Source organism: Astatotilapia calliptera, chromosome 4 (assembly GCF_964374335.1).
Source record: "Astatotilapia calliptera chromosome 4, fAstCal68.1, whole genome shotgun sequence".
NCBI classification, from domain to species: Eukaryota; Metazoa; Chordata; class Actinopteri; order Cichliformes; family Cichlidae; genus Astatotilapia; species Astatotilapia calliptera.
The window spans coordinates 26,513,376-26,657,554 of NC_137425.1; the positions used below are offsets into that span (position 1 = coordinate 26,513,376).

The following is a 144,179-nucleotide window of genomic DNA, read 5'->3' on the forward strand; positions in this document are numbered from 1 at the left end:
CCATGATTAGTGCCTCTGTGCTGTCTTTCAGTCCAGCTTTGTCCAGCCACTGGTAGGATTTCTGGATATCAGCCACCTCCTCTATCTGCCGGTGGTACATACCGTGCAGGGGCCTGTCCTTCCATGATGGTTCCTCGTCTCCCTCCTCTTTCTTGGGTTTCTGCTGCCTGAGGTATTCACTGAGCACTCGGTCAGTTGGGGCCATCTTCCCAATGTATTCTTGGATGTTCGTTGTCTCATCCTGGACTGTGGTGCTGACACTCACCAGTCCCCGGCCCCCTTCCTTCCGCTTAGCGTACAGCCTCAGGGTGCTGGACTTGGGGTGAAACCCTCCATGCATGGTAAGGAGCTTTCTTGTCTTTATGTCAGTGGCTTCTATCTCCTCCTTTGGCCAGCTTATTACCCCAGCAGGGTACCTGATCACGGGCAGGGGGGCCTGTGTTGATGGCCCGGATCTTGTTCTTACCATTCAGCTGACTCCTCAGGACTTGCCTGACCCTCTGCAGGTACTTGGTGGTTGCAGCCTTTCTAGCGGCCTCTTCATGGTTCCCAGCTCCTCAAGCGGCTGGCCAAGGCTGTGAGTCTTTGCTTGGCAGTTTCCAAGGCCTCAGGTATGGACAACTTGCTGTATTTCTTAGGCACCTTATTTGTCGCACCTTTCTGCAACTCCGTTAGTTGGCTAACCTCCCTCCGTGCTACTATATATATATATATATATATATATATATATATGTATATATATATATATATATATATATATATATATATATATATATCAGAATCACAACATATTTACAAAATACAGTGCACATATACAGTTCAGGATCCTGACCCAGCCTCAGAGATCTTGATCCACCAGCATGCCCTGCCTCTATATGCAGCAAAAAAAGAAGAAGAAAAAGAAGTCATTAATATAATATTTTCCTTGCAGCACTGACTTGAATTTAGGTTTAGTACATTGCTGTCATAAAAAAATAAGGGAATCCCAAGGCAATAAAAAATACTGAAAAATAAGGCACTGGTGGAGAAAGCTGACTTCTTAAAGTCATAGGACTGCATAGTGCTGGCTGGTTTTGGTGCATCTGAATGTCTGTATGGATCTGAAGCAGGAGAAAGTAGCAGGTTATGGAGGGTGGGGGTGGGGGGGGGTTTGGGGGGGGGGGGGTGAAGTGTTTGTTTTAAAGGACTTACTCCTGCCTTTCCATTACTATATATTCAGTGGGCCCTTCATTAGGTACACTTTGCAGGTAGAGTTTGGACCCACTTTGGCTTCAATCAGACAGCTATGATTATAAAGGGATGGACATAACAAACCTGAGGGGAGCTGTGGTGATGGCACTATGGGGTTCAAAGTGTGACAAGTAAACATTCTCCTCATCATTATGTCACCAGGCTGAACCACAAGGCAGGCTGGATCCATGCTTTCATGTCGTTTGTGCAAAATGACTCCACCCGAAAGTTCATCATACCAGGCAGGTTACAATCTGCTGGCAGGAGCATCACCCAGTGTGGTCTTCTGCTGCTGTAGCTCATCTGCCCTGAGTTGTTGCCATGTGACTGGCTGATTAGCCCTTACCCTCCATGCAACAGCCCTGCTCCGCTCCTGAAACCTGAAGTAGAAAAACTATATACACAGGCTGCTTTCTTGAACCTCTGTCAGTGTGCTTCATGGGATATTTACAGTAGACTGCTGTTTTTCTCATATTAATGCTTAACAAAGAACCAAATGAGCATATTCCCCCTAAATGTCTTTGAATTTCACCTTTGCATCTCTAAAAATTACACATCAACTAAAAAGCTAATCATCTGACTTTCCTTTCCTGCACCTGACTATATCTATGATGCCAACCAGTGCTAATGATGAAGACAGTGTAATCGAAGATGTATGATGCATTTCTCTGTCTAAATCAGTATTTAAGGTGGGCTTCAGGGTTGCAAACTGCAAATGAGGCATTATATTTATGCTCTCATAATCAGGATGTCCTTCTCTCAAACACTGGAATCACAGTTGAACTCCAAAACAAAAATCATGTTTCCTGCTTCAAGCTAAAAGGTGGAGAAATGAGAGACAGCATGGGGAATCCTGGTGTCTTAGCTCTTGCTCTTCATCTCCTGTAATCTCTCTTATTGCAGGGAGATCACATAAGTACACACAACTCCAATTAGGAAATAGTTTACCTTGATACCAGAGCATAGCATCAGGTTGAGTCCTGCATAATTTGGGCTTTAATCTCTGGTGAGGGGTCGGTTTCACAGATAGTTGCATAACAGGTTTTTATTTGTGTACCTTGGAAAAAAAAACACTTGGGAAAAAAGGCTATATGTTAGCTTTGGTGTTACATTTATTGCACACAGGCTAAATTGTTGAAATATGTCTTGTTAATAAAGGGGGTCAAATAAGGAACCTTTGCTGCATGCTTGTGTGCATCTAACTGTGTGGGAGCGCATGTTTCTGTTTCTGCATAGCTGTGCATCGTCTGGGTCTAGTTCTCATAAGAGCATCATCCAGCTTTTTCCCTTTTATGTGCTGTTTACTTTAGTATCCCACTCCACCAGAGACACACACTCTGCCGTGGAGCCAAGTCCAACAAACAGACCTGCGGGGTTTGTGACCAGCATCCACCCAGCCTGCAAAGAAGTTCACACGTAAATCCACCGAACGACAGACACCACAAAGCGATCGCAGACTGTGGCTCTGTAAGCAATGTGAGAGAATGCCATGAGCATTTTGCCCTAAGCCCACGGAGGAATTTTCTCAACCAAGATGAGACAGTGATTGTTATGCATGACCACGAACGCCCTAAATGCAACAATCTGCTCGGCGTCTCTTAAGTAACAAGCAATTTCTCTTGTCTCATCTTTCTGCCTCTTTCCTCCTGCTTCTACCTGCCTTTCTTGCGGCCACACATTCCACTTCTCTTACACACTTTCCTTATCAGGTTGTCTGCCATTTTTTTTTAGAAAAATGTCAAATGGTCCCAGTTGCCACTGTTGCCTTGCATCCTCCCCTCTTGGCTCTGTGTTCCTGCTAATTATCCAAAGCTGAATTCTTGGACTGTACATTGGTACATGGGGGTTCTGAAATAGAACTTTACACATGACCTTCAAGCTGTCCCCCATCAATCAAAGTATATAACTATGCAGAAACATTCATATGAAATGTTTGGGAATGTTTGTTGGCCTAGAGACCTGTTGGTGATCACTGGACAACCTCCCATTGTTAGGGAAAAATGGGATTCCTGACTTGGTTGGTGAGTGATTGCTCGCTGTCTCAGGGTGAAAACAGTCACAAAAAGGTGCAGTTGCTTTTGTCGCTGCAGATATTTATTCATTTTAATGCACCACATAGAACTAGACTATTTATTGTATTTTTTGAACTAAGTTGTCTATTGCAGAAACGCTCAAACAGAGCTTCAGAAACCAGTGGATGGTTTCAAAGTAGTTGCAGCCATCTTTTACATCCTCTTTGTCTTGAAACCAATTTGTTTCAAAACATACAACTTTTACTCTGAAAGTAAACGTCTCGGGTTCTGGTTTACATCACGCTCTTCACAGTTTTACAACAGCTAAGTGAATTTTTGCTGCGTGTTTGCAGACATGTTGCAATTAGGTTTTTGGTACAGCACGATGTATGCAACCAATTTGCATAGAATTGGCAAGCAACATCCCATAACCACTTGCCAAGGTAATGGTTACAGACTGGTCTCTAGACCTGCGTTACTGGGACTAACATGCTTTTTAGGTGATCGCAGGTCTAATCTCTATAATTAATTGCTGTTGCCCGTGTTCATGTGACGGCACCATACTACCATAGCAATTTGTTATCTTGCTTCCTTCTGTTGCTGTACTTTTTCTTTTATTCACCCTCTGATATTTCAGCTTCATTTAATCGCCTGATTTTGTTAGGCATGCTCTCTCATTCTCCTCGCCAGTAACTTTGTGTCTGCTCTCTTTATCTGTCCTTTTCACCCCAGCTTTCTATCTTTTCTCTTTCCCTTCGTGGCAGCAAGGCTCGGTTACTGTAATCACATGCATGCAGCCACTAACACAACAGGCCAAGCAGTAAACCGGTACTTCGTCTGCAAAGGACTTGTGACACGCATGCAGCTACTGGCACAAAGGGTCGAGGACCCATAGCTGGACCTAACAACCTCTGTGAGCTCTTTCAGATGTACATTCCTCTAGCTGTTGTCTTATTTTACATGGACACGCTCAGTGAGGAAACGTGTACAGCTTCAAACGTCTGCCGATTTAACTTGCTGCGCTTCAAAATGTTCTCATTCACCAAAGTAAGCAAATTGCAGAGTGTGTACTTTGGACTTTTACATTGTTAGAGGGCAGCTTCCTGTGAAGCACTTAAATAAAGCCTTGGGATTTTTTTTTAATTATTAGTATTTTTAATTGAAATAAATTCAAAAATCATGACATCACAATGAGCCACAGATGTCTGAGTTTGGTGCCATCTGGCAAAGGTTAGTGTGCTCACAATCACAGTGAACTAATCTGGTAAACATGAGCTAGTAATCTAAAGTAATCCAGAGAGAAATTGTTCTAGCAAGCAGTGCCAAACCCACAAGCTCGTCATTTTTCTGTCTGGGATAGGATAAGGGGGGAAAGTAATTTGTTCTAATAAACTGTTAACAAAAAAGCCTCTAAAAGCTTTACTTCCACCATCAAAGCTTAACGTACAAATATTCACCATGGAAGAGCCTTGGTTGTGTCAGGAGTCAGGATGTCTAGCATTAGAAAATTACCTTCAAGCAGGGTTAGAGGTCTGAAATATGAAGCAAGAATAGGGGCTTGGCAAGGTAACTTCAGGTATGACCCTGAACTTTCAACATTATGAAAGTAGTGAAAGCCTCTGGAGAACTTTAAATGGCTAAATTACCTCCTCAACATGTCTTAAATCAGCTGTGTTGGATCAAGGACACATCGAAAACCTGCAGGACACCGGCCCTCGAGGCCTGGAGTTGCCCACCCCTGAGTTAGTAGAAGTAGGGCTGTGGGGGGGTCACAGCATAAACTCAAAATGCAACTTTATAGCTGTCAGATGAGAAAATAAACAAAGTCCAAAACACAACCTGAAAACAAAAACCAGGGAATCTGGAGAAGGTGAGCACACAGCACTGAGGGACAACACGACACAGAGACAGTTTATATGGTAAATGGTAAATGGCCTGTATTTGTATAGCGCTTTTCTAGTCCCTAAGGACCCCAAAGCGCTTTACACAACCTGTCATCCACCCATTCACACACACATTCACACACTGGTGATGGCAAGCTACATTGTAGCCACAGCCACCCTGGGGCGCACTGACAGAGGCGAGGCTGCCGGACACTGGCGCCACCGGGCCCTCTGACCACCACCACAAGATAATGAGGCTATGGGGAAAACAGGTGGGAGACACAGCAGGAACAAATCAGGGATAACAAAACAAGGGGAAGTTAAATAAAATGCAAACCACAAGAGACCGCCAAAATAAAACTACTAATCAACTGCACCAAAACAAAGACTTAACAGACAAATTTAACATGGAAAGAGAGAAAGACAACCAATCGTGAGCACAAGGAAATCCAAACAACATTAAGGGAAAACCATGAACATAAACTACTTCCCAAAACCCCAAAAGGTATAATAAACTCTCAAATCTCTGAATCCAAGACTGAGGGACCATAATAGAGATTTGTAGGAGGAGCTTTTGGTGCAAGCAAGTTTTAATTTTAAAAAAATCTTTAATAGAGACATTAAGTTAAAACAGCAAATCTTTCTCCTTCCTTTCTCACCATGTAAGAGGCTGCAGCTGAAAGAACAAGATGAAAGTGATGTTATTCACATCAAACAACATAACTTGTTCATTTAACATGCAGATCATAGCAGATCCATTGACTTCATGTCCTAACAAAAGAGCTGCAACTGACAAGTCTGTTAACACAGTCACAGCACTGGTAGTAGTAGTGCTTGGTTTAATTTGACCTGCTCATTTTTCAAATTTTTTATATTATTTTTTATTATGGTTTGAATTTCTTTGTAAAAAAGTGCCACTGTGCTGCCTTTAGATTTATCCGTGTCTGTGATTGGTCACATGCTGTCAACGCCTCCTTTTTCACACGAATGCAGTCACAGCTTCATAGATCAGGAAACTCTGGGTTGAATTATTGACTTGAGAACAACCTTCGTGTGACTGCTGAGCCAGATTACTGATATTAAGGTAAAGTCAGGAAAGGACGATACACACTGAGTGTGTAACACTTGCTTTGTACTGCAGAAGTTGCAGGAAAAAATGCAGCTCCTCCTGCAGCCACTTGAGGCCGTATCCAAAAGTGAGCTCAGTCCCCACAGACTTGACGAACATTATAGAGATGAAATTAACACGTTTGCACCATGTTATTAAAATATGATTTAAAGCACAGAAGTGGAACTTTTTAATGTGAATCAATCTGCAATAAAGTTATGTGACACATGTGTCTGAGCTTTTCTGATGTAAAGAGAAAATGAATGGAAAACATTCATTTTTGAAAACTGGGATCGTAGTCAACATGAGCAATATTTGTCTATCTAACTATTCACATTGCTACAAGATGAGTCATGAGGTCTATACCCCTGGTTTCCTGTTTAGGTAGCGCTCTCCGGTCTCTCTGAGCTGTGGCTGAATGTTAGGCTTCTTTTATAATAAACACCAACATGGGTGGACGGTGTGCACTTCAAATGGTAAATGGCCTGCATTTGTATAGCGCTTTTCTAGTCCCTAAGGACGATACACACTGAGTGTGTAACACTTGCTTTGTACTGCAGAAGTTGCAGGAAAAAATGCAGCTCCTCCTGCAGCCACTTGAGGCCTTCACTTTATTTATTCTGTCCAAGGCACATGCAGTGTTCAGTACTCAGCCAAACCATAAACAGCAGCACGTAGAAACCAAACTTTTGCAAGAAGCTTTAACACGGAGCTGAAATGTTACACATAAAATGATAAAGTGCTATAACTGATAATGAAATAATCACCACTGATGCATCAGCGTGTGGGTGATAGTAAAAAAAAGCACTTGGGGTCTTGTAGCCTTAAGAAGAGAATACACTTTTATAAGCACCAGTCCATTTACCATTTACAGTACATATTATAATCCAGATCAATGCACAGTTTTATCTATGCATGTATTTATAAGTAAAGTAAGCATACATCAGGTTTTAGCAGAAGATCCCCTGTGCACTGTTTACAAAGTGTAGATATTATTGTGCAGAAGAGTGCAAGTTCAGCTTGTCCACGAAACCACTTTATTTATTCATAGCTGACTGTGGTATGCATGAAAAATGTATAATGCTGAGCTTTGACCAAAAATGCAGCAGTGAGAAACTTTAGTAATCTGTCCTCTTTAACCTCCCCTGAAACTAGAAGTGGTTTTCACCTGCCTGCTGTGCTGAACGGAGGGACTCTCTGAGTGTGTCCATACTGTGCCCCCTACTGGTGGAAGAGAGTAATTACCGGTACACGAATGTGACTCTTATCTTCCTGTTTATTTTCAGAGCACATAAATAAAACAGATGTAATACAGAGAGCTAGTTGATTGAACTGCAGCTGAGTGAGTGAGCTCAGAGACTTTCTTCATTCTCACCTGCTGGTTCTGCAAATCCTCAGTTAAACCTTTATTTACTTATTGTGTCCTCTCTCCAGTATTTCTTTTAAAATAAGAAAGCCACCAAGTGATCACCACGAGAACCTTTATTTTAGACTGATTTGTGTGAGTGCTGCAAAAACCCAGTTCCCACACAGTGCCAATATGGACGTTTCTCCTTCTGAATTGTCTTCTGAGACTATTCCTCAGAGTCTTTGCATGTCTCTAGACTTTTATGCTATTAGACTCAATGAGTGCCTCGCTGTTAGTCTGTCTCTCCGGAGCTTTCCTGACCTCCGCCTGACTGCCTGAGAGCTGCCTGCTAGTAATGAGATATTAGCACTGACAGCGGTATCTGGGGTGGGGTGGAAAGTGCTATTCCCTCTTCTCTTTTCTCTTCTCCTGGAGCACCATTGCAAAAGTTTTTTACCTCTCCCTCTCAAAAGGAATCGCAGCATCTCTTTCTCATCTTTTTCTTTCCACCTCTTTTCTTTGTTCAGTCTTTCCTTTGCTTCTCACAATATATTCTTTTTTTCCCTCATCCTTCTGCGTATTGCCGCAATTTGAGTGAAGAAGAGGTTCCAATCTATATGTAACCATAAATACTGGAGCAAAAATGTGTCTGGCTCTTTGATGTGTGGTGTAAATATGCAAATAAATGTCCCCAGTGGACACATTTGTGGAATAGAGTAACACAGGATGGATGGCCTGATGTAAAAGGTCCCGGCATTTTAAAAATAATTTAATATTAGATTCCAGGAGTTGCATTTTTCACTTTAGACGACCAAAAGTACTCTGTGGGGAGTTGGCAGTAACAGATTTGATAGAGCCATAAGCAAAACGCCCACACTGAAGGAAACACAGGGCTGCTTGGAGCCACCTTTTCAGTGCCATTCTGTAGGTGCAACAGTAATCTCAGCTGTTGAATGTCAGTATATATAGCAGAAAACAGGCTGCAGAGCTGCCTCAGATGTCTTCCTGCCTTCTCTGAGATTCAAAAATCTGGTGTCATGTTAATATTCTCTGGTAATCAAGTGTCAGTAAATTTTTGGTTGACACTCCAACATAGAGTAACACATCCCCACTATCAATAAATGGAAAATTAACCCTTTTATGCATAGTGGTCACTACAGTGGACAGCTATTTAAATGCTGTCTTCTTGTATTTGTGTCAATGTTGATAGTGTACTTGCACATAAACCACTACATTGGACTCTGATGTGTCACTCCATACCCTGCCACCCACTGGTCGTTTAATGTTACTGTAGATGTATGATGTGTTTCATTGTAATTATTGTTATTTAACCCTGTCATGCATGAATTATGACAACCTCAATAAGGATTTTTTTAAGTATTTTTATTCATCTTTAGGCATGAAAAGCTGAATAAAAATACTTAAGAAAAAAGTCCTGATTGAGGTTGTCATAATTCATGCATGACAGAGTTAAATTCAGGTAACAAACACCATATGGGCACAAGTATTCGGACATATACACATTACACCTGCAGCAGCTTTTATGACATCCTCACTCCACTGGTATTAATATAGATATGGTCTCCCTTCCTGTTGCAGCTATAAAAGCTTCTACTCCTCTCAGAAGTCTTACTAGATTTCCGAGGGAGGCTCCCCCCCCATTCATCCAATCTCAGTTCTATTTCCTCACAAAGATCTTTGATGGAGCTGAGGTCAAGACTGTGTCAAGTTCTTCCATCAGCCTCATCCAATCTTGCCTTTATGGACCTTGTTTCGTGCAGTGGGGCACAAGGATGTTAGAACGGAAAACTGACTTCCCTAAACTATCTCCCTTACTTCTAAGTTGGGAGTAAAGAATAGTCCAAAATCTCTTTGGTTAAGAGGCAGCATTAAGATTTATTTTCACTGAAGGTAAGGTTCCTCGGCGAACCCCAGAAATACAACCTCATTGCATTAGTGAATTCACTGACTGTTAGGCAGAATTATATATAATCTTTGGGGTAATCAGGGGAGTGGAAAGAGCTGTGGAAATGAGACACTGGTGTAATCAAGGCAATCAGGACAAGGCAAAAGGGGACGAAGTTAAACTCTAAGTAGATGGACAAACTCCATAAAAACAAACTGATGTTATATAACAAGAAGGCTCAAAATGCTAAGCCAGACCTTCCCAAAGTGTGGGGCAGAGCCATTGCAGGGGGGGCGCAGCATGAAAAGGGAAAAAAACAAACAAACAATGCTTGGACACTGCTAGCACGGGGCGTCTACACAAACGCAAAGCAGGAGATGAAGCATCGCTGAATATGCTTCCAAACCAACTTCATTCTAAGCCAAAGACTAGAAAATATGGCGAAGCATATCTGCCCTTTGGCTTCACCTGCACAAGTGCAAAGGTAGGTCTCCCCTGCAGAATTGGTTTTCCCTTCATGGGGAGCACGCGCTGAGCTGTTTAAATCACGGACAAACAGTACCGTATCCCACATTCTTGATTTTTAGTTCACAAACAGTTGTTGTAATGACTAACTACTCCTGACATTTTGGAGATGTTAGCTCTTTATACAGTAAAGTTACAGCGGGATGCAAATAACATCCTGCCACGGTTTGTTCCCCCTGTCTAAATCACGGACAAACAGTATCCCACAGTTGTTTATGTTTTTAAACCCATTTTGCACAGAGAGGAATTTTTTTTTTGACAAATGTATTGATAGCAATGTTGAATATTATTACACAGGAAAAAAACAACTACATGTAAAATAATTACACCGTGATGCCTCTGCCTTTCTAAATAGAGGGACAGTAACTGCATGTTTATATGTAAGCGTGTAAAACCTGAAGATAGAGAAAAAATACTGTTAATCTGACTATCTGCCATTCTGCAATTCCTCTCATGTAAACAATAACGTGGTGCACAGCTGACCTGAAATAAGGCACATAGCTTTAACATTGCATGACGAACTCTGTATTCCTCGTCCACGTGTAAACGCAAAAAATTAGTTTTAAAAAATCTCCATTTTCGGTGATTCGAAACGCCGTTTACGTGTGGACGAAACAGCTGCGTTTTCAAAAATACCCGTGTAGGTGCGGACGTATAGCGTAAAAGAGTTAGTAGTTTATTTTATTACTACCTGCAGATTACTTGTATTTGCTTAATTGTTTACTAAATGTTTGAGGTGCGAAATAAACCGCAATTGAGCAAAATATGGGTGTGTGTGGTTGGAGGATGTGTTCGTGCGTGCGTGTGTGCGCGTGTGTGTGTGCGCGCGGGGGGGGCGCGAACATTTTTCTGTAAAACAAAGGTGGGCCCAGCGAAAAAAGTTTGGGAACCACTGCCATAAACTGGGACCAAACTTTAATGATGAACAAACTGTTTTATGTTGGAGTGTCTCAATATTTTGTGTTTTCTACACCAGCCAAATAAAATGATATAATTTTGTTATTTTTGTATGACGGTGTTCTAGTTTTAGTTTCTGGGTGATGACGAGTAGTAGTAGTATTATTATTTTAAATATAAGGGTAGTTTTGGCTGATCCATTATTTCCCAAGGGGTCACCACAGCAGATGGAGCCACATATTAGATTCGGCTCAGACTTTATACCACATGCCCTTCCTGATGCAACCCTCCTATTTCTATTGGTTGGGACCCCCTGAGGCTCTTTGTATTCCTACCCCATATTGAACCGGCGATTTTTCACATGTAAGGCAAATCTTTTAACCACCTTTAGGGTTTTTTTTAGTATATAGTGCTAATATTGTTTTTGTGATTTCCTTCAGTCACATTAATCATGCCATGATAATGTAGTACTGTGACACGCCAGCTATAATAAATATCACAAAGAAATCCTTCAGAGCGTTTCTAGTTAAACGTTTTATTAGCCATACTGTATGTAAATGAAGCGTTAAGGTATCCTCAGCTGTAATAAGAAGGGTAATTGATAGAAAATACTGGACTGGATTTGGTTTTCAGATAGGATCCCCACTTTAAACAGCTTTATGACTTGACAACAAGAGATCTTAGCTGCTGAGTTGGAGAAGGACCATACCAAATGTGCTTTTCAGGGTCACTGGGTTTATTTTCCTGCAGCTCTGTTTTAGAGCCACAGCATGGAGTTGATTTTATAATCTTGCAGCGGTTCACAACATATAGACTCTATAATACCTCAGCCTCCTGGGTTTTAATTACCGCCTAAAAGCAACCATCACGGCGATCACATTGTTGCAAATTCGGTTAAGTATTAATGAGTACATTACCACACTGTGGGTTGGAAATGGGATGTTTAGCTAGCCGGGGGGTGAATACGGCCTTGCGCACACATGGGCCTGAATAATGAAAGTGAACAGATTGTGAATTTATGGGATACAACTGAAGACATAAACATATAAATACTCTTCAATCTGGTTCATTAGCAGTGCATCAAGCTATGTGGCAGAAAGCAGCACTGTAAGCCATCCAAACATGCACGGTTGTTGAGCATTCATGTGTGACTGAGAGTAAGAAGGCAGATGCAAGCTCATGCATGCAAACGTGTGTGGAAATGATTATTAATGAATCAGACATCTGCTTACTCACGAACCTCCCTCAAAACAAAAAACTCCATATTTTTTTTCTATTCAATAAATAAATTCCTTTTCACTCCAACCCAGAAATGAGTGCCGCATTCATCAGGGCTGCAGGCAAAGAGGAAACACAGGAAGCATGTGATGTAAAACGAAGCCGCAGGAAAACAGCTCTTCACATTGTGTGTGATAAACTCGACCACGTGACGCTGCAGAATGTAAAATCACGTCAGCTCAGAGGGCTAATTTCCCCTCTGTTGGACTGCCATAGTAGTGTGAAGCCTCTGAACACTTGCTACACTGAGTGACCCCTGTTCAACTCGCCTCTCCTACTTTCATCTCTTATTCTACATTCAAACACACACAATCCATTTTCTGTCTGTTCTGCCCTTTTGCTCCCACCTTGCCCCCCTTCTCTCGGTTGCTTTCTGTAGCGCGTGAATTGATTTTCCAGGCAGTGTTGATCTTCGGTTTGAGATGTGTGTGATATGCAGGCAGTGAGGAATCCAATTACAGCAAAGGCATTCGTTCTCCTGATGTGCTGGGCCTCCTAACACACAGAGACACACGGTTTCCTTGAATGCAACCCTTATATTTCTGCTGGGTGCAATGTGTGCACACTGAAATTGACTCACATGGTGTCTGCATTTCCTTAAAAAAAATCATGTGTTTGTGCTGAGGTATGGTAGCTTACATACTCACTGTAACAGACTGCTGTAAAAAATGCAGAAACTGTTCTTGGTGATGTTCTGACGCTGAATCTAACCAAGGGACAGCCGCGGGGGCTGGTAATGGCCAAAATGGACATCGCTGTTCCACCTAATCTTATTTTATAATCAGGGTAGAGATCAGCCACATATGAAGTACAAAGGTGGAGGAGGAGAGAACTCAAAAGCCATGGAGGTACACATTCATTTGTAATTGTACTTTCAGACTCAAAATATCAAGGTTCATACCTTTGTTTTATGGTCTGAGAATTGGTCGCCTTCACCAAAGAAACTCCATCTCCTGAATTGAAGTCACATTAAGATGTTAATAAACTTGCATTTATTCCTGATATTGTCACAATTACTTATTTTCAGCAGATTAGACATCCAACCCTCCTTTCTCCTGGGAGTCAGCTAAGCAACAACAGCTGGTTATAAGCTACCACGCATTAGGCTCAAGTGTCCTAATAGTCCTAAAACCGATGAACAGTTTGATTACATTCGTGATTTCGTCAACATCTCACCTTAGTATTGCTGTTGTGGATGAAAAGTGAGCTTCACTGATTCATCGACTCATATCAGACTCCTTTTACAATGTTTTTTAGCCTCTTCCAGAGTAAAAAAAATGTACCTAATTACCTCGACTCAGTTTTTAGGGTGGTAGTACCTGGTACCAGGCCCTTTTTAGTACCTACTTAGCCCGTCTGAGTCAATCCAAAAATGTGACGTCAGCAGAGTGCATGCCACGGATTGCCCAGTCAGTGTCGTCACTCAATGAATCATGAGAGCGACTCCAGTTTGGCAAAAACTGTTATTGCCTGTTATTCGGTCTGTAATTGCCTCAACATCATCTATTGTTGTTTTGTAGTTGAATAAAGTCAAGTTGAGCCGAGTAGGTACTAATGGAAAAGAGGCTATATTAACATCTGAGGTAAACAGCCCACACTCACTACAGATGAATGCTGACCACAGTCCTTTGTCCCACAGCGGACACCATAGGTAAGATTATGCATTTGAATTGGGAGAGGAAAAAAAAACAGAACTCAGTTTGCTGCAGTCAACAAAATACTGACATCTAGTAGTGAGATTTTACACAGTAGAATGTTAAACCTCCATTCTTTTTTAATGGCCACCAGGGTGTGCAAACACACTCACAGTCCCCATAGAATCTCCAAAAGTTGGTTCTGTTCATCTGGACGTAGCGTTTTGTGGGAGAAACGTTTCGTCACTCATCCAAGTGACGAAACGTTTGACGAAAGCTGACTGCAGGCTTCCCCAATCTTATAAACAGCACATTTGCATAATGACTGAAACCAGCCCACTGAAGGATCAATGGGAGGTCAGTTCCTTAATCTGAATTATGCAAATTCTCATGACCATTGATCAACAACTACTGACCAAAACCCACTGATCAATGGCCATGAGTACCATTCACAGAGAGTTGGGGAATGGCTGCAATCACAGCATTGTAAGATGGCGAAAGATGTACCCTTAGGCCCCCTCCTCGATTCAGAGATGGTCTTTCTCTTTTCACGTAAATGGCCTCCTTGACTCCGCGCTCAAACCAGCGTTCCTCCCTGAGGATTTACTTTCCCGGATGATTGATAATGCATCAAGAAGTCCTCATAGAAGTTTACGGGATAACAGCTCTCTGACTTGACCCTTAACGTTTGGTGCTGACTTTATGGACACAGTTGCTTTAGAAACAGAGTTTCTAAAAGAAGAATGGGAGGAGTTTTCAGTTATCCTTCCCAGTTTGGATTCAGGCGGCAGACACCCACTCTACTTTTAAGACTCGGGTCAAAATGGGTTTATATACCACAGCAGCATGCATGCAATTTAAATTTTTTTGTCTTCTCACTCCTATTGTCTTCACTCCTTGTGTTTTCTCCTATTTCCCTGTGCTCGCTTTCTCTTTTCTTTTTGTTAGATTGTTGCAGTTTTCTCCAGTAAGCAGTGGCATCTTTATCTTACACGATACAGTTCCTTGAGGCAACTGTTGGTGTGATTTGGCACTACCTGAACCTGAATTGAACACATCACACTAGGCATTGTAAGTAACAGTTTCATGCTGGTAAATCTGAGTGCCAGCATTTTCCTGTAATTTAACCGTGTATAGGTGTGTGTCAGTGTGTGTGTGTTCCTGTTGCTGGGTTGCTTTAGCATCAGTAGCCTCTGTTAATTACCACTAATGCTAATTTCCATTGCTTCTGAGCCAATAGAGGCGTCATCCACCTACACTGTCCTGTCCTCTGTCATGACAACGTCATGCTCTCCCATTTGGTGATATCCAATTAGTCTCTCCCTCTGAGGAGAAAATGCTCCAATCTAATAAGCGTCCTTTCTTAATACCAGTGGAAGCCTTAAAGCCCAGATTACAGCCCCAGCTCCCTCTGTTAGGCCCTCCCCTTTCAAACCTACTGCGCCTCACTGTCACCGTTTTTGTCTCTCTATCTGGACCTCTCGCTTGTTTCTCTATGCTAATTTTGGCTCAATTAATATCACGTACGTGGGCATTCTAACGCGTGAAGGAAGATTTGTTTTTTTCCTTTTGCTTTTCAGAAGGATGAAAAAAGCAAATGTTTCCCAAATTAGGTTGGGTGTCTTCTTAGCTCATGTGGTTATCTGTCTTTTGCAGGATTCACATCAAATTTTGTTCTTAGGACTCATGTGCACAGTGCAGATGTGAAGCATAACATATAAATGGGTTTATATGCTTCTCACTACAGCTGAGTTACTCTGCTGTGCCCAGAGCGAGTAATCAATTAAAATGTAAGTAATGAGGAAATAAGATGAAATATTAGGTATTCAACATGGATTTAGAGTGATGAAAATGGCACAGGAGGCTGAAAAGCTTTTGAAGAAGACAAATGAAACAGGACGTTGGTATGTGCTCACAAATTAAGGCCCGTCCATCAGTAACCGAAGCATTTCTTTAATTCCCGTTTCTTCTGCTGTAATAATGATTTCAGATTTATCTTTAAATAAAGAAGAGGTCAGTGTAAAACTCAACATTTCTTCAATTTTGCATGCTCGCCCCGTTCTCCCACTCTGTTTCCTCCTGAGTGAAACTGCAGCTTTCTGCAGTGTCATGTTGTTTTGCAGGTTGTATATACAGTTCAGTGAAAATGTATTTGGCTCCCTCAATATTTCTTCGTTTTATTTGTATGTTTGTCGTAGTTAAATGTTTCAGGTCATCAAACAAATTCTAACATTAGGCAAAAATAACACAAGAAAATATAAAATGCAGTTTTTACACGATGAGCTCATTATTTAAGGGGAAAATGAATTCAGTCCTGCCTGGCTCTGCTTTCTAAACCTAATAACTAGTTGTTATTGAGGCGAGCATGTTTCCCATCAACGTGAAGGAATTTTGGCTCAGTCTTCTTTGCAGAATTGTTTTATTTAATTCACATTTGGAAGGTTTTCTAGCATGAACGTCCTGTTAAGGTCATGCCAAAGCACCTCAATACTATTGAGTCCAGACATTGACTGGACCACTCATCAAAACACTTTTTTTTAAAAAACCAATTTAGTGGTGGACTTGCTGTTTTGTTTCAGAACAAAGTCCTGCTGCATAACCCAAATACACTTGAGCAGTACACAAACTAATTGTCAGACATCCTCCTTCAGCATTTTCTGGTAGAGAGCAGAATTCATGGCTCCATCAATTACAGGAAGTCGTCCTGAAGAAGCAAAGCATCCTCAGTCCATTGCACTACCACCACCACCACCACGTTTCACTGTCGGTATGACGATCTTTTGGTGACATGCCATCTTAGTTTTAGGCCAGATGTAACGGGACTCAAACCTTCAAAGAGGTTCAACTTTTGTCTCGCTAGTCCACAGGATATTTTCCTAAAAAGTCTCAAGATGTTTTTTGACAAACGTGTTTTCTGGAGAAGAGGCTTTCTCCCGGCAACTCTTCAAAGCAATCAATCATTTTCTAACCTTTAGCATCAGTTGGCTGGCAACCCTTTTAACTCCTGTGGAAGCAGTAAGGCTGGACCTTGGGTGTTTTTCTTCCTCTTAATGACTGTTTCTTTCACAACAGGTGCCATCACATGGCTACGGCTTTTTATGCCATTGATATTTGCTGTAACTCACCTGAAGGTACCTGAAGGATTTTACAGATACTTGTTGTACCTTTATCAGATAAAATAAAACTGTACAGCATGCACATGTATCTGTGAATTCCTTTCTCATAAAGATGTTGTAACATTTAAGAGAAGTGAACAAAGCAAAACGTCATCTTTTTACAGCACCACTGCAGTATTTTCTCTTTTCTGTCAATTATTTCCAATTCATCTGACATCAAAGCCGGGGTCCTGTCTGCACTCGTCTCCTCTACTCTGCTCGTAGAGTATGTGATACTCTGTGTTCAGTTTCTGCCAGTAATTTGCTTTTCCTTCACCAAGATTGAATCCAATCATCCTCAGTGTCAGATCTCACAGTGAGGGCCTGCACACGGAGAAAAAATATTAACCATTAACATGTGAATGGCTTTTGAAGCAACAGTAATGCAGGGGAAAATAACCATAAACACATGAAATCAACTATTCATCCTTTTTTTCTTGCACTCTATTGTAAGTAACAAACTGGAGGTCCTGTTTCAGAAAGCAGGAATCAGCACATTTTAGTGCAACATGAATCTTAATGTTTATTCATCTGTTTTACATTCTGCTTTTTCCCTAATGGCTGCAGGATAGCCAAGTCCTCTGCCCTCATTCTTCCCTAAATGTTTTCATTACTGCCTCAGATGAAATATGGCACATTAATAATTGCAGCTCCACATACTTGCTCCTGCACGTGTCAGAGCTGCTAAGCCTGGCAGACAGAAATAACAGGAGTTTATGGCAGGAAGGACCTTGACTCAGCTGTGAACTGTTCTGCATTTATGCACCGTCATTCCAATTTTAAGACTCACTGAAGGAGGAAAACAAGGAGACTTCTCTCATTGTGTGTACGATGCATGGGCACCAGAGAGTCAAAGGAAACACTGATTTTCCCCATAAGCCGGTAACACCATGCACCAATTTATAAACAACAAATTTCAGTATGTTGATGTCATAAAATCATAAAACTGCTTCATGGAGTAAGGCCTTTTTTCTTCACACAAATAGAAGTCATTCTGTTACCAGCAGCCTGTCTCATTTAATTGAGTCTATGAAAAAGGCCAAAGATACTGCAGTGTGACAGGCGTAAAATAACATTTTTGTGCCAACAAGGTGCAAAAAGCTATGAGACGAATCTCTGAATGGCGTGCAATGGACATCAGGAAGACAAAAGAAGAAGTGTCAGGCCTAAAAAACTACCAAGAGCAGCAGTATTTGAAATTCATGTTCCAAAGGCCCAATAATGGCCCTTCAGTTGGTCCATCTACTGTTCACTGAAGTCTCATCAGAAATGATCTGAATGGAAGGCAAGGAGAGAAGAAAGACTACATGACAAGAAAACTGCCTAAGAGTTCAGGCTGTGCTGAAGATTAAAGGTGGTCCTACCAAATATTGACTTTCAAGCTAGTCAGAATTGTACAAACTGTACAAACCATGTGTGTTTGCACCCAACTCCCTTTTGTTTTTAGCAGAATATAAATAGATGAGGGGTTACTAAAGAGTTTCGTACTTCATTCGTACAAGGGAGAAACGGAAAACTTCAGGAATAGCTCTGGAAAATGTTTTCAGAAAGCTCTCATGACGACAAACCGACGTAAGCCCGAGTAATGAGATTTGGGTCAATCTGCCCATCAGAGATTTCTTCACAGTGTCCAATTAGTTCAGTACAGTGGCTTCTTAAAGCGTTACATAAGAGTGACACACAATGGAAACTTCTCCGTATCCTTGGAATAGACTCTAACAATCAACAGGTTGAACTCTGTGCTCAGTAGTGAAATAAAACCCGTGAATGTTCACTGAAAAAGCAGAAACGAAGCTCTCAAAATGGCCCTAAGTGATCAAAATACAGGGAGAGAGCATGCAGACCGAAACATAAGTACAGACAAGTTGACATTAAAACACTTTGACTTGCAAAGGACACTGAAATATTCTTTGAACATTTATCTGGGAGGAGATACTCAGCAGTTGGAGTCATTTAAATGGAAATGTGAAAAGAAACTAATAATTATGCAGAAAGGAATTCATTTATTCACTATAGGCAATTCTTTGTACTAAAGAAATTTCTTTTTTGCAATGAACGTTTTAAAAAAAAAAAACTGGAGGGATTCTGCTTCAAAGCTTATAGGAGCATAGCAGATAGAAAATTGAAATGCATGATGTGTTTGCATAAAAGAAAAGTCCTTGGTTGTGTTTTAAATGAATTACTGTAAGCCAAGCCGTGGAATTTTAATCTATAAAGAGCTGGAGACTGAACTGGAATTAAATGAATTATGCAAAAAACACAGGAGCAAGCACATTTGGAAACATTTTAATAAGTAATAATAAAACAAAGTGACCTTTTTCATGAATAATCCAACCAATGGCACATGTGAAAGCAGCCTTTAATCAAAAATTATAAATGTGGCGATAGGTAAAGAAAACACAAAGGTTGATGAGAATAAATGAAAACAAGAGAACAGAGGGAATAGATTTCAGTGTATGGAAAATATCAAAGGTGTGACAAATAAAACTGAATAACATGAATAAAATCAAACGGGAACACAATAAGGAAAAAAAACAGAGAAAGTAATTTCAAGAGAGAAAACAGTGATAAGCACCGCTGGTTTCAGGTTGATAATTGAATAATTGATTAACAGTTGGAATCAATCAGATTAAAAACTGAAATCAAACATACTGCACATGTAAGTACCAACATCGAGGTTTTGCAAAGATATAATACAGAGATAATAAAGTTAAAGTCCAGGATTGTATGCATGCTCTCATAGGACTGGTGTTTAACAGTGTTTTGCGCAACCATTTCTGCAAAAGAAATGAACTTTAGCAACCTATATCAACTGATAGTTACATGCAGGAAGGTTGTAAGATCCCATAAAATAAGTAATGGCTCAGCCACCCGTACAAAACCCCCCCAAAAATAGTCAGGATTGCCCACCCGCCAGATACAAGTGATCCAGTCAGAATGTGTGAACACTGTGCAGCGGTATTGAGGTCAGAGGGCGCTGCTGCTGTCAATAATCAGCGTGAGCGAGTGCTGAGATGGGATTAAAAAGTGGTGTATGTGTAAAGTAGGTTATACTGAATCGGTTGTGCATCGCCGCCTTGGCTTGCTCTACAAGTGTCAACACCAATCCTGTGACCTATTCACCAGTAGACCACGGCCTCAGCTCTTTGCCCTTTTTCACATGAGCTCATGCTTGTTATGATGCGGTTCACGCACAAGTCTGTTATTTATCATGGAGAACTATTACACACAAGTTTAAACCTATTTTTATATCTCTCCCCTTCAGGGCTTCAACGGCTGCTCTTTACACTTTCTGTTTTCGAGGCCAGTGAGGACATGTTTTTATAATAAAAGAAAAAACTTTTTGAATGAGCTGCTCCTGTGCTCTGTCACTCCTTATGCCTGCGATGATACAAGCTCAGTTTACTTGCTCTAATTAGTGCAGATGAGTCTTAGATTGCTCTACCTTTAAGGCTTAAAAAAATCTAAATGGACGTACGGTGGCCCTGAAAGGTCAAATGCACTGCACCATAGAAAAATGCTGCAAAAGCACACACAACCTAAAGGAAGTGTGATTTGGGGAGACAATAATGTGACAGCCCAGCTATTTTTTAAAGGCACATATTCCACACAGCCTTTACTTCAGTGTCTTGATGACATTAGGGTTGGATGTCTCTTAATCTTTTAAAATTCAATGACAAAAAGACAGAGGTGATGGTTTTTAGTAGCCCCACTGAGACCCCCAATGTGTATTTAGATTCCTTGGCCCAGTATGTTAAGCCAACTGTCAAAAACGTAGGAGTCAAAGTGGACTGTGATCTGAAGCTTGACAGTCAGATTAAGGCAGTTGTAAAATCTAGCTTCTTTCAGCTCAGGCAGCTGCTAAAATAAAGCCAATTCTTTCACTGCAGCACTTTGAGACAGTGATCCACGTCTTTGCTAGCACTCGGCTGGATTATTGTAATGCACTTCATATAGGGGTCAGTGCTTCATACATTACTCCTTTACAGAGCGTGCAAAATGCTGCAGCTCATCTTTAAACTGGCACTCGAAAGGTTGAGTAGATTTCTCCTATTTTAGCTTCACTTCACTGGCTGTCTATTCCTTTTAGGATTCATTTAAAAATTATTTTATTTGCTTTTAAAGCCCCCCAGGGCCTAGCCCCATCTTATCCCTCTGAGCTGCGACAGCGTTATACTCCCACCCGCTCTCTCAAGTCAGCTGATCAGCTGCTGAATGTACCCAGGACTGAGCGTAAACTTAGAGGAGATCGAGCTTTTGCTGCTGCAGCTCCAAAGCTGTGGAACGATCTCTTCAGAGATTAGACGGGCTTCTTCCCTACCTGTTTTTAAATCACTCCTGAATCCACCTCTTTACCCTGGCCTTTGACACCGTGTGAGATGTTGGTGTTAGTTTTGTTGTTTTAAGTAGATTCTATGCTGTTTTATCTTGTTTTTTTAATATAAGGCTGTTTTATTTTTTTATGTATTATGTGTTTTATTTATTTATTTTTGTTGTTTTCCTTTATTCTATTGTTTTTAACTTATTTTCTGTACAGCACTTTGGTCCTGTTCTGGGTATTTTAAAGTGCTTTATAAAGAAAATTGGATTTTTTTCTTCCTTACAATACACTCGTTTTCTTTTTAGTGCGTCTCAGTGTGATCTTTCACAGCTGTTCCGTCACGTATTGTGTAATCAAAAAGACATCAAAATATATAGTGAGATTTGTTTTTGTCATCTATTGTGTTTTATTTAAATTCTATTGTGTTTTGTGTGTTTTTTTCAGAATTTTTGTATTTGCTGGTATTTTCTTAATTTGCAGCGTGTTTGACCTTTCAAGGCCACCGTATGGATGGGTAAAAAAACCCAAAAAACCTCCAAATAAAAACATATTTAAAAAACACTGTATAATAATTGTTATGAAGGAAATTTTTGTATCTATAAAGTTAGGCATTTTTAGGCATTTTTACTTCCAGCGACTGACTCGCGTTTGGAGCCGGCCTCTTGTTGCCAGTCAATGAACTGAAGCTTTTGCACTTAAAGGTCGCTGCTTCTTAAATCTTACAGTTGGGTCTGTCATTAGCTGCGTTGCTGAGTGGGTTCTTGGAACATCTCCACATAAAATTCTGCAGATTTAACTTTCTCCATCTATCTGTAACCACAAAACTAAACCATAGCTGCCAACCAAGGCCGGGTATATTTCAGCCACTAGCAGACAGAGAGAGTTGACTGGAAGCCAAATGAATGTTAATATAGAGTCTCTTCCCTATTTCTTTAATTCTGTCTTTTAAAATAACTCATATTAAAAATAATATTTTGGGTTTTTTTAGTGCAGAGGTGGTTCAAACTGTTTTTTTTTGTCTGGAATTTAAACATAGAAATGTGTCCCGGACACAAAGTGTAAGTTCAGCATTTCAGTGGCATTTCAGACTGTGGTTTATTCCGTCTAGACATTTTTGATTACAAAAATGCACGCCTGGAATAGTTACTGATGGTCTCGGAGCTTTCTGTGTGGTGGGAACCAAACCTCCATAGATCCCAAAGATCGCATGTACTGTACATCTGCGCTGTGTACATCCAAACTCAAGGCAGCCGAACACACACGGGAATTCAGACGGATCATGAAAGAGCTGACCTGTCTGCTGAAGCCATAAATTTGACAACCTTTACAACGCTGCCTGTAAAGTTTAACGCACTGCAAAGACACACACACACACACACACACACACACACACACACACACACACACACACACACACACACACACACACACACACACACACACACACGCTGAAGTATTGAGTCATAATGCTGCCCCAGAGCTACTTTTCAGTTTCAAGTAATTAGTAGTCTCGGTATTAAATGTTAGCAGTGAGTATTAGCATACAGACAAGAAAAGTGTGGACACTTGACACACTGACCTGTAAAAGAAATCAAAACTGCGTGTAGCTGCTCTGCGGTTCAGTCTGGGCCACTGTTATTGCCTTTAACTGAGGAGTGGCTTGTTAATACCTGCCCTGCTAATATAACAAGGCCACAGGTAAACAAGCTTAGATGAATTAGCTGTACTCACAGCAAGGCAAGTCTTGAAGAGCTGGTTACCAAATTATTTAACTTTGTGTGGAGAACAGGGATCACACCAACAAAATGGACATTAGGAATAATTAAACTTGTATAGCAAATTACAGAGGAATTGCACTCCTTATGTCTTTTGTTTATTTATGTAAATAATCAGTGTCTGACTTCTACTTTAACCACAGTGGGTTTTCTGGGAGAGCAGGCTGGTTACTCAACAATCTTTGTTTTACATAATGTAACTGGTTTGTATGTGCACTGTAAGAATGACTGTACTGTGCTTTTATTTATTACAAAAAGAGCTTTTAATTGAGTGGAAATAGGTTTATTAATAGGTTGTGTATAATTTATAAATAACAAAATACGCGATTGTCCGAATCACAATAATGGGTTTCAATAAGGTGATGATTTTATCACCTTTGCTTTCTGGAATTATTTTAAATATACAATAAGTGGACATCATAAGGGGCTGTCATTGCTGTGGACACGAGTGATGGTGGTGTGGAGGTCTATCTAAGACTCTTTGGGCTTCTGTATGCAGATGATACGGTTTCATATTTTGAAGCTTTGCATGTTAAATTTCCGAAGAATTTAAATAAAAAGTCTTTAAATTAAGAAACAAACCTGATCGCTCAACACAGTGTCAAGTCATTATTTATCCTAAAAGTTAAAATGATACAGCAGCCAACAGTAGGTAAATTAAAACTTTATTTCTATAGGACCTTTCAAGATAAACATCACAAGTGCAACGAAATACCAGAGCATGAAAAAAGAGAAAAAAACAAAAACTTTTATGATAAATAAATAAGTATTATTTCTCATATTTTAACCTATTTTTTTTAGTAAATTAGGTTATTTAAAAATAAAACAGAATAAACAAATCAAATCAAAATGTGGAATGAAAAACTGTGAAAAATTAAAAAGAAAAAAGTGAAAAAAAATCATCATTTATAAATACAAATATAAAAAGTAGAAGACAATTTAAAAGGTGGAATGGAATAAGGAAATCAACAACAAAAAAATCAAAATAAAATAAATAAGGTTTGAAAAGCAATAAAAATAAAAAACAAAAATGAATCAACACCACAGAAACAGATGTGTAATCCAAGCAAATCAAGTCACTGGTAAAATAAAATAACTACCAAACTATCACTAAGAATAACCGAAGGGCACTGAAAAGAAACATCCAATACATGCTCTGAATGTATGTGTAAAAAGTGTCTCAAAAGGGGGAAGATTTTAAAGAATATTAGAATATTACAGAGTCTTTGATCAGTCCTTCAGAGGATCTAAAAGAGCTAAGGTGGAGCAATAGAGGTGTGAAATGCATGGCTTCATAGACAAATGAAAAGACCCTAAAATCAATCTTTAATGTCCTAAATTAAACAAACCCTCTTACTCTACAGGTGGGGAAACACCCCCACCTGTAGAGTAAGATCCACACTTACATTACACAGCACAGACGTGCAGTCTGTGGTAAAGAGGACAGGTCTGTCCTCCTTCCCTTCTTCACCCTACATACATTTAAAGAGGCTTAGCCATTATCGTGTCCTCTTTTAGGAGCAGGTGCATGCATTGGTGCAACTGATCATTGCACAGGATGTGATCACCCCCATATTCAGACTATTTAAAAAAAAATCTGAGAGTGCCCTTTACATTGGTTACTAAATCTAATTTAATAACTAAGAGTAACTATGAATGTGTCTGAGCTCTTTATTTACAAATGAAGGACAGTGTAATCTATAATCTTTTAATACATGAAATCTCTGTCTGTCTGTGAGTTACCTCATCAGTAGTTGAGCAATCAAACCTGGCACACCAATACACCTCACCCCACTGGTTCTTATCTAGATATAATGTCATAGTGTTGCAGAGCAACCACCTACTAGAGACTAAAATGACCCATTTGTAGTTTTTGCGACTGTAAAAGTTTATAAAAGCCTCATATCAGTTTAATTTCACCACAATAACATCTGGTTTAGAAAGTATTGGACATACTTATTTTTAATCTACAAATATACACACCAGGTTTATAGTATCCATATTAAATTACATCATTTGACACATTTGTGAGATAAAAAGAAACTGTATAACTGTATATGTGCAAAAGTATTTGGATTTCAAACCATGTGAAACAGTCCAGACCACAAAAATCTGCTTTTTTCCAGCATTTTTGTGAGGTGCATGTTATTAATATGTTCAGGTAAACCTATGTTTCTCAGGGTGAGTAAGTATAACAGTTTGCTAATAACATTCAACAGGCCAAAGAATACTGTAGCATTAGCATCAAATGACTAGTGTTATTAATAACAGGCATACAACGCCACTGTTCGCATAAAATTACATTAATTGTTGATTTGAGGTCATCCATACAAAAGAACATATTGTCAATATTTTAGCATGCCTCAAGACTTCATAAATCATGTTCTCATTTCTTATTGAGAGCTCCTCTGGTTCCTCTGTAAGTGCACAGGATGAAAGGCTGGTCTGCTGAGCCGACTCAGTTTACATGTTAAAATGTACTTTTTCCCGCTGCCATCAACCCTGTGAGGTTCATATTTGTGACTTGTTATGATGACTGAGACGACACCCTGATCTTCTGAGCTCAGTCAAAAACTGGTAACAACCGCACCTTCATTTCATGTTTAGGCTGATGTTACTCCACCGATAGGTTAAACTAGTAAACATACCTCCTTCACAACCCGACCACCTCAGAACTGCATCCTTGTTATTTATCTTATAAACGTTCAGCTTTATGTGTATTTGTGTAGCTTAAATGGTGCCATTTTGGCTCGGTTGTGTGAAGCGTGCACATTTTTCCCATGTCATGTTTGCTGTGATTAACAGAATCCTAAAAACATCTTTGAAATATTTCTGTAATAAACTGCTTATGATCTGGATGTTGTGTTCACTGTCTTGTATTGTGTATAGTTGTATCTTTGTTACAATTTCTACTGCCCTCTTTTCCAGGTCTCTCTCTTTATTCCTTTTTTAAATGAAAAGATTTTCAATTAAATCAGACTTTTACTTGTTTTTGGATAAATATAGGAGTGTATGTCTGTGTGGTTAAATTTGCATTAAACGCCTCTTGACTTTATGTTAAATTAGCAGAAATTAGACGATGTCTTCCTATGTTTTGAGTCAGCGTTATGTGGTTGTGTTGTGTCTTTCTCTTATTTTATCCTGCTTCCAAGCAGTCTAATCTGGGATCCGACCTTTAGATCAACACTTTCCACACACAGCCCGTATGGAAAAGACGAGAAAGTTTCGCTCTCCCTCAAACAGTAAATATTTATATGTTATATATATATATAAGTCTCTCAAGACTTACACATCTTGTGTTATGATTTATTCATGCAAGTTGTTTCTCATGTGAAAGTTTTCATGAGCAAATCTAAAGTATTAAATCAACTGTGGACGTTCTTTTCCAGATGAGTGAGGCTGAATTAATAAAGCATTTAAATATTAATGGCTTAGAGAAGTGTCGATTAAGAATTGCAGTTTTTCCTGTCATTTTCCTCCCTTGGGATATTGGAATTTAAAAAAAAGATATCAGGTAGCCACCCAGCGAGGCTCAGTTTAACATTTCCTCTTATTTCATCTCCACTCTGTAGAAAAAATATTCAGAAGCATGAAGTCGAAGGTTGCTCATCTTGCTCTTCATCGAGTTCTAGATTTTTTTTATGTTCATTAAAAAGAACGGAACTGGCAGGAGGGAGGTCTTTTGTTTTTTATTGGTGTTAATGAGTTCATTTACTGTTCAAGTGGACCTCCCACACTGCTGCAGGTCTCTGAGAGTGAAGCTGCCAAACTCACGCTGTGAAGGTTCGGACCGAAACGGTTGCGTAGTTAACGCTGATTCCAGGAATACCTGTTAAACCAAACATGGCTACAGAAACTTAATGTGTAAACATGTTGTCATGTTGTCATTTTCCAGGCTGCAAATGTGACATTATCAAATTCCCACAATAAAACTGAAATGCACTTTTTTTTTTTGCTTAAATCTTCATGCATATATCATGTGTAATTAAAGGTAAATAGCCGAGTTTACTATGATACTTCTTGGTATCATAGAAGCATTATTGGAGAGTCTAGAAAGGCTGGATCTTTGACTTTGGGCCTGAACCTGAGTCAATGAGTGTTGTTGTTGTTTGTTTTTTCAAATTTCATACCTCTCACATTAAAGTTGCTTTTAATTGTATTTGAGCTGTTGGTATGGTTAAATTTCCTCAAGGTCGGGTTGCTCTTTGTTTACTGGTGTAGCTGCACAGACCCACATGTGAAAACAACGTCTCACATGGGCCTGAAACGCGACCGGCTGTCTTCTCACGACAAAGCTAAATGCAGGCGTGCTGGGGGTTTAGAGGGATAAGTGAGATAAAAGTCCTTCCAGATTGATCTTTGAATGATCTGTTCCAGCAGGCTGCACCACCTCCATCCCATGGCAGGTAGGACAGCAGTGGGGCGGGGCCAATGGGAACAAGGGAGCTGAGAGGTGGGGAGGGCGGGGAGCAGAAGATCCTGGATGGGTGGAGAAGTTTGGCTGACCTTCTCTGGTGACCATGTGACTGGAAAAAGGCTGATGTGGGGATTAGAATTAATAGTATAAAAGTGCAACACAGACAACACACTTCACTTACTCAAGGAGCAGAGAGAAGCAGCTCTGAGCAGCAACTGGGAAATCTGTGACTGCAAGTAAGTGCAAACTCTGCAGCTGCAACTTTATTGACTTTGTTTAGTGATGAAACTACCCGGGTGGCGCTACAATGTAACATATAATAAGGATAAAAGTAGCAGTAGATACGTAGGTACGTGGATAACTGACAGGTGGAAAGATAACAATGATAATTTAGTGTGATGATAATGTATCTGCTAAAATTGTAAACGAATACAAGGAAAGCAGGAAGAAAGACAACAAGGCAATAAAAAAAATAAAATCTACATCTATTTTGGGCTAACAAAGATGCACTGGATTTGCAAAACGTTCAATCAAAGCAAACAGATGGTCGTGAGCCTGCCGGGCAGCGTCTCTGCATCACCGTTCAGCTGAAAGATCAGGAGAGCCTCTGCATCCGCAGGCTGTCTGTATCTGCAGGTGGTGCATAACATCACAAGCCAGGGTGTTCTTCCACCTCTGTCAGAATGCCTTAACAGTGTTAGCAGTCAGAGGAAAGGGGGGCTCAGAAAGGACACGGCTTAAGACGAGAGCAAAGGGAACAGGCAGGGATGTTTTGGTCAAGGCGTTTTCAATACAGTGAAGAGAACGCCGTGATGTGATTTGACAATAACAGCCTCACTTATTCAGCCAAAACAACAACAAGAAAAAAAACCTTATATCAAGATTATCAAAGTTAAGACAAACTTGTTTTCGAGTCTGGTTTCCAAACTGTCAGGTGGATGAAAGAGCAAATGGAAAAGTTGGAGGTCAAGAATGAAGGTCTTCCGCTTATTGCACATGTCATTCTTGCTGTCCAAGAAGGGCAATTAGTCCACTGTGGATTACAGTGGGATTAGAGCTAATCTGTCTGTAAAGCTAATCTGTGTAATCTCCATGGATTGGCACCGAGCGCTGGAAGCAAACAGGATTAGCACGAGGGCAGCAGGAGGCAATGCGAGGCTTTATCAATGTCTTTCTGCCTTCAGAGATCCGCAGTAGAAATGAACGCCAGCCCCCCAGCAGGAAGCGCCCTGGCCCCCGGTGGAACCACAGGCCCCACTACACCCAAGAAGGGGCCACCCAAGTTCAAGCAGAGGCAGACCCGCACATTCAAGAGCAAGGCCCCCAAGCCAGGCCAGAAGGGGTAAAACACAGTTTTTGTGATATTTAAATGTATAGATTAGGGAACAGATCAGGACTTTGGACGCTCACCTCTTTGTTTCCTCTTTCTCCAGCTTTGGTGATGATATCCCTGGCATGGATGGTCTTGGCACAGACTTCTCAGTGGTGTGCCCATGGGAAGCCTTCGGCGACATGGAGCTCAGCGACTTGGCCAAATACGGAATCATTTAAACCCACTGCCTCCAGCCTTCCTCACCTGCCTGCACCCTTCCTCTGTCTAATCCTTTCCACCTGGCCTTCTCTCCACCTCAGCTTGGCACGTCGTGATAAGGCTGCCAGCAAACCCCCTAATGCCCTCTCGTCTATCTACCTCTTGCTTTGCGCCACTAAGTGGACGGAAAGCATAATGATGTTGTTGTTTTTATATTATAATATGATACTGTTTACAGTATATATACTTGAAATGAAAAGACGAGAAAACCATCTCCACCTACCTTTTTCCTTTCCCCTTCATCCACCTAGCATAGTCTCCTCCCGACTCCTCCCCCCTCCTCATGTGGACTTCCCTGCCTCCCTGTGCCACTCCCGACCCACGGCAATGGATGCAAGCAAAACACTTGTCAACACTAGCTTGTATTTGCTTCTAGCTGTAATTACAAATGTAAATAATTTGTTCTAAGCGTTAAACCTTTTTACCTTATCTTCCTTTTGTACTTCCTCCCTCTTTTGTTTTGCATTGTATTTTCTACTCCTTGTGCACAAGGTTGTTGTAAACACCAAGGGATGCAGTGTGGGTGTGCAACATGCTGTAATGGTGAAAAACTACAATGCTCTTTCACGCGATCATTGAGGAGGAATTCCTTTTTGTCCTGCTTTCCATCTCTTTCTGTCCTTGCTGCTACCTGCACTTCCCTCCTTAGAGAAGTTAAAGGCAAATAAGTTTTGTGTTTGCAAACACTATATTATGGAAGATGTGTTGTGAACTGGCATGTCCAAATAGCTGAAATAAAAATCAGTTTATTTTCACTACTTTTACTACCCTCATCTTTTTTTCTGAAAGACATAAACAGAGTAACATGGCATTTTTTTTAAATCAGTAAAAGAAAAATAATATCAAATCACTATTAAATCATAGACTGTACATAAATGATGGACCTGGCAGCATGACATCACCCACTGTTTTGAGTGTATCTTGCTTTATCACCCATTTCCTGCTAAATGGGAGCAACAATTTATAAAATGAATGACATGTTGTATAAAACAAGGTTTAAACAAGCATTCATTGAAGAGATCAATTGAGGAGTGGGATTTTTTTCTCTTTTATACTTGATAATCAGGCTTCTTTTTATCAGCCGATAGGAAAGAATGCTACATCAATTTAAAACACTACAAAAGAAGGACGTAAAAAATGAGACATCCTGCTTTGAAGCCTCGAGATGAACATTTCTTTATCACCATGTTGGTTACAAAAACACGGTGGTAAACAGGAAAGGTGGATCTGACTATAAACACCATGCACCCATTGGCTGATGATTTCTGATTGACAGGTCAATGATATGTCTTCCTGCTAAACGGTGTAAAACGGTTACGGTGGTCCCTCGCTATAACGCGGTTCACCGTTCGCAGCCTTCCTGTTTCACAGATTTTATTTGTGCAACTTTGCATGTTTGTTTTTTTTGTTGGTTTTTTTTGGGAAGTGCATTGTGTTCTGCGTCGTGATTGGCTGTAGACCACTGTCAATCAATCTCCTCGTGTCTCCAGTACAGTACAGAATGAGTTCAGCTTGTCAAATTTACATAAATCTTCGACCGCTAGCAGTGTGACTCTGAAGTGCTGCACTGTATGTTTGTAAGTTTTCTCCCCAACAAACACAACAATGTCGATTAAACATTTTGCACCATCAAAGGCAACCGTGGGGGCTTTGGTTTCATTGTATAATGCTGGACTTATTTTTCTACCAAGGTTTGAACTTTGAGAGTTTAAACAAGAGAGAAAATGTGAAAATGTTGATGCCTGTCTGAGAAAAGTGTATAAAGTGTGTAGTGTATAACAATAATAATAATAGTAGTTATAAAAAATAAAGCTGGCTACTTAATGGATTTCACCTATCACGGGTTATTTTTAGAACGTAACTCCCGCGATAAACGAGGGACCACTGTAGTACTTAAATTTTGTTACGTATAGATATCAAACACTGTCGATCACATCATTTTACAACAGTAACTAGAGTACGCTGCTGGTATACGGTTTGAATCAGACCTATCTGACAGACTCCAGTTTTTTCATGTAAACAGGGAGTCAGGGTTCTGTGCTGGCAGCTCTTTTTTTAACATTATACATGCTTTGTTTAGACAATATCATTAGGAAATGTTGCTTACATTTTTATTGCTATCCAGATGACACAAATTAATTAGTCAAACTACAGGAATGTCTTAAAGATACAAAGGTCTGGATTACCTCGAAATCCCTGTTTCTAAATTCTGACAAAACTGAGGTTATTCTACTCTGCCCTAAAAATTTAATGATGTCTAAGCAGATACTTACTCTGGATGGCACTACCTCAGCCTCCAGTAATGCTGTGAGTCATTTTTAATCAGGATATGCCCAACAATGTGCATATAAACAGGTATGTAGGACTGTGTTCTTTTATCTGTGCAGTATCTCTAAGATTAGAAACATCTTGTCTCAGAGTGATGCTGAAAAGCTAGTCCACCCATTTCTTCTAGGCTGGACTTTTTGTTTCCTTATTTTCAGGCTGTTCTAAAAGCTCGCTGAAAAGATTCTAGTTGATCCAGAATATTGAAGTACTGATGCATTCGTTTGTGTTTGTTCTTGCCGCTCTATGCTCTCCTTTTTCATCCCTTTTCTCCAATGTAACTGGTTGGAGCAGATGGCTGCCCCTCCCCCTCCCTGAGCCTGGTTCTACCGGAGGTTTTTTTCCTGTTCAAATTGAGTTTTTCCTTCTCGCTGTCTCCAAGTGCTTGCCCATAGGGATCTTCTGTAGGATCTTAACCTTACAACGTAAAGCACCCTGATGCAACTGTTGCTTTGAGTTGGTGCTATATAAATAATTAATATAAGTTAAAGAAAAATGTATTGATGAAAGATAAATTAATCTAAAACCTTCGTCTCGCTTCATTTGCTCTCCTTGCCAGAGAAGATGATCACAATACTCATTAGACTATTTTAGTGTCCCCCTTAAACACTTCATGTCCCATAGAGCAACTGATATGCTAAACATTATACAGTATACAAAACACACTGTATAACTAATGAAACTTCTTTGCAGGCTATTAAAAGACTTCATGACATTTTGCTTACAGACAGCAAGTCCCAATTTAAATGCAAATATTTGTGCTCTCACATGAAAAATGGTTATTTTATTTGTGTTGAGGTTTTTATGTGCTCATTAGCACAGCTAGGAAGATTTTTGAATCTGGTGTTACAGTCGTATCTATGAGAGCCCGTTTCCGCCACTAAAAAAAAAGGACCGCGCACTCAAAAACGGATCCCAACAAATTAAAGTATGTTTGCTGATAGTAACGCCATGTGATTCAGCTAATAACACAGGGATTTCATCATTTGTGAAGCCAGGCTGAAAACACTCAGCAATCTGTGCATTCACGACTGGATGTAATACCGGTAGCTTAGCTGTAGCATTTGTAGCTGAGGGCTTCAGCTTCCGGGTAACATGGAAATGACGTCATTCACGTAGATTACTGATTGGCAGCGCTAACTCGAAATTTCGAGTTGCTTTTCTCAAAATTTTGAGTTAATATGACGAAATTTCGAGATAATAACTCGAAATTTCGAGAAAATAACTCGAAATTTTGAGTTATGGATCCTTTTTTTTTTTTTTGTGGCGGAAACGGGCTTCCATACGTATCAAAGTCTGCAGATTACAAAAAACTGGGGCACAAATCCACCAGCCATCACAAAATTTCACTGTATTTAGATTTTTTTTTTTAAAAAACTAAATGAAACATTTAAAAAAAGAGAAACTAATCAAAATAAATAAAAATTATCTACAGTAAAAGACTTTAGTTTTAGGCTTTGGTGAATATGTTTATTGAGACTGGTATGACCACATGACAGTGAGTCAGCTCTGACTGTGTTTGTGTTGTACTCCAAACATCTTCAAACTTGCTCCTGGCAAACATTAGAAATCAAAATGCTACACCCAACAGACTCTAAAGTGAAACTCGCAAACCCGAGAGAGAGAAAAACAACCGAAACACAACTGTGCTCAAAACAAACACTGTTGAGGATGTTGTGTAGAGTCTCAATGTAAACCTCGACAAGGTCTCAGTACAAGGAAACCATCGGGTCGCTAAACATCGATTCGGATTCCTTGGACTAATAAAACTGGGAATATGCTCAGTCATTGCTCTCCATCCAGTGCGAGAGAGTTTAATCAGATCCAAGTTGGTGGAGCACCTAAAATACAAGTTTACCTTCTCAATGCAGCAAGAAAGGCCCCAAAAAGTCTTAAAGACACACTTTCTGTCAGCATCCTTCAACACTGTCGCGCTTCCCAGACAGCGGGGTTGCCGAGTGTCTAATATGCACACAGACACTCCATGTACAACATATTGGTGCCTTTGAAACATTTATTCGAAGGAGACGTTTACATTGGCCAACATCCGTGTGCACACACCCTGCTCCTGCAACAAACCAGCTTACAAATGGAAAAAGTCCCTCTGGGCTTTAGAGCAAACTTTAGTTGAAGAGTGACTTAAGCTTCAGCTGAACACACCCTTAAACAATGTGCGTGTGCAGGCATGAGCGGAGGTGTTACGTATGGGCTTGCAACGGTGAAAAGCGTTCTCTGTTCCTGATGCAACCCTACTTGTGGCGAACTCGCCAATTTCAAGTGTTATGGCTGTGATTTACTAGTAACCAAGGAGACTGCTGCTCCTGTTCTGTATCCAGGTGATGGTGGGATGAGTCAGGCGGGCTCGCCCTAACGCCCTTGATTCTTACTTCTGCTGAGCTGTGACCCTGCACCTCAGGTGAAACACATGACCACATTATCAACAGACGGGATGCAAATTCTTATGGGAAATGAGATTCATAAATCTGGGAGGTGTGACTTCTCATCGCTTCCAGGTGTGCGGGAGCCCCACCTTAATCACAGGGAGGGACGCAGCGAAGCACAGCAGACGGGAGGGATCTAAAAGCCAAGAATTTGTGGAGGTACAGGTTTCCAACCTTCTAAGCAAGTTGAAAACAATCCTCTCCGGTGGTGCTTTTGGACCTCGTCCTTTTTTTCCCCTCTTCTCCCTTGTGCTCATTTCTCTTGCTGGCAGAGAAATGAGCACATCATCAAGATAAGAGGTGCAGAACATCAACAAGAGTTTACCGCAGCTTGAACGTCAGACTGAGACTAGTTGAGTGTAATTCGGAGGAGGTGGATCTGCTTATACTTGCATCCCAGAGGATAAAAGGTAAGTGTATTCGATAAAGGTTGGGTCAGGCTTGTGAATCTATTTATATTTTGATTTGATGTCTAATAATAGACATCAAAATAATGTTTGGAATTGGTAAAAACCTCTGTAACCCCCTGTGAGCAAGTGATGGGGCAAAGTTGAGGACACGAGGCCTTTTTATCCTGTGCTAAAACTGCCAAAAAGGTCATATTTAAATCTCTGGTGCTGGAACAAAGACTCCACTGTGTAATGCGGGAAGTGCTCCTCAGCTATCACAAGTGACTATCTGACTGTCTCTCACCTCTAATCTTAACTGGTTATAACCGGCAATCGTGTTGTGTGACGGCGCTCGCTACGTCTCCTTTTCTGTCCCGGCCTCGCCTCCATGTTGCAGCTAGTTTTTCCTCCAAGCTTTGCAACGGCTCATTCATTTCCCTGCTTTGTTCTGGCATGTTTATACACTCCCTTCTCCTCCTGTGCTCTTCACACGAGCTACTGTCAAACCTCTTCTTCCTTTTGTCTCTTCCATGCTGTGACCTCTGTCATGTTAGCTTCCATTTCACCATGCTTGATTTGCAGACTTTTAATGCGTTTCGGACAAACTTCTCCTCCCGACTGACAGTTTTGCAGTCAAACATGCGTGAAATGTATTTTACTCTTTTTTGTTTCAGGATTAAAGACCTGCCACATCAAAGGACGGTTAAACAAAGGAGGACCGAATCCTCGTGTGGATTACTATAATGAATATGGCCCTTTCATCCAAGAACCTGAAATCCCTTTCTCCCCTCCTGTTCCTCTTTTATGCCCCTCTCACCTGTCTGTGCCAGTCAGCCAACAGCACCTCAACCAGTACCACAACCACCACCACAACCGTTTCCTCAAATGTTACATCCCTGATCGGAGTCCGAGGCTGCGGCAACGGGCTGCATCCCATGTACAGGTATCTGTGTGACCGCCGGGCAGCATGGGGGATTGTGCTGGAGACCCTGGCCAGTGCGGGCTTCCTGCTAAGTATAGGGCTCCTCTTAACCCTGCTGATCTGGTCCCTGTGTGTCTGCATCTCATCCCGCCATTATCGAAAAAGCAACATCGGAGGCATGGTGGCCTCCATGTCCCTGTTCCTGTTGGCCACGGCGGGGATCTTTGGCATCACCTTCTCTTTCATCATCAGTCTCACCCCGCAGACGTGCCCCACTAGGCTGTTCCTCTTTGGCGTGCTCTTCTCGCTGGCCTTCTCCTGCCTGCTGGCTCGCTGCCTTGCTCTGTTGGGCTTTGCAGCAGCTCGAGGCTGGGGAGAGCCTGCTGTGGCTCTGGGGCTCTTCACTGTGCAAGTTATCATTGCCACAGAGTGGCTGATCATCGTGTTGGTCCGGGATAACAAGCGCTGCGAGTACAGCCAGGGGGAATTCGTCATGCTACTGATCTACGTCCTGTGCTTACTGGCTATCAGCTTGATTCTTTCCCTGCACCTCCTGTGCCGCAATTATTGCACTTACAGCTACAGCTACACAGGACCCATCAACCAGCAAGGGAAGCTGCACAGTGGGCTGGTCTTCGTCACACTGCTTCTCTCTGCCTGCATCTGGGTGGTGTGGATCACTATGTTCACCAAGGGGAACCCCGAGCTGGGCCGTCGGCCAAATTGGGATGACCCAGTAATTAGCATTGCCTTGGTAGCAAATGGCTGGGTGTTACTGATTGGGCATGGGTTGTCCCAGGTCGCCTTCTTCTGCAATGGGGAAGTGAAGTCCAAGGATCTCCCTTTGAGCTTTGCAGGATGGACCAGCCCCAATGCTGATATGCCAGGACTAGGAAGCCAGAAGGAGGGGAGAGACAATGGAAGTTTTGAGAATGACTTGGAGAACAAGAGAGGTGAGATGCTGTTGTGTTGATTAAAAAAAGTGTGACTTACAGTTAGATGATTTGGGACATAAAGGTAATATGATTATTGAAATTATCTTTTGAAATTGACTATTTAAATCCTCACCGCATTCCTAACCACACCTGGTTGACTAGCAATCCAAGAGATAGCTCATTTTCTTTGACAAAGACCTAAAAATACCAGTAAATATTCACATATGTACAATAGAACTGGTAAACTAGAATTTTCGCATTTAAGGATTTATACTAAGTCACGTGTACGGAAGAATTCAGGATCGACCTGACAGTTTAAAAGATGTTCATCAGTACAAGCCTATTACTCTCATGACTTTATAGGATATGATGATTATTTAATAAAAGACCACCTGGGATCCACTCTAATCGGCAATGATTATTTCTTTTTAATCAATTTAATGCCCCACTTTTTTGCACTCCTCAAATCTACATCATCTAATAAAGTTTGCGTGCACCACAGATCCATAAAGGATGTTGTTTCATTCTCATTTTAAAGGCGCAAAACCAGGAAAAAAACAGAATAGACTAACTATGATCAATAAGGACACATTAGCCAAATGGCTTTCCTCAAACATGAGGTAAAAATGAACCCAACCTTAGAAAATGACTCCTGATATCTGTCAGCTCAGCTCTCACTGTGCGCCTTTACGATGAACGCATATAATGTATATAATTAGCTGACTGTGTAACGCGTCTCCCTTCAGGCCGGAGAGCTGAGCAATCGCTCCGATCGCCCTACGAGTCGGGATTCTCCATGACGGTGAGTACTGAAGGATAAACCATCCGACTCCTGCTGGTCCAACATTCAACAGTGTGACCTTTTAACTACGTGACTGAGCTATATTGTAGGATTAATTGGACTTTATCGAGGGTATTAATTGCAGCGATGTTTTGTGTTTCAGGAAATCGACACCGACAAAGATTACACCATTCCTCGCCCTCAGACTACCAACTACAATGAACCCTATGATGAATATTATGGACATGAATAAAACCTTATCTGAATAAGGCCTTACACACCTCATGGCCTAATTTGTACTTTAATGTGCGAAATGTAAATATTTTTAGTATTATAAGAAATGGTGTTTTAAGTGTGTTTGTAGGATTTAAAATCATATGTCGCCCCCAAAGAGAGCAGGCTCAGCAGCATGACTCATCTGCTTGAGTTTCATCATCGAGGCTGGACGGGTTCAGATAGTCCAGCTTTGTTCTGGCAAATCCACGGGGCGAATTCTCAACAGTGGGGCGTCTCAGTCACGGTGTGTGTGTTGCTACTCGGAGATGGCAGATAATAGCCCTGAGGTGACAGGAGGCGTGAAAGTGTCGCTTTGAAGGTGCCAAACTGCTGAGCAGAGACATCCACGAAGGAGCGAGAGGACAACTGAGAGGAACGAGAAGAGAGAACGAGGTGAGAAAGGAAAGGAAGGCGGGATCAGACGAAATGAGACAAGACAGGAGGAGATAGGACAGGAGATCCGTCAGCGCTGTGGGAGGGCTCGTGCCATCACTGATCAGCATCTTCATATTCAAAGTTACGTCACAGTTACACGTTTCTGCAAAACAACTGGAGTGATGTAGAAAGATACAACATAGGCATCTTTTTTACCCCGTAACACTTTAAAAATACGGCCTGAGGCCAAGTGCGTAATTCCTCTGTGATTAAACGGAATGTCAATACTTTATTATAACGTAATTATATTTACCTACAAATACTTAAAGGTAGGCACAAAGGAATAAGGGGATAACAAATCAGGGTTTTACAGAAAACAAAGAAAAACTTATACTGCAAGTAAAGCTAATTAGTGTGTAAGTAATTTTAGTAAATTTAAGCAGTGCATAAGGCATTATGAGTAGTGCACAGATTCTGCAAATTTGATGGTATTTGTTTTTTCTTGTAAGGCAGAAAAGTCCTCAACACATTTATATTAGTAAAAGAAAAGCACAGTTGAATAACAGAACATCCATCCTGCAAATCAACATAATGAATATTAAATAAACAGGCAAGAAAAGCAAGATTAATCCACTCCATAATGCAGCCTGTGCTGAAAACTACAGTGTGTTTATGACATGTGATTTTTGTTTTTTTCTGTAAAAACCCAACTTGTTCTCACCTTATTCTAGTGTGCCTACCTCTAAGTATTTGTAACTAAATGTAATTACACTGTAACTTTAAAAAAAATGCACTAAAAGTCCATTCAATTACAGGAGAATTACGCTCTTAGTCACTTATTATAAAGTGTAACCTTTATTTTACAAATGCTTGCATAATGTGCTCAATAAAAAAAGACTTCTACATAAAGGATTTCGTTCTGTCAGAGCTCAGTCTTTTTTAATGTCCACTTAATAATTTGAATGCCTCCTTGCAGTAAACAAACACTTGTGTACAGGGAGCAGCCACCAGGGGGCAACGTCGTAACAAGTCATAGTAGATGACTAGGTAGATGTAAAACCTTTTTAGTAGCAACTATCATAGTCACGGTTTCATTTACAAGAGGCAGAATGTGCAATAAGAAATTCGTCCCTCTGTAATACACGGGAGAGAAGATGATTCAGTGTGCCATTTATTTTCTTGCCCCCTCCCTTCCTCCCTCCGATGGCCTGTAGTGATTTGCCATCCACAAAAGGTCAGTTCCCCACTTCAAAAGATGCAATCTCTCACACACCTCCTCCTCTGTCAGGCCTCTGCCTATTCTTCCAATTAGCCCAACTTCAATTACTCAGCGAGAGCATGCCATCAAATTGGCAATTGGCCTCTTGTGCATTAGTGCAATTAGCAGGGATATGAGGTTTCCTGCCACATCCAACCCATTTACGGCCATTAACTCTAGATGCAATTAAAGATTGTTCCAGTTTGTTTCCCCCTTGGCAGTGATGAGCAAGTTTGGAGGTGGTGGAAGAGCTTATCATACAGTAAATTTGGTCTGGAGGAGTAAAAACAAAAAGAAAAGTCAAGAGTTAACTGCAACGTAGCACCGCTGAGCTGCGTTAAACGGTGGGCATGTGGCGCCTCCATCAATCACCCGGCTCGCGCCCCACAGAGGAGGCCACGTTTCTGGACTGTCTGAGCAGGGATTCTTTGGAAGCTTGTTATCTAAATATTGCAGCATTCAGTTGACTCCCCGACTTCTCATGTCTAATGAGAAACTCCCTTATCTCTGCTTGGTATAGGGTTTTGTTCTATTTAAAGCAAGCTCGCTCCTGATTGGATAACTTCACTTTAAATGGTAAATGGCCTGCATTTGTATAGCGCTTTTCTAGTCCCTAAGGACCCCAAAGCGCTTCACACTACATTCAGTCATTCACCCATTCACACACAGGCGATGGCAAGCTACATTGTAGCCACAGCTGCCCTGGGGCGCACTGACAGAGGCGAGGCTGCCGGACACTGGCGCCACCGGGCCCTCTGACCACCACCAGTAGGCAAACATGGGGTTAGTATCTTGCCCAAGGATATTTGGCATGCAGCCAGGGTGCAGCCTGGGATCGAACCACCGACCTTCTGATTAGTGGCTGACCTGACAGCCACCCCACTTTAGACAAACACTGCAAAGAAAATGATAAGACTGACACAATCATGGGAAGGAAATAACATAATGGCTGCCAGCTCAACAAATCCAGAACCCTATCTGAGAATGTGCTCTATCACCTCCTGATAACTGTGAGGTAAGAGGGTCACTGCATCAAGAAGAAATGGGAGTCAGTGAGTGCCTTCAATTTCTGAGGATCCTTCAAAGTGTTTCTTTAGACAATGCCTGCCTTCTTCACTCATTCTCAGCTCAGTCCTTTTAAAAAACAGAATTTGTTTAGTTGAATCTATGAAAAATAGATAACATAGATAACAGTGTCCTTAAAAATGGACAAGTGGAGGACCAAAGAAGTGGCAAGGCTTGTAAAAATATATACGCCAGATGAGCAGTATGTGAAAGTCAGGTCCTTGAGACATATGAAAAAAGATCCAGACATGATGCAGGACCTGAGAGATGCATCTAGCCCTTCAGTTGATCAGTCTGCTGTTTGTGAAACGAGGGAGAAAAAGCTGAGGTCGCCAAAATACACAAGAACCTGACTGGAAATCAGTGGCAACTGGTCTGATGGAGTGATGGATCCAAATTTGACATTATTGGTCCAAATTGTTAATATGCAGAGAGGTCATCAGGACAAATGTATAACAGAGAGTGTCTACAGCCGGCCGTGGCTCTGACATGGTTGGGTTGCATTTCAGCCAGTGGTGTTGGAGCTTATCAAAGCTGAAGGAAACTGTGGATGCAGAAAAGTGCCACGAGATTTAGATCAAAATGTCTGATTGGCAACAGCTTCATTTTAAAGCACGACAATGATCCCAAACAGACTGCCAATGCAGTAAAAGCAGACCTGGATAGAGAAAAACACAGTGGAGCACCGTCAGTCATGGATTGGCCTCCCCCAGAGCCCGGACCTCAACATTACTGAAGCAGTGTGGGCTCATGTTGACAGAGAACAGAACAAAGCCAACATCCCAAGACGACCTTTGAATATCCTTCCATAAGCTTGGAGAACTATTCCTGAAGACTACTTAAAGAAATGACAAGAAAGTGTTGAATAAAGGTGGTCACACCAAATATCGACTTTCAAGCTTGTTAGAATCGTACAAACTCTGTTTTTGCCTTATAGACTGTAGTTACATGTATGTTTTCACAAGTCACTGCACCTATTTTGAATTTCCTAGCAAAATATTTAAAAACAGGAATGAAGGACAGCTCAAAACTTTTGCATAGTACTATATGCAATTCTCAAATTTGGATGTTTGGGGAAGAAAAAGTTCCTGGCTTCAGATTGTGATGCAGAGTGGATGTAAAGTTGATTCAGTTGCAGTTTTTAAACAGAGCTTAAATGTGTTTTTCAACCCTCAGCTTCACGCAGCTCTCTCCTGCACTTCAGAAATAATGCACAGCAAGCATCTCCAGTTTCCAACCCACCTCTGTGCACTTTAAGGAACTGCAGCTCGGAAATTACTCAGGATTTGCTTAGTTTCAATAAATACACTAAATTTACTGGAGGTCATGTGGGAGCAGAACTGGGTGATCGTTTACGGAGCGAGAGGCAGGTATGAGTGCGAGGGCCTGCGACACTAAAGGCCAGAAAAGCTAATAACAAATCAAAGACGGGTATAAAAACCAAACAGTTTATTATTATATACATTCAATAATAATGAAGAGAATAAACAGAAGGCAGACACAAGAATGGCAAAATAAAACATTGTGAGAAAATACAAGTCACTTACTTAATTTTTTAAAAAAAAAATCACTTGGATAAATGAGCCTTTGAGAGCATGTGACAGGGAGGAGGAAAGGGAAAAAAACTTCACATGCAATTTAAACCCATTTATTAAACTGCTGTACAAAAACTCCCACTGGGCTGACTTCTTGAGTGCAGTGCAGGGAGTCGGGGTGTGGGGTGGGGGGCATCGGCAGCCAGCAGCTGAGGATGACTTTTGTTTTCAGTCCGTGTTCCTCGAGCGCACCTGTGCGGTTACTTCGCAGCTTTTCAAAATAGGATTAACTCCCAATTAGAGGAGGCAAAAAACCAAAACAACAACAAACAAACAAACAAACAAACCAAAAAAAGCGAGTGAAAGCAGCTGCGCCGCGGTCGCTGCTCAACAACGGCGCCGTGACTGCAGCTTGTTGCCAGCTGGATGAGCGAGGCGGAGAGCTTTCTAAATGAGCATCTCTGTGGGCAGGTTCATAATAATAACAACACTAACACGGCTCTGCGCAGAAGCTTTTCACCGGGGTGGACTAATGCTGTTACTCTTAACATTTTAAGGGTTTTAATCTAAAAAAAAAAAAAAAAAAAAACCACAGGGGGGACAGACAGGTGATTACCATGAGGACCACACAGCAGAGAGCATAGATAACCCAGGTGGACTGAAGTGGACTGGACTGCCCCCCCCCAACCCTCCCCCACAATCCAGACACTGTGCAGGGCCTGAACCGAGAGCAGCAGTCACTGCTGTCACCCCGCATCACACATCATCCCAGGTTCTCTCTCTTTCTTACTCCCCCCGCTGTGTAAACACGCCACGCTCCACCTCGTCTTCCTCCTCCAGCACTGCGATTTGAGTTCATGCACAAAAAAGAAAAGAGACTCGACACCCTTCCTCTCTCGCAAAAAGCATGCATGCATAGCAACACTTGTGGTAATACTTGTAAGAAAAACAAAAAAAACAAGGAGGTAATGCTCATCAAAAATACTCATTGGACCCACTGCACACAGTTTCACAATCATACAAAAACAAAATACCCCCCCACCCACCCTGTCCTTGCACTGTACTACCCCGCCTTCCCCCCAAAGAAAGGAGCAGAGTGAGAGGGAGAGACAGTGGGGGACGCTGTGATTCTGTCAGCTGATGATTAATGGCTCAGCTTCTCACCTTCACCAACACTGCCACAAAGTCCCTTCACTGACCGCCCACACATTGTTTCATTGTTCAAAAAAAAAAGGTGAACACTGCTGGGCCTCTGGACCCCTTTTGACATCGTGCCGCCCCCCACCCTCCCCTCCTAATTTACTTTTTAATTTGGCCCTTCAGGAAAATGCACTTTGAAATATCCTCTCGGTCTACCTGCCTCTCCGTGCATCCCTCATGACTCCATCTGCTCTGATTTCCCTTGTCTGCAGCAAACACCTCTGCATCTGCACTGTGTGCTCATGTGTTAGTGCAAAAAAAGAAAAAAAGAAAAAAAAGAAAAGCTAATAAATGACACTTAAGACCAAATTAAACCCAGCAGTGTCATTATATTCTGCAGGCTGGATTAAAGGTGTATTCCCTGTCTTGCAGACATTGCTTTTATGACATTTCCCAGGGGTGCTGCTACGACGCTGTACAGCTTCAACCCACACATTAAAAAAAATAAAAATTACAGCTAAAGAATAAAGTAAAGGCAGAAAAACACAAAAATAAAAACAAAATACACAAGGACACACAAAAAAAAGAAATGTGCTTTCCTCTGAAAATCTTTGGAACTGAAAAAAAGGCAAATAATAGCAATAACGACAACAACCACGTGAGAGTAAATGCAGATGCAACACATACAGGTCCTGCTGTGCCTTCAGGTGCACCAGGAAAGCTTTGAAAGTATTCAGAGTGAACCATCCCAGAGAGCATGATGAGGGGCCTAAGAGTTACATAATGATGTGAAAACCTAGTGAAAACACTGCATATAAATAGAAACAAAACCGATAATGAATCCCGTCTCTGTGCTTCCCTGCACTCTCTGCTCTGCCGAGTCGAGATCACACACCATTTCCCGAACGACGGCCAGGAGGGATCGGCGTCCGTTCGACTGACAGGTTATTTGTTTCCCAACGCGGGTGGTGCGGGTGCTGAAGCTAGTTCCACTCGTGTCCTGTGGATCTTTTTGATGTGATCGGCAGGAACGTCTGACGGTTTAGGAGATAGAAACGAGTCCTTTATTTCTCCTTTTGGAAGAAGCAGACTTGAGGACGAGGCCTTTAAAAAGACGGTCGTGATGTCTCCATGTTGGAGTTGCACTTGCAGTAATGACTGGAGTATGTGCAGGCGAGCATTAAGGACAAAAACTCAAAATCACTGAGCCACGTGGTGTTTTTTGTTTGTTTTTTCCGACATGATGACACGTCTGCGGCAGGCAAAACAAACGAGGTACTGCAGAAAAAAAAAGACCTTTTTTTCCTTGTCTTTTTTAAACAGTCTCTTTGTGTTTCCTTTTACATTTGGCCAGGACGTTTTAAACGTTAGAAAAATGCCCCCCCTCCCCCCCCAAAGACATGCCATATAAGTTCGAAGTTATTAAGAGAACAAAAAAAGTGGTTTCTGTCAGAAGTTTCCTCCAGCTGAAAGTTGGATGTTCCAGCGTGGCAAAAACAAGAATAGCTCCTACATCCTCTGAATTTGATTCTTTTCTTTTTTTTCAGTATTACATGATACTAACATCAGAGGGATGTAGGGGGGAGCAGCTCTATGTCAACGTAGTGTTTAAAAACAGAAGTACCTTTTTCTAGTATCATTTAGTGAAGTCTGACACTAAAGGAAAGTGTAGAGGAATCTATACTTGGTGTTTAATGTAAGAGTGTGTGTGTGGTTAGGTCTGACAGGACAGTGGATAAACTGGAAGTCTGGATATTTTTAGGGACAAAAAAAATTAAAAAAAAAAAAAAAGATTTTGTAGTGTGCAGGATGTCATAGGAACAACAGCAGTCTGTCTCCTTCCAGGTCCTGTAGTGTTTTTTCTTAAAAAAACAAAAACAAATCTAACAAAAAAGCATCCCAAACTGTGTCCTGTTGCTCCAGCTCTTTATACAAGGGATACACTCCTGGCAGTTTTTTTGTTTTGGGGGTTTTTGTCATCGTTTCCATGTCAGTGACGGACACAAAAGTACAGGAACTGAGTTTCAGTTGATGATGTGGCAATGACTTCTCTCGCCACAAGACAAAAAAAAGGGAAAAGAAAATAATAAAAGGGGTTGTTGCTATAATCTGCCTGCAGAAAAAAATGTAGGGGAGCTCCTGCCAAGCAAAGAGCCTGAAAAAGGGTTTTGGACCAAAGTGAAATTCCTTGGATGTGATTTGTGGTTTTAGTAAGGAGCAAACCTACTGTATCCAGCCCGGTATAAACTGGCCTGAAAGACACAGAAGGGACAACAGAGTCATGAAAGTAGACATATACACATAATTTAAGAAGAAGAAAAAAGTGCTGAATGCATCTATAAAAAGCTGCTATTACACCGCTTACAAGAAACGTACTGACTGAACTAGAATTCACCCAAGACCGCAAACGCCTCCATTTATTTGTTCTTCAGAAAAATTCAGTGACATAAATGCGGCGCGACATCTTGCAAAAAGATGGACGAGAAAAAAGTCGAGTGAGGTCACGACGTAGGATTTTCAATTCATGATTACCACGGTCAAAAAAACCCACACAATGCTATCATCAAAACTACAATATTTCACTGTCAACACTTACACATTTTGATGCTCTCTTTAAAAATAAAACCCATTTATGGTCTTGATGGGGGGGCAACACATTTTATAGCTGGTTTCAAATATCAAAATATTTTATTTAAAAAATACAGCTGATGATTCTCCCAACCAATCACACCTCAGAGTCCCTGATTCTAGCTTCCTCATGGAGGCTTTTATCAAACTCACAAAGTGAAATAGCTAATAAATTGAATTGCAAAATTTTTATTTAAAAAAAAAAAAAAAAGAGTCCACATTGACGCCACAACGTACAGATTAAATATCTAACTCCTCATTTTTTTCCCCAAGAGTTTTTCTTGTTCACTTACACAGATGTTTGTCAAATATCTCAGAATCACTGCATCGTGATAACTTCGTTATCTTATCCAAAACCCTTCAGTTGATCCAAAACACTGCAGTGACAAGAAAAGGCACATAATATTTGTCCTTCTCCTGACACACAAAGTCTTTAACAGTCAGGACCCATCTTATTTTAAAGACATCATACTATTATGGCGTTATTTTTGTGCCACTATTCTGAGCGCACGTAAAAAAAAGTTTACAGGTGCAAGTGTTGCATTTTGAGGAGAAATTTATTGTATTTCGTCCAAAACTCAGGCATCTCTGAAAACGTTTAGAGCACTTTTGCAAATATGTGATGTCTTGATAAATCGAGCAGATATTAGAAGTTTACACAGCAACATTCTCACATGAAAATATCTTTAAAGTTTATTTTGTGACCCAGAAAGAGTAATATTTCAAACTCCGCCACTTTGTGTTCCTCTGCCACTGCCTCGTTTGAGCTTTGGATGAAATGCATTCTGGGATATTGCATTTCGTCATTCCGAGCTGATTGGAGACCAGAACAGCCAATCAGATATTTTTGCATCCAAGTCTGTGATTGGCTGGTTTTTGTGGCACAAATATAACAGTGATCAGAAAGAGTTGAACGCGCACAGGCAGAAATGTTGAGAGCGTGAGCAACACATTGCGAGCAAGCGCAAATACAAAAACTGAGCGAGAGGAGCTGCTATTGTGTGTGTGTGTGTGTGTGTGTGTGTGTGTGTGTGTGTGTGGATAATAGCAAACACTGAAATACATTTTTTGCACGCAGCACTGAATTTTGTTCACTCAAATTCAGCTTTTCTTCGCTCAAAATAAATTTCTCCTCAAAATGCAACACTTGCACCTGCAAACTTTTTTTTACGTGCGCTCAGAATAGTGGCACGAAAATAACGCCATATACTATCACATTTTCCCAGTACACCACATGACCTTCATGCTGCAGGCTAACTTGGTGTTTCTAGAGTTTCTAAAAGTAGAATTTGAGGCAAAGCTTCAGCTTTCAGGCCCTTCTGCTGCTGAACCAGCTCCTATTTTGGAGTTGGTAGACTCTTGTTAAGATTAGTCTTCAAACTTTCAGCCATGGTGGATCAGGTGACCCTGAACCATCAGGGTCATACTGCTATAGGCTCAGACTGCTGGCTGACTGACTTCACGCTCCCCCCACTTCCTTTAAACAGGGAGTTCTTTGTTCCAACAGTCGCCTCATCAATAGATTGTTATGAGCTGGTGCTACATAAACAAAACTGAACTAAACTGAACATAATGTGTCGCACACCCAGTTATTCCATTATTCCCTCCCTACTGTTCTACTTATGTTGTAGAGCTTGTGTCCGTTTACTCACCATGGCTCCCACGCCGTAAGCAGCAGCCGCCGGAGCTAAAGCGTGGTATGGGTCTGTAGTGTACACCCGGCCATAACTGGGAACAAAAACACAAGAGATTACTTAACAAGGTCAAAATAAGTCTGGCAACTATGAACTTTGCTGTTGTCCTGTTTTGGAGAGCTTCCTTTCTAATCTCCCTTTGAACCCTAGCAGGCGGCCTAATTTTGAAACTTAAACGCAGGTTTAAAATCCACAGAAAGAATAAATGCATCTTTTGCAGTTGCTTCAGCACAAACAGAAGTGGACGATTACTTTTTTTACGCACAAAAATAAAACTGGTTGATGAGCATCTGTAGAAGAGCCCATTTTCAGTCATATATCGAAGTTATTTCCTCATTGTGCTACAACCCAGGCAACAGCAGCATTAATCCATCACACACTTTAAAATATATTTTATTTCTATCCAGTTAAAAGCTTCGCATAGGCCAACAGCACGTCAGCTAATGCAAATCAGCGTCCTGCCATGCAATACCTGTGCGCTGCCTGACATTAACCAGCCTGCAGAATTCGATTAACTCTAATAAAATTAAATGAATGAAAAGCGGATGAGGGGAAAGTCCTGGTACAGTCAAATGATAATTCTTCATGTCAACATTTTATTCTTTCCCCTCTTTCATCTTTTCTGGCTCTCCTGCGCACATAAGGAGCCACACATTGTGCAAACATTGGCTTGAAAGTGCAAATGCTCCCCCCACTGCGTCCCAATGACAAAAACCCTCAGATACAAGATTACATACAACTCTTACTGTTATCTTATCAAACTGTTATCCAACATAAGTGAACCTTAAATCCCCAAACTCGATTAAAAGTTTTCTCTCTTACTCAAAAAATAAAAAATAAATAAAAAAGCCCCTAAAACACAATGAAGGATCAGAGCCTTTCAGAATATTAACGCTTCACCTCGGGAGCTCTGCCGTACAGTTTAGCGTGTCTACGTGTATATTTGTGTCCTGCCTTGACCTCACCTGTCACTGTAGGCAGCAGCTGCAGCGGTTGCCCCGGTTACAGCCGCAGGCTGGGCGTAGCGATAAGCGGCGGCGGCGGCTGCAGCAGCAGCCGGGTAGCCTCCCTGAGAGAGACACATACAGCAGAGCTAACTCGCACGCCTCTGAGGAGGAAGATACCTGAGCTACGGTGTGTCAAGGAGGAGGGGCGGGAGAGATGCAACAAACTGACATTTGGTGCAGAAGTTACGAATACTTTCTTCTGTGTATTCAGAGCACAATTACTTTCTTATCGTCTACGATAAACATACAGTTTGTGTCAGTATATTGCATATGCATAGGGGGAAAAGGAGGAGGTGGTGGGGCGTGATGGAGGAAATGTTTTATCAGTGAGACAGGGAGAGGAAATTGGACTGTCGAAGTCGAGTTAGATTGTATTATTACCGCTACGGGAGAGGGGGAGGTAAAAAAAACAAGTAGTGGAAGATAAAATGCGCACACATCTGAGGCCGTATAGAAACCTCAGTGTCTTGGGAAGATTAAAGTAATGAACAGATACATCAAGAGGACTCCTACAGCTCTAAGGACACTAACGGATGCTAGTGTTGCATTTCCAGTGGTGATGGAGAGTATTTGCTTATGACAAAAACAATATTTGTTATTAGAAGTGTTTCTTTTGCATGGATTTAGAACAAAGACAACAGAGAGAAAGACTGAAAAAAGAAGGAAACAAAAAGGTCACACACACTGACACACCCACACAAGCCTAGACTGACACTAAAATCATCTCCTTGCACTGAGACTGCATGCATGACCCAAAATTACAATCCAGACCTCCTTAAAAAAAGAAAAACAAATAAAAAGAAACAAAACAATCCCACTGCATTTGGACCTGATCAGAATGGAGAATATCCAATCACAACAGAAACATCCCAGCATTCTCAGCGATGGCTACGAGACACGGACCAGAGGGAGGCAGGTGGGGTACAAAATGTTTATTAGTGGGAGAGAGCAAGGCTTTCTGGGTAAGTGGAGGGAAAGAAGGAGCAAACAGCACGCCGGCATGCAGCAGCTGATCAGCACATGCTTCAATAATCATCCTGGGGGTGTGCAGTTAATTCAGGAAGAGACCATGTTCTCCATTTCAGCTTGAGCCCCCTCTGGGCAGAAGGCTTTCAGGGCACTGACTAACGTTCACGGGACACTGCTGTAAAAATCACAGCCTCAGATTTAGAAACAAAAAGATTACAACACAAGGGACTTCGAGTTTATGATAATCTGATAATAATAATAATATGGTAGCATCCAATTGGAAATATAGTTTGTGTTTTAGTTTTTGGAAAACGCAGTACAGTCAAAGGTTTAGATATACTTGCAAAAGACATCTATGGTATATTAAAGCAGTACTGGGGCAATTATTTCTGCAGCCAAGTTTAAATAAACCTGATTATGTGAAAGCATATATTAAAACAACATTTCTGAAACAAAGTAGCACTAGAGTATCTGCATTCACCGCCTTATGGAAAAGGTGCAAAATACAATGATTTGTAAATCATTTACGGCTTATTTTCGATACAAAACATGAAATACTGAAACTGGGGAATGTTGCACCATGCTGCATCACCTTGTCCTGTAAAAAAAAAAAATGTTTTGTGTCTGGACTGCAGGGAGGTCAGTTTAGCACCAGAGGGGTGTACTATGAACCATAATTAGTGGCTTAGTGGGCCACGTCGAGCTCCGAGTATGCTTTAAACTACATTTTGCACCATATACTGAGTAATTACTCGACAGATGCTGTACTTACTAAGCCACTAATCTACCTCGTTAGCTGTGAGATATTCCTTTAGTTGGTTTTCTAGCGTTACACAATTTTTCCAATCACTTGTTGTACCTGCTCCAAAACAAAACAGAAAAGTTTCTTGCCTAAAATTCAAAACTACAAACTTTTCAAACTACATCTCTCGGTTTCCTTTTAAATCATTTACAAATCATTGCACTCTTTTATTTGCATTTTAGGTCAAACTTTCTTTAAAAAACGAGTGATGCCAGGTCAAAAAACAGAAGCACAGGACAACCAGATGTCTGCTTGGTGGTGATGTGGAGGGGGAAATCTCAGCAAACCACTTCCTGCTGAGTTATGATCTGAATCACTAGATTCAGCATGATTTTCACTGAGTAAATTAGAGGCCTCAGTAGATTAAAATAAACAATAAATAAAAAGGGACATTGCTACCATATGAGCATGCTCAGTGCACGCCTCAGCCCTTGCCTCTGGTTTCAAAATAGCACGAGTCAGTCTCATGAGGTTAACCTGTACTGTACAGTCATGTGAAAAGCAGCGTTGTTTACTGGACTCTATGCAGTGCTGTGAAATGTTCAGTGTTATGCTTCCATTAAAGCCTGGATTATAAGCCGCTGGCCGAGAAGTTATACCTGTTATGCTTCTGGGCGCACGTGTAGTTGGTGTGTTGCGATGTAAATTATCCATGGATGAGTCTGCACAGGCCCTCATGCCAATCATGTGATGATATTCAAAGTTTGGGTCTATGCATTTGTGAAATAGTGTTACATCCCAGTTAGATTGCTTTGTATTTGTGTGTGGATTGAAACGTGCTTGTGAGTCCTCAACAGTTAAACCTTTTGAGGCAACTTTGTCTCCATATAGATTTTTGGCCATAATCCACAGCACCACGTTTTGTGAATTGGGTTTCTTTGCACCGTGGAGTCACAGAGTCACTCATCACAGGAAAAGGAGCAAATCAGCAGAATGGCTGAAAAAAAGAAGTATGAGCAAAACGCCTGCAAATCTAGACGAATAAAAGCAACGTTGTGAAGAAAAACAGGCCAAAATTCCTCCACGACGATGTGAGAGCCTGATCTCAGTAAACAGCTAAGGGCAAACAGAAAACGATCCAGTTATTGCTAAAGTTGGCGGTTTTCTTCACAGGACTGCACCGAGTGAAAACTTCTCTTTTCTACATGACTGTAGGCCACTGATACTTACTAAAAATACAGTCAGCTTTTGTAGCTTATTTTTGACCAGTCTGAGTTGTCCTTGTATCTACTGAGGGATCTAAAAAAGAACATTAAAAAAAACCCTCACTTGTTTTTCAAGTGACATAAAAAGTCGATTTCCTGCCGTCTCAAATAAAGAGCAGCTGTAGAAATAATTAAGGAGCCCAAACTGCAGTGATATAAGTGTGTCTGACAAGTGAATGCAAACATTTGACCAGAACTTTTACAACTGTATGCATACTGCCATCTTTTCCAACACGAGAACAAAATAAGAGCAGGTGTCATTTTCCACCAAAACTAGCCAACCAGACAAAAGAGACCAGGTTCTCTTTTGAGCAGGAAGAAAAGCACTCCATACAATTTAGTACTTTTAGTTAAAAAACAAAACAAAAACAAAGCTCTTTCCCACAACTGGAAAAGCAAGAACAAAAAAGAAAAATCAGTGAGTTAGTAAAAGAATAAAGCAAAATTCAAAGCAGCGGTAATTTTTAAAACAACTAAAAGACAACATGTTCCAGATCAGATCAGAAGATGATTCATAAGATCAGAGGAGGTAGTACAGTAAAACAATGCACACTCAGGGTTTGGTGTTGAGTTGACCCTACCTGAGGCAATCTGGGACTAAGGACTGAGTCCTGAAACACTAGTCTATAGAGAGAACAGAAACAACCGTTGTCAACCTGGATGCACACACGCACGCACACACTCATTCACTGACGCACGCTGCCGCATCCGCCTACAGAGCAGCCTTTGTAGTGGTGTTGTGGATCCCATCACACGATGTCATTTATTCAGTTTTATTTCATTTTTAAATGAACACAGCTGGTGCTCAGTTGTGTGATAACCAGCACGTTTGTCGACGAAAAACAACGCTCATGCACAAAAGACAAAGGACCTTGTGCAGGTATGTGGCATGTCGTGCTTCTAAAGAGTTCTCACCATTCACCATTATGGAGGCAGCTCTGTGCAGCGCATGACCGGACACACATGCAGAATCACCCCAAGAAGAAAAAAAAAAGAGCAGGAGAAAGCCGTGAGGGGAGGGACAGAGATGGTGTGTCGGTTGGAGGTGAATTTACTTACATATAAGTCTGCGGCTCCGTAAAACCCATCCTGATACACCACGCTGAGAGGAGGAGGAGAACATGGGAGGGGGAGAGAGAGAGAGAGAGGGGGACAGAGCGGAAGAAGAGCAGGAAGTGGAGGGTGCAGTGCGAACAGAGTGGTGCACGGTCCCAGAAACCCAGGGTGGATGGAGGTCACAACACAGCAAAATAGAGAAAAAGAGGGATCAGGTAGAGAGAGGGAGAAAAAGGAAGGAAGAGGGAGAGAGAGAGAGAGAGAAAAGTAGTTATTTCACACCCATGCAGCATGCAGAGGAAATACAAGTTCCATTTAAGCTCCACAACTGCATCTCAAAAACATTAAACAATACACTCGTGGGGCTAATACATAAAGGTTATTGAACTGAAATGAGACCATAAACGGCTATTGCTCCCCAGCGAGTAGAAAATCTGGCCAATAAAGGCCATTTTGAATAGATCGTTTTATGAGGAACGATGTCTGGGAGGTGTAGTTTTCAGTGGAGCATGTATGGAGAAGGTATTTCCTGCATCCCTCACCCACCCCACGCACAATTTCATCTCGTTTCGCTTTATTTAAATGTCATGTACAGACAAGCCACCGGTCAATTTGGCTTTGAACTGAATACGATCGCAGTCGCAACCCCCATTAGCCAATCATCGCAGCACAGCAACAACATGCACAGTGCACACACACCGAGGGAACAAAAAACGCAAAAACAAATCATGGTAAACGTGAATAATCTAAAGCAAATCTGTGCGCAAGGTGACTGCTGCTGTATAATGTCTGCATGTGGTCCGTGTGTGTTTATGCAAATCTGCTGACGGTAGGATCTATGTGTTTATTCAAATGAGGCTTCAATGGTGCAATCCCATCAGTGTGTCACACTCCACTGAATAGCTTGTAAACGGACTGACAATGTGCCAGTTGGACTGCTGAAGAGAGTGAAGTGTGAATAATGTTTGAGCATGAGGAGTGAATGAGCACAGCTGTGTTAAGCAGAGACCTGGTCAAACAGAATTTGGAAAATGACTCATGAGGTGATGCTCGGCGGATTTACCGAAGCACTAAACAAAACAGATCCTGATTTTTTTTTCTATATCCAGAATGAGCTTCAACAGCAACAGCTCTTGTTTATAAAGAGGCAGGTTATCCTCACCCAGGATAGGCAGGGATGGCAGGCTGCGGCACAGCGGCCCGCACAGCACTGTAGACGGGCCGGCCTCGGCCCCGGAGGTGGGCACCGCGAAATGCCGCTGCCGCTGTTGTGGCTGCTGCTGCTGCTGTAGGGTAGGGAAACCCTGGAACTGTAGGCGAGGAAGCAGATAAAGAGGACAGGAGAGGATTAAAGGAGGAAAGATGACAACCCAGGTAGGAAATGGGATGACAGTATATAAAACAAAGTGACACTCGGAATAAATTGAAAGAAAGGCAGAGGAACATTCCAACTATAACACAGAGGACTGTATCAATAAAACTGTCAGTGAGGAAGAATGCTGGGTGAGCAGTGCATTAATACAGATTAACAATCACAGTGTGACTAAAATGTAAAGTGGGGCTGTCACTCTACAGCCAGACAGACCATTTTTAGTGTGGCTTGAAGAGACAGAGATGGGCCTTACCTGCGTAGATCTCTGGTCCATACATAGCTCCCACCACAGGACTCAACTTCCACCCTGCTAATAGTCACACAGAGAAGGGAAAGAGCAAATGATAAACAGGAGCCGTCTTTAAAGTGTTAATGCCTGTCGCATGCATAGTGCTACCCCTCAGCGAATCAGTTAATGAGTTTGTAGCTTTTCCCTTTAGTTTGTTTTCTTTTACAAAAAAATGCATCACTACAAACCACGTTCAGTCAGATTATCAGGTGTGTCTGAGGCAGGAGAAACAAAAGTAAACGTGGGGAATATGGATTCATTTTACAGCTTGTTGCTAGCTCGCAATGACCGTTTGTACACTGTGCATTTATGGTAGCTGCTGCATCCCAGAATGCAACGCATACCTCGCTATCACTCAAACTTGCAGGTTGCTGGTTCAGCTCGCTTTCACACTGTAAACAAACCATACAGACCACCACCTCTGATGCATCTCGGTGCAGTTGTTTTGGTCTATACCCGAGTGCCAATTTGTTCGCATCTGCTCAAACGACCCCGCAACAAGTAAGAAAACTGTGCCAGAGTCCGATTCAAATGGACTAAAAACCAGAATAAGAATAAGAACGCAGAGCTGGAAATGAACTTAATGGACTGCGAAGCTATAAACTATTCTCCGCATGTACCTATGATGTTTGTATTTTTAGACAGGCTTGGGTTCATTGTTTGTGCACATCACAGTGTGTGTTACCATAGGGTAGTGTGCTGAGAGCTTCTCCATTAGGATAAGGGCTGACCATCTTCTTGTTAGTCATCACTCTGGCGGTGGCGTTATTCACCTGGGGGATGGAGGAGCCAACAGTCAGAGGCACAGACACAACAGCTCAGCAGAGGAAAAGTAGCACATAGTCTGAAATGTAAATCTCAAGGCCAGGGCTGATATGCGTGGTGTTTTATACAGTAGATTGAAAAAGCCTGCTGCTGTGTTGAGTTATTATAATAGTCTCTGCTCATCGTGTGGCTGACTTTGTTATTAAAAAGGAAATAGCGGTGTCATTTGGGATTATGGTTAAGCAATTTAGTTGTGCCAACATTGTAGCTTATCTTCTTCCCCCAATCAGCCTTTCCTAATCTGCCACATTTCTTTATTATAATAATTATCATCAAAATGCACCCTTGAAGGTCAAACAATATTTTCTTCTGCTGGCACCACATGTTAAATATTGTGCACATTATAGAGAAATCTGCCTCTGCAGAATAATGAAACACAACATCACAGGCTGGAAAATAAAAGTGAGTGCTGCTGCATTTCATCAGCGACGAGGCTGCTGACTCTTGTTTATGTAGCACGTGTATGTCTGTGTGTATAACTGGATGGAGATTGTTAGGGGACTTTTTAGTCATCATGCAATAAAAAGCAGGTTGCCCAGTAGAGATTTAGTGATTCGCTATGAACAGATACAAGGAGTGCCACTGGTGACACTGGTTGTATTGTTGATGTGCGCATAAACAGGGGTGGGGATACAGCAAAGGAAACTGAGCTGTACTTATTTTTTGGCAAGTACTGTGGCTTTTTCTTCTTCTTCTTTTTTTTTTAAAGGGGCGTGCGTGTTCTGTGCATGCTCGCTGACATTTCAGACTAATGCTCCGGCCTTTCAATCCAAGACGGCTGATAATCTCCTCTCTGAGCTTCAAAGGCTTCTACTCCGGTCCCTTGATCTATCCTCATCTTCCTTTGATGGGCTTTAAGAGAGGGAGATTGTAGCTCCCTGTAATAACCCATACTGTCCAAGTGTGCTGTTGAAGTTGCACATTTGACTGTGTGGCAAGCTAAAGATTAATGACCTTTTGCCCAGCGAAGAGCCTCTGCTTGTGTGTGTGAGAAAGAGAGAGAGCGAGAGAGCTTGAGGAATGAGAGTGCTTGTGTGCGCATGCACGCTTCACTCCAATTTATAAGACCATTAAGGCTGCCTTTCGCATCGCCCCTCTCGGTGAGTCATGTTCTTTATCTGCAGAGCTTCATTCAAATGGAAATGAGGTTTACCTCATTTTTCCCTCATTGCAAATGACAAGGTCAGTGGCAAATGATTCAATTAGCCAGGCCCGGCTACCTCTCTCACACAACTGTGTGCTGGTGTCTGAGTGGAAACATTCTGAAATCTCAGTTTAGTCAATGAATCAAATTTATGCAAACGTTTGTGTTACAAGAGGGAAAATTTCCCAGAGGCTTTAAGCCTGAAGGTAACACTACACTTAAGGCCATTATATAGCGAGCGCACTGCAAAAAAAAGCGACACAAAACTTTTTACTATATGTATATTCAGTATCAGTGTGCTTTTTGACCTACAGTGCACTTTTTGCCAAATACAGTGATCTGATTTGTCACTGTTAGAAAAATGCTTCAAATTCATCCAGTGAAATCACGCGGTCGGTGTGAACGTTTCAATTATGAATAGACGAGTCTAAAAGATATCTAGCACAATATATTTGGATGGATATGCTGTGTGCAAAGGCCTTTACCCTGTAGCAACGGAACATTTAAGCTACTCTAATAATCTATTTGTTTACTGAGGTTTTGCAAGAAATGTGACCTCTAACCATGTGACGTTAACTTGTCTGCCATTTTGGACATGTGACAATCACGTTGGCAGTGTAGGATCAGGCCAATAAGGCCTAGAGTTAGATCCACAACCGTCTCACAGCCAAACTCACGGGAGACAAATGAGCATTTCCCAGTTCAAAAAGTTTTGAACACCTTTTGAAACGTGTTTGTTGCTGCATGAAGGCAAAAACTTTGCCATTTCCGATTAGCACTTTTTCAAGTTTAACTACCACGTAGCTGGTGGTTAGCCAGCATTTGCAGACAACCATGAAAACCCGCCGAGAAATGCATCAATCTCTTAGCAACCAAAGCAATCACAGGGTGTTTGCATCTGAAACATAAAGGAAGCACAGCCAAATCAGTCGGGGAATACAAATACTGGTTGTATCACATCCAATAGGGCAGACAAATCTTCGTTTTTCCATTATGTGCATGACATTGCATGAGAAATCTAAATATATAGCTATTTTGTGTGTGTGTTTGTGTGGTTTGTGTCATGCGCAATTAATGAAACTGGGTAAACGATCGGCAGAAACACATGCAAATCAGCAGAGACCAATACGGAAGGCAAATCTTAAGTGTTAATGATTAATCAAACATTCATCCTTTCTCAGCCCACTTTTGCCCTCCCAGTCGGACCCGGACAGTAAAACCAGACAAAAACAAAGTCACATTTCCATATGAAACCAAACTTGTGGGGTTTACGTACCTAAAAAGAAAATAGTTTTAAAAATAAAATTCAAAAGAGAGGGGGAGAAAGAGTGGGGTAAAAAACATTTGTTCGACAAAATTAATAATCATATAACACAGAAATTACACGCAGCCAAATACGGGCGCATCACATGACCAAGAGTGAGTAACAAACTAAAAAAAGAAAAGAATGAACAAAATTAAAAAAAACAAAAAACAAACATTTTAAAAAAGGAAAATTTCAGCCAATCAGCAAGCGTCGGATGCAGCATAGAGACCAATCAAAACAATCGCAGCACTCCCACACCAAACACGTACGAGACAAGGATGGAGGTTAAGAGTACGGGATGCAAAAGTGAGGAGTAAAGAGATAGAGCCAGTCCATGTACGAAATAAACAGGAGAACGAAAAGATGGAGTGAAGAAAAACGAGAACAAGGGAGAAATTTTTACATGAGCAACACACACACAGAAAAAAAACAAACTAAAAACAATTACTCTTTAAAATAAAACATATATATATACCAAGGTGCATCATTCAAAAAAAGCAATCAGTTTTGGTGACCATTCTCCTGAAAAATCTCACTGTATGTGGTGGGTTGAGAAACAGAGCACCAAAGGATGGAGAGAGAGAGAGAGAGAGAGAGAGAGAGAGAGAGAGAGAGAGAGAGAGAGAGAGAGAGAGAGAGAGAGAGAGAGAGAGCAATCCTCATTCCCAAAAAAGGAGAGAAATAAAATAAACACGAGACACTATGCCAGGCATTAAAACTGTGTGTCACAAACTGAAAGACCAGTACACTATGACTACTACTACAACTACTAACACACAGACAGTCCACTACAAGAAAACCAAACCAAAGGAACAAAAAAGAAAAGTAAAGGAAAAGGCAGCATAATAGAGACCCAAAAAACAGCAAGGTAAACCCCATATCGGTTTAGAGATGCATATGGTTACACAAAACTCGCTGATTCAGTAAGTGATAACAAGCTGGGGGCTGCATCAGCTTTTCATTCACTCAAACTTGTTGTTGTTAGTTTATTGAAGGCAGTCACTTTAAAATGAGTTGCACCAAATAAACTACTTCTTATTTAGGTTTCATTTAAAATCTAAATAGAATAAAACACTACATTCACAGCTAAACACTCCCAGGCATTGCTGTTGAGTAACAGAACCAACCAAAAGAGTGAAACCAAGTGCATCTTTCCAGTGGCCAGCAGGGGGCGATGCCTCCAGTCAGAATTTAATATGAGGAAATTAAGCTTACTTAATTATTAAGAAATAATTCACTTATGGCCCTATTTGGCCTTAATGGAAAATCTAACCAGCACTTAATGTATTTAGGCATAGTCACGGTTACCTGCTGGTTCAAACCGAGCATCACAATGAGGTAGAAATGTGATATAAGTGTCTTCAAATGTGACATGCTTGTTAGTGCCAGGCAGGCTGAGGAATTCACAAAAACTGCTGATCTACTGGGATTTTAAAACCCAAGCATCTCTAGGGTTTATACAGAATGGTGTGGAATGTCCTCAGTTTTTCAGTCTGTTCCAGTTGCTGCTGTGGCATCATCTGATATATAGTTTAACTGCAAAAACCCCTTCCAGCTACCTCGTGTGTGAAGTGTTCACAAGAAAAACAACATACTGCAAACTTTCAAAGGTATATCACAAACATCTGTGAAGTTCCTGTTGAAAAAGGCTAACAGGTCTTAATTGGATAGTAACAAGTTTTAATGGTGCAACCCATTTTATTCAACTGCTGGACTGGAAATAAGAAACTTTCCAGCCAAACTTGTATGAAAAACTGGTGCAACTGTGTCTGGATGGTTCCTAATGGTTTTACTTGTACATCAATTGAAGAAAACATCCCAATATATATATATGTTTATTGTTCCAATTGTTTTTTTAACGTCAAGGCAAAGCCAGTGTGCTAGCCTCGGTATGTACATTTGTGAAATCTTTGCCTTGGCAGTAAACACAGAAAGGGCTCTCCTGGCATAGCGACTGTCTGCAGTATGATATGCCAAGATCCTGCCTCGCCACATGTTCAGCATTAGGCCTCGGCCTGTGTGAGCGGCAAATCATTTTTCAAAACACCGCGTCCAATTGGCAAATATCTGATAAATGTGCTCTCCCCGAAAAGCAGAAAGACTGGTGAAATTTAAAAAAAGAAATTAAAGAAAAAGAAACAAAAACTTGAAAACCAGGGTAGCCTTAAATTGCCCTGCAAGTTCTGCATTCAGTCAAAGCGATCGTAGGCAGCACAGGGAGCAAAGCTTTGTTTCATTTCTGCTGATTTCTTTTTTATTAATCAAGAAATGGATGCTATATGCATTGAGTCCAATGGAGAATTAATAAGATGGGATTGTAGATAGCCGTGTCATTGCAATAAAAGAGGAGGGTGATTACATTCGGTCATTCCCAGTGAGGTGTTAATGACGTGGTGGAGGAGGGAGCGAGGGGGTGGGGGGCGGCCATGTGGAGGAAATATTACTGCTAAAAAAGATCAGGTCTGTTGGAAGATGCTGTGTCAGTCTGTTTGTGTGAGTGTGTGTGTGATATTGCAGTGTGCACTGAAAAATGACACAATACCAATAAGGCCTCACACTGCATGGGCCTATCGCATTAAAAGCATCGGTATAGAGAAATGTAAAGATTAATAGTGTTAATGTAACAATAGATAAATACCCATTTGAAGGGTGGGTGGGAAAGGGGATCAATTTTAGTGATAGATGTTTGTACACAACTTACCGTTACCGTAGAAACAGCGAGTGGTTACCGTGGAGACTGACAACAACACACAGAAGTCGTCAGGGAAACAGAAAAAATATAATAAATAAAGGAACAAATAATCCCAGGAACAAAAGAAACCTAAATGCCCCCCCCCGCCCTCCCCACCAACCACCACCTGTTTTTGCCCCAAACCTGATAGCAGCATAGTTAGAGCTCAGAGCAGAGTACGAGAGAAAGAGGAAGGGAAAGGAGAGAGGATGCTAGCTCTCGATGCTCTCACCATTGTAACAACAAACACGTGGCAGCAAGGTGTTCGGCGCTCTAGAGAACATGGTCCAGAAGAATGGAGGTAACTGGGGAGGGGGACCTTAGCCACAAAATAACTAAGGAGCAAATGGAACACCTCCAAGGAAAAGAAAAGAAGACACCAAATAACACCACCCTCCATCGTTAGAGCAGAATAGCAAAAGTCAGTTTATTGCTGCCTGGGTCTATTTCCAGTCAAAAGGGCAAGCAGGGACATTTTTGGATAGAAATGGACTGATTCTTGTGTAGCAAAGTTACGCCACAGAAGGAAGAAATGTGTGTTTGGACACTGAGTGACTATAATTTCCACTTTTATCCAGTCACCACAAAAGAGCACACTGAAGGCCAGTCAAACAAGAAAAACTAGATGGATGATAAAATAAAATAAGGAAAAAAAAACAAAGAAAACCGACCAAACATCTTTTCGTCTATTCCAAACTAATCAATACGAAATGACAGAAAGACAAACGTGACTGGCGAAAAGAGAATGAAGGGATATTGAAGAGAAAGAACAGAGCAGACACACAGCGACAGATCAAGGGTTGAAAAGGGCAAAGTGCAAACTCTCTTTCCCCGTTTCTTTCAACCGCTTTCTTCGTAAACACACACGGACACGCTCACATTTCATTCATTAATCTTGGCCGCGGTGACTCATGCAGTAACAGAAAGCTCAAATAACAGATCAAATACTGTGTGTGTGTGTGTGTGTGTGTGTGTGTGTGTGTGTGTGTGTGCGTGCGTGCGTGCGTGTACGTGCAGGGTGGGGGGCCGTGGTCATCTATGACAGGTGAGCCTTCGAATCAGACCGTGGCTGATCCTGTGACTCGCATTCGAGTTCATTCAAATGAAATTCTCACGGGGAAACGACTGATTGAAGGCCCAACTGTGTCTGTTAGAGGAGCGTGTGGCAGCAGCACCGTTTGGTGAGAATATGCGTTGTCAGGCATGCAGAAACACAGACACAACTGCTTCTCCTCCCTTTTCACCCGCACACATCCATGCAGCGATGACGACACTCCTCGGGCTCGCTTGCACCCCCGACTCGAGTCCCTACTTTGCATGCAAAGCTGCACCGTTCGTGGCACAGAGAGACACACACACGTGTCAGCCATTCTGTGCTCTTGTGTTATATCTGACTAAAACTCTGCGCCGCGGAGGAGCCTTCACTTCCCATAACACTCCAGCAACACAGATCGATCGCAAACGCACAATTCTAGAGCGAGGGTTAGTGAATGGGAGTTTGCAGGGTCCAACATGGTCTCTGTCTCAATACCATTTCTTCTATGGATGTGTGAAGACCTGTAAAATATGATACTTGCAACAACTTAATTTTGAGTGTGCGATCAAAGTGTGCTTCGATCATGATTATTAGGATTAATCAAAAAGTTAATAGCCTAGCATCATACATCTTCACCTTCAGACGGTCCCGTATAAATAAACAAAGAAGGAAACATTAAAACTGAGCTCCCTGAACAAATGAAAATTGCTCTGTGTGACCAGCAGCTGTTGTTCACACAGAGCAGAATCCAATCATCAGCCAGAAGCACAGTTACGACAGCTGCATTGTTTCAAAATGTGCGAGGCGCACACCAGATGTGTACACCAGCCTAAAAATAAAGTGGACCCATTATGTTCATTCCAAGCTCTACCATATTTATTTTATTCCAGCCCTATCTTTATTCATCCTATCCCTGTAAGCTGACTTTCATCTGATTGGCTGCCCCTCCCAAACAGCAGTGGTGTGCTTGAGATGACCATATAAGGATATAAGCTCCTGGCTGACAACATACAGATCAAAGACAATTAAAAAACAAACAAATATCTGAACAGTAAGCATTGAGAGGACTTGTATGCGCAGGGATGACACTAAACCTTATTATCTGAAATTTTAGCTATGTTTAACATAAGCATCTACCTTTAGAGACAGAAAATAAGAAAAAGGCTCCCTTTAATTTTTCTGTAACTGGAACTGAGACTATGATTGGACCCGAATCAACTCCGCTTACAGCCACTAACTACAAGTAGAATAAATCTGTGATAGCACGTACAACATGTGACTAAAATGTAGATAAAACAACACGTTAATGACAGCCAAAATGGTACAGTCAGACAGATGCTTGGAGTGTGGGCTGCTTTATGTCAGGGCATACACACAATCAGAAAGACAGCCATGGATAGATGAAGATGCGCATGTTTGAAAGTGTGTACAAGATCCACATTGTCACAACTATATATAGGCCTATAGCACTCAATGGTCTATATATAGAGTAAATGGTGATGAGATGGGAAGAAGCAGGTATAGACAAAGAGAACTGTAGTTGGGCCACTTACATGGATACATTGGAAGCATACAGGAAACTGACTTCTTCAAAGCGCAGAGTTTTATTCCAGACAAAGAGAAGTACAGTGTAACTTTAAGTACAACAACTCTGTTTCTACTCTCTTTCATTTAATCCACATACATGCACACTATGGGGAGCTAGTAGGAAAACAAAAAGGAAATAAAATAAGACTACCCAATTCCACTTGCATGCACCAAGAATAAAAACAAGCCAGCACTCGAGTACAGTACAGCATTCCTTTATCAATCATTGAGTCAAAATCAGTCTAGGAGTTCAGCTATCAAGCCTTTTTCCCCCAGTAAGTGAAACAAGCTATAAGCACTCAGGTGTAACTCAGTTCATGCCAACCGAACAAGTAAATTAACAGCCCGTCACCACAACTAATTCAACAAAATAGCCATACATAATAAACATGCAAGAATAAACATCCAGCTGTCAGCAGTACTGCCTCAGCGAGGCTCCAAATTACCAGATTAAAATATAAATCATGCACAACTAAATCTACATCAGCTAAACCCAGGCCACTGGATAGCAGTAAACTCTAGTCACACACGTAATGGTGAAATATTTATGTCTAAACAGTCGCACAGGCCTATATTTCAGAGTTTCTGAATTATAAAAGAAATGTGAGATTTCACTGTTGCTCTTTTACCATATTTGTCTCTGAAAACAAACTTCAACAAACTCTGAAATCATACGACCGGTTGAAGCGTGAGTTACTGCAGCGACATCTGCGAGAAAGGAGAACTGCCAGAGAGCATTGCCTGAAATAGAAATGTCCGGCCGTTTTTCCTTGGCTGGAAGAATGTATAAACACAAATCCACTGTTTGTCCTGCGCCAGCCTTTTGTCTTCAAGCCCATGCACCATAAACAGACAGAAAGAGAGAGGCTGCTCTACAGACTCCTGCTGCTGACCCACCATGCGGCTGATACGTGACTCACTACGAGGCCATCGCTGCTACTGGAGTTCAACAAAACACATGCAGAGTGACGACTGAAAACAAAGATGTCTTGCTGTTTGACAAGTGACTTACATCATGCAAAAATCTGGGAAGAGTCACAGAATCAGGTTAAAGCGATGCCAGGAATGGCACAGGTTGTTGATATACAAAAGGAAAAACTGATGCATGGTAAACTGGCTCCATCAGTATCCATTCAGCTTGCTGACTGACTGAAGGTGGAGGTGGCGGAGGGGAATATAATGTTGTACCAGTGGATGCAGGTGGATGTTTCTCATTCTCCACCACACTGCAGCAGAACTGAGAGTACATAACTAAAAAGGTTCCAGCCTCATCCATCATGCAGGAACTGCCTTGCACACACCCACACACAGACAGACACACACATACATACTCGTCACAAGGAAATCACCACAGTAAGCCCATGCACAAATCCTGGCTTACGATGGCACAAGTCAAGTGATCCAATATGGATAACTGGCTGATTGAAACCCCAATTAAAATAAAGAGGGAAGGAAAAAAAAGAAAAACTCAATTCAAAAACTAAGAACATGCTTCAGGTAAAACATGGGAAAGAATATGTCACACAAAAAACACACAACCTCAAACCACAAAAACCAGAAAATAAATAAAATCAAGTGTACATTTCATCAGAAAGAACCCAGACTTCCATAAAGTGAGCATGCGTCAGTGTTGCTGTGATTCCCAGCATGCTGCTGTTGCATCAGGAGCCAAAAGCTGTCACAACCACTTAGCTACAGCACCGGGAGAGGGGAATACAGAAGGATTTCTCTATGCTGGGGGAGAAAAATAAGAGCATCTGACAGCAATCTGCCATGCATCGTCCTTTCACTGCGTTCCACTTGTGCCCTCCGGTGCAAAATGCACAAATCTCATTCCAATTGTTGCACGAGAAGTTGTAACGTTAGCGTGGCTGCAAGTTGTGCATCGGTTGAGGGGGGCAGGTAAAAAGACAACAGGTTAATATACAGAGGGCAGGGGGGGAAACACTTCAGAGGAAAAGTACCCAGCATGCCTTAGTGTAGTGTTCTTGCACCCCTAATCATTCCCACCACAAAAACAAAACATCAAAATAATAAATCAAGTCTTTTGGGTTTTAAAAACAAGAAACATATTGCAGAGGACCGGTGTGGGATACCACTGGGCTGCATCAGAGCATATCACTAAAGGGAGGATGGGAGCTAGCTAGCACGTCAGTGATCAAGCAGAATTATGGTGGGAGTAGAGAGAGGAGACAAGAAAAGAAGGAAGAGAAAGGGAGAGAGCAAAATTACCTCAATCTTACGACCTTCCACCAGTGTGCCGTGGAGCTTTTCCCTGGCTTTCTCTGCGTCTGCGCTGTTCTCAAATGTCACAAAGCCAAAACCCTGTGGTACGCAGCAGAGGTTAGAGAGGTTGATGGTGAGTGAGGGGCATGTCAGAAGGGATTGCCGACCGGTAGAGGACAATCTGCGGGACTCATTCTGACACTGTTAAACAGATGACTTTAGTTCTGGAACAGCGATTTCTCACGCGGACTGCTAATACCACATGACAAATAGTCACAGTTACACAGGAAATCTTTCAGCAGTAAGCCGGTCACAGCATTGAGTATCAGATGCTTGATGCGCACTTACCTTTGAACCCCTCTCATTGAAAATAATCTCAACATCCAGGATCTTCCCAAATTGCTGCGAAGAAATTTGAGGAAAGAAATATTAGCCAACAATCTTATATCAATAAGGGATCTCACGATTCTGTGCTTAATTAATAAAAGTCATTAAGGGCCATGTAAAGCTATTTGAATTAAAGCTACTTTACACTAGGGGTCACTGTTACACAAAAGACAACATTTGCATTTTAATGTGCATTTCTTTGCGTTGAACTCTGCTCCATTTCTTTCCTCCTACTTTGACACTCATACAAACATGATGACACAGATAAGAGAACACCCATCAGTCTCCTTTCTTTATGAGCGTTTCACTCTTTTGTCATTCGCTCTGAGGCAGCCCCTTATATGGAGGACGCAGGGTGTCTAGACTGATTTATTGATCCCCACCTTAAAAATGAGGCTCCAACAGTTCTTACCCCAAACATCTGCCTGAGGTCTGGGTCCCGGAAGCGGAAGGGGATGTTTGAAACATGGAGGCGTTTGGGGGTCCCTTTGGCCTCTGTCGAGTCTCCTGCTGAGCCTCCCGCTCCTGTGCCTCCTGCGCCGCACTGTACACCCGCCTCACCCTGAGACGTCTCCTCTGTCTTTACCTGTTTGTGGGAAGAAGAGGAGAGTGAGACAGATGGAGTCAAGTTATAGCGCTGTATAGATAGCAGGAGAAGAAGAAACAATGGAGAATAAACCGAAATGGAAAAAAAGACAAGCAATTTATTTTTATTTTATTTAAATGCCTGTTGCCTCAACTCCTCTCTCCTTTCCTCTTCAGTACAGCAAGTCAAAGAACTCAAAAGTTACAAAAATAAAATAAAATAAAGATATGACACTACGTATCTGGTCAAGCTGTGGTAACCAGAAAATACTGCCCTCCTATCCAGGTGTGAGCTGCACGGTGACTTGAGCTTTTTTTATTTATATAATACTCAATTTTTTATGTTTTTAACACATTGGTAAACAAAAAAGAAGACATGAATTTGAATAATGAAATAAAGATTCAATGTGAGTCTTAATACATTCTTATATTTAGATTAAAATCTACTCATTAGCTCAGTAGCGACATGTTAGACCGCTGTTATTTGATCATCATATCAATAGGTGTACTTAACATTATGTATTTAAAGTTAAATTTAACTGAGGGGTCAAAATGCCAGACATCATCATAAGAAAGCGTGTTCCTCAAAGAGGCAGCGGCTATGCTCAGAGGCACTGATGTGATCAGTGTGAAAAGCTCCTCCTACTTCTAAAAAAAATAATAAGAAGAAACAAAATAACTGATCAAAGTTTCTTAAAATAACATGGACAAGTCAACTATAGTGAAAATAAAGAGCGCCCGTTGCATTTTATGCCTGTTTTCTGATAAGATACACGCAAAATCCTTCAAAGTAAAAGCCTGTGGGGATCGTGAGTCCAACTTGACTGGCGGTTTCTCGTTTTGATCAAGCGTTTGGGTTTTTTTAGCCTCAGCTAGTAACCCAGATGGGAGGGACTAGGAATCAACAATGAAACAAGCTGAGAAATGAGAAGAGGTGCGTCCACACAGTTTTGCCGGCAGCCTCGCTCTTATGCCTGTCTACACAGGATGCGTTCAGGTTTGTTCGTAATTAAAAGTTTGTAGAAAGGAGTCACCCAAATTCACATATCCTGCAGTCTAAAAGTTTAGACTCCAAGTAAAAGCACAGTTTTTTGCATCTGCATATAAAGTAGGGCTGCTCGATTATGGCAAAAATGATAATCACGATTATTTTCACTGAAATTGAGATCACGATTATTTGACGATATTTATTTCGTCCGCCAGAGCTTATATTATTTTTTTACATGCTGTAGTGCCATTTGTGGGAGCATTTCAAGTTGCTATACATCAATACAACTGTTATAGCCCATATTTTAATAATGTGTATGCATTAAGTCCATAGTAACTACATTAATTGCAAAAAAGTGCAATAAACTACAAAAAAAATTGAAAATCGTTTTTGTTTTTACATATATTTCTACTTGGAGAAATTTAAGAGGTTTATCCCTCAAAACTTTAAATACAAAAAAGTTGCAAAAAATAGTTTACAACAACAGGAAATTTATTTTGAGTGTCTTCATAGTTTTATTTTTGGAGATACAGCAATTTTTATATACTGCAGGAAAAACAAAAAAACAATCCTATGATGCAAATTTGCAAAGAATGTGCATGTGCATCAAAATAAACTATTTCCAGCAGTGCAATTCTAAGGCCTACAAGTAAAAAACTAAATTTTCCGCAAAAATGACGTCACTTGCGATAGTTCACGTTGATGTCTTTTTCAATGTGGGAAGTGTTAAGAACAGCTGATCGGATCGGCAAAGTGTTTCTGGAATATTATGTTTTTGTTCCTGCAAGCTCTTTTTATGCAATTTTTGCAAAGCTATATGTGGAAGGAAACCGTGACTGAGGACAAGCTGATGGCATAAGAAGTAAGTACAACTCCTCTGGTTTCATATGGAAAAAAATTTATTGTGCTAGCTTAGCGTTCAGGTTCTACAGGGATTTAAAAATAGTTACACAAAACGAGCATGCTGCTCTGACCGGCTTTAAAGGTTTAACAATAACAATGTATTGAATAATGACTTTAAAAAATAATATAAAATAGTGTGCAAATACTGATAACAGTGCAAATGTTTGCAATATAAGAAATAAATGAAAAATGTGAACTTTGCAGTGTTGCTCTATGGTGCAGCTACGACACCATAGCAAAGTTTACACACTGTGTCTACTTGATCCACGTCTGACTCCGCGAAGCCATAATGTTTCCACACCACTTAAGTTTTTTTTTTTTTACCTCTCTTTTCAACCAACGGCAGTCACTCTCCTGTCCAAATAACTTCTGCTTAGCTTTCCGAGCTTCCCTCGGGTCCTCTTAATTGTTGTGACGCGTGTTCGAAATGCAGAGAGGTGCGCTTGATTTGCCACATGGAGCAGCGCGAGAGTAAAGAATGAGGGAGGGGCTAATAATCGGCTCAGTCATTTTTAATGATCGTTGAAAGCCCAGATCGTAATCGTGATTAAAATTCGATTAATTGAGCAGCCCTAATATAAAGCGAAAAAGATTAAAACAGAAATGTCTCAGTTTGATCAGATGAAGATGAGATGAATGCTCATTTCATGCCAGTATCTTTAGGGAGGCAATGTGATCATATTGACTTTTAGCAAATGCAGTGAGATGTTTTTATTTTATTAGATTTGGCTGTTGACATTCAAGCTAAGCTAATATAAACACAACATGGGAATTTAGATCCGTAGCTCCTTGCTATTAAAACTAAAATCACCTGACGATTATTTTACTGCTGTTAGAGGAAAGTCAACTAACCGTCAGGTGTCGGTAATGAAGTCTGCTGAGGAATGCCAAAAACTGAGCAGGCACCCACTGTTACCTCAGATTTGAGAGAGTTAATATTATTGTGGCAGCACAGCGTGTCGTGGTTTATGAGATGAATCATTATCAACTTGTAAATTCTGAACACATTTTAATGATCACTAAATCACTGTGTTTTTAATTTTCTATAATAATTAGTCAACAAAACACACCTCTCAGCTTTTCATGTATTCATGTATTTTGAAACTGGGTTTTTTTTGGAGACGTGAAGTATAAATGTGCCCGTCTCTAAAGCACTCTGGGTCAACGTCTGTTGTTTAAATGTGCTTTAGGGTATTAAAAAATAGACAACATAGAAAAAATAGGTTCAGACATTTTCCATGGATATTTAAGGTACACGGTTTCATTTCCACAAATGTTGTAATACAGTTCAGTGGACTACACACTGAACTTAGAGGATAGTATCAATCGATCTGATACCAATACCAGTTTTTGCTATACAAACTATTCATATTTGAATCCGTCCGCCCACCTCTACAAGGTATCAAGTATATATATATATATAAATAAAAAAACAAAGGGAAATGAAATCGTGGTGCTTACATTGCTGCTGTTGTTGTTGGTGGAGGTGGGGGCTCCATTTGCACCAGCCCCTACCTCTGCTGCACCTTGGCCTCCAGCACCAAACATGGCCCCAGGGCCAAACTCTGTTCCCGGTAGACCGTTTTGAGGAGGGGGTGGAGGTGGGAATGCTGTAAAGGGTGGGGCCACCAAACCCTCCTGTCCTCCTGTCGAATCCTGAGAGCCCTGCGGGAGCGGGGGAAGGAGGGGGAGGGGGAGACAGAGACAGCTTAACATATATTCTCAGTGAGCTTTTTACAGCGACTGCAGCTCCCTGACGGAGAGAGAATGAGGGGGTTAAAATCCTGCCTATCAAATTTCACTCTCTCTTCCTCTCTCTCTCTCCTTTACCACGCAGTCACTGCTTCATTCCCTGCCTCGCTTTACCTCCATATCTCTGACAGGCATGTGTTTTCAGTCAGCCGACCATGAAATATTTACAGCAAACAGATCTATTATTAGGGCAGTATGGTGGCGCAGTGGTTAGCACTGCTGCCTCACAGCAACAACGTCCTGTGTTTGACTCCCAACATCTAGCTGCAGCCTTTCTATGTGGACTGTGGGTAGCCCTGCTTCCTTCCACAGTCCCAAGTCATTATTACTGGGGTTAGATTAATCTAAGTATGAATGTGAGTGCGAAGACTGGTGACCTGCCTCTCGCCCTGTGCCAGCTGGAATAGCGACCCCGATAAGGAGGGGATCATCTATTATTAAGTTGCGAAATTTGATACAAGGTTTGAGATACAAAGATGCTTCTAGGATGGATCGACAAGTCGGTAGATAAATACTAACAGCGGCATGTAAACTGTGACATATTTACATACACTGCTGCATTGTGTGACTACTTGGGAAGATAAGCTGTACTTCAGATTAGATGCGGGAGCTTCACTGCCTATGGCTCTGTATCAGCAGCAGGATCACCTACAGATTCTTTAAAGCTGCTGCTGCTGCTCCAGCACGCTCACAAATACACACACATATATATCTTTATGTTGTGTGTGTTTGGGTGTGTGGTGACTCTGCACTATTGCTTGCTTCAATCATTTCACACACTCAAGGGCATTTACAGCAAAGCCAGAGTAAAAGAAAGGTAGAGGATGGACGGGGAGAAGCAGAATGAGTAGGTAGGCTGAAAGAAAAGATGGATTTATTTTAAAAAAAAAAAAAGGCCATCAAGTTTGGGGTCAGGGCTGCTTTTTTTCTACCAAGCTAGGCAGGATGACACACCGCATCCAACACCATTAACCACTGGTCTGGTCTCTGCCATGGGCTGTATCTGGGCTGGGTGACGCCTAGAGACACTCTGTCTCCAGACAGCCTTTTTAATTAGGCAGAGTAACTAAGATGCCGCAAAGCAAATGGGCTCTTTCCCTTTCTCTAATCCTATAGCCCGACTGCTTACTGTTCTTCTGCAGTCACAGCCGCAGTGGCTGTAAACAGTCAACCGAGGCTAAAAGGCCCATCTGCAACACAAGCAGCTTCCTGGAGTCTGAGCCCAGCTGATAGTGGAGGAATCAGAGGAGACTGCGTAATCCACAAACAGGCTGGAAAAATCTGGGGAACTCGTCCACTACTGTTCTGACTGCAGGAAATGCATGTTAGGGGAAAAGGAAAAAAGAAAACTGTGTTTTGCATCCAACTACGGTCTTTGTCACCTTGTGATAAAGACGGCCCATCAAAAACCTGTTCAAAAAGAGATAACGCGCCATTAAAATTCATTAGCTGGGCCTTAGCCTGGCTATGTTAAATCAAAGCTTAAGCGTTCTTGTTAGGGCATGTGAGCTCATAAACGTGCAGTAGCCTGTGTTAAGCCACCAAAGGGTGTGTTCTTCAGGCATATCCCGACCCATGGCTGAGTCACAAAAACACACTCATAGTGCAGAAAGGAGGAAGACTGAGTGGAGAAAGGAAAGAGTGACAACATAGCAAAGAGGAAAGGGGAATTAGATTGGGCCTGAAAAAACTGGACTACGTGCATTTATGCAATGCTAACAACTCAAGCTGCCGTAGTCAGCCAAAGACAGTCACACCTACTCGGCAACCAATGAACTGCTTTTGTGAGAGGGGGAGTAATTCTTTTTAGTCTACATTACTATAAATACTCATAAAAGCTATTGTTATTTTAAAGGGAATCCCTAACTATTTTTCCATGTTGTTGAGAAACCAAGCTTCACATCCAGTTTGGGCTGCTGTGGACCTGCTGCTACTAACAGACAGCGGGGCTCGGTGAAGCTGTGGCTGCATGCGAGAGTCCAAACATTCAAATAAACCAATCCTGGTGCGTTTACACTGAAAGCCTTGAGCCTTTCACACAAACATTGGTAGAACAACACTGACAGGTTAGCTGAGTGCTGAGTGATAGGTTTTGTTGTTTGCTGAGCTGTGATGTGCAAAAGTTTACACTTGACTTTTTGATCATCTGTTCTCACAAAACACAGCCACACTGACTATTTCCAGCAGTAGCTATGGCGTAGATTTCCGGCTGAAGCATAAATCCACAGTAATGGCAGACCAATATTAATTTGGTCTGATGAGAGCATATCAACCAAACAATGGACCAGATGACCTCTTCTAATGCCGCCGCCTGCTTGTAGCATAATTAGTTATACGAAAAAAAGCATCTTGAAGTATTGTACCATTCATCATCCTGCTGCTGAGGCTTAACAAAACAAACAGAGTGCTTATGACCATGTTTGTGGACTCAGATACCAAATTGAAAGATACAGTTTTTTTAAATGAATTATTGGATAAATAAATGAACTAATAAACAGGACAAGGAATAAAGCTGTCACTGGATCCAGATCAGACTGGATAAGACTACAGTGTTAGGGTGACACAGGCATTCCCGACCCGCTGACTAAGGAGCAGTGCTGCCCTACATGGCAGCGTCACATACTGAAAAAAGGAGAGAGGGGGGAAAGGAAAAAGAAAACCGTGGAAAAATGAAAGGGGGACTTAGCGGGGAGAGAGGAATTATAGGAAATAATGAGACACTGCATTAGAGTTACGTCTGGTTTCAAGAAAAACTTTCCAAAGGAAGAATTTTGACGCTGTAAGATAAGATTAAACAGGATATGCTTCTTATTAAAGTGTCATGAAAAGCAATCTGAGCAAAGGTGAAAACAGAGTAGCTTCAAGTATCAGCTGAAAAGCTCACAAAATTAAAACCTGATATCGCAAATAAGAAACCACGACATATTCATCCCAAAACACACAGTGGGCGATTTACTTGAGAGACCTGAGACTGTGTTTTTACATACACACAGAGGATTCTGGCGGGGGGGGGGGTCACCTTAGGTGTTGACACCAGCCACAGAGTCAACACCCAAATTGTGATGATGCTGAAAAATTCATGACAATTTGTCTATTGCAACTATCTACCAAGTTGTCTGGCTGGAGGCAGAAATACTACTCACAGATTCTTCTCCAACTGCAGTCCATCTATTTTTCCTTTCCCTTCAGCTGAAGTCAGTGTGCCTGTGTTTATCTCCCCCGTCCACCCACCCTTCCCTCTCTTCCCTCCCTTCATTCTTGCCTGCCACGCTTGATGAAAGCAAGAGGGCCATATTTTTTCGCCTTCTTTCAAACCCACTGGCTCTCTCTCCTCTCCAGTCACTCAAAGCCCCAACTGCACTGATATGTCCATCAAACAGGCCACAGCCCCATCTCCTTATACAGCTGCCTCTATGCAGACGCTGCCTCTCTCTCTTGAATGTGCGCCAGTTGTCATTTAGAGGTACATCCATAGTGCACTGGCTCACATCCAGAGGACACATAGATAGATATCTGGCAACAAAAGTGCCTCAACACAGAACCTTAAGTCGAAGCTCCCGTTCCATATGCTGCAGCTATAACTGTAATCAGAAGCAGCTCGTAGGTTAGCCTTAACCACCGACTCCTGTTAAGGCTGTCAGGAGCTTCCGGAGTGATCAACGGCGAATATTTAATGCTTTGGTTGGAGCTCTTGAGTGGGAGAGCAGTGGGTGGGGTGCTGCTGAAGACGATGAAAGCAGGACACACAACTTTATATTTAATTAAAAGGCATTTTCTCTTAAGGACTCTGGTTTTATAACCACAACGTCGTCTGACAAAAATGACCACACGCAGCTTTGCTATTTTTACAACTGTTTTAAAATTAGACACAGCCTAAAAAAAAAGTCTTTTATTTTTTATTAATATCACAAATTGCACTGCCTCCATTTTGGTAACAAACTACTAGAACAACATTGCACATGTGCCTTTTTGCTTTTCTCTTCCAAAAACTGCACAGAGATGACTAACAGAGAGGTGCAGAGAGTGACCCCATGCTCGATGGCTAGTTGTTGCTAAGGAGGAAAAAATAAACTCCAAAGAGTTGTCAAGTTGGGAAAAACTAAGCTAAGTAACTGAGTAACGATGACGGTTGGGGATCAGGGAGATATCCAAGCTGAGGTGGTGTCGATTTCCACTCGTTTAAAATAAAAAATTAACATAAACCAAATACCTAACCCGCTGTATGAACTACAGACTAACCCCACGCTGTCTGTCAGTGTCAGCGGCTCCGCAGCTCCGCTGAGATCTGTGACATGCAGCCTGTCGGTTTTTGACAGCTCTGATCAACATCACCATCATTACCATAATCACACAGACTTCTCTCAAACACTCGCACTCACTTTGGGCGATGTGTCCTAAAAATAACCAACCAAAATTGTTTTCCTTTAGAAAAACTGCAACAGTCAATATCGGCAGTGTGTTGTGCAGTAAGTTGGCCTGCGCATACAATAATGCATCACGTGGAAGACTGTCAGTGTTTTTATGACAGTTGATAAAGAGCAGCTGGAGCACCATCGCTGTGCTGAAGTAAAACCATCACCGTCTGAGTATTTGGTCAATTATATGAAGGTCGAAAAATGAATCACAATAATTATCGTGACAATCAATTACTCCTCAATAATAGTAATAACGGGTTATTAGGTTCCATTTATTTAGATGACTGGATTTGATGTTTTAATTGTCAATAATGACAGTGAGTTGATATTAAAGGGTTTAAACTATTGATCAGAAAAAAATACATTTGCAAAGCAACTTTTGGCTCGGATGAAATTATAACAGGGATTTCTTTTTTTTTTTTTTTTAACAAAGCATCAACAGAACTGCAGAATAATTAATGATGAAAGCTATGTTAAAGTCCCACAGCAGCGACTGAGGCTATAATATGATTTTATAATGATTTAATAATATTTTTCCAAAAATATTTAATATTATGAGCAATTTCAAGAGCAGTTTAAATTAAAATATAAACCATAAAATTTCATTAAATCCCTCATTGAGATATTCCAGTGAAACCCAGCCATGGAGGCCTCGAGCCAGCGTTGGTCCCAAGCTCAGATAAATTGGGAGGGTTGCATCAGGGCGGGCGTCCAGCCTAAAAATCTGTGCCAGACCAAAAATGCGGATCGTGAAGAATGACCTTTCCGTATCAAATCGGTTGAAGCAGCAGGTCAGTGGAAAATATGCCACTGTTGGGAAAAGACAAAGGATGGAAGAACAGGATGAGATGAAAGCAGATGATTTACTGTGTGGACCCTTAAGAAAGAAGCCAAAAATGGAGAACAACACTGAAATATTTCAGTGAGGAACTTGGATGCCAATTTCAGGTTAATGTGTCCAAATTCGCTGCACACTGTCTGCAATCTTTCTACTGCATGATAATTCAGTCCAAACACTTAATCTGCCCATTTGCAGCCTGACATGTGATCTGCTGCATTATGCATTTCACCAATTTCCAAATCATAATAACAATATTTCTAAGAAGTATGCTGACTTTTATGTCATTATGGCACTCAGCTCATCGCTGCACTTAACACTTAAAAAATTAAAGCCTCCCGACTCGTTCATTTCAACCGATTTACAGAGCATTCAGCAGTAAAATCATCTGTTAAACCTCGATCACTGACAATTTGCAAACATTAAAAGAACCAATAAAAATCTAAAAATCACATAAGTTCAGAAATCGAAAATCTTAATCTACTCTTGGATAAATCTTAGATTGCCAACACTGAAAAATGCTACAAGATGGACCATTCGTTCCCTGCTGCCATACCTTTTGCAGAAGATGATGAAATGTAAAAGCCCAGCAGCACTGACTTCCTGCTGCAGTGTAAGCTAGGGTATGGTGTGTGTGCAGACACCCAGTGTTACACTGCTGTTTATCATGCAGGGGAAGGTAACCTAGGAGATACAGTACCGCATACATTTCGGCTTCTTCTGCACAACGACACTCGTGGTGTTCTGTGTGCACGTATTTGCTGTGAGGTAACATGCGGAGTGCTTTCACACCTCAACCCGCATCGCACAGGCCTCGGGCAATGGCATTTAGAGCAGCAGCATTAGTGTCGGACAGCATCACGGTGGCTTTTACAGGCGGTGGGAGAACAGTTAACCCTCAGGTGGAGCAGTTTCACACAGTGCATTAGACCACCAATATGGAGGACTCTGGCTCAGTGTTTATTTTGGTAACATGCACGATGTGTGTCCCTCTGTAAAATTGGGAAATTAGTTTTCTCTGGAAGTTTCTATTTTGAGACTTGCAAAGCACAAAGAAACACCCATAATCAAAAAGGATAACAATAATGAATAAAGCTAAGCATGCAACTACCTAGAATAAACTGTCTGCTGTTGTACTGTAATACTCTCAGCACACACACAGGCAGCTGTCTCCCACAGACAAACATGCACACAGAACCCAGAGGATTAAAGACTTGGGTGTGAATCCCCTCCAATTTCCCTGAAGATCTGTCGCTGCATGGCACTAACTGAGTACTCTCTTGCAAACAGAAGACGTTTTAGGACTGGCACATAAGCAGCCAAGTTGGGGGACCATGTGCTGCTGTGACAGAGCCTGCACAGTCACATGATCGTGTCCAGTGTGCAATGCAAAAACGGGCTGCCAATTAAATGCCTCGACTAACACGACGCACGGCCGGGCAATACAGCTGCAAACAAATCATCACCAAATTTAAATTTTGATTCAAGTTTGATCTTTTTCCCTGCATGCTCAATAAACTAAGACATAAACATATTTTTGGGCCTACATGAGCAAAACAGCTGGAGAGCTTGGAAGCTTTTCATCATTTTGCACAGTTTTCAAATGCAGGCTCGAACAACTATAGACCAGTCTAGTTTTGACACAGTAAGAACAAAGTCTGCTGCCTAATTCATCTGCTCCTGCTGTTTGTGTTTGTTGACATCAGCCTCATATCTGCAGATACCTGCTGGCTAGCTCGCGTTAGCTGCCCAGCGTGTAGGGAACGAACAGACTGAACAAAGTCTAATCCACACGCTGATCAGTTGACTCTCGTGGCTCGAACCACCATCACCAGATAAGGTGCCCCGCTGGCAAAACAGAATCCGAGAAATGAAGCGTATTTTCCACCAAATGCACCATCAAGCTAGTCAGATCCAGTCAGTGACAAATTCTAACTGAAGCTAAGTCTTGCTATGGCAAACCTTTAGTATTTCATCAACTGCACTGCGGTCACTAGCTGATGTTTATCCACAGTATGCTATAGAGACGTGTCACCAAAAATAGAGAGCATTGCCATAAATTTTGCAGAAGCCGGTGTGACTGGTGATGTGTCACCTTCAAAGTGCATTCCCACATGGGACTAAGGCACGGCCCCCCCTGCTCTCACACCCTTCAAGTCATTACCTCAATTCTCCATTTGGCAATACTCTCTTTAAAAGACGAATAACGTGTTTGCCTCACAGCTGCGCAAGCTTGCAAAGCAAAGATTAACAGAGGAGGGGGGGAAAGAAAAAAACAGCAGAAACACGGGGGGGAGAAAGAGACGGCTCATGTGGGAAAATGAGAGTTGATCATGACGTTTTGGAGGTCTGGAGGGAGAAGAACCTTCACTGGTTTTTGGGAGTCTTATATGCAGTCACTGTGTCATCATATGTGCACAGTAACACAGCAGAGGTCTGTATTTACATTCAGCCTCAATGACCATAAAAGGTTGGCTCTCGCACTGCCTTGGTGTGAACAGCAGCAGGGTTAGTAGTAGCGTCTTTACTGTAATGGTTTTTTTAAGAGCTTTTAAAGAAAAATGTATAGGTTAGCACAACTTTGCAGTCACTGAATAAATTTGGAAAAACTACAACGTCAGTACTGAATTTTACACGAGTACAAATGACATATTAACTGAGAAAAGGTCAGGGAAAAGCAAGGGAAGGAAGTTTAGGAAGGAGTTTATCTTTATTTTGAATTTTGAGAAATGTCAAAAATTTAATTTGACATTTGCAGACTGAAGTTGAACTGGAAAAAAAATTAAAGTTTTTTTTTTCATTTTTAGTTGATAAAGTTGATGATGATGATGATTTTGAAACAACAGAAAGAGAAATGTCAAAATAAAAAGTTGACATTTTCAAACTAAAGTCACCTCAAACAAGTTGACCTCATTCTTAACATCTCCATGTTATTCTCATAATGCAAAACGACTTCCTCTGTGATTAAAAACAAAAGAAATGCTGCTTTTTCCCACACTACAAATGTCGTCCTACTCTATGAAGTTGACAGTATTAACTCTGTAGTAGCTACTGTTACTGTAGCTATTAAGAATACACAGATTATGCTGTGGACCTATGAAGGGTTAAAATGCATAGAGTTGAGTTTTGCCATTAGAAAAGGAGGGGGTGCTAGTAAAGTACTCCAGGAACTGCAGAGTGTGTGTGTGTGTGTGTGTGTGTGTGTGTGTGTGTGTGTGTGTGTGTGTGTGTGTGTGTGTGTGTGTGTGTGTATAAAGTAACAACTGTGCTTCAGCACCTGTCTTCCTCAATCCAAAGATGAAGTTTAAACCGCATGGACAGCTTGAAGAAAATCTCAGCCTCCACCCCTCTGCAAGTGACATGACACGACACGACGCACACAGACACACATCCATATGGAATATAATCTGACACTGTGTGCAGTCAGCATGGAGAAGGCTCGCAGTGCCCAATGTACATACATGTCAGCACAGGCAATCCAAGCAGCAGTTGCTACTTCGCGTCTGCACGCGTGTGCCTCACAGACATCTCCCCCAATTCCCGACACCCGCCTTGAGGCCCAAATGAACCCAAGACCAGAGAGCAGGACATGCTAGAACAGAGCCAGAGAACAGCTCTCATCCTGAGGCTGTCTTTGAGCTAAAGTAGCACAGACACGCCCACCATATGTTAAGAGCAGCCTTGCGCACAACACATCAACTGTATAAACATTATAATCTGTGGTGTTAAGTAACTATTAATGCAAGTGTGCTGATACCCTGCAAGCACACGCTTTGCTCCTGTGTATCGTCGGCACTTCAGTGTCACCAGGACAAAATGCTGTATGGTTAACAGAAAGAAAAAAAAATTATTTCGTTTCTATCAAAACAATCACAGATGGGTGCAAAGAGTTAAAAAAAGTGAAATGAGCAGAGCTGCAGGGACAAGCCCTGCTGTCGGCCTGATGCTCTGCCAACTATCTGAAAAAGGCCTTACCTGGGCCAAGACACAGCTAACCAGAGCAGGCCACACCATGAACAGCAAAGCAATTACTGCTTCATCACGCCAAATTAAAATAAATAAATAACAACAACAAAAATCATTTACATTGTATCTTGTTTTGCTAGTTTGGCCCTCGCGATACTAAAAAGCCACTTGAGAGAAAGAAGCTCTTGCTTGAGATGCGAACTCACCGGTAGCATAGCTTGGTAGTACAGCCCCATCATTGTCTGATCTAAAGGAACAACTGCTGACCAGCTTTCCACTTTCCCGTTCCTTCTCCTCTCCTTTTCCGTCTGTGTCTCTCGTTCTCCTCCTATTCCTCCTCTCCCGTGTCTGTGCTCCAGGACCATGAGCTGACGATGGCTTCAGTCCACGTCTGCCTCACACATTCAAATTCTCCCTCGTTCACTCCCTCTTCCTCCTCCTGCCGGTGTTGCTTCTTCTACTTCTCCAGCACGCGAGCCTCGTCAGCCTGTCACTCTCTGCCTCGCTTTTGCTCGTCTCTCCGGCCCTGCTGCTCTGATCCCCCTCGGGCCTTTCCGTCTCTCTCCTCTTGCCAACCCGAGTCTCTTCCCTTCTTCTCTCTTTGCTCTGCGTCTGTCATTCACACACTCGCCTTACACGTCCTCCTGCTCTTCTCCCCCCCTTTGCTTCCTCTTGTTCCCGCCCCTCTTTTTAAAACTTTCCCTCCCTTTCAGTCTCAATCCCTCCTATCCATCAAAGCATCCATCCTTCCATATAGCAATCTAACCCTGTGTCTGGATGGAGTCAGAAAGCTGATGTTGTTGCCGTCTCCTAAAGCCCCCGGAGAGAGACAAGAAACGGGAAAGGAAGAAGATGCTGCCTTCTATCCACGCACTGGCTGCCTGAGAGTACAGAACACGAATGCGACCCCCACTGCATTGCAGCTTTTTTTTGATGATTTATTTATTGCGTGGCAGCCTGTCAGCTCCAAAAAAGCAGTGGTAGGTAGGCCAGCCGGTAGACAGCTAGGTAGCTAGCTGCGTGGGTAGGCTCCTAGATCACCATCTCTCTGCTGCAGCTGTCTTCCTCACACAGATGGAAGTCTCACAAAACTGAGCAAGCGCCAGCCCCGATTCCACTACCTAAACCTCAACCTGAACATTACGCTGCATTGCACCTTTTTCTTCTTGGCTCAGTTCCGTCACTTTCCAACACTGTATTGTTAGGAGGCGTTTAATTTGCAGGCATGAGAGTGCAGTTCCTTGCGCTGCATTTTCATATGGGAGGGACTGAACTCTGCAGGGGGAAAAAAAAAGCAAAAAAAAAAAAGCCCTGATGCCAAGCATTCAGACATCTGCTGAGTCTGGCTAGAACTGGGTCCAGAGGGATGGAGGGATGTTGGGAAGGAAAGATAAAGTGAATGGACGGAGGTGGTGGTGGTGATGGCAGAGAGAGGGGGTGAGACGGAAAAGGAGCTGGGATGAAGTAGAGGGGGACAGGGACTGAAGGGGGCAATGGATGTGAGCGAGAGATAACAGGATTGGGAGATAAATGGATAAAAACGTTGGGTGGAGGGGGGGGGGGGGAAAAAAGAGCGAGGGATGACAGGATTAGGGCTGTAAGTGAGGAGGATGAGAGGATGAATAGGGGATGATCCTGGGATTAAGTACACAGGCTGAAACACTGCGATAAACACATGCAGTCACACACAAACACATGCACCGAACGTACACACGCAGATGCGCTCTGATCATATCCATGCTGCTGCACCTTGGCTGGAAAACAGACACACATGAATTCAAACAAAGGGCTATATCCATCCAGCGCTCACCAGCTCGTCCAAACAAAGGCCTGTTCTCCAAACACGGTATCTACAGATGATCAGCAGCCCTGCTCAACTACTCTGCAGGACATGTTCACAACAACTGCACCTCCTGTGTGCAGGTTATTACATCTGCTGCTAAATGCCAAAGAAACGCTTAGGTGTGCTGGTTCTGTCTTGTTTGTATGTGTGTCTTTAACTCTGATCATCAACTCTAAACATCAGGAAACCGCGGCCCCAGAGGACTGACCCCCCTTAGAGAACAGGAGACGTATGGCAGCGGCGTCCCCAGTTAAACGCGTTCGTGTTGACGCGGGCAGACCTGCGGGCAGTTCAAATGTGCATAAATAACATAAGACAGACGCATTACGGAGACAAATGCACTGCAGCGGTGAACAAGCCAATCTTGCAAAGCTAGGCTTGGCTAACTCCATTTGCATGATAACCAGCAGTGTGCTGGAGACTCCTAATGTGTGTGCTCAAGGGCAGAATACATTAGCAGGGACGACTTTTTAAATCATTTATAAAACAAATGCAGAGGTATGCCGTGGCTCTGAATTTAACACCGGGCGAGAGTTCACACACGCTGCAGATCAGAAGTGATCTCTCTGCCCAGGTGTTTGTCTTACAAACAGATGGACTCGGGCAGAGGAGAGCCGAGACTGGAATACAAGCTTGCTCTAACTAAGAAACTGATTGTGTGCCCCTGCGGGCAAGCCATCTTAAATAACTTGCTTCCATTTCAGTTTTAGCTCTGTGCCACTTCCCTGCTTTATTTCTCGTCTTCCTGTCTCGCCTTTAATCTCTTGCACAACATTTGTTTTTAATAGTCAGGTTGACATCCACCCAGAAATTGTAATAAATTTGATTTGAAGCACGAAAGCCTGAAATTCTTTTGGTGTCTCCCCTCGCGTTCTCCGAGAGCTGCACTCCCACGAGAGATGTTACCAGGGGTAGAGCAGGAGTGGAGTGCAGGGAGCAGAGGAGGGAGAGGAGACTAAATGAGAGGATGAGGTCTGTGAGAATCTCCATATTGTGATGCGAGGAGGGAGGCTGGGGGGCGAGAAAGCTCACAGGCCAACACTTCCCTCCTGTGGCACTGCCAGAGAGCTGCACGTCCCAAAACACAGCCCTCAGATGCACAAACGCTTGCACGAAGACAAAAAGCGCACACACACACACACACACACACACACACACACACTGAGCTGGTTTGAGCTGCTCAATGCGCTCTGCTGCTTGGAGGTAGATAAGAAAATAGTCAGCAACCCTGCCGCTGCACACATAAGTCACTAATTACTGAGAGCAATATGCTGGTGAGACATTCAGAATGAGAACGAAACAGAGAATATGAGAGAGAGGCATAAAGACAGAGAGAGAAGTGCGAAGGGGATGTGAACGGCGTTGTGAGAAAAGCTCCGCATACAGAGCGTGCAAGGCGAAGAAGGTGATAGCATAATTTCTCTCCACTTTCTAAGAATCAAGTCTTTGAAAGAGAAGCTCAGTCATCACTGGTTTCTCTTCCATCGATTCCTCGAAGAGAGATGAGCTACCAAAGGTGAGGCAAGGCTTTCATTACCGTCTAGATAATAATGTGGTCGTAGAAACAGACTGAATCCTGCTACATATGTGAGGATGGTGAGGACAACACTGCTAGTTTTTACTGTGCAAGAAGAATGACATGAAAGTGGACTATCACAAGTGTAACTCTCGATTTAAAAGGGGGCTGAGCCAGTCCATCTATCCTTATCATATGCCACGTATAGTATAAATTGATAAAAGAAGTTTAAAAGTAAGATCAGGCGTCATCCTACTCAGACAGTGTTTTCAACTCTTGCTCTGTGTGACGTCAGTGAGAGCGGCTATCGCTCATAGGGACACCAAAGGCGCACAGTCGTGTCCAACCTTGTGCCTGTGAGGTGCAGCCAATCAGAATAAGGCTGGTTTAAAATGGAGATCAGCTTGTTTTAAAGGAGCTGCACCGACGATCAGGGATTAAACTGTAAACAAAACTATTTTAGCAGTGAACAAGAATATGGAGGTCAACATAAACATAACAGGTCCCATTTGAAGAATACCAAAATGTTTTCTTTATCCCATGAACAAACAGTGTTTGATTCAAGTGGACTTGACAAACTCACTTCCAGCTTTTTACCATCAGATGACTGAAAGCAGGCGTACTGTTGAGTAAGTCAAGGTTTTGTATTTCATTCATTTTTTTATTTTTTATTTTTGGCAATTTATTGTAACAGAGATTTGCGAGCAGTCACTCGTCTCTTACCTGACTGTGAGGTTGGTATCCATGGAAACCGGGATTTAAAGGCTCATTGTTCTGCAAGAGACAACAGGAGGGATGAGAGCAGCGTAAGTGGCTGTGCTTTTGAGAAGTGAGTGGATGCAGCAATGGCGCTCCAAAGAAACTTGTGCGTTTTAGATGACAAAAAAATCTCAACCCAACTTGTGAAAGCAGGAGGATTTATACTGTCACAACCCTTTTCTGTAATCTAAAAGCACAAGTCAAAGTACTTCAAGCATTTTGAGACCTTAAATGACACCCGAACACTAGCAGGGGACTAAAGTTCAAACGAGCAAAGACGACGTTCTTGCGTGGGAAAACAACTGATGAGTGAATGAAGTTAACAGTTAACAGTCTTGTGGATGCCGTGACTGATGAACCATCACTGCAGCTTCGCAAACTTTTCTATCCAGTCCCACCAACCAATCAAAATCCACCGAGCCCATCCCTCATCGCCCCTGTTCAGAAACCAGTGTTGTGGTTAATTGCTCTGTAATTACTTTTAATTAGATTATTTCTGTCTCTTTCGCTCCATTTTCTCTGTGACTATTATTTTCCCCCCTCTGTGTCATTTTGCCCCGGCAAGAAGAGCCATTGTTTGCTACAGAACTCGGTGAAGAGGAGGGGGCAAAAATGAAAAGACAAAAAGGAGGCGGGAGATGGGGGAGGACTGGAACAATGGGGAAAGTTAACTAAACGATGATATTTTGACAGCAGTGAGAGAGATCACTCCGGTACGGTCTAGCCTGCTGGCATGCCTCGAAGAGAAAACATGACCGCCTAGCGAGACTCATGCCTCTGCTCTCGATAAGGAGCTGAGGCATGAGTCTCACTAGAGGGAGAAAGCGGGAAGGGAGGAGGATAAGGGGAAAGGCCTCCGAGGGGGGAAAAGAAAGAAAGATGTGTATGTGTACATGTTAGAGGGTGGGGGTGAGTTTGAAATCTTTTTTAGAACTGCTGATGTTTTCATTACATTTAATCAGCAAAATATTCCAAATCCATGTGCTGGTCATCAACCCCCTACACTTTGGCATGAACGCGCCCCTCAGTTCGGCCAGCACTTCGAGGGTGGGCCCCGTAATGCCGCAGCAATGAGAAGGGGCAGATTTGGCTTCTGAAGAGTGTCAACAGAGTTAACCTCCCGGCCCTGACCCCGATGCTGCCTGCCGCGGGAATCGCTCCATCGCTTCAAACGTTCATTCGGCCAATCGAGGGCAAGCCTGCGTGAGGAAGAAGGGGCCGGTAGGACCGCAGCAGAAAGACAACAGAAAGACAAACAGCTTTTAATCTGAAGAGGTTAGAGATATGAAGACTAAGACCAAAACACAGATGGGATGATGATGATGATACACGAGAGAATGAAGAAATGGAAAGAAGTAGTGTCTAGACAGAGAGGGGGATAGAGGGAAGCCAAATGGGGAAAAGTGAGTATGATGTTTTGGTTTATATAAAAAAAAAAAAAAAATGGACCAGATGTAAAGAATGGAAATAAGAAACCTTTTCTTTTTTTCTTTTGATGCATGAGCTGTAAACTCTTAACTCTGGGTGGGTCTGTCCAGACTCGGGGCCCATCCCCCCCTTGCTTGAAACAGCCCTTTCTTTGTCTCCTCTCCCCACTTCCTGTTTCATCTGGAACCAATTTCCCCCTCGTGCCTTGTCCCCAGGGGGATCACTCTCCTTGGTGCGCCGCGCTTACAGTGGGAATGGGCAGGCTTACATCGAACGACATACTGACCGCGTGGCGAGCTGCTGGTGCTCGATGCAGCGCATATGGAAATGCAGTAAAGGAGGCCCGTTCAGAGCAGAATTTAAAGTCCACAAAGCCCCAGGCGATGTCGGTGGGAATGACAAAACTCTTTCCTTTTTTGAATTAAATAAAGAAAAGAAAAAAACAACAACAACCCACCACACTGCAGTGTGTTTCAAAAAAGGCCTGAAGTGACGATGCGGTTTAAAACTGGAGCTGCACGACTTATTTATTCTTTAAATGGTGGTAATTTAGCCATATGAGAAAAAAAAATTACACCCAACTACTGGTGATTAATGACGTAAATGTGCATTCTCATCACACTCCCAGTCAAAGTAAGGGTGTAGGCACTGCACTACCAAGGAGGACAACTGGAATGCCACTGAAATCCAAACCAAAATTACCCGTGACCATCAAATTGCAGAGTCGCTGCTGGTTCTACTTTGGGAAGAAAAAAAAAGCGAGAGAGAAAGAGAAAGAGGAGGAGAAGGAGTTTACGTAGAAGAACAGAAGGAGGGGAGAAGAGGGGGAGGAAGTTTAGCAACATCTGGAATCAATCTGTCTGCAAGAGAGGAGGGACTGGAAGAGACGGATGGGGAGGAAAGAAAGAAGCAGAAGAAGAAGAAGAAAAGAACCAGATGAAAATAAGGACAGACACACAGGAGAAAGAGGAATGTGGGTAATAAGAGAGCCAAAGCCAAGAAAGGGGAGAGAAATAAAGCAGTAAAGTATTCGCAAAATGGAGACAATGAGTCATAAGTGAAGAATGCCATGTGATTTATATTTTCTTAAAGCAGGGTGGGGGAAGGAGCTCGAGGGGTTGAATTTGATACCAAGTTTTTACAGACTCGTTTACCTACCCCCACACAAACCCAGGCACACACAAGCACACACTGCCTTTGCCATATGGCTTTACATCACGTGGCTGCTGAAAGGTATACAAAAGTTTATTCCCGACAGCTTTTTATAAAATAAATAAAAATGAACGCAGCTGTGCTGCTTCGCTCGGTCTGAGCCCGTGCAGGTTCAGAGCTGTGCTTTCATGCCTCACTTCTGTAACTTTCCATTAAGTTAATTCCATATAGTTTGCGAGCGAGGAGGAGCCTTTGAAGGCGCCGGCCAGCTGACTGTGGAGGGCTTCAGTCTGCGCTGGCAGGGATCAGCAAAAGCACAGAAAAACCAGTCACACGCTCATAAACACTGACTCGACAGAGGGTAAAAACTAAAGGGCGTCTCTCTTGTTTATTTTCTCTCTCTCTCTGTCTCTGACTTGCTATTTTAAGAGGAGAAGGAAAGAAGTTGGGAAGTTGCTGGAGCAAATGGGTAGAAGCAAGGGAAAAAAGTGGAGCAGCAGTGGTGAAGGAAGACAAAATGACATGAGGTCAACAGATGGTGAGAGGGGAGGGAGACTAAGGGAGGAGGGGAGACGGTAATTAGGCAGGCCGCTGCAGGCTTCCAGCGGTCCCAAACAGAACAGCCCGAGGAGGTGGCTTTGTGGTCTCATATCACCAAATGTTAGGGGGGGGGAAATAAAAAACACACCTGCTCCCTCCAAATCATCATGAAAAAGACTTTTTTGATATATCTGCTGCTGCATGCCTATGTCTGAGGTGTGGCAAAATAATCTAGGAGGGGTGATTTGACAAATGTCAAATCACAGCTATGCTAACATCTGATCAGCTCCACCACCAGCTCTATCAAGTCAACAAAACCCAACCGTGGAGGAGGAAACGTAGACACCAGCGTACCGTATTATAGCTATGGAGAAAAGTGCAGAAGAGCCACAAAGTGATGGATATGGTGGACTCGAGACGGGTGTATTAAAGCCGAGAGACGACGCTCAGAATGACAAATGCATTGGAGGTAGTCAATATGTGAGGACATAAGGACAAAGACCGAGAGGAAGCGCAGAAAGACAAGATGAAACACAAGCTTTCCCGAGAACTGAAGGCTCATTTATCACAACAGCATCTTTTTCACTTTACAGACCAAACTGTGCCCACACAATGGCACCGCTACAACTACCCGAGTTTCTCTCTTTTAAGCGATGTATTTTCTAAAAGAGTAGGAGTCTTCAACACCTCTGATGTGAACTGGACACATTTTTTTTTTTTTTTTGGTGATGGTGGTGGTTCCGACTTTAATAAAATATAAAGCTCGAGGGCACTTCACTGAGTGGATTTATTGATGACTGTTTCCTCTGTACCGACTGTGTGGATTTGCTAATAAAAACAGATGACCTAGGAATTGGGAATTATGCAGGTCCCCGTACGTCTCCGCATGAAGGTTCCTGCACAAGAAAGCACTCATCTATAGCTGGACCACATTGTTATTTCACTGAGTTATATTATCTGTTTGCCCATCTGTCGATAAACCTGTCCTAATCTTGTAAACGAGATCACACCTGCTCACTTAAACTCAAGGAGAAACCAGTCAGATTTGGGTGGTTAAAGTTTAAGAAAGCATCTGCAAACTTTACCACCACATTTTTGACCAAAGAAAAATCTTATCATTATTTGGTACTCATTACAATACTATAAAGAATTCCAGTCCTTGTTTCAATTATAAAACTGTCTAAATAAGAAACATAAAATGCAACTACTAAAAAGTGGAGGAAGAAAAATTCAATTAGCATGTTTAAGCCTCCTTTGAAACAGAGCAGCTCTAAAGCTCTGCAGGCCAGCTTTGAGTCAGCTTTCAAAACCAGACTGAGAACGTATGATTCATTATCCTGTTTTTATGCAAATGAATCACAAAAGTGGGCTACCTTGATAACAAACAAAACATTTAGGAGCCTCAAAGTTTTAAGAATAGCAAAAGTTAAGCGAGAGAGGCCAGTTTCAGTTTAATTTTGGCTAAAGACCAGCCACAGTTTGAGTATACCGGTAAGCTATTCTATTCTATTCTAAGCCAGCAGCGTTGGTGGTGAAAACAAACAAATCTGTGCACATACTGTTAAATTCTCCATTTTCCTCTTCAACTTTTCTTTTTTTGGATTTGGAATCCATAAGTAGGGGGGGCTCAGGACTTTTCATGTAAGTGTATAGACCCATGCTAACTACTCAAGACTACCTTTTTTTTTTTTTTTTTTAAATTACAAAAAAGTCTGGCCCTTTGGAAGTGAAATATAAAGAAATGGCCCAAGACCTTTGCACAGTATCAAGAACACGTGAAAGAAATTTCACTACATCTAGAACAAGCGTCACCTTTGAACTCAAGGATGAAGCGATTTAATTTTACCGCTCAATGGTTCTACACCCCTGTATCTCACAACTGTTTGTCCATTCATTCCAAATAATGTAGAGATTACAATCAAACATCTATTAGGTCAAAATGGTGATGTTTAAAATAACCTTCTAAAGGCATTTACAATTTATTTGAAAAGGTCACGTGTCAAGTTTGGACAGACAAGGCAGTTGTGTAACTATCTAAATATTGCAAGTGCCAAAAGTGTTTACTGGACAAATGTCCAGTTAGTGATTTAACAGATGTGAACTCTTTGTTGCCTTTATCACAAAGTAAAGCCGAGAATTTAAAAAAGATTTGATGAATGTTGTAAATAACACAACACAATAGCAAAAGGATCCAACTGTTAATGTGGCACAACTTCAAAGGTCAAACTGTAAATTAACTGGTACTGGACTAAGCCACCAAGTTAAACGCAATTCATAAATTCCACCAATAACCTGCACAGGTTGCTTCACTCTTCTCTGTCAGATCTAATTATTGTTTCAGTCTGCCGAGGCAGAGCTCTTAGTGCACTGTGGACATGCTTTATGCTGTAAGGCCTCATTAATAAAAGCTTTAAAAGAACTAAATAAAACTCAAAGAAATACAAAACTATCGCAGTGCATTCAGCTGAAGTTGGGAAAACTCACATAGCAAACCAGGGTATCATTCATAGACAGCTGTGATGGGTATTGTGGCAGCACATCGCAGATGACCCCCATGTAAGGGAAGCACTGAATTGACATTTGGCTGTATGTGTGGGAGGAGATGGGAGCACATGTGACAGTTTGGGGGCAGCCTTGGGGAGGAGCTATGCTGGGTGGGGGAGCAGTGGCATGATGACTATAAAGGGAGTGCTAGCATGAAAGTGTCATGTGAAGGAGCTGAAACCAGGAAATCAAGTGAGAGACAAAGGGATCTCAAACCTATTCTGATCTCTTTATGAATGGTGGCGTCTAGAGCAGGGCGATATGGCCAAAAATATTTATCACGATATATATTTGAAAATTTGCGATAACGATATAACCGACGATATAATTGATGCGAGACAAAATACAACTCCACAACATTACTAGCGCAAAAAGACAACCTTCCATTTATTTTCACTTAAACAAGAAGCTGGTTTTTATGTACATTAAAGCTTTATAAAAATGTAACAGTGCAAATGCAAATTCCTTGCTGAAAGTTTAACCAAAAGGCATTTCCAGTAGAAATGGGCTGACATATCCTGAGCATAACCATGTATAATATCCACTGAAGTTAAAAAGAGGTGCTTTGCAACATTAAACTGCAGTGTGCAGTACGCATTTTTCGCACCATAAGGTGCACGGGATTATAACGCACATTAAGCGAAACAAAGCAGTCAGATAAATCAAACTTTATTAAACTCATTCTTCTTGCTTCCTCCACTTCTGTACCATTGATTCATTAATGTTGAATTCTCTGGCAGCTGCTCTATTCCCATGTTGTTGCAGTATATTAATGACTAACCTCGTATTGTGGATGGATTATCTCAGTTGTTCTCCTGACTGAAGTTTGGTCCGTTTACAGCATCCTGCCATGCGATTGCATTTGTCTCTAACCATGAAGAACCTTCACGTTAACTTTTATAAGTGGAAAAGTGTTAGTGTTCGTCCTCCAGCTTCACTGTTTATGTTATGCTAACATAGCTGTGTCGCTAGCGATCACGTAGCACATCATTATATACCAGCTAGCCCAACTTCAGTAACCCTACAAACGTCACTGCTGTTTAGTTTCCTGTCTTCATTTATGTTGGAAGTGATAGCAGAGCTGTAAGTTTGATTTTTTTCAGAAATCTCTCCGTCAGAACGTGCTATATCATGCTTAGGTAACTAGCGAAACTAGCGAGCTAACTTCCGCTAGCTTCCTGCTAACTTCTAACTCCGTTAAATGTAATAACTTTTGTTTTCATGGATGCCTGGAAGTTAAACTTTATAGTTACACCTGGTAAAGCAGCAATGCTGATCGTTTTATTAAAGATGAAAGAATTTAGACAGTTTTTAACTCTAAGTGATGCTGCAGTGTTGTTTGACCTGAAGCATACGGAGTTTAGGACCCAGATTACTCCCAGATTTAAGAGCATCTTAGTCCGACAAATATGACAATAACAACGGCCGCTTGCCTGTTCTGCAAAAAAATGTGCTTTGTTGTGTATCTGACGGACAAACACCAAACCAGTTCCACATCACTGAAGTTGCACCATTTTTACAAACCAATTCTGGTTCATCTGTTTCACTCAACAATCGGCCATGTGCGTATGAAAACAAAGGCACTGCGCATGCGCGTTTTACTCCCATTCTATCGCGATATTTCATTTTCCTATCGTTGCCTAACATTATACCGGTATTACCGTGAACGGTATAATATGGCCCAGCCCTAGTGGCGTCCTTCTTTTGTCTGCTGTCGATGCTTGGGTAATAATGCTGTTGCGTAGTGAGCTGAGCTGAACACAAGAAGGGAGGGAGAAAAGAGGAGTTGAGCAACTGCATATGGGGAATTTTAGCTTATCGTTGCTGGTTCAAAAGTCAAGGGTGAGTCCACTGTGCTGTGGCTCAAAGTTTAACAGCAATCATTAACAGCTGCACAGCACCTAATGCGAGACCAGGTTGGGACTGTGTGACCCTCTGCAACACATGTTAGCACATTAGTATATGCCGAACACACAACTGGTCCCACACCTCCCCGTCCTCCTAACACTTTCCACTTCTGGGGATATTTCTTCTTAGCATAATGGCAGCTGCTGACTTCTGGCTGCTTGTGACTAATGATTTTTTTCATTATCAGTGAATCTGAGTGTTACTGTTATCTCAAGTCATCTTTTAAGGCTTTAATAGTCTTAAAATTGAAAAATGTGCATCGCAGCTAAACAAAAACCCTCTGTCCCTTTCAGTTTACAATAATGTATGGAGGAGAAAGGCAGTTAATCAACCCAATTGGGGAGGATGGAAAAAAAGAAAAAACTACTGATAAATCATGATCAAACAAAAATGCAGATTAATCTTCTCTTCACTTATTACTTGCCAACAAATCATTTTGTTTCTTCCATACAGGGTTTCCTGTTACCTCACTGACACTTTTCCCTGTCTTTGCATTTCTTTTTTCATCACTTTTACTAACCACTAATAAGTCTAGCTGTGCCAGTCAAACGAAGTCAGTGTTAAATCCAGGGATTACGCTCACGTGCAAACACGCAGGGATGAATAGTTATTACACACTTTGGGGATGCATGCACAGAGGGTGTCTTAGTAGTGCCTGCAGAGTGTATGCAACAAAATTGAGGGCATGCAGATGTGCACATGGAGCCTCGTGTTTACCACATTATGACAACAATGCAATCACATGGACCCAGGCAGACCTTTGGATACATGCAACACACATGTAACTTGGCAACACTTATAATTGATTTTAATAGCTAAAGGATTTGGGGTTGATCAGCTTTTACACATCTCACTGGGGAATGCCTCAGCTGGAAAATTTTGCTGTAGCTACGTAACAACCACAAACCCCTCCATAACCTACAGCATAATCTGAAGCGTACCTGCCCAGAAATGTCACTATAGGTTGGATTGGCCCATTATTGTGATTGGCCTGTTCAGCACAATTGATTCATCGTGTGCATTTTCGACTCGTCTTTTGCTGCAATTGATGAATTTTTCAGCGAGAAAATGACAATCATCCTCTCACTATAAGGAATAATAATCATAACACATCATAATATATGGACTCACAAATGTCAGCAAAGGAAAGAAGATCACCAAAACTATTGGAATGGACATGAGGGAAATACACAAAGACCAATATTTTTGCCTATGATGCACAAAAAAAGAAAAAGAAAAACAACAAGCACGGGGACTCTGGAGGGAATAAAGTCCACAACCACACTTTAAACACATAATGAACCAACACAAGCATAAATGCGAGCAACAACGTTAGCCACTTACATGGTTTACGTTGTAGGTTTGACAAAGACCCCCCGCAGCAGTCTAACGCAGGTCTTACAGTAAGCTCCAATCAAAACTCCTCACACATGCAGAGAGAAGCACAGAAACTACCGCCGGCAGAAATAACAGACGCAGTAAAAATTTTACACTGCACTAAAATGAAACAAGGGCATATAAACTATTTAAACAAATTGTTAAATGTTCAGTTTTACATATTTTTAAAATATTTATGCATTTTTATTGTTTTTGTCCTGTGGCTTTGAGGGCCTAAGGGGAAAAAAAGGAGGTGCAATTACGGTGGGTACATGTAATATTGTTGTGATATCCAAGGTTCATGAGACTTTAAAGTTCTTGTTGCAATTTACTTTCTTGCCTGGGCTGCGGGGGTATTCTTTAACGTCTCTTTTCTCAGGCAACCATCAGCTCTCATGTTTGCAGCACAATAAGTTCTGAAGCTGCTCAGCAGACTAAACTTTAACTTCACTTGTTCCACGAGAAGTAATGATTCTCAGTGCTATGGATGCTGCTTGTGGTGAACACTATGAATAAAAAAAAAAAACGTGCGCTATCGGTGATAATCTTTTTCAGTGATCTGTTCATACATACCGCCCACACCCCCCACCCCAACTCCACCCTGGCCCCATTAAAGCGATCGCTCTGGTTAATGCCCTCTCCTAAATGAGCTTTGATCTCGTTAGCGCGACACAAAGCCTCTTTACTGCCAACGATAGGACAAATCAGCTCTCCGAGAAACGCGGAAAGAGGGAGAGTTGGATACTGTACTCCCACTACCTCAGCGCAGACAACAGTGCTGCCTCAAGGGGAAGCATCAATAAGACCAACAGAGCGCACCAAACATACAAAGAAAGAGCGCATAGGGGGAGATGAAGTGGAGGGGAAAGGGGGGAAAAGGAGAGAGGAAAATAAGACAACACAGCTGGGAAAAAGAAATGGATATTCCACCGATTTGAGTGATGGGAGACGGGCTGAGAAATGAAGACATTATCAAAGATGGCAGTGGGGGAGATAGATGGGGCGGCACAGAGGAAAGAGTGAATCCGGGGGGGGGCTTGCCTCAGTGGCACGCTGAAAGCCTGTGAACCAGGAGTCAATTAGCAATCTGGAAATATGCCTGGGGGGAGGCAGGAGGGGGACAAATCAGAGGACAGATAAGGGTGGGGGTGGGAAGGGGTGCAGTTTGTATGAGGTGGAGCGGGGGAGGAGAGCAGCAACAACAAAAGAGGGGAGGCTGCACTCTCGTTTATTATTACAGTCCTGATTTGCAGTCAGCCTGGAAGGTCAGAAGTATACCAGCTCGAGCTCACTGCAGGAGCCCTACAGTAATTGCTGGGTGCATTTAGTTCAAGGAACATCCACTGGAGTCATCATCTCCATCGCGAGCAGCCATGCAGCGCCCGAGAGCTACTCGATACATCCCCTCAATGTCATTTTCCGATTTATTTATCCTTTGTATAAAGTGTCACTGAGCTGATTATCGTCATTCAGGCCCTGTCCTCATGCTTATCTCTCCCACAACTGATGGTGTCATGCCTGCCATCCATCACTTCCCTCGCATACTTTATCATGCCGCCTGATGGATGCAAACTAACCGCTCAGATTTTCACTCTGCCATCAGTCTCCTTTATCCCACCTCCCCACCCCCACCCCAAAATCCCCACATCTATCCATCTATCAGTCCCCAGTCACACCTCTCTCTCTCTCTCCTCTAATCCACTCGCACATTGTGCCCAATTAAACCACGATCCTCGCTTTCCCCTCTTTATCCTCCACGTGCAACCTTCGGCGCACTCTCTTTCTCTTGCTGTAGCCTCATCCTCCCTTTTATTTCATTTACACGACCTCACCCCGACCCCAACAATCAATACAACCGATGGGCAGCGAGAATCCACCACATGCCGCCCTGCTCATTGTCACATCATCTTTGCCAGCGGGCTATAACCTTTTCCCATCATCAACATCCATCCTCTGTGAGGCTCACTGAGCATCACAGCATCACACTTGGACCTTTCTGTCTTTGCAGCGGGTCAGCTGCACAGCCCATTGAAGCATTTTACCAGTTTCCCCAGGATTCAATTACCTGCAGACGACCTCAAGTCGTGTCCGCCTGCCCTTCGACTACCGTTAGAGCAGTTTCCCTGGTCTTTGAAAAAGAAAAAAAAAAAAAAAAAACCCACCAGACGTCAGCTGAAATTTTTCTCTTGTACTATTGCATTACAGGGGCACTTCAAAGCATGTGTGTGTAGGTGTAGGAATGATGCGTGCTGTGTGTTTGCAAGAGAGAAATAAATAGCAAGAGATCCAGGCAGAACAAGTGAGAGGTGCACCCTGCGCCTCGGCAGTTCTCTAGTTTACTGTAACGTACACAGGTTGGTCCGGGGAGGCAGGAATGGACGCTGATGCTTTGCTGTCTCAGCAGTCGAGTCATAAAAGCAAGGGAAGACCCGTGTTAAGGAGGGGCCCCCAGAGACCCTTCGCTCCTTCAAGCTCAAAAAAAAAAAGGCTCTGTTCTTTGTCTTTCTCTGTGGTGACCCCTCCCCCAATCCTTGTCTGCCTCTCTCTTTTAACACCTAGCGACAATCATGGGGGGGCACGGAGCCATTAAATGCCCTGCATGTGTGTGTCAGGATTTCTGAAGACTCACTGACAAATTATCCGCACAGTTCAAAGTAATTTCATCCACATAAGTATAAAAATACAAAATCCCTCGCAACATGTGACAAAGCACTGGTTTACCTTCTGTGAGGCAGGCATGATGAATGGCTCTGATCTTTGCCGTGGTGTCTGGGACTGTCATAGCAATGGAGCCTGGATCATATTACCTTTGTCTGGTTTGGTAAGAGCAGCACCAAGAGGAACAAACAGCAAGCCTCGATAATCACAGCAAGCAACGCGTTTACTACTGAGACACTTTTCCTGCGTTTCGCTTGTTATAATTAAAGGATTTGCTGTTGCAACGATGCATGATTATCAAGAGGGGAAAATGCGCGCGTGGAGGGGGGGCTGTCAAAAACATCATCCTTCCTAGCTGATGCTTAGAAGCAAACAGAAAAAACAGCGAAGAAGGAAAAGGAGGGCGGATGATACTGAGTTCAGTGAGCAGCATTTGTAACAGATGGAAACAAAAAAGACACAGATGTGAGAAACATATCTTTTGTGTTTACACTGCATTCATACCTGGCCAATGTCACCGACAACACTCCCGATCCCGTCTATCCTTGGTCTTTTGCACTCCGCCCCGGACAAGTCAGTGAGGGCAGCGGCAGTCTGAGCGTCGGGCTCCGGATCTCCTCTCTTCATCCCTCGGACCACGGCTGGACCCCCGGCCGCGTTTGCATGGGGTCCGGCTGCTGTATCAATGTCCCTTTCCCGGTCCATTATTCCCCGACTAACGGGTAGCATAATAGATGCAACGTCGGTCGACATTAACATTGGACGGGAGACAGTCACCAGTCAAAAGTCTCTTTGGCTTTTTCTTTTCTTTTGTTACCTTTGCCTTCTCCTTTTGGTTTGTCCACGGCTCGATATTCACAATGGATTTGGCTTTTCCCAGACAGATAATATTGAACGGATTTTCATCAATATACACAAGCTTGCACTGTTTATTGTCTAACTTAGCCTTAGCTATGCGAGACACCCCTTTAAAACCATGGCAGAATCCAACACAAAGCACATTAAGTACAGTTGTCCCTCTCTTTCTTTTTTCCCCCTGAAAAAAGAAAAACGACGACAGTGTCCTATTTTAATAAAGATCACACGTCCGACTCTCGGATGCCTGACAAGCTAATTAGCTAGCTAACATCGGCTAGCCTGCTAGCATTACATTCCGCTAGCTCTCTTTATAAATGTGGCTCGGAGAGCACACTCTCGCTGCCAAGAATAGAAAATGTTGGAAATTAGCTTCGCGTAATACTACTCCTTCTGCGGGGCCAGCCAGTCACCCTCTCCTCTCGCCCCTAAACGCGTGGGGATTTTTTCTTTTGCAGTGAACTCCTCTGTGGTTCCTACCAGCTTTCCCCTTGAATTCTCTCCCTTCTTGTCCGTTCCCTCGCCTCGGTCTGCTGTGGATGAGTCTTGGCGTGCGTACCTTGGCTACCGACGAACACGATTTCCTCTGGTCTCAGTCCCAGTTGGTGTAACTCGTAGTGTGTAGGGAGCCCGAGTGCGCTGATCTGCGGTCAGATTTGCCCGTGAACACCGGGCTCGCGGACAGGGGGAGTGAGGTAAGGCGGGCTGGTCTGAGGTCTGCCTTTCCTCGGTCTCCTTCTCCTCCTTTTTTCCCTCCTGATCCCACCACCTCAGAGCTCCCTCCTCCTCAACCCTCAGTTATTTATTTATTTTTTCCCAGTTAATATAAAAATTGCACTATTTTGCAGGTCGTGACGATGCCCAAAAATTATTATTTTTTGCGCCTAAAATTACCTAAAATGTTAAGCAGAAAATAAATAATAATAATAATGAATAATAGTAAAATATATAAATATTAATGAAATATCTCAAAAACACAAAAGCCACATTTTGCTTTTGAACAACATATGATTATTATTATTTTTATTTATTTATCTAGTTCGTTATTTTTATTGGGAGTCAGCTACTCCCATTGTAACAGTTTTGTAGCAAAATACGCCTCCAACATTTGCAAAAAGGAAACCTACATAACCACATAAATGAAAACACGCAGCTAATAGCCAAAGGCCTAAAGTACTTAAATAAAATGGGAGGGGGGGATTAAACAAATCAATCAATCAAAGGAGCCCAAAACCGGCCTTTCCACTTTCGGTTTTTAAGCAACGCTTCACAGCACAGTCGTGTTTCTTAATGTTGTTGCGCCCCCTTGTGGGTCTTCAGTCACAAAGCGTCCGATAGGAAACCGCTTTCATCCTGACTACCGGGCTTTGATGTTATATAATTCATACAAAAAGTAACACTTATCAAATACAGTTGCTGATGTGAGGAAATGTTTACAGTGACCAACCAACAGAAAAAATAAATAAAAATACTTGAGCCGTAAATCCTGCACCTCACCTGACTGCCTTAAAACAGATGATCGCAGTCACTTTCTGCTCAGCTGTCTGTGTCTAAATGTGTGTCATGATGGAGGTATTGTATGTTTATGTGTGTGTGTTTCCCTTCATCTCTGTGACTCACTCTAACGACACCCTTGTCTCTACCTGTCTCCCTGCCACCCACTGAACCTGCAGTGATTGACGGCAGTGAGGTCACATCACTCCTCCCGTCTGCCTGTTTCCTATCAGAGGCAGAGGGAGCCATTACTCAGCTATTACTACCAACACGGACTTCATGGGTTGTGGAAAAATAGAGCAAAATATCTGTTACGGGAAATGACACTTTACTGAGATCATTCTTCTTGATCTTTTGATGTCCTCTGACCTGTGTTTAATCCAGCTGGTTAAGAGGTCACAGGGCATTTCAGGAGGAGGATTCGTTACTCATTTAACAGAGTTTTTTATTTGACTTTGTCTGATTCCTGCCTACTGCTATTTATTCTATATTGATGTCACTTGCTGAGGGTAGTAGTAGGCATAGTTTATTTGCAGATCTCCAGCTACACTCACTGGCCACTTTATTGGGTACATCTGTTCAACTCTTTGTTAACACGAGTACCTGCGTAGCCAGTCACATGGCAGCATTTCAATGCATTTAAACATTTAAACAGGTGGGTACATTATGCCACTCAAGAATCTGAGTGTGATTGATGGTGACCCTTGATCTCAGGACTTTCCCTTTGACCTTTTGACCTTTCTGGAAGCTTGTCAGGTGTGAGAAGCGTGACCAGTTGCCATCACAAATTTCCTACCACACAGAAAGGAGCACAGTTCATGATTGAAAAGCAAACATACAAGCAAGGAATTACTTTCATCTTTTCTACTTTTTCTTTTATCCACACTTTGGAGAATTAAGCCTTATAGAAAGACCTACTTGTTAAAGCAAATTTAGAGTTACAACTGTTGTTCACTACAGGGAATCGAAGCATATTCTTTGTTAACATGTATCGCTGTCAGGGTGTGGGTTCAGGAAGCAGACCCCAACGCAAGACTCTTCCGAGACAAAGCAGTGAATTTATTAACAGTGATGACAACAAATATATCCAAATCTTCAGCATTGTGGCTTTCCAAGGTGATCTTCTCGATTCTCCCCACACAGTGCGAGTGTTTGTGACAGTGAATAAACAGTTTCCATATCTGTGCTCTAATCTGTGTCTCTAATAAACAATCAGCTGCAGCTGGTGACGGCTTATGAGCGGCAGTTGAGGCTGTCTCCAGCGTGGGAACACTTCCAGCTCGAATGATCACCTGGCGTCCAAAACTTCCGGGAGTGCTCGCCAGAATTTCAAGTATTTCAGCTGCCAATTTTTACACTCGTGAGTCTAGTATATTTTTCTCTCTGTCTCTCTCTCTCAGACACAGACACACTCAGACACCACCGTTGTCATTATATAGCTTGCTGTTCAAACTGACGCTCAAATTTCCAAGCACCTCCTGAACACCTCATCCTTTTTTTAACCCATGGCAGCTGTACTTTATTACCTTTACACATATGACTGGAGCAGAATTTTGAGCAAGCAATAAAAACCTAAGATTTTAAGAATTATTCAGTCAGTATAGTATTTTGTTAAACTTTATGGCATCATTGTGATATCCAAGTAACCTCTGAAAAAATAAGTAACTGAAAAAGTCACTTAGATGAGTGATGAAACAGTTCTCCCACTCAAAACACCATGTCCAGATGAACAAAATCCCCTTTTTGGGAAGTATGTTTTTAATTTTAATCAGAGATTTGCGATCACTGCTTCCTACTTGGTCCACATGATGGATGACTCTTTGATGTCCTCAGACTAATGCGAGCAGTCCTGTCCTGTGTGGAGCTTCACTACATTAAAGCTCCACACAGCGTCATGTAGGATACGAAAGCTGTGGTTTGTCCAGCAGAATGATGCTGCTGAACCCAAACTGTTTCTAATGCTTGTTCTTCCATACTCTGGGATTTTGTCCAGAATAAGTGAAAGTGACTATACAAAACATTTTCTAAAATCAGTCATCAGACCTTTTACTTTGTTTAAATAGTAATAGGATTCCTCACATCATTTTCAATGTTTTCATGGTGCAGGAAGTGGAGTGATCCAGACTGGATGTGCCCAGGATGACCCTACATACAGCTCCAGCACAAAAACCAAACTCCCAGAATGAAAGGCAGCAGGCAGCAGTGGGGATACTCATAAGTCTACTGTTGGAGCTTACCAAACTGAATCAAACACGTTCGGTAATAATGATGTAGTTGAAGCCACATAACAGAGAACTGTTTTCTAAATCCTAAAAACGGAAATACCTCTCACCACGGTGGCCTCAAACTCAAACTCCAGACAGGCAACTCCTGTTCGGATTCCCTGTAACACAAAACATTCTGCAGTGAACATACTGACCCTGATGTGGTGTTAAGTCAGCCTGTGGACAGGTTGGTGACAGTACGTTTGACCTCATTAGGATCTCTGAGGACATAAGAAGTACAGCAATTACCAGTCAGGATGCTGATTAGCTAGAGATCGGACCAGGGTTGAGAATTAGAGGAGTATACTGACCATCGCTGACGGGTCAATTCCATAACCAGTAGTTTTTAGACCCATTGGTCATTTTGTGTGTGGCGTACAGGCCTAGCATGAAACATTGTGATTTTGCTCCAGTTTTTTTGCTCCCTCTCCTGCTGTTGTGTGCAGCTGTTTGTCCTATGCAGTTAGGAAGAGACAGCAGAACTCCAGTGTTAGCCTGCCTTTGCTGTGTGGTGGCTGTATATGTTTTGATGATTTACTCCTGCTCCATGGAGAGGAGTGTATCTGCTTTCATCTAATCTTCTTGACATTTGTTTAGCTTCTAAGTTTTGCCTTTTTCTCTTGATGATGAAAGGGGCTTGTGTGTCTCTTTTAGTTAAGATTCACTTTGTTTTCAGCTACTTCCCCAGATAACCTTGGACACCATGAGTTAGCACATCTGGAGAGATATTATGTACCTTATGTCAAACCAGTGCTTTATAACCCTGGTTTATAACTGAGGAAATAATAAAGGAAGTAGTAAGAGTTAATAACAGTTATAACGTTTTATGAAAATCATCACATTATGATATTTCTGAACTTGGTACTAATCAATAATCATATGTCCAAAAATAATAAATAAAATAATAAATTAAGACAACTGCTTTTGGGGGGCTGTGTGTATGTGTGAAAATGTGTTGAACGACAATAAAAAGGTTTTTCTTAATTAAATCGGTGCTTTTGTAACAACAGAGGCCTGTGAGGACGGAGGGAGCTGGAGGCTGCATGCCGCACTGGCATTGGAAGGCTTTAATTCATTTTACTTGTGTTTTTTTGATTCAAAAAAGGAAAATCTGTCACTGCCGAGCGGCCAAAAACAGGTAAATGGACTCAGGTGCAGACAACACTCAGAGTTGCAAGGTGTGGATGTTACGCAACTGTTTATTACTGCAAATAGAGTGACACAAACTGTGGGGTGAACAACAAAATGCAAATGACCTAAAACTATGAACTAAGGGCGAGAAGTAGAAAAATCCTCTGGAAGGGAAACAACCACTAAGAAAGAACTATTAACTAAAGCAATACTAGTGGGCACAGGCCACGAAAGTACACTATGAGTTAATTCATACAAAACTTCTTGAACAGTATCAAACACTCGGTCAATGAAACAAGCTAAAGTTTCTGTGTTAAGTTATGAGCTTATATACACACTATGGCACAGCTAGACATCACTAAAAGAATCACACAACAAAAACATGACCATGAACTAGACGTACGCTTTATGTGCCGTGAAAAAGGTCCTGGGAATTAGTCTCATGCTGTAAGGGGAGCAGCTAAGGAACCCGACACTGGGTAAAATCCCGAGCGTGAACCCTATGCTGCAGGGGAAGGGAGGAATGCAAGTGGAATGCAAGTGGGGTCAGGTATTAAAATGTGATGGGCAGTGATTAGTAACAGTCTTAGTTGTGCAGGCGGAGGCGAGACGTAGATGGGAAAGGAGAGGGGTCCGGGTGAGGCGTGAACGGAGTCCAAAAACACAAAACCTGTTGCAAGCTGGCTGTATGTCTGTGTCTATATGTCAGGTTGGGTATCAGGCGCCACCTCTCTGGGGACATCTCAGGCCCTCCAAGGTTTGGAGGCCTATCTCCCCCTACCACCACTTCCCCTGCCAGTGGCGGACCCCCTCAGACATCGGTGCGTTGGTGGTTCTTTGTGTCCGGGGATGGGCGTCCAGGTACACACCGGCTCACTCCTTGGCGGCCGCTTATCGGGGCCTGGAGCCTGGGGCTCGCTCGGGCCACTTCGGAGGTGGGGTGCCCCCGGCCTCTCGGCCTGGGGCTCGGTCACTCAGGCGCAGCTGGCTGCCGGCGGAGCTCACGGGCGCGTCACTGCAACTCCCCCTGGCTTCTGCTCCGCGGCTGCTGAGTGAGCCCTCATCTGGGACTGTCCTCAGCTCTTTCCGGGACAGTGGCGCGGCTGCCCCTCTGTTGGTCTTCCTTGGTCTCTTGTGTTCTGGGGGCCTCTGGATGTCTGGAGTTTTGATCTCCTCCACACCTGCTTCATGCCCTGGAGGATGGGGCTGTGGCCCCCCCACACCCTCTAGCAGATTATTACATGAAGGAACCTTTTAAAAAACAAAAAACAAGCGCGTCCATGCTCACAGGTGTACACACGGGTGATCACACCCACAAACTACACCCTTTTTGGCTCCTACCTCAAAGCACACTGTGTTCTGTTGATCTTATGTGCTGCACAATAATGTTTAACATTTAGTATTTACTGTCATATTCCCATATATCATTGTGATGTTGTTTATTCTATTACTCTTGTTCTCTTCTGCTTGCTTTCTTTTTTCTTTCTCAGCAGGTGATCCAGGTGATTGATATATGCATTTTTTTTTCTCTGCCCGTTCTGTTGGTTTATGGTTTTTGCCCTTCTCCCCCGTCCCTCTTCTCAGCTGTTTCTCTTTCCCTCTTTCTTTCTCCCCTTCTTTCCCCCAGTCAAGTCTGTCCCGTATTCAGTAAGTGAAAATAAAATAAACAATAAAAGGTGAATCAAATGGACCATTACGGCAAGGCTGGGATGGTCAGTTTGGTAAAGTAAATCCGTTGGGCATCTTTCTTTGCCTTTAGACAACAATTCTGATGGCAAAAGAGCCAAACGGGACAGGCCAAAAAAAAAAAAACAAAAAAAAAAGAACTGCTCACTCCTGATTGGACACTGAGCTGCACCACCTTCTCCTTCACTCCTCCATCTTGCTGTCCTCTGAGCTCTCTCTCCTTCATCTCCAGGGAACGAATCAGAGTGCGAGCACCCAACCTGTGGACTGTTAATCTGCAGACAAGGAAGAAAACATTTACAGTTCTAATGTTTCCTATTTTTGCTACATTTGTACATCACTGACTTTTCTGTTTTTCTGTGCTGAGGGTGCATTCTTTTTATATTAGAATTAGTAGAGTTACAGAGGGTATATAGAGTGTGAACATAAAATAAGAGCTTGATTAGGCTGTAGAAACGGATGAAAATCCAGTAAAGTGAAGAGTGTGTGTGTGTGTGTGTGTGTGTGTCTGGCAGGAAGTGAAGCAGGAAGTCTGAATATAGCTTGTGAGCTTGTGAGAGACTTTTCAAAAGGAAAACAGAGGAATTAGAGAGTGAAAGTGCTAAGAAATAGTAATGAAAATGATATTAAATAAATGTCTTAGTGTGTTAATACAGGTGCCCATGGACTTGGCTCAACCTCAGATGAGGACAGCGGCAAAATGATAGATTAACATAATTGGAACGACAAACAGGCCAGGCTTTGGCTGACATTTTACAGCTTCACCTCTCATCCTGCCCTTATCCTGAGAAGAAGCTTAAAGGACAGTCAATCTCCTGATGAAGACAGAAGACAGACAGAACAACACCGTAGATTTGAAGAATTAACAGCAGGCAGAAGACAGTACAACTGACCTAAAACACTGAAGGGTCCAGCAGCATGTATGTTAATGGAACATGTGCTCTGAATTACAAGCTGGAAAGTGTACCAGTGACATGACTGTGTGAAAGCACTGCATTGGACTGTCTGAGTTCATATTTGCCATGCTGGGAGTTAACCGCCAAGAAAAGACTGAAAAGATGAAGAGTGAATGAACAGAGAAGAAGAAACGGCTGATTTGGGCCTGTGTTTGATTTGGGAGGCCACACAGGAAGCTGTGAGAAGAAGGGACGAGGACCGGTGAGAGGTGAAGGCTGGACGTGTTCAAGTGAAAGTATAGGAAAATTGGGTTGAAAATTGAGGCTGAACTTGTGGGGTTTAGAAATGTCCACAGCATCGCAACAGAAAGGTGAATTTAAAAAAAAGAGAGAGAGCGGGATGAAGAAATAAATAAACTAATAATACATAAATGAATAGAAAAATCTTTTGTATATGGCGAGGTGCTGTGGGCACCTAAGTCCTTGATAGTGTAGAATTTTCAAGTCAATACCATGGTTGCATCTACTGAAAATCTCTGTGAAGCTTAAATCTCAATGACCTTGACTTCAAGGTCAGAGGTCAACTTTTCTGAAAATCAGAGGAGTTTCACATTCATAACACAGGTATGTCTACTAGGAGGCTGAAGGGTAGCACTATATATTTATAAACAATCAAAAACAACAATTATTACACAATTTATTTCCAATTTGTATGGAATTTATTTCTGTAAAGGTGGTGTTTTAGGTCTGATTGAAGGACTGATGTGATGGTAAGGTGTCCACTGCTGCGCTTTGAAGATTGGTAGGCTTTTTTTTTAAAATTTTCACAAGAATTGCTACTTCCCCTAGAGTTTTGGCCACTCCAACAATCAGAAGATTTCCCTATGAGCAAGCATTTAGCGACAGTGGGAAGGAAAAACTCCCTTTTAAAAAGGAAGAAACCTTCAACAGAGCCAGGCTCAGGAAGGGACAGCCCTCTGCCACGACTGGTTGGGGTGGGGGGAGTGAAAATTTAAAAAAAAAGAAGCCAAAGTGATCATTATTGAAGCAGCTTAATTAATTTTTGCATTGTAATTTGCTGTTAATGTCATTTTCCAACCCCAGTTTGTGTTTTTATCACTTTTGTCCAGGGTGGAAGATGCCATGCTGGAGACTGATTCAGTATGGTCTTTCAATGTTGATACATGGGAACCTTTTAGAGAGGCCAGGGCTGAAAAAGGGATGCCGGAGAACCTGAGAGGGTGTTATCCGCTGGTGTGCATCCAAGGCCAACATCTCTTTAATTAGGCTGACAAATAAGCGTTGGCCAGCTTCTGGTCCTCGTCTAAACATCATTAGCTGTTCGAGGTCATCCAGACGTGTAAGTATTATGTATCTTGTCTCCAGGGATTCATGTCCTGTCCCTGGAACAGAGTCTTTATATTGTTCTTCCGTCTTAAATGTCCAGCGCTGTTGCTTGTATTTGTCTCCAATGAAATAGTTTTCAGTGTACACGCCAGAGTCTAGCACATGATCTGGTGGCTGACCCTGAGTCTCTATGATGAATTTCAGATAATCATAGTCATTCTCCGAAGGGTAGAGTGGCACCCCTGTAGCAAGCTCCACAGCCACCAGCCCCAGAGACCACATGTCACTTGCTTCATTGTAAGGAAGGCCAAGCATAACCTCAGGTGCACAGTAACCAACCGTCCCCACAAAGTCACCAGGTATCACTGCAGACGCAGGACATGCGAGGCCAAAGTCTATAAGTTTGACTTTGATGGGAGACTCATGGCGGTTTACAACCATGATGTTTCCAGGTTTGAGGTCAGCGTGCACTATTCCCACAGAACTCAGGTGGGACAGAGCATTTGTGATTTGACCTAAAATTGGCCTGACTTCGCTTATGGGGAGACCCTGTTTATTCCGGTCCCCTATGTAGTCCCACAGGCATTGATCAAGGAGTTCAAATTTCAGGCAAACCCGCTGTCCGTCGTGGAAAAAGCCGTTCCATTGAACAATGTTGGCGGCATCTGGATCCAACCTTCGCAGCTGCTCCAAGATGAAAATTTCCACATGTGCCTGTTGCAGAATATCAGGGTCGCTCTTGTTGACTTTAATGGCAACAGCTTGGTTGGTTGTTGTGTCACGACATTTGGCTACAATACCAAAGCCCCCTTCTCCGAGGAAAGCCTCTACCTTGTAGTGCTTTCCCAAAATGCTCCCTTTAACTAATTCAAGCTCATCTGAGCTGAATGATGGACTGGCTGATGTGTGGACGAATACTTGCTGAGAAAATTCAACCGAGTTTTGAAAACTGCAGTTGATTTTCTGTGATCTCTTGCTTTCCAAGTTTGAAGGGTGCTGAAAGACCACAGGGTTTTGTGATATTTCAGCACTCATGTCAATGCACAGGGAACTCTTAGTGCTGAAAAAGGGATGCCGGAGAACCTCCGAGGGTGTTATCCGCTGGTGTGCATCCAAGGCCAACATCTGTTTAATTAAGCTGACAAATAAGCGTTGGCCAGCTTCTGGTCCTCGTCTAAACATTATTATTTGTTCAAGGTCATCCAGACGCGTCAGTTTTATGCATCTTGTCTCCAGGGACTCATATCCTGTCTCATACTGAAATTGTTGGTCAGTCTTAAATGTCCAGCGCTGTTGCTTGTCTTTGTCTTCAATGAAATAGTCTTCAGTGTAGATGCCAGAGTCTAGAACATGATCTGGTGGCTGACCCTGAGTCTCTATGATGAATTTCAAAACATCATAGTCTTCATTTCCAGGGTAGAGTGGCAGCCCTGTAGCAAGCTCCACAGCTACCAGCCCCAGAGACCACATGTCAATTGCTTCATTGTAAGGAAGGCCAAGCATAACCTCAGGTGCACAATAACCAACCGTCCCCACACGGTCACCAGGCATCACTGCAGACGCAGGACATGCGAGGCCAAAGTCTATAAGTTTGACTTTGATGGGAGACTCGTGGCGGTTTACAACCATGATGTTTCCAGGTTTGAGGTCAGCGTGCACCATTCCCACAGAACCCAGGTGGGACAGAGCATTTGTCAGTTGACCTAAAATTGGCCTGACTTCGCTTATGGGGAGACAGTGGTTTTTCCGGTCCCATATGTAGTCCCTCAGGCATTGATCAAGGAGTTCAAATTTCAGGCAAACCCGCTCTCCGTCGTGAAAAAAGCCGTTCCATTGAACAATGTTGGCGGCATCTGAATCCAACCTTCGCAGCTGCTCCAGGATGAAAATTTCCAATTTCGCCTGTTGCAGAATATCAGGGTGGCTCTTGTTCACTTTAATAGCCACAGCTCGGTTAGTCATGGTATCACGACATTTGGCTACAATACCAAAGCCCCCTTCTCCGAGGAAAGCCTCTACCTTGTAGTGCTTTCCCAAAATGCTCCCTTTAACTAATCCAAGCTCATTTGAGCTGAAGGATGGGTGAGCTGACATGGTGAAATGTGTCGGCTTGGTCGGTGAATTGCTAAGTAAAATTCTCTCAAAACTCTCCAAAAAGGGTTTGCTTGCTGTCAGGTCAAGGTCCGTTGAGCATTAAAGTTTAACAGAGCAAAGCTCCTATTTAAGGGTTTTTTCTCTCAGCAAGATGATGACATAACAAAGGATCTATGTCATCATCTTGTGATGTCACAAGATGTCACCTTTTTTCACAAGATGCATTCCATTTGGATCAAAGGCATTCTATTTTTTCAGTTGAAACACTAAAAAAAAACAATGTTTCAACAGGCCAGGCTGCATTTTCTGCTGCAACATCTCAACAGGAGATAATAAGATAAAGACAAGGAAGACTGGTGATCTATCCATATCAGCAACATCGGCAGGTTTCTAGTGCAGGAAGTAATAAATTCAGCCCTCGTGTTTGCACTACAGGTTGCTTTCATGAGTATTTCTGTTTTTGTGGTGGGGGAATTTTTCCTCGTTCCAACGATGTAAACAAAAACATTAATTGTGCTTTCCGCAATGACTAGTAATCATTTTGTCCTACTGTTCATTTACAGAACAGGAAAGGTTTTGTTTGGTTATGATTGTTTTGCAAGAAATACTTCAATCACAGTGGGGTAGTCTTGATTAAAATGTTATATGAGAACTGTGGCACCATGTGTGACCAGATATTGGCATGTAGTCGTCGCCAGACTGTCATCAAAAGTGTGAAGTTTGGGACAGACTGGACAAAATACATTTTTAGAGATGAAAATCTTATGTCCAGTGATAAATGATCAAAATTCCACCACAAACATGGCTTTGACGAAGATGTCCCTTTCTGAAGTAACCCCAAAAAGTTCCTGAAGTAACCAAATGGAATTTAACCAGTGACCTCTCACTTTGCAGGCGAATGTGTAAACCAGCGATGCCTGGAAAACACTAAAACTGTGCCAAAATGTCATTTTACATTCAAAATGGCGGACTTCCAGACTTCCTCTTTGGATTGGGTTCACTGAATCTGTGTGTAATAAATATCACAAATGATAAGTACCATAATATAAATCAACAACACCACAGATCTTATAATCTGATTTTAGTTTATTAAAAAGTGAAGCACCACACACTAGTTTGTGTCATTGTCCAGATGTACTAAGCATGATTACACAGTTACACAATCATACCAAACTCTGTCCTGATAGTTTCCACTTTCTCTTTTGTATCAGACATACTGAGACAATATTCGGGATAAATAACCATGAAAACAATTTATTTATTAAGTTTAGAGGTTTACACATCACATCATTATAATCATTGAGCCTATCTGACTTTAATCGTCCACTTGATGGCGCAGTAGAGCCAATGAATCGTCACAATGCTTCGAACCATGAGTCGACCAGTTGGATGGAAAGCTTCAGTTCATCACAAGGCTTCATCTCACCATCACTAATGAAAGCTCTTATAATTTGGCTGCTATTAGAGACCATTGATTTAGGCTCTCTTTGGTTACTACGTGGATCTTTTTTCAGACAAATTAATGAAAAAAAATATAATAAATGGAAAAACAGAGTACAAATGTGAACAGTTAACTGGATATTACAGCGCGATTTCAGTGCATAAATACATACATACAGGTCTGAGACGTAAGTGGTGCAATATTGATAGAGCTCACATGACTCCGTCCTGTTTGTATCCCAGAAATCCACCAGGATTTTAGTGCCTCATATACTGCACAGGTCATTGGCACACCTGAGATTCAGGACGACATGCTAAGCAGTGCTGTGTCACCATCAATAATACACCATATTAATGCAAGGTACAATTACAGCTGGGCTCCGCCACATTTTATTTTAACAGAGGAAATAAAATATGCAGAGCTAGCTGAGTTGGTTGAAATTCAGTTGCTACTTTAAGAGAATTTCATACAAGAATAATTGCAGATAAAATAGGTTATTAAAGCTGTCATCATTGCTTCAGTGCCATATTCTCTCTGCTGTAACTCCGATTTGAAGAGGGCTTGTTTAGGCAACAACTCAGAGCACTATACGATCACTGCCGGTCACTTAGGTGATTTGTTATAAATGTGAAAACAGCTATGCAGGTTTAATGCAAGGAAGTCTTTACTCAGTGTTTGGCATGGGTCCTAAATGAAGGAGGGGTAGTCTGTCAGTCACTGCATTCCTCACCTGCATGGGAAACTTCCCAAACTGGAAGTTATCAGAAACATTGGAGACAATACTGAATCCACCAGAGACAGCTGGGACAGGTCCTGGTCATTACCATACAGAAAAGAACGGATTTATTTCAGTTCAGTTCAAATTAATAAGGTGAAGAAAAAACAGAGACTGCATCTTATGTGTTTTCTATTCTATTCTAGTAGTTTTAGAATCCAATAACTACACAAACAATCATGGCAGTGAGGTGTGGAGGGCCAGGAGTGACAAAATGAATGAATTAAATATGCCATTAATTATTGAATTAAATGTTTCATTATTTAATTAAATGCCCATTCACTTCACTAGTGTTTGTAGTTGTTGTTGAGAAATGCCCACTGAAAGAATGGCCACCAGGGCAAGTGCCTGTAATCGGATTACAGTAACACGTTACTTGTAACGCATTACTGCCCATCTCTGTTGAGAACAAATAATGTAAATGAATAATAGTGTTCAAATTGTTCGTTAAAACTCTGCATATCTCAGAAAAACTAAAAAAAAATCAGCTTTCTTCACTCACTTCTTTACAATGCAGCCATTACAGTCTTCTTTGATTGGTCGCTGCAGGATTGCCATTCTTCTCATGTTTAGTTTTTTTTCCTATCAGTGTTTTAATTCTATGAAATAAATTTTTCAAAGTCACTTTTTGCTTTCACTAGCTTGTTTTTAGTGTCCCACTTTTGGATCTTCTGAACTCACTCTGATTAAAGTTGTCATTGTACTAATGTTATTCATGTGCAGCTGACTTCACAGCTGTGTGTGGGTTTTTTTTTATTGCTTTTTTGCAACTTTTTGTGATATCTAAATGTTTAACCTGTTCAATAACATTATTACTATTCAGTGATTATTATATATGATTATCACTTGGCTACGTGAACATACATAAATCTGTTAAATCTCAGCGACACAAGCATGTCTTCATGCGCACACACAGTTTCTACTCCCATTCATTCAGGTTTATATTTACACCTTTTACAGGAAGAATGGACAGCCATCACTTTAAGGAAAAACAAAGAGAGAGAGAGAGAGAGATTTTAAGTTCAGGGCAGGTCAGTTTTTATAGAAATGCATAGATGTGTGTTGTACTTCCATCTGGCTTATTACTTTCTAATGCAGGGGAAAGACATTGGCAAAGAAACACCTACTACATAAATAGTTTGATTTGAAGTTGCTCTTTTGAGTCCTCTCTATTGACTCTGACATCCTGCTGTTAACAGTTTCATGGTATTGCTTTGTTTGCTTTAAACAAACCTCACAGGGTGGTAGAATATATCTGCGGTGCAGAGGTCCTTGGATCGCCTCTCTGTTGTCTTTGTTGACAGCAATGAAGGTGGTGAAAGAACTGCTCACTCAAAGAGACTGGAGAAAATAACCCCCCTCTTAATTCATCCTGACCAAACTGGTTTCATAAAAGGTAGGCACTCATCAACAAATACACGTAGATTACTTAATTTGATAGACTACTCATACAGTAAAAACCTAGACACTACAATATTCTCTTTAGACGCAGAAAAAGCATTTGACAGAGTTAACTGGAAATTTCTATTTGCAACTTTACACAAATTTGGTTTTGGATCCTCTTTCATAAACTGGTTAAAAATATTATATAATTCCCCAACAGCTTGTGTTAGAACAAATGACCAGACATCCTCCAGCTTCTGTCTCTTGAGGGGCACCAGGCAGGGATGCCCACTCTCCCCTTCACTATTTGCATTTTTTATTGAACCACTAGCAGCAGCAATTAGACAGAATTCAGTAATTAAGGGCATAAAATGCAAGAACGTGGAACATAAAATCAGCCTTTATGCGGATGATGTGTTACTCTTTCTCCAAAATTCACAAACCAATATCTCTGGGGTGATTGAATTGATAAACTCTTTTGCAAGAATATCAGATTACTCAATTAACTGGTCAAAATCTACAGTCCTACCGATTAATTGCTCCTTCCATAATTCCTCTTCTACACCACTGCAATCGGGAAATATAAAATATTTAGGTATTAATGTTTCTCCCAAGCTTGCAGATCTAACTAAATTAAACCATATCCCACTTTTAAAGAAGGTAGAAGATGATCTGGCTAGATGGAAATGTCTACCCATATCACTCATGGGAAGGGTTGCCGCTATAAAAATGATGGTCTTACCAAAAATAAATTATTTATTCTCAATGATCCCAACTAAACCGCCACAAGATTGGTTCAGATCTCTAGATTCATGTATGTCCAAATTCCTTTGGAAAAATAAACCCCCACGTATAAGCTTAAAAACACTACAAAAGACCAAGGATAAAGGAGGACTAGAACTGCCTAACTTTCAGCACTACTTCTTAGCCAACAGGCTTCAGTTTATCTCAGGATGGCTAAAACACACCCTCTTAGATGAACCTTGGCTAGATGTAGAACAAGCACTCTGCAATAATCTAGAGATCTCAGACCTACCATTTATCAGCTCAAACATCCAACGACATGAATGCTTTAAAAGCATCAACATCAGCTCTTCTCTGACAGCATGGTGGGAGTTTCTAAAATTGACGGTGTCTTCATTAATCCCATGCAAACGTACACCTATCTGGAACAACCCTGACATATTACAAAACAATAATATGATAAACTTTTCAGATTGGAGTGATAAAGGAATCAAATATTTAGAACATATACTAGAAGGAACAGAATTTATTTCATTTGACGGACTAGTTACACAATATGGGATCAACAAGAAAAGATTTTTAGAATATCAACAAATTAAATCCATAGTAAAAAAGAAATTTAAACCGGGTCAAGTTGAACTACAAACACCACCAAGTGTGGTTCAATTTCTTACTCTTAAACCCCCCAAATTACTATCCAAAATATACAGAATGCTTTCTAAAACAGATGAATCAATATCACTTCCTATTGCAAAATGGGAAGCGGATTTATCAGTTAACTTAGACCTAAACTTCTGGTCTCAGATTTGCTTAAAAACCTTTCATCTAATTAGAAATCCCAGTCTTCAATTAATTCAATACAAAATATTACATAGAGTGCACTATACAGGTCATCGGATGTTCAAGATGGGCTTTACGTCTACCAACAACTGCTCACACTGCCAAACCAATTCACCGGCAATTATATCCACGCTCTTTGGTTCTGTCCACCAGTTCAGAAGTTTTGGCGCGAGATATGTGAAGACTTATCGAAGTGTCTGAAATGTAACATTCCAACTTCCCCCTTAGTGTGTTTGTTGGGCAGCTTAGATAATGTCACTTCAGAAAAGAATATCGCCCATATGGTTTTCACTGCCCTATGCATAGCCAAGAAAACAGTCCTCATGAACTGGAAAAATAAAAATAATCTTAATTCTAACCAATATAGAAATTATCTATTAGATTACATTAGTCTTGATACAGCCTCTGCCACCACATCAGATCAATTGCTCTGGGCTCCTTTGATCAGCTCCATCACCTAGTGGGGGTGGGGGGTCATAGTTTGGTCCCGCCTTCACTGTTGTGATTGGTGTGGGGGTAGGGACAGGCTTAGGGCGTCGGGGGGTTCCCCGGAGGCATCTTCCTTGGGGGGCTCAACCCGGGGTAGCGGTCATGTCCGGTTAGGGGCTCTGTTGGCTCTCAGGTGACTGTTTCCTCGCGGCTGCGTGCAGCGGGGCTAGGGGAGGGTCTGTGCTGACGGACGTGGGTTACTGACCTGGTAGCCTGGCTGCCCCTGGGTGGGTCCGGGATGGGCGTGAGGTTCTGGGGGCGCTCCGTCTCTGGGCTGGGACCCGGACCAGGCCTCGGGGGCTTGGGTCCTGGTTGGTGTGTTGCCGGGGTTGTGGGCGGGTGGGTGCATGGGGGCCCAGCCCTGGAGCAGGGTGCCGCCGGTGCGTCGAGCCACCTGGGGGGCTCTTCAACTGGTGGGGGAGATTGTCACATCTTCCAGGAGCTTTCCTCTCCTCAGGAGCTCCCTCTGCAGGAGGGGGAGATACAGGAGAGGTGGAGGAAGATCTCAGCCTGGGTGTTTATTGTCTTATGTAGTCTGGAAGATGAGTGGATGGTGGGGTGGGTGCAGTTTTCTCTGTGGTGGGGTTGGGTGGACTGTCCCGGGCTCTGTGGGGCCGGGCGGCGCTGCTGCACTGGGCCCGGTCTGGATGGGCCTGGGCCCCCTTTCCCTGGCGGGTCGCGGAGTATGGGGGTGCCTACTGGGGTCAGCGGGGGAGCTGGCCCCAGGGAGGGGTCACTTGCCCCTCCCTTCCTTCCCTCCCCATCTCCAGCTGCCTCCCTCTTCCCGCTCCACCACAACCACCCACACATGCAGGGCCTTGGAGTAGGGGTATGTCACCAGGGTGCAGAGGAGGCTACCCCCCCCCTCTGTCCCCTTCTGGCTGCCTCTGCCTCAATTTTATCCCACAACTTAGACATTCACATTACTCACACTCTCATTACACATACATATAGGATTTTGGGGGTGGGCACGATACACGGAGTCCAAAGTACCATCAGGGTGTACACCCCACCCCTGGCATCGTTGCCCACCTCTCAATTTTAAATACACGTAGACATTGAGGGCTAGCAGGAGGGACCATGCACTTACCTGCTGCTCTCTGGCAGGTAGCTCCAAGCCCTCCTGGGTTTTAAATGCACCTTAGAACACACATGCATCAACATTACAATGAGCGGGTGGAGGGAGGTTTGGAGTCTTCTCTCACCCCCATTCTCTGCGACCTGCTGGAGCAGGGGGGCTAGGACTAGGAGGAGGAGTTGGTCGTCCGACTGCGGTCTGGAGTGTGGAGCCTTCCTGCTGCTGCGGAGTCGGGGCGGTCTGCCTCCCCCCACCGCAGGGAAAAGGGAAACACCACCTGGGTCTGGGTGCAGTTCCCCCCTCCAGGGGCGGGGGCACCTAGACCCGGTTTGTAGAGTACGCTTGGGGAGTGTGATCGTGTGTACAACGTCTCTTTATGTCTGTCTCCACGTTGGTTGAGTGTGGAGTGAGTGCATATGAGAGCATGAGGGTGGGAATGGATGTTTGTATCTGTGGCAGAGAGGCAGGCGCGTGGAACAAAGAAGCTGCGAGCAGACCGGCGTCGGACTGAGGTCAGGAATATGGAGGTGAAGAGCTGGCATCCAGCGGGCTGCTGAGAGCAGAGGGAAAAACAGAATTAAAACAGAGTTTAACTATGACGAGGTTCTACGACTGTGAAGCCTTCACTAACGAGGGTTAATCGACATCCTGGCACAGAATGTTTGAGACCACCGGCACGCTGGAAAAATCCAGAACTCACCCGGACCATGACAAAATCTAAATTAGTCAGTCTACACATGCTCCAACACATTGTGAGGTGATTGTATTGGAGCGAGAATCCCCAAGAGAGTCAGGTGCGTCTTCACACATCGGCCAGTGTAGGTAAAAATGACAATCTCGTTGACTCACGAAGCAAACCCTGAGCTGTGGCTCCTCCTCCAGCGATAAAGCAATTTAAACTAGAGGTGGCCCTACCCTTTACCATTGAAAAAAACAACAGTGATCAATAGAGCAATTTCAGATAGGCAGACTCTTGCTTTGACCAATCAGGGAGATTGGGTCTAACCTGAACTGGAAGTTATCGCCTGTCAGAGTTTGAGGTAATGTCAGACCAGTAGAAAAAAGTTACGTTTTTACTGTAACACCACAAACATTTTTAACAAAATATCTTCATAACTTCAAATGCAAATAGAAATTTTTAATTTAAAAATGTATCCACAAGTTTTTCAAACAACAAAGTTACACGCAATCTTTTACCTAAAAATGCAGCAAAGGCTTTTTACATAAGCATTTAAAACTATTTACAGAACAATCAGGTCTTCTGCATCAAATAAGAAGGTACACACATTATTTGTGCCACTCCAAAAAACTGTTTCTGTCCACTATAAGACAGAGGAGAACACCACAGGCCTAAACACTGCACACCTGACAACAGGAGGTGTATCACTCCTCCTGTTTTTCACCTGGAGACAGCGTTTACACTGCAATCCTCCGTTGGTGGCTCTTTTGCGACAACTGTGACATTCACTAGTATAACTGACACACAAAACAAAACAACAGCTACACTACACACTAACTACACAAGACATCAAACTACCTATAGACTCCAAACACGCTAAACGTCACACACCTCTCACATCTCAAAACTTGCTCTCTCCTTCTTTCACTTACTCGCTCTCTCACTCCTAAAACTTCCCCCTCTTCCTAAACAACCAAATGCCATGTTTCCATATAATTGTTTGATTGGTTGACATGGTACAGTGATGCTTATTAACTCAATATGTACATAATTTTCTGGGCAAAAAACAAGAAGCTTCAGGTTATCCATCATCCGCATGTCATAAACGAGGAGGACAGAATGCTTTACATTAATGACTATGATGCTAAACACCCCTCATGTCAGCCATACCTGAAGACATTGATGGTGGCTGACGCTATATTCTGATGGTGACTCCTGAATTTCCTTCACTTCCTCCTCATCCTTGAAATACTCCTGATGGATGTCCACAGCATTGTTCAGTCTGATGGCATCCTCCATGACCTGGACAACATGATACCATTAGAATGACATCATAGAATGAGGGGTGTGACCAGAGCCAGAAATGCACTCATTGATCCTTTTGTTGATTTATTGCTATCATCATACACTACTCAGGGCTCTAGACTAACTCTTTGCCATGGGCGTACCGGTACGCCTAACTTTAAAAAGTTAGGCGTACCGGTAATGTGTTGTACAACTATCAAATTCATTTTTTTATGTTACATAGTAATATGGTCCTTACCAATTGTGAAACTAAATTAATTAGTTTCATAGATCTAATCCATACTGCTCCTTTAAGGCAGCAAACTCGCTATATTCTATTCATTATACCAATTAATAACACCAGTGGTAAACAAAAACACTACTTTAAAACAACTCAGTGCAAATAGGCATGCATGTTCATTTTCTTTCAACTCACAACAACAACTCAACTTCCAAACCAAAACACCAACACAAAGGAGTGTGAGTTTAGACAGCACCAGTTAGCTAATCCCATAGAACTGTAATCTTTGACATTTGTTTACCAAGTGAACAGCTTTAACATTTAAGCAGCTGCAACTGTTAGTGCAAACACTGTGTATTTATAAGGAAAGAGCTTCAGGTCTCCAGATCTACTAGCTAACAAAAGACACGTTACGCTTTCACCTGCTTCTCTGCTTCAACAGCAACAATGTTCCTCTTACATCAGAGGCACAGCTACAGCAAGTGTAGAGCCAAGCAGCCTCACCAGCATAACCAGTGTTGCTCTTTTAGCTTTGAATGTTTTAACTTAAATGTATTAACAACTTGTGTAATAATTCTAACAAAAGGTTTCTACTTTTATCTGTTTGTAACCCTGGGCTACACAACATCCATAAACAACATGTATCCATTCAATATCAATCCAACCAACAACACCTGCATTAACCCAACCATCCATAAAGCCAGCAACCATCCCGCCAACATGCATCAACCCAAAACTCCAACCAGACAGCATGCATCATAGTAAGACTAGGTGGACTGCTGTGGATTCATTTGGATCTTACTCTGCACAGCTGCAGAACACTGTTGATATAGCTCTCGTCCTTTTCCACCTTATTCCTGAAAAGGCTTGTTTGTTTCTTCTCAGCAGGGTCGATGTCCTTGGGCCACCCCCCCTCCACTTGGTTTACTCCACAGCTTCTTGTCTCATGAAGTTTTGTGTTCACCTGAAAACAACAAGTAGCACCTGAGATTCACACAGACAGGCAATTCACACAGTGCACTGTTAATCAGGAGGTAGAGCAGGTCACTAATCAGAAGGTTGGTGGTTCAGTCCTTGGCTGCATCCCTTGGGCAAGATACTGAACCCTGAATTGCTTTCTGATGCATTCATCAGAGTGTGATAAAAAACACAGAAAAGTTGCTTTTATGAATGGGTGAATGAGGCATGTTCTGTATATAAGAACCAGTGTCTTTACTATGTATGTAATTTCAACCCTTTTGGCAATCCAGTTCAAGCTGTGTGTAGGTGATCAGTTACTGCAGGAGCGTCACACTCATTTTAGTTCATGGACTGCTTCTAGCTTGATTTATCCTAGCCCAATACTAATAAGATAATAATAATAAATACTGTATTGATCCCCGAGGGAAAATCCCTCTCTGCATTTAACCCATTCACTCAGAGAAGGAGTGGGAAGCCACTGGGCACCCAAAGAGCAGTGCGTAGAGACAGCACCTTGCTCAGGGGTACCTCAGGGGAGCCGTTCAGTGGATTTGAACCCCCAACCTTCCAATCATAGGGCCACCACTGTACCTACTGAGCTATCCCTGCCCATAACTCTAGAGTATTCACATTTCTCTGTGTAAAGGCAGCTGATCTGACAGTGTCCACGACTCATAAATAATTTCTAAAACTCATCAATAGCCTGAGATGTCTTCAGAAAAATAAAACATCTCCATTTCTACAAACTACAAAGAAACGCTGCAGTAAAAAATGAGAGAAAACCATCAGCATGACTCCTCAGGCTCACAGTCTATGATGTGGCAGGCAATTAATTTTCCCAAGGGCCCACATAAGAGACTGGGACTGGGAAGTTCTGGCAGATCACGGTCACATATTCTAGTCTTGTATCTCTATTCAAACTTTTTGGAATGAAGTTTAAGTAATAAGTTACTTAAGTGGCAGGTAATTTCAGACTGACATAAGTCTGCATGCATCAAGACCCTTCAGATTCATACAATTTTGTTTTTAACGTTTTCTGTAATAATTATTTTATTATTTGATTTTGATAATTTAGTTGATAATTATCCCATGATCTCTTGGGAGTGAGGCTCACCTCGTGCTCTGACATCTCCACACCTGTCTGCGTGGCCAGGTCCCGGTGGCTCTTCTGGCTGAAGTTGAGGGCCAGGCTTGGGTCCGGGTGGATGTCCACCAGCAGCTCAGCAGGTGAATCCGAAAACTGACACTGACGGCCAAACTCGCAGCAGTGCTTGGAGTAAGTATAAGTGTTTTCCATGCTGCCATGAAAACACAGAAGAGCCTGCTCTGTACTTGATTCTCTTAAGTGCAGAGGTGGGAAGTGACGAAATGCAAATATTTTGTTACTGTACTTACTTAAAGTAACTTACTTAATGTGGCCGGGGTGTGTGATCTTTCTTCCCCTTCTGTGTATTTAGTAACGGTGGAGCCGGAGGAGCGGATTGGTTGCAGCAGCTAAGGTGTGCCTGTTTCCTGCGTCTGAGTACCGAAAACAACAGTATCAGCTGCTGAGTATTGAATAAAAGCCACACTGAGCACGCAAAGATTGTGTGTGTTGGGTCGATTTCTTCACACTTAGCAGAATTTAAAGACATCTGTATCTTACTTGAGTAGTTTTTTTCTCACTACTTTTTACTCTTACTCCATACCTTTTTAAACAAATATTTGTACTTTCTGCTCCTTACATTTTCAAAGAGGCCTCTTTTGTTTTAATGCATTTCGGAGGAGTTATTATTTCACGTTACTATTAGCCTCCAAAAATCTTTGTTTATTATGCAGCAGCCTATATTATAGGATAATGAGAGATGATTTCTGCCAAAGTAAGAGGTTAAAGTGGAGCAGTGTTTTGTTGATGTTTGTTTCTTCATTTTGTTTTTGCCACAACACCAGAACGGAAGTGCAGGTAATAATAATAATAATAATAATGGATTGCATTTATATAACGCTTTTCGAGATCCTCAAAGCGCTTTACAATTCCACTATTCATTCACTCACTGGTGGAGGCAAGCTACAGTTGTAGCCACAGCTGCCCTGGGGCAGACTGACAGAAGCGAGGCTGCCATATCGTATGAGGTGCCGTAAGGGACATTATTACTGAAACGCTCTCACACACACAACTGAAACGCTCTCACACACACTACTGAAACGCTCTCACACACACTACTGAAATTTTAGCTCTCACACACACTACTGAAATTTTAGCTCTCACACACACTACTGAAACGCTCTCACACACACTAATGAAACGCTCTCACACACACTACTGAAACGCTCTCACACACACTAATGAAACGCTCTCACACACGCTACTGAAATTTTAGCTCTCACACACGCTACTGAAACGCTCTCACACACACTAATGAAACGCTCTCACACACACTACTGAAATTTTAGCTCTCACACACGCTACTGAAACGCTCTCACACACACTAATGAAACGCTCTCACACACGCTACTGAAACGCTCTCACACACGCTACTGAAATTTTAGCTCTCACACACGCTACTGAAACGCTCTCACACACACTAATGAAACGCTCTCACACACGGTACTGAAACGCTCTCACACACACTAATGAAACGCTCTCACACACGCTACTGAAACGCTCTCACACACACTAATGAAACGCTCTCACACACGGTACTGAAACGCTCTCACACACGCTACTGAAACGCTCTCACACACACTAATGAAACGCTCTCACACACGGTACTGAAACGCTCTCACACACGCTACTGAAACGCTCTCACACACACTAATGAAACGCTCTCACACACGGTACTGAAACGCTCTCACACACGCTACTGAAACGCTCTCACACACACTACTGAAACGCTCTCACACACACTACTGAAACGCTCTCACACACACTAATGAAACGCTCTCACACACGGTACTGAAACGCTCTCACACACGGTACTGAAACGCTCTCACACACACTAATGAAACGCTCTCACACACGGTACTGAAACGCTCTCACACACACTAATGAAACGCTCTCACACACGGTACTGAAACGCTCTCACACACACTAATGAAACGCTCTCACACACGCTACTGAAACGCTCTCACACACGCTACTGAAACGCTCTCACACACACTACTGAAACGCTCTCACACACACTAATGAAACGCTCTCACACACACTACTGAAACGCTCTCACACACACTACTGAAATTTTAGCTCTCACACACGCTACTGAAATTTTAGCTCTCACACACACTAATGAAACGCTCTCACACACACTACTGAAACGCTCTCACACACACTACTGAAACGCTCTCACACACGGTACTGAAACGCTCTCACACACGCTACTGAAATTTTAGCTCTCACACACGCTACTGAAACGCTCTCACACACGCTACTGAAACGCTCTCACACACGCTACTGAAATTTTAGCTCTCACACACACTACTGAAACGCTCTCACACACACTAATGAAACGCTCTCACACACGGTACTGAAACGCTCTCACACACGCTACTGAAATTTTAGCTCTCACACACGCTACTGAAACGCTCTCACACACGCTACTGAAACGCTCTCACACACGCTACTGAAACGCTCTCACACACACTACTGAAACGCTCTCACACACACTACTGAAACGCTCTCACACACACTACTGAAACACTCTCACACACACTACTGAAACGCTCTCACACACACTACTGAAATTTTAGCTCTCACACACACTACTGAAATTTTAGCTCTCACACACACTACTGAAACGCTCTCACACACACTACTGAAACGCTCTCACACACACTACTGAAATTTTAGCTCTCACACACACTACTGAAATTTTAGCTCTCACACACACTACTGAAACGCTCTCACACACACTACTGAAACGCTCTCACACACACTACTGAAATTTTAGCTCTCACACACACTACTGAAATTTTAGCTCTCACACACACTACTGAAACGCTCTCACACACACTAATGAAACGCTCTCACACACGCTACTGAAACGCTCTCACACACGCTACTGAAACGCTCTCACACACACTACTGAAACGCTCTCACACACACTACTGAAATTTTAGCTCTCACACACGCTACTGAAATTTTAGCTCTCACACACGCTACTGAAACGCTCTCACACACGCTACTGAAACGCTCTCACACACGCTACTGAAACGCTCTCACACACACTACTGAAACGCTCTCACACACACTACTGAAACGCTCTCACACACACTACTGAAATTTTAGCTCTCACACACACTACTGAAATTTTAGCTCTCACACACACTACTGAAATTTTAGCTCTCACACACACTACTGACATTTTAGCTCTCACACACACTACTGAAACGCTCTCACACACACTACTGAAACGTTCTCACACACACTACTGAAACGCTCTCACACACACTACTGAAACGCTCTCACACACACTACTGAAACGCTCTCACACACACTACTGAAACGTTCTCACATACACTACTGAAATTTTAGCTCTCACACACACTACTGAAACGCTCTCACACACACTACTGAAATTTTAGCTCTCACACACACTACTGAAACGCTCTCACACACACACAACTGAAACGCTCTCACACACACAACTGAAACGCTCTCACACACACAACTGAAACGCTCTCACACACACTACTGAAATTGTCTGAATGTGTCTGTGTCTGAGAGAGAGAGAGAGAGAGAGAGAGAGAGAGAGAGAGAGAGAGAGAGAGAGAGGGAGAAATACACTTGACTCTTTACAAATTGGCAGCTGGAATACTTTTAAGTTCTCTTTATGGTTTTTTGTTTAAAAATTCTGTTTTACTTCCAATAGTTTATATTGAAATACATGCAGATTGAAATTAAATTTGAAACATGATTAAATTTTAATTTGTGTGTGTGTGTGTGTGTGTGTGTGTGTGTGTGTGTGTGTGTGTGTGTGTGTGTGTGTGTGTGTGTGTGTGTGGAGGGGGGGGGGGGTTGCAAGACAGAGAAAAAGAAGTAATGAGTTGACAGTTAGTATCAGCGAGTGAGTGACATACAGAGAGAGAGAGTGGGACTGGCATCAAATGAACTGTTTTGTAGTCTATTCCATGTATCTGCTGAGAAAGCTCAAATCTCAAATACTGTATCGAATCATTGGTTTACTTTGTGGTAATAGTGGTAGTAGTGCCACCTAAAGTCAGCTTTACAAATGACACTAAAGTTTATTATGTGATAAAAAAAAAATTTAATTCCTTTTTTAGAAAAGAAATTAATCAAAAAAGTTTAAGACACCACTTAATACAGATACAAAAACCTGGCTAGGTCTCACGTTGATTAAAAAATTCCCTTTTACAATTGTCTACTTGTTATATCTCTAGCTCTGTTCTGTTGAGCATGTGCCACTCCTGCATTAAAAAAAAAATACGTTTTTTGACTGACTGTAACTTTTTACTGGGGAAAATAACTTTGAACCTACAATGAAACTTGTAAGATTATGATGTCAAATTTCTTAGAAAGGGCCCTGCAAGGAGAGCTCATTGCCACTATCTGCACTAGTGATGTGTCGGTCGCGAACGAAACAAATCTTAGAGCCAGATCTTTGAAGTGAATTTCCCCGTACCTCCCTGCATATCTGTTTCTGGTTGGTTTCTGTTAGTTTTTCCCAGTTTAGGTTTTCTTAGTTTCATGTTCACCCTCGCCATTCCTGTTGTATCCTCTTTTGGTTTAAAAAACTCACTTGCACCACAGCTGCCGCATTTTGGGTACTAAATAATTCTCACACACCCGTGACAGAAAGCTGAAAATTCAAATAGTTAAAAGTTAAAATGTAAATGGTAAATGGCCTGTATTTGTATAGCGCTTTTCTAGTCCCTAAGGACCCCAGAGCCCTTTACACAACCTGTCATCCACCCATTCACACACTTAAACCATTTAAAATGTAAATAGTTTTTGTATTTTTTGTATTGTAGTTTTTGTAACACTGCTCATGTAAAAAAAAGTGGAACAACTAAGGTTTTAAAAGCTGTAGAAGCTTTACAGTTATATTTTATTACATCGGTTGAACACAGAAACATAAAAAAACAACCCTAATGAGACTCATGAGACTCATTTTTCATTTATATTAAGAACAAAGGAATTTCACTGATTATTACTCTGAGGACAGCCTGCGTTCCCCCTAGCTGCACAGAAAATGGGCAAAAACTTTTATCTGGTAGGACCAGGGACTTTAAAAAGCCACAAGCCTCTTTATTAAGCTGCAGAACACAGCTTTTGTTTATCATTAAAGCTTTAAATGCAGGTCAATTTGTGGTACAACAAAAACCGGTTCACATGACCACTCCACATCCTTATAAGCCTCTTAAGAATTAAACTAATGTCTCCATATTGTGCATTTTTTAATTGTCTCCTTTCTATCCTCTGTCTTCAGCAGAGTGTCGTTCTTCAGTCATAAATAATGAAGGGATACTGCTCTCGCCAAACTACCCAATGAACAATGAACAACCACAAGTGCATCTACAGCATCAAGGTCATAGATCTTAACGCTTCAGAATATGCATGACATGAGTTTTTATTGAGAAAAATAATGGCTATTGATCATTCCAAGTATTTAAGAGATGTCAAATGTATTACCAGTCTTCAAACCTTTGTGAGGGCTTGTCACCTGCTATGTGGGTCATTAGTGCTAATTTCGATTTGATGTTGATTTGAGGTTCAAGCTGGGAAAGGAATCAACATCTCTGTAAGAACCTTTCATCTTGCCCAGGGTGATATACTCAAAGTAAACTCACTCACACATACACACATTTGGTCTTTGCCCTTGACAGAAGGATACAAACTGGTGTACTCAAGTAAGTTAGCAGTGAACACCACCGTTTAGTATAGAGCGAAAGCCTAATCTGTTTCTCCAAGACTTCATTGAAGATTCATTCAGGAGGTGACAAAAAGCCCTACAACAACATTTCAGGTTCCACTTGCCTCATTTAAGGTCAGAGTTCATGAAATGGAAGTTTTAGAGTGGCCTAACATATTTTGTATTGACTCTGCCAGTATCTTTGTCTAATCTTTGAATTTTTTTTGGATTATCTGGGGCAGATGTACATACATTCTAGCAGTATACCTCAAATTATTCACCAGTTAGATGCCTCATGACAACTGCTGATTTCTGACAAATGCAACAGGCTCACTAGAACAGTTTAACTCTAAATGGATGGATGGATCACAGAAGGAAATATGAAATTTTCCACTGAACCGATCACAAGAAACATGTCACGTTTGATTAACAAAGCTTTCAGCGTAGGACGACGTGGTAAAGATGTGTTTTGATGTTCACCAAAGCACACCCACATTTGGCAGTGCCCTCTTAGACGCACAGATGGAATTCTAATTGTTTAAATGGTGTCATGAAGGGTGATCGCTTAGTATTATTCACTTTGAAGTGTCAGGATCCTGGGTCTCCTGACCCAGTGTTGAGTTTCTTGTATCTCAGTGTTTTTGTACTATGATGTATGTTCTAAGTTCTCTTTGTTGCCCCAGTTTATTCTATAGAGTCTAGTGTCTTGGGTTTCTTGTATTCTGTTTAGTTTTCTGAGTATTTAGTAGCTGCCCTCTGTGCTCCTTTATGTTGATCTCTGTGTTTCTTTGTTGCTCTGTCTCTCCTGTCAGCTGTATCTCCTAGTCCAGTCTGCATCTCTGTGTTACATTTCCTGTTTTACTTTAAAGGTCTGTGTCCTACGTGAATATATTGTGTTTCGATTCCCTTGGCTCTCGTTATGTCTGATTTCTCCTACCTGTGCTCCCCTTCTGTGTCTCATTCCTCTCGTTATTTCCCAGTGTATTTAAGGACACGCTGAAGCGATTATATCTCTCGGCTGGCCTGAAAACACCTTTGTGGAGGTGGCTGAGGAGCGGGAGGTCTGGGCTTCTCTGCTTAAGCTGCTGCCCCTGGTCTTGGATAAGTGGAAGAGGATGGATGGATGGATGGATGGCTGGATGGATGTTTTGAGTTTACCTCTCTATTGTTGCTTTAGCGGTGGCTTCTGGAGAAAGTCTCTCTTGGATCAGAATACCAACTTTTGTCTCTGTTATCAATCTGACCATTAATCTGCATTCAAAGAACAAATTAGGGCTTTACTCGTGTTGCCAGCTCACATGAAAGGCATTTTAAGGGCTTTTATTGTGAAGCAAACACAAACTTCACCAACTATACCGATTATTGACCAACTTTTTCTTTCTCTGTGCCAAGCTGAGCTTTGCTACAGTAGTAAAGCGCCCTTTAGAGCGCTCTCACCTTAAGCATAACCAGGTAGTCGTCATGACGCTGTATGTTGGGGATGTTTGACAAAGCTGTAACTCCTGCTTTGAAATCTGGAGAAACCTGAAAAAAACACATTGTGGTTTTAACTCTTATCCTGTGAAGATTTAAAGAGGGAAAGAAGAAAGAATTCCAGAACAGAGGAAGCTCAAGTCAGAGTTTTACTTACTCTTGAGGTTAACCAGAGGGTCCAAGGCTTTATCGCAGTTACTGGAAGCTGCCAGGGGCTGCCAGTTTTTGTACTTCTCCACTGTGAAGAGACACACAAAACACGCCACTGATGAACAGACTGACTTGCACTACATCAACGGGGGAGCTCACACTAACGAGTACAAGGGTAACAATTTGTTCTTCTTATTCTGCAATAAAAGGAAACATATGAGCTGACACTTAGCAAACAGTGTTCCTTTTGTAATGTCTCCATCTCCTGGTCATCATTGGAATTTCAACTAGTGACACAGATTAAAGAGACAGAAATTGTTTGTTCTATTGACACCAATAAAACAAGAAATGTCTTCATGTAACCTGTTATATGCACACAACTGAAAGGGACACAATAATAATTGGTGATACTTTTTTCCATACAAATGACTGGCCAGTAGGTGGCAGTTTTGTACACATCATTACTTATCCTGACCATAACCTGCTAAAACACAGATTAGGTGTGGGGCACATAACCGTGTTGATGTGAACCCCCTCTGAAAACCTGTAAATCCAGGTCAACCCTCAGGATATCTCACTAAACCTCTGCTCTGTAGCACAGCTCTCTGCACGTACTGCATTCAATTCAGCTTTATTGATATAGCGTCCTCTTTTCGAGATTTTCGAGATAGATGATAGATGTCTGGGTTTTCCTACACACACATATGTGTGACGTCATCCCTGAGCTGCTGCTTTGTGAGTTGTTGTTCCGCGCTCACAGACGGGACAGAGCTGCAAAAGAAATTTCCCTCGTAGCGTCCCGGTACTGGTCATTTTTCTTATTCAGATTAGGCCTTATTTCTGTACCATTATTTAATTCCACTGGCTTTAAGTTATTATTATTATTTTTTTGCCCTTGTTGACTTGTAAAAGCCTATATGACATTTTTTTGTTTCACCATTCACTAACCACACCGAGAAGGCATCGTTTAAATGTGTTAAAATTATCTTATTTTCTTCAAGAAAACAGTATTATTAAAGTTTATCATGACTGGGCCGAGTGTCCTCTTTTTTTTGGAAATCAAAATATGGTCATCCTACGTGTGTGTGTGTTTATTTCGTGTAAACTGCACATTTCTAATTTCTAATTTTTATTGCACAGATAAACTACGTCATCTAAACACTAATCAAAAATAGCTAAAATTATTAAAAGTGTCGAACATAAGAAGCTTGTACGTTGCTGTTTTCGTAAACATACCTTTGTCTCACACGGAACATACATGTTCTACATTATTACTCTGGCAGCTCTCAGTCCATACAGACAGGACACGTTGCAGCGTAATTGCAGACAGGTGAGTGGGCCTGAGCTCCACCCAGGCAGAATGACGAGTGGAAGAAAGCAGCAACACAATAAACATATGTAGCCTTGCGGAGCCGGCCGGGCAGACATCGAGACCATGACAGAGTGCAAAAATCTTATACTTGACAACACACACACAAAAAAAACCACACACACACACACACAACAAAAATCATAATGTGTTTGTGATTTGGATTTTTATTTAAAGGTGAAACCTTTTTTTTCTTTTTTTGCCAGATTAGACATTTTGATTAATTTCATTGAAGTATACTTTAGTTTTTTTGTTTTACTTTGATGCTATAATAGATGTTTTTAAAATTTAGTAATATTTAATACTATATTGCATCATGGCAAAACAACAGTCTCCTCAAGCTGCTTTATACTGTAAGGTGAAAACACTACAGTAAAAGCCAGAAAACCCCAACAATCCAATGATCCCCTTTGAGCAAGCACTGGGCGACAGTGGGGAGGAAAAACTCCCTTTAGGAAGAAACCTCCAGCAGAACCAGGCTCAAGAAGGGGCGGCCATCTGCAGCGACCGGTTGGGGGTGGGTGGGCAATCTCAGTCCACGAGGGCCGGTGTCCCTGCAGATTTTAGATGTGTCCTCGAACCAACACAGCTAATTTAAATGGCTAAATTAGCTCCTCAACATGTCCTGAAGTTCTCCAGAGGCCTGGTAACGAACTAATCATGTGATTCAGGTGTGTTGACCCAAGGTGAGATCTAAAACCTGCAGGGACACCGGCCCTCATGGACTTCTTCTTCTCCTTTGTGTTTAACGGCGGTTGGCAACCAACGTAAAGGGGCATTACCGCTAGGGCTGGGCCATATTATACCGTTCACGGTAATCCCGGTATGCAACGATAGGAAAATGAAATATCGCGATAGAATATGAGTAAAACGCGCATGCGCAGTGCCTTTGTTTTCATACGCACATGGTTTGGTGTTTGTCCGTCAGATACACAACAAAGCACATTTTTTTGCAGAACATGCAATCGGCCGTCGTTATTGTCGTATTTGTCGTATTTGTCGGACTAAGATGCTCTTAAATCTGGGAGTAATCTGGGTCCTAAACTCTGTGTGCTTCAGGTCAAACGAACGCTGTAGCATCACTGAGAGTTAAAAACTGTCTAAATTCTTTCATCTTTAATAAAACGATCAGCATTGCTGCTTTACCAGGTGTAACTATGAAGTTTAACTTCCAGGCATCCATGAAAACAAAATGTATTACATTTAACGGAGTTAGAAGTTAGCAGGAAGCTAGCGGAAGTTAGCTCGCTAGTTTTGCTAGTTACCTAAGCATGATATTGCATGTTCTGACTGAGAAATTTCTGAAAAAAATTCAAACGTACAGCTCTGCTATCACTTCCAACATAAATGAAGACAGGAAACTAAACAGCAGTGACGTTTGTAGGGTTACTGAAGTTGGGCTAGCTGGTATATAATGATGTGCTACATGATCGCTAGCGACACAGCTATGTTAGCATAACATAAACAGTGAAGCTGGAGGACGAACACTAAGGTTCCTGATAGTTAGAGACAAATGCAATCGCATGGCAGGATGCTGTAAACGGACCGAACTTCAGTCAGGAGAACAACTGAGATAATCCATCCACAATACAAGGTTAGTCATTAATATACTGCAACAGCATGGGAATAGAGCAGCTGCCAGAGAATTCAACATTAATGAATCAATGGTACAGAAGTGGAGGAAGCAAGAAGAATGAGTTTAATAAAGTTTGATTTATCTGACTGCTTTGTTTCGCTTAATGTGCGTTATAATCCCGTGCACCTTATGGTCCGAAAAATAAGTACTGCACACTGCAGTTTAATGTTGCAAAGCACCTCTTTTTAACTTCAGTGGATATTATACATGGTTATGCTCAGGATATGTCAGCCCATTTCTACTGGAAATGCCTTTTGGTTAAACTTTCAGCAAGGAATTTGCATTTGCACTGTTACATTTTTATAAAGCTTTAATGTACATAAAAACCAGCTTCTTGTTTAAGTGAAAATAAATGGAAGGTTGTCTTTTTGCGCTAGTAATGTTGTGGAGTTGTATTTTGTCTCGCATCAATTATATCGTCAGTTATATCGTTATCGCAAATTTTCAAATATATATCGTGATAAATATTTTTGGCCATATCGCCCTGCTCTAATTACTGCCTCCTACTGTTCCGGAGTATTGATTGATTGATTGATTTATTGATTTTGATTTGATTTTATTGATTAGCATTCAAATTCAAATCTCAGTGAAAACAGTGAAAAAACAAACAAACAAACAGTGAAAACAGAACAAAAATCTACCATAAAGAAAGAAAGCATGAGACAAGGCTAATCAAAAGGTATTGGCTGAAGCATTTGCTTATTACGCCAACCCTTTTCACAAAATATCTTTTTGTATGCAGCTCCTGTACACAGGGCTTGAAGAAAATAATAAAACAAAGCAAAAACCAAACAAACAAACAAACAAAAAAAAAAAAACAAAGAAAAAAAAAAAACTTTCCACCTTAGATAAGTAACTACATCAAAGCAAAAGAATCAAGAGGTTGTTTTTTTTTTTTTTTTCTTTCTCCTTTTTGCTCTTTTCATTCTTGATTTATATATTTTTCTAATACTCTATTTTTAAACATATTTTTAAACAAGGAAAATGAACTACACCTTTTTAAATCACTGTCATAACTATTCCACAGGTTAACTCCTCTAACAGAAACACATCTCTGCTTTATATTTGTCCTTATCTTGTTTTTTTTAAAGAAATCTGTTACCCTTAAGTCATATTGACTCTCTCTGACTTTGAACAGCTTCTGAGTACTGGGGCAAAGCAAGTTATTTTGTGCTTTATACATTATCTGTGCCATTTTATATTCAACTAAATCATAAAATTTCAGGGTATTCAGATTAATAAACAAAATGTTAGTTGGTTCTATATAGTTTGATTGGTTTATAATTCTTATAGCTCTTTTTTGTAACTTGAAAATAGGAAGAGTGTTCGTTTTATATGCATTACCCCATATCTCCAGACAGTAAGTCATATATGGAAGCAACAGAGTACAATAAAGTGTGTATAATGTTTTTTTGTTCAGGACATGCTTTGTTTTATAGAGAATAGCAATGGTTTTTGACATTTTTGTTTTCACGTGGTTTATATGAGACTTCCAACTCAGCTTATCATCAATTATCACTCCAAGAAATTTATTTTCGTACACTCTTTCAATTTCAATTCCATTAACCCTTATTTTAGATACATTTTTCATTGGTCTAGTGCCAAAAATAATCAATTTTGTTTTCTTTATATTTAATGATAACTTATTTACATCAAACCAGTTTTTTAATATATTTAACTCCTTTTCCGCTGTAGTCAGAAGCTGTTCTAAGTTTTTACCTGAGCAGTACAGAGTGGTATCATCAGCAAACAATACACATTTTAACAGTTTGGAAACATTACATATGTCATTTATATATAATATAAATAATTTAGGGCCCAGCACAGAGCCCTGAGGAACACCACAAGTTACCTTCAACTGCTTAGATTTTACATTATTGAATTTGACATATTGATATCTTTCATCCAGGTAACTTTTCATCCACTTGTATGCTATCCCTCTTATGCCATATCTCTCTAGTTTATTCATTAATATAGAATGATCAATTGTATCAAACGCCTTTTTTAAGTCTATAAAAACACCAACAGTATATTCCTTATTATCTATAGCATTAGATATCCCTTCAACAAGTTCCATCACTGCCATTGAAGTGGACCTTTTCACTCTAAAGCTATATTGGTTATCACTTAGGAGATTATGCTTCTCAATATATTTATCAAGTCTATTAACAAATAACTTTTCTAAAATTTTTGAGAACTGTGGGAGTAGTGATATTGGCCTATAATTGGTAAACTGACATCTCTCTCCGTTTTTATGGATTGGAATAACTTTTGCTATTTTCATTTGTGAGGGAAACACACCAGTTTGAAAGGACAGATTACAAATGTATGCGAAAGGTTGCACTATATATTCTATAATACTTTTAACTAATATCATGTCAATACCAAAACAGTCAGTGGACTTTTTATTTTTAAATGTCTTCACAATGTTAATTATTTCTCTATGAGTTACAGCACCAATAAACATGGAGGACACATTCTGAGTAATATGTTTATTTAGGTCGTTATTATTTCTTGACTCTGGAATTTCTTTTGCTAAATTAAAGCCAACATTTACAAAGAAATCATTAAATTCATTTGCAATGTCTTTAGTTTTATCAAGCACAATATCTTTATCTTTTTTAAAATAATCTGGATAATTCTTATTTTTTGAGCCCTTTTTGATTAGACTGTTTAATATCCTCCATGTTTCTTGTGTGTTACTTCTACTTTGCTCCAATAATTTGTGGTAATATTCTTTCTTACTTGTTCTTATAATATTTACTAATCTATTTTTATATAACTTGTACTTTATTTCAGCATCTTTTGTCCTCTGTTTTATGAATCTCTTATATAGGTTATTTTTCTTTTTACATGCATCTTCTATCCCCTTTGTGATCCATGGCTTATTTGATCTGTGATGCTTTCTAGTGATTTTCATTAAAGGACAATGTTTTTCATATAGTGAAATTACAGTTGATAAGAATGCATCATACGCACTATTTGAATCTTCATTTGCAAAAACCTCATTCCAATTGTGTTCCTTTAAGTCCACCTGGAGGGCAGCAATGGCTCTTGTTGTTCTATGTCGTATCATATCAAATGTTTGATTCTTTTGTTTAGTTTTAATCCCAAAATAATTTTGAAAAATTGCAAAAACAGGAAGATGATCGCTTATATCAGTTATAAGAAGTCCACCTACTATTTCATGGTCAATTTTATTTGATGCAGCACCTGTATGGGTCAGACAGTGAGTTCACAAGCTGTATCAAAAAAAACAAAACCCTACACTCTTTCATAAACACATATAGCCTTCAGAAACCCCACCAGTTCCCTCACCTGTGCCCTACTACCCTCCAACACACTCTTCAGATTAAATTCCCCAATTCCCCGCTCCTTCAATCTATTCTGCAGAACTGACCTCTCCACATCATAACCCTTGCACCGCAGTATTACATGCTCTACTGTCTCCACCTCCTCCTGGCACACTCCGCAATGCCCCGTCCCATGTTCTCCTATCATCTGTAGTGTTTTATTTAATGCACAATGTCCCAGTCTAAGCCTGGTAATGACTACCTCATCTCTCCTATTACCCCTATACAACCTACTCACTGCCACCTCCTTCTTAAGATGATACAATTGCCTGCCCGTACTCCCTGAATCCCACCGCTTCTGCCACTCCTGAACAACCTGCCTCCAAACAACACCTTTCGCTTCAGATCCACTGCTTGTAATTTCCATCTCAGTCCTATTTTTAGTCTACGCTCTTTTCGCCAACCTATCCACCTTTTCATTTCCACTGATCCCTACATGAGCTGGCACCCAAAGAAAGTGAATATTGCCACCACAACACCTTATTCTGCTGACAGTCTCCAGAATAGCATACAGCATGCCCTGCCTTGTCTTCGAACAAAATGATTGTAGACTTGAAAGAACAGCTGCCGAGTCAGAACACACTACCACCTGCCTGATTTTCGAACACTCTACCCATTTCAGTGCTACCAAAATTGCTACCATTTCAACCGTGTATACTGCCAGTCCATCCGAAGTGCGTCTGTGTATTCCAATATATTTTGACGGAACTGTCCAAACCCTGTACTTGCAGTAACTGGACTTTTAGCACCATCCGTGAACACATGAATACACTCAGGGTATTCAGTCAAGCTGTGAAAATGAAATGCTGAAACAAGATCGACTCTGCCTTTCAATGTTCTCTTCAGATCCAGCAAGTACCAGTCCACAGGAGGGGTCTCCAATAACCATGGGGGAACCACAGAGAACACTACTGCAGGACATATTTTAAGTTCATACACCTGACACTCCTTAGCCCACTGATTCCCCACCTTTCCAAAATGAGCCTTCTGACTTCTTCCATACTCCCAGCATTCCAAAAGTACCTCCTTTGTGGGATGTGCGTCACCATGACCACCAAGATGAACCCAGTAATTCACCGACACTTGCTTCCTCCTAAGATTTAGGGGCATTTCTCCCATCTCCACCTGTAGGGCACCGACTGGAGACGTCTTAAAAGCTCCACAGCATACTCTAAGGGCTTCCAATTGCAGAACATCCAAACGTCTCAACACAGAAGGAGCTGCTGAACCATATGCCACACACCCATAATCAAAGACCGACCTAATTAATGCCTGGTAAAGTCTTTTCAAAGCAGAAGAGCTCGCTCCCCAACCCCTCCCAGCTACACACCTCATAACATTAATAACTTTGTTGCATTTGGTTTCAATCCGATCAATATGCTCCCACCATGTCAGTCTCGAATCAAACACAACACCTAAGTACTTAAAAGAGCTCACTTTCCCAATTACCTTGTCATACAGTGTCAATGTCAAAGTCTCACTCACTTTTCTTTTGGTAAAGAACATCACTTTTGTTTTTTCCACCGAAAACCTGAATCCCCAGTCAAATCCCCACTCAACCACCATATTCACAGCCTCCTGAACCTTGCCCACTAGGTGCTCAATATTTCTTCCTTTTTTCCATAACACACCATCATCAGCGAACAAAGACCTCCCAATTCCCTCAGGAACATCAGAAAAAACATCATTGATCATTATAACAAAAAGCAGGGGACTAATCGCACTGCCCTGTGGCGTTCCATTCTCAACCATGCACTGACTAGAAATTGTAGACCCAATTTGCACTTGGATCTTCCTACCAGATAAAAAGTCTTGGACCCAATTGAATGTCCTGCCACCAATACCCAACTTATGCAACTTGATTAAAAGCCCATCCCTCCACAACATATCATATGCCTTTTCTATGTCAAAAAACACTACCAAAACAGACTCTTTATTGGCCTGCGCTTTCCTAATGTAGAGAGTTGAGAATAGCTCTCTAGTAAAATCTGGTATCAGAAATAAACTGGGGAAAACAGCCCCCCCCCCCCAAAGGTTTTTGTTGTGATTGTATTTTTGTACCTGTCATTTAAAATGCTATCCTACATCCAGCCGCTAGAGGGCGCATTACGCGCAGTGGTATCGAGTAGCGTTTTGGGGCACAGAGGAAGAATAAACCTTCCTGTTGTGAAACTGACATCAACTCAACCTGTGTCCCTTTTTCTATTCTTTATCACAGGTTAGTAAATGCATTTAAATGAATGTATACTGCAGACCTTACAAACGGACGATGTTGTTTATGTGGGTAATGAGCGCAACTCGCTAAAGAAATGGATTCGTTCTGAGTTGTGTCTGAATTGTGGGTTAAGGCTGCAGGCTAAATGATGCTAATGCTAGCGGACTTGGCTAATGTGGAATACTGAGTGTGTGTGGGGGGGAGCTAATTTGACCTGTGAGAGACTTCTGGACTGTGAACTATTAATGTATTATGCACTCTGATAAATGGGTTTTATACTATGTTTTATTCTTCTGGTTGATGTTGTGGTTTAATACAAAGACATTTATAAAGTGTTATAAGGAAACTGTTTGATCAATGCTGACTGCATAGTAGTAGTGAACGCTGTTAAAGGAGCATTGCACTCTATATAGTTGTAGGTTGTATAAGAACAGTGAATATTAGGGGTGCAACGATAGACAAAATTCACGGTTCGGTTCGGTTCGATACTTTGGTGTCACGGTTCAATATTTTTTCGATACAAAAAAATGTTCATGCCTTTTTAATTTGTCATTTATTAAAATTATAAATATATATTTTAACTCAAAAGTACAGTTTTTAAATTTAACCCTAACCCTTGTGCGTGTTTTTTATTTTGACAGCGAATGCGCACCTGCGGACCACTTATGTGCAGCCCCGGTTATATAGCTCGTCATATTGCAGCCACAGAAATTATTTTGTCCATGAAACCATAAAGCTGCACTTTCTTTTTGCCTTATAGTCTGATTTGTCATAACTTCTCCGTTTTGTGGTGAGCTTTTCTTTGGCTGTCACTTCTTCACCCTGACCTGTCTTATTTGGCTCAGCAGAACTAAAATATATATCCTGCCGCTTTTACACACGCACTCACATAAGCTCAGCGATTCTCTGCGCGATCAACCTCTCACATGTTTAAGCTTACTGCGGGAGATTTCACTTGTCATGTTTGCATAGTAAGCTAACGATTAATAAGACGATGTCAGAGGAATTGGTGCACAAATTATCATCACTCACGGATCAGTGCTGTCGCTCTCTATACACAGTTCGCACGATTGCAAAGTGAAAGCAAAAAAACAAGCGCAAATTCAAACGCGACTTCAATATGTCACATATTGACAGTGGCTCACCGATGCCAATGACATAATTACCCAGCTACATTTCTGAAAGAATGCAAAAGCATTGACATATATTTTTCCTTCCTACAATAGCCCGACGGGCAGGGAAGAGATAGATTTTGGTAGCCCGACTGAAAAAATCGCTAGCCCCGGGACGTCGGGCTAGCGATATTGCGAGCCCTGTATCTGATTGAGGAATCACTCATCTTTGGAAAAGAGAGTTTATTACAGAGAAATGTCTCTTTCCAAAATAAAAGCTATACTATCCGCTTCTTCTGGGCTATATTCTCAGCAGCATATTAAACAGCTGTCTAAATGACTCGGCTAAAGTTAGTAGCATGCTTGCTTGTTTTTGTCTGCTTCCACTTGTCTTTGCACTAGGATGATGTCGGCGTAAATGTGCAGTCATATTCGTTGTGTTCCCACTAGTGCTTTCAGGTTAATCTCGTTGAAATGACCTTAACGCCACAACACGGCAAATCTCCGTTAACGAGCTACCGCCGATCGCCCCGTGCATGGGGCTAGACGGCCAACACGTTAACGAGCTAACTGCGCTAACACACTAGTTCCCACCCATGTAATTGAGCATTGCATGGCACATCCAACATACTGTTTTACTTTAGTCCATGACTCGCTTACCTTCAGGGTCATACGTCACATGAAAACCAAAATAATTCCAAACGCCAGATCTAAATGAGGGTGGGGGAGGTCCATGTTGCAAGGAGAGCTTAACTTCTGTCTCGCTAGCTTGCCCTGCGCTCTTCCTTCTGATGATGCTGTCTGTGTTGAGCGCTCAGTGGATCTGCGCTCGACAGTGCAGCCTAGGCGGAGTAGTCGAACGCAGATTCACTGAGCGCTCAACACAGACAGCATCGTCAGAAGGAAAGTTGATAAAATAAATTACAAATGTTGTATTGTTCGATACATATGCGTACCGAACCGAAAGCACTGTATCGAACGGTTCAATATCGATACGAATATCGTTGCACCCCTAGTGAATATGTTTGTTTTATGTCAAAGACATTATTTTCTTGTAAAGAGTAAAATAGCTATATTTTAAAAAACAAGTTACATTGTCAGTACAGTGGAAATACATTTCACATAAATAATTTAGTGCTGAACAAGAATTAAAATGTTTAAAAATGAGTTAATTTTATGATGTTTGTAAATGTAGTTAAAAATGAAGTACAGAGTACACTATTGTGTTTTGTTTATCTTTGTAAAACAAATGTGTTTATTGTGATACATTGTGGATCTGATATTATCAATGGATTTAAGCAACATTTTGTTTATGTTTTGTCAAAGTTGTATTGAGAGATTTATACAGTCTCTAGCTCAGGGAACTGTGGCCATGTATGGTAAACCGGACTGAAGCATAAGGCCATTTCTTTGCAGTTAGTATGGTGATATCTGAAGCTGTTCTAAGCTGTTGTGAAGAATAAACCTTCCTGTTGTGAAACTGACATCAGCTCAACGTGTGTCCCTTTTTCTATTCTTTATCACAGCACCACACATTGTTGAACAGGAAACCAGTTGCCCCTCTGGTCATCATCTTAGGGAGGCAACACAAGCAACGTGCCGTTATCGATCACATCCACCCCACTAAAAAGCTGAGGATCTGCAGTTTCTGCTACAAGAATATTAATGAAGAGAAGTTTCGCGACAAGGGAGACAGCGCCGGGAAAAGCAGCTCAGAGGAGGAAGAGTTTTGTCCTTCTGAGGAAAATGAGAAAGTGGAGGAAGGAGAGATAGGGATCTATTCTCCCAGCAACTGGCTGGACACCAAAAACGGGACTTGGGAACGACTGAGCATTTATGATTACCCAAAGTCAATACCATCACAGTAGCCAATAAACTGCAACAAAGACGCTTTTGAATGGATTCAGATTACACAAAGTTGATTTTCTTACATGAAGTTACATAAATGTAAAGATAAATGTGACGACGTATTATTTGTTTGTGTCTATTTGTGTTTTAATCTTAGGCTGTACACGCAACAATTTGCACTGTAAATAACAAATCAGGAGTGAGTCGAAAAAATCATTTTAAAAAGACAAGAATATATCATCTTTGTACATATTCAGTGCCATTAACCATGCTTGTTAAATGAATAATGCTCCATCTGCCTGTCACTTTGCTGCTGGAACAGCTGAATTTCACAATAAAGGATATTTCTATTCCAAAAAGCACTGTCTTCTCCCTGTGCATGTGACTCTGAATGCACGTTTCTTTGTTTGAATGCATGTAAAGTATTTGCATCCAGTATCTGCTCTTTTGCTGCTCCTTAACCTCAACAATAAAGTGCAGATAATCAATTTGTGAGAGATGTTATTACAACACTGAAATCTCTCATCATTTAGTAATAAGTCCTCTGTTTAGCCCTCAGAGTCTTATTGGAGCATATTACAGTGTTTTCTTTTACTTCTGTGACTTTTTGGGTTTTTTATTGTGAAAGTCAAGGTCAGTGAAGTAACCGTATATAGTTCCTCACCCACTTAGGGTATACATTTTTCCAATAAGCATGTACAGTGGGGCAAAAAAGTATTTAGTCAGCCACCGATTGTGCAAGTTCCCCCACTTAAAATGAAATGGTGAAAGCCGGGTGGCCATCAATGACCCGGTCGGGTGGAGGGGGTCCGGAAGGAGGGCACAGAGGACTAGAGAGACACAGCTTCACTTGCGACACATGGAAGGTGTTATGGATCTTCATATTCCGGGGCAGTTTAAGGCGGACAGAGACAGGGTTAATCACAGAGTCGACTTCAAAGGGACCGATGAAAGTGGGAGACAGTTTCTTGGATTCAGACCTGAGTGGGATGAATCTGGTAGACAGCCAAACCCTTTGTCCAGGTGCGTAGGTGGGAGCAGGGGTCCGGTGGCGATCCGCCAGGCGCTTATTGCGTTCCACCGTGCGGAGAAGGGAGGCCCGAGTTGCTCTCCAGGCGCGCCGACACCTCCGAAGATGCTGTTGGACAGAGGGAACAAAATGCTCACCCTCGACAGCTGGGAAGAGTGGCGGTTGATAGCCCAAGGACACCTCGAAAGGGGACACACCGGTGGCAGAGGAGGTAAGGCTGTTATGAGCATACTCAATCCATGACAGTTGCTCGCTCCAAGTTGACTGGTTAGTGGAGACCAGGCACCGGAGAGCTGCTTCAAGCTCCTGGTTGGCACGCTCCGTTTGGCCATTTGTCTGTGGGTGGAAACCAGAGGAGAGACTGACCTGAGCTCTGAGGACACTGCAGAACTCCTTCCAGACACGTGACGTGAACTGCGGTCCTCTGTCTGACACAATGTCCGTGGGGATTCCATGGAGGTGAAACACGTGGTCAGCTAGCAGCCGGGCGATGTCTAGAGCAGTGGGGAGCTTAAGGAGGGCGACAAAATGAGCAGCTTTGGAGAAGCGGTCCACAATGGTGAGAATAACAGAGTTACCTGACGAGACGGGCAGACCAGTGATGAAGTCAACAGCGATGTGCGACCAAGGGCGACTCGGAGTCGGCAGAGGGTGAAGGAGGCCATAGGGTGGTTGATGGACGCTCTTGTTTTGAGCGCAGGTCGAGCATGCGAAAATATACTCGCGGACGTCTTTGGCAAGGGAAGGCCACCAGGCGAAACGTTGGAGGAAGGTAATAGTGCGGTGGACCCCCGGGTGGCAGGTGAATCTGGCAGTATGAGCCCAATGTAACACTCGTGACCTTACTGAGGAGGGGACGAAGAGCAACCCTGGAGGTCCCGTTCCGGGGTTCGGTTCTGTCCGCTGAGCCTCTCGAATAGCCGACTCGATCTCCCAGGTCAGGGCCCCGATTACACAGGTGGGCGGTAGAATGGGAGAGTCCCGAGTTGCGTCTTCGGAGGCAGCGAATTGGCGTGAGAGGGCGTCTGGCTTGACATTACGGGAACCGGGTCTGTAAGTGATCGTAAACTGGAATCTAGTAAAAAACAGGGTCCACCTGGCTTGCCTGGCGTTGAGGCGTTTTGCCGATCGAATGTACTCCAGGTTCTTGTGATCGGTCCAGACCACAAATGGCTGGGCAGCGCCCTCTAGCCAATGGCGCCACTCCTCCAGGGCTAGCTTGATGGCTAGTAGCTCTCGATCTCCCACATCATAGTTGCTCTCTGCAGAGGTGAGACGGCGTGAAAAGTAGGCACAGGGATGCAGCTTACCTCCTTGCTGCTGGGAAAGCACCGCCCCCACTCCAGCGTCTGAGGCGTCCACCTCCACAATGAACTGCCGGTCGAGATCGGGTTGGACGAGAATGGGCACCGAGGCAAAGCGGTCCTTCAGATGGGCAAATGCTCGTTGAGCCAGCTCATCCCAGCAGAAGGGAACCTTGGGAGAAGTAAGACGGGTCAGAGGCAGGGCCAGTTTACTGTAGTTGCGAACAAAGCGCCGATAAAAGTTCGCGAACCCCAGAAAGCTTTGAAGCTGTCTACGGTTGGAAGGGGTCGGCCAGGCAACAACGGCTTGAACCTTTGCGAGATCAGTCTTGAGGTTACCCCGATCGATGACGTGGCCCAGGAAGGAAACAGTTGAGACATGAAACTCACACTTCTCCCCTTTAATAAAGAGACGATTTTCGAGGAGACGCTGAAGCACTTGCCTGACATGGCGTTGGTGGTCGGCGACAGATCGGGAGAAGATGAGGATGTCATCCAAGTAAATGAAAACGAAATGGTCGATGAAATCTCGGAGCACGTCATTCAGGAGAACCTGAAACACAGCTAGAGCATTGGTGAGACCGAAAGGCATCACAAGATATTCGAAATGGCCCAGGTGAGTATTGAAAGCCGTCTTCCACTCGTCTCCCTCCCTAATCCTCACCAGATGGTAGGCGTTGCGCAGGTCCAACTTTGTGAAGATGGTGGCACCCTGAAGAAGCTCGAACGCGGAACTCAGCAGAGGGAGGGGATAGTTGTTTTTAACTGTGATGGCGTTGAGGCCGCGATAGTCAATACAGGGCCGTAAACTTTTATCTTTCTTGGTGACAAAGAAAGGTGAGGCAACAGGTGAGGACGAGGGGCGAATGAGACCAGCGGCAAGTGACTCATTGATGTAGTTTTCCATGCTTTCCCGCTCTGGTCGAGACAGGCTATACAACCTACTGGTCGGGAGCGGCGCGCCTGGGAGGAGGTCAATCCCACAATCGTACGGCCGGTGAGGGGGAAGGGAGCGTGCCTTATCTTTACAAAACACTTGCGCCAGGTCGTGATAAACAGACGGTATGGAGGACAGATCAGGCGGTTCTGAAATAGTTTTATTGGGTGGTAGGCTCATGGCGGGGTTGGCGGCTTTTAAACAGGACATGTGACACTCCTCCCCCCACCCCGAAATACTTTCTTTCCTCCAATCAATCACAGGGTTATGTTGACATAGCCAGGGATAGCCCAAGACTAGTGATGTGAGTGGGGCTTTAAAGACGTAAAACTGTATGGTTTCAACATGATTGCCAGAAAGAGACAGGGAAATCGGTTCTGTGACATGAGTAATGTCTGGAAGACGCTGGCCACTAAGGGCTGTGACTTGGAGTGAATGAGACAGAGGCTCCGTGCTAAAACCTAATTTTAGCGCCAGCGAGGCATCAATAAAATTCCGTTCTGCCCCGGAATCGATCAGAGCGTCGAGAGAATGAGTCTTGAGACGAACCGTTAGCTTAGCCGCAATCATGAGACGAGGAGGAGACTGAGAACAGGTGACCTCGCCCACCCGTACACTCCTCGCTACTGGCGGGCGCTGTCTTTTGGCCGCGCCTGGCAATCCATGGCAATATGGCCCTTGCGGCCACAATAAAAGCACTCACCGGCTCTCCAGCGACGATACCGCTCCTCGGGCGACAGTCTGGAGCGGCCCAGTTGCATGGGCTGTTCACTTTCTCCCATGCTGTCCGATGCGTGACTGCCGCTAGGCGCGCCCCAACCTGACGTCTCCATGCGCCCCGGGGGCCTCTGGGAAATGTAGTTTCCGGTTCCCCGACGCGCCCGTAGGTGCTCATCCATCTTCACACATAGTGTAATCACATCAGACAGGGTCTTAGGAACATCTCTCATCATCAGTTCTCTCTTTAACTCATCACAAATATTATTCAAGAGAGTACTTATCAATGCCGACTGCCCCCAGCCAGTTTCTTCGGCCAAGGTCCAGAATTCGACCGAAAAATCCGCCATACTCCGCCTCCCCTGCTTCAAATTTAACAGTCTGTGGGCAGCCGCCTCCGCTCCGGTGCCTCTTTCTGCTTTCTGCTTGTGGATAAAAAGCATTAAAAACTTAGGCCTGTGCACGTGGGAGTTATACTTGCATGTTAGACTGTTGCACTGTAGCTGTAAACGGGTAAACTGTGTGTAAAGGTCCAGTTTTGTTTATTGATCTAAGCCTGAACAGCTACGCGTAGTGTCCAGTAGAGGGCTCTGTTGTTTAGTTAGCGGCAAGCTGCACTTCCAGCTCAGACCGGTTTTGTGGCGCACATTTCCCAGTAGGCAGCTCTCAATGAAGCGTGAAGCAGCGTGATACCGGACTCTAGCGAAACGAACAATTTGCAGCCCTTGGAATGCGGAGCAAGGTACATGTTTTAAGTTGTATTTCTTTGCTTAATTGATATTTTGTTGTATTTTCTGCTTTATTTGAGTTCATATTTGTAATAAGCGTCTAAGAAAATGTATTTTGTATTTCTGTTTAGTTTTCACGGTGCATTGGCGCACCTGGCGCACTGTTAGATTCTGAATGAATCTCAAAGTAAAAATTACTGCACCCGTCGAGGCTCTCTCTATTTCTTCCTTGGTCCGGGGGACGGTTCCACTCTCTTATTTCTCCGATAAACCAGGGCTAAGCCAACTCCGATCAGCAAGAACCCTGTTATCACGGTTCCAAATAGATAGATATCTTCAGCGTCCTCGATCGACAGTCCCGCCAGGCACATGACCCTCCAGTTCTGCCACCCGTCCATCGTGTATCCAGCAGGGAAAGTCCCTCCAGGGTACTCAGGCTCTCCCGAGCCCAGACTTCTCGTTGAGAAAAGGGTGTCAATAGCATTCAGAGACCAGTTGATCAAATCCATAATTCTCTTTTAGGTTTTAGAGAACGACCGTGTGAGTCTATTCCAGGGAAAGTAATGCACACGAGACAAGACAAGGACATAGAGGCTAAGCAGGAAAGATAAGGGTGAGGAGGAGAGGAGAAAAGTGCGACCGCCTTCGCTGAGAGCCAAGAGAAGAAGTGAAGAAGCAAGGGTATGTACGAAGACCGTCAGGCGGCTTGGCCGGCGGTCGACGGCGGCGTGGGCACGTACGAAGACCGTCAGGCTGCTTGGCTGGCGGCCGGCAGCGACGTGGGCGTGTACGAAGACTGTCGGGCGTCTTGGCAGGTCGTCGACGGCGTGAACAAGGATTGGCTGGTGGTCGACGGCATGGACGATAATCCTTGGATGGTTTGGTTGGTTTCCGTCGACAGGCTGTCCTGACAGGCTCCGGAAACAGCCGCGCTGGACCTGGACGTGGCTTGGCAGGTGGAAGGAGACCAGGCTGAGGCGTGGCAGGCACAGGCGAGGCATCGTCCTCTGGCTGGGTCGCGTCGAGACCAGGCGGCAGCATGGCGGCTGCAGGTGGTAGACCAGGTGGTGGCGCTGCAGCAGATGTGGCAGGATGCTGGACGGGCTCGGCTGAACCTCCAGCTGGCGTGGCATGGCCAGGCGAGGCGTCATCCTCTGGCTGAGGCGTGGCAGGGCCAGAAGCCGAGGCTGGCTGAGGCGTGGCAGGAGCAGTGGCATAGGGCTGGACGTGCTTCTCGGGCCCTCCAGCTGACGTGGCATGGGGCCGGACGTGCTCCTCGGGCCCTCCAGCTGACGTGGCATGGGGCCGGACGTGCTCCTCGGGCCCTCCAGCAGACGTGGCATGGGGCCGGACGTGCTCCTCGGGCCCTCCAGCTGACGTGGCATGGGGCCGGACGTGCTCCTCGGGCCCTCCAGCTGACATGGCATGGGGCCGGACGTGCTCCTCGGGCCCTCCAGCTGACGTGGCATGGGGCCGGACGTGCTCCTCGGGCCCTCCAGCTGACGTGGCATGGGGCCGGACGGGCTCCTCGGGCCCTCCAGCTGACGTGGCATGGGGCCGGACGGGCTCCTCGGGCCCTCCAGCTGACGTGGCATGGGGCCGGACGGGCTCCTCGGGCCCTCCAGCTGACGTGGCATGGGGCCGGACGGGCTCCTCGGGTCCTCCAGCTGACGGGGCATGGGGCTGGACGGGCTCCTCGGGCCCTCCAGCGGACACTGGAAAAGGCTGCACAAACTGCAACTCAGCTCCTGGCTCCAACCTGGCCTGGATTACAGTCCCACAGCGGTTTAGCTGAGCCTGATGGCTAGCATTTCCAGTGCAAACAGTCTTATAATTTGGCTTCTTGGAAGCATAGTTCGTGGCATGATCAATGCACAGAGAAGCTAGATAATTTCGCAAAGGGATAAGATGGTCCGTGGAAGACTTGGCCGAAACATTCTCAGTCTTAGTAATTTCAAAATCATAAACAGTCTTTTTATAGCCGGGCCCATGAACTGGTAAGGCAGTGTTAGTTTTAATATTCACCTTAGAAAAAACATGAGGAGCCAAAATATAGTCACTCACTTCAAACCTTTGTGAGGTACGTTGAGGACGTGAACGCCGCTTTTTTCTAGAAGCAGTTGTGACTGAAGCAGGGCTAATTGTGGGGTCTGGCTCCTCATCCTCTGACCACAACCTCGCCAGAAATGAGGCTGGAGATGTGAAGTCTGAATGAGACTGTGAGGGTGAGTGACTAATCCGTGATGGCGAAGAGGAAACTGGCGAGCTGGGGGGGCAGTGCCGGTACCGAAGGGAGGGGCGCAGTGGCAAACCTCAGCGAGCCGACACAGACACACTCAGGTTCTAGAGGCAGCGGTGGAGACGACTGGTTGTGGGGTTGCTGTGACTGGTAGGTGCTGGAAGCCATTACATGACTCGACAGTTCCTGGGCCTGCAGCATCTCCTTTATCCTTGTAAAAGCGTCAACTATGGCAGGTGAGTCCGGGAGCTGGAGGAGGCGGGGATCCCTCTTCATAATAGCCTCAGCGACGTTTACCATTACAAGCTTGCTCTTCAAATCGGGTGCCGTGAGGACGCGGTTGAGGATCGCTTGGATCCGAGCTATCTCCTCCAGCCACTCGGTGAGAGCTGAGTCTGCTGGGTTCATGACTGGTCAGATCATTCTGTCACAATCAGCAGGGCTGACTGTGAGAGTGAAGGGTGGACCCAAATGCAGACAGAAACAAAATGTGAAACATGACTTGAATAACAGAAAACGAGCCATTTATTGAGGCTGGCAAAATAACTGTAAACAAAAGGCAAAATACAAGGCTAACAATAAACTAAACTGGGTGAGCTAAATTAACTTAAAAACCTACAACAGGAACATGGACTTGACATGAGGGGACTTGACATGAGGAAACTTGACACAACTTCTGGGCTTGCAAACAACGCAGACGATCTGACAATGACACACTGAAAACACAGGACTTAAATACACAGGAGGTGATTAGGGGAAGTGGGAACACATGGAGGAACAGCTGACGGACATGAGCCTAATGACAGGACAGGGGAAGTGAAACTAAATACAATGAACAAAGAACACACGACTCCTTCAAAATAAAACAGGAAACACTGAAACTAGACATGACAACACAAGCTTAACAGACCTAACACGTGATGAATGATACAAGAACTCAAACATAGAAACCAAGGAAACAATAAATAATAACTGCCTTTCCTTAACTAAAGCTAAATAGGAATGACACAAACTAATCACATATCTAAAATGAGACAAATACAAAATGAACTCAGAGCGCTGGGTCAGAGACCCAGCCTGTGACAAAATGATCTTGTGGCAGACATGTCACCAAAGTTTGCAGCTGGGATAAAAATGTTCAGTTTTTGCTAATAAGTAGAGTATCTTACACCTCGAATTAACTCAAGTGCATAATGATCACCAGGCCTGTTTCTAGCTTTTTTGGGGGGCGGGGGGGGGCTGTGCATGTTCCTGATTGGGGGCCTTTATTTTGTATTTAAAACTAAAATCAGGGAATAAAACAAGTAAACACTGAGACTTTATTCACTGTAGAAAAGCTAATCCCCAAAATGTTTATTTACAAATTTGCAAGCCATGTTCTGCAGCATCATCTGAATTCTCAAATGTACACACACTGTCACATGTTTACAGGAGCCACATGTAACTGTGATCATCTTTAAAATCCTCAAAGCTTCTGCTTTTGGGCTTTTTTAACTAAAGTTTTAATCTCCTTCTTCATTGTGGCTTATGCTACAATTATTCACCTGACAAGACAGTCACCTCTGGGTAGAGGTCCCTCAT

At 42.4% G+C, this 144,179-nt stretch overlaps 3 protein-coding genes and 1 long non-coding RNA gene across 14 annotated transcripts; 3 read left to right on the forward strand and 1 right to left on the reverse strand.

The window, feature by feature from the left end:
• The first annotated feature begins 27,431 nt into the window (after positions 1 to 27,431).
• On the forward strand, positions 27,432 to 29,835 carry pde6hb (phosphodiesterase 6H, cGMP-specific, cone, gamma, paralog b). The gene is made up of 3 exons (XM_026165721.2): positions 27,432 to 27,725; positions 28,674 to 28,831; positions 28,923 to 29,835. Exons 2-3 carry the CDS (start codon positions 28,689 to 28,691, stop codon positions 29,038 to 29,040), a joined length of 261 nt encoding a protein of 86 aa, XP_026021506.1. The 5' UTR covers positions 27,432 to 27,725; positions 28,674 to 28,688; the 3' UTR covers positions 29,041 to 29,835.
• Positions 29,836 to 32,869: 3,034 nt separating this feature from the next.
• LOC113021215 (retinoic acid-induced protein 3) lies at positions 32,870 to 38,436 on the forward strand. Of its 2 annotated transcripts, XM_080300445.1 has the most exons (5): positions 32,870 to 33,821; positions 33,919 to 34,256; positions 34,910 to 36,110; positions 36,839 to 36,894; positions 37,037 to 38,436. In XM_080300445.1, the coding sequence occupies exons 3-5, from the start codon at positions 34,979 to 34,981 to the stop codon at positions 37,124 to 37,126; spliced, it is 1,278 nt and encodes a 425-aa protein (XP_080156571.1). In that variant the 5' UTR covers positions 32,870 to 33,821; positions 33,919 to 34,256; positions 34,910 to 34,978; the 3' UTR covers positions 37,127 to 38,436. The 2 variants fall into 2 exon arrangements, with proteins under 2 accessions (XP_080156571.1, XP_026021508.2); XM_026165723.2 differs by having other exon boundaries at positions 33,686 to 34,256.
• Positions 38,437 to 41,281: 2,845 nt separating this feature from the next.
• On the reverse strand, positions 41,282 to 95,572 carry LOC113021216 (RNA binding protein fox-1 homolog 2-like). Of its 10 annotated transcripts, none has more exons than XM_080300443.1 (14): positions 94,463 to 95,572; positions 82,316 to 82,366; positions 68,724 to 68,927; positions 65,199 to 65,372; positions 64,748 to 64,801; positions 64,406 to 64,498; positions 54,230 to 54,317; positions 53,509 to 53,565; positions 53,046 to 53,193; positions 51,887 to 51,929; positions 47,810 to 47,913; positions 46,803 to 46,878; positions 45,444 to 45,527; positions 41,282 to 44,774 (listed from the first exon to the last, which is right to left on the reverse strand). In XM_080300443.1, the coding sequence occupies exons 1-13, from the start codon at positions 94,715 to 94,717 to the stop codon at positions 45,492 to 45,494; spliced, it is 1,383 nt and encodes a 460-aa protein (XP_080156569.1). In that variant the 5' UTR covers positions 94,718 to 95,572; the 3' UTR covers positions 41,282 to 44,774; positions 45,444 to 45,491. The 10 variants fall into 10 exon arrangements, 7 of the variants coding, with proteins under 7 accessions (XP_080156569.1, XP_026021513.2, XP_080156570.1 ...); XM_026165728.2 differs by lacking the exon at positions 45,444 to 45,527 and having other exon boundaries at positions 94,463 to 94,673; positions 94,776 to 95,569; XR_013908633.1 differs by lacking the exon at positions 51,887 to 51,929.
• A 37,002-nt stretch (positions 95,573 to 132,574) lies between these two features.
• Positions 132,575 to 136,131, forward strand: LOC145428342 (uncharacterized). The gene is made up of 2 exons (XR_013908634.1): positions 132,575 to 132,686; positions 135,322 to 136,131. It is a non-coding gene; the product is annotated as an uncharacterized LOC145428342 (long non-coding RNA).
• Positions 136,132 to 144,179: the final 8,048 nt, after the last annotated feature.

Bases quoted from the DNA above. Each gene is read 5' to 3' on its own strand.
- pde6hb (XM_026165721.2), top strand. From the start codon at position 28,689: ATGAACGCCAGCCCCCCAGCAGGAAGCGCCCTGGCCCCCGGTGGAACC. The intron at 28,832-28,922 runs GTAAAACACAGT...CTCTTTCTCCAG, and splicing joins CCCAAGCCAGGCCAGAAGGG to CTTTGGTGATGATATCCCTG.
- LOC113021216 (XM_026165725.2), bottom strand. From the start codon at position 94,717: ATGTTAATGTCGACCGACGTTGCATCTATTATGCTACCCGTTAGTCGG. The intron at 64,802-65,198 runs GTAAGAACTGTT...ATTTCTTCGCAG, and splicing joins ACCTCAGGCAGATGTTTGGG to CAATTTGGGAAGATCCTGGA. The intron at 53,566-54,229 runs GTAACACACACT...TGTGACTATTAG, and splicing joins TCTCAGCACACTACCCTATG to CAGGGTGGAAGTTGAGTCCT.
- LOC113021215 (XM_080300445.1), top strand. From the start codon at position 34,979: ATGAATATGGCCCTTTCATCCAAGAACCTGAAATCCCTTTCTCCCCTC. The intron at 36,111-36,838 runs GTGAGATGCTGT...GTCTCCCTTCAG, and splicing joins TGACTTGGAGAACAAGAGAG to GCCGGAGAGCTGAGCAATCG. The intron at 36,895-37,036 runs GTGAGTACTGAA...TTTGTGTTTCAG, and splicing joins AGTCGGGATTCTCCATGACG to GAAATCGACACCGACAAAGA.